At 38.2% G+C, this 144,179-nt stretch overlaps 1 pseudogene; it reads right to left on the bottom strand.

Annotated features, from left to right (window-relative positions):
• Positions 1 to 67,198: 67,198 nt before the first annotated feature.
• LOC141629325 (uncharacterized) lies at positions 67,199 to 135,353 on the bottom strand (annotated as a pseudogene).
• Between the last annotated feature and the right edge of the window lie 8,826 nt (positions 135,354 to 144,179).

The raw sequence follows: 144,179 nt of genomic DNA, 5'->3' as shown, positions 1-144,179 counted from the left end.
TGAAACGACGGTATCAACATGTGACGGATCACTCACATACTTCCGCAGCTGAGATACATGGAACACATTGTGCACTCTCTCCAAAGCACACGGTAAGGCCAAACGGTAAGCAACCTCTCCAACCCAGTCCAAGATCTCATATGGTTCTATGAACTTCTGACTCAGCTTGCCTTTCTTCCAAAATCTCATAACCCCACGCATAGGAGACACTTTCAGAAGAACCTTGTCCCCAATCTGAAACTCTATATCCCGGCGATGTAGATCTGCATAACTCTTTTGCCTATCCTGAGCCGCTCTCATCCTTTCCCTGAACATCTTAATCTGCTCAACCATCTCATGTACCATCTCTGGTCCTAAAACCACTACCTCAGCACTGTCGTCCCAAAAAATCGGGCTCCTACATCTCCTCCCATATAAAGCCTCAAATGGCGTCATGCCAATACTAGTGTGATAGTTGTTGTTGTAGGAAAACTCAATCAAATCTAACGTCTGTTCCCAGCTACCACCAAAATCCATCACCCAAGCTCGTAACCTATCCTCAAGAGTGTTGATTGTTCTCTCTGTCTGACCATCTGTTGCAGGATGAAATGCTGTACTCATCTTCAATGTCGTTCCCAAAGACTCCTGCAATTCTTTCCAAAACCGTGAGGAAAACCTCGAATCTCTGTCAGATACTATGTCTTTAGGCACCCCATGTAATCTCAGCACATTCATCCGATAAGCCATAGCTAATTGTGCCTTAGTCCATGTACCTTTCATTGGCACAAAATGAGCTGACTTGGTCAGTCGATCCACTATAACCCATATCATGTTGTTACCCTGCTGACTCTTTGGCAAACCCACGATGAAATCCATAGAAATGGATTCCCACTTCCACCCAGGTACCTCTAAAGACTGAATCTTACCTTGTGGTCGTCGCTGCTCCCCTTTAACTCTCTAACATGTTAAACAATGGGCGACGAACTCAGCTGTTTCTTTCTTCATCCCAGGCCACCAGAAAGTTTTCCTAAAATCCTTTTACATCTTGTCCCCACCTGGATGTACCGAATATGGTGTACAATGTGCCTCTGTCATGATTGTCTTTTTCAGCTTCTCATCATTAGGGACACACCACCTCCCATCAAACCTCAAACTACCATCTGTATGAATAGAGAATCTAGATACTGTCCCTTTCTCTACTCTAGCTCTCCACTCCACCATCTTAGGATCTAACACCTGTTTACCTCGAATTTCATCATATAGATCAGGCTGCACTGTCAAATCTCCCATGGCATCCCCTTTCTGCATCATATGTATCCCAAACTTCCCAACCTCATCTCTCAACCTCATCAAGGATATAGCTGTGCACAAAGAATGTACACTCTTCCTGCTCAAAGCATCTGCAACTACATTGGCTTTCCCTTAATGCTAGATAATATCCATGTCATAATCGCCAATCAACTCCATCCACCTCCTCTGTCTCATGTTCAATTCCTTTTGAGTGAAGATGTACTTGAGACTCTTGTGATCTGAAAATACCTTAAAGGTCGCCCCATAAAGGTAATGTCTCCAAATATGGAGAGCAAACACAACTGCACCCAATTGTAGATCGCATGTAGGATAATTCTCCTCATAAGGCTTCAATTTCCTAGAAGCATAGGCAAACACTTTACCGTTCTGCATCAACACACATCCCAGCCCGTTCTTTGAGGCATCTGTATAAACCTCAAAGTTCTCACTCCCTTCAGGCAATGCTAAGATTGAAGTTGTGGTCAAATGCTCCTTTAATGTTTGGAACGCCGTCTCACAACTCTCATCCCAACGAAACTTGTTTTCTTTCCTCATCAAAGCCGTCATAGGTCTAGCAATCTTGGAGAAATATTTCACGAACCGTCTGTAATATCCAGCTAAACCCAAGAAACTTCGGATCTCAGTTACATTCTTTGGTGCTTCCCACTTGGTAACTGTCTCAATCTTTGCCGGATCCATAGCTACCCCATCTTTAGAAATCACATGCCCCAGAAAAGCAACTTTCTCCAACCAGAACTCACACTTGGACAACTTTGTATACAACTCATGCTCCCTCAAGGTCTGCAACACAATCCTCAGATGCTCCTCATGTTCCTCCTTAGTCTTGGAATAGACTAAGATGTCATCTATGAAAACCACCACAAACTTGTCCAAAAATTGACTGAAGACTCTGTTCGTCAAATCCATAAACACAGCCGGCGCATTAAATAACCCAAAAGGCATCACCACATACTCATAATGGCCATACCTCGACGTTAAAGCTGTCTTTGGTATGTCCTCCTCTCTAATCTTCACCAGATGGTACCCCGACCTCAAATCAATCTTGGAAAGGATGATGCACCACTCAAATGGTCAAACAGGTCATCTATACTTGGCAAAGGATACTTGTTCTTCACCGTCATTCGGTTCAACTCCCTATAATCTATGCACAACCTCAAGCTCCCATCTTTCTTTTTCACAAACAGAATTGGTGGTCCCACGGTGATACACTAGGTCTAATGTATCCCCTCTCTATCAGATCATCTAGCTGCTTCCTGAGCTCCTCCAACTCCTTAGGAACCATCCGGTACGGTGCCTTAGAGATTGGCCCCGTCCCCGGTTTCAACTCAACACTGAAATCTATCTCCCTCTTTGGTGGCAACCCCGGAATCTCCTATGGAAAAACATCTGAAAACTCCCCCACAACAGGTATCTTTTCAACTGTCGGACTCTCCATCCTGTCATCTCTCACATGGCACAAGATCATCGAGCACCCCTTCCTCAGATAGGATTTCAAGGTCACAGCTGCAATCAACTTAACTTTGGGATTGACAACAAACCAACGATAAGACACACTAATGCCCTTAGGACCTCTGAGAGATACTTTCTTTTGATGACAGTCTATCTTAGCTTTGTACTTGTTATAAATTATTAATCTCATATTTCGACATATTCATATATGTGACAATTAATTTAGTCATAAAATTAAATTTAGATCTTATGCATGCAAACATGAATAAGAATAAAGAAGAAATCGTTTTCCTTACTTTGAGTTTTCGGATATATGGGCACAAATGAGTTCTCCTACTCACTTGTTCTTGAGCTTTGCTTTCCAATGGAAGAACAAGGATTCAAAGGTAGAATCCCTCCCAAAGATATATACCCAAGATAACCTCTTAAAGACTAATATTATTTGAACTAGAAGAATATTAATCTTACTAAAATTGATCCCAAAATTATTTTGGTCTCTTGCTTTTTCGGTCAAGAGAGGAGGAAAGAAGGAGTAATTTTTTCTCTCTAAAATTTCTTTAAGTTTTATATGTTATGAATGAATGAATGAATCACACACATTTGTTGTAGTGTATATTAGGAAAAATATAGAGCAAAAACCTTTGGCCTTGCTCTAGGAAAACCTGGTATGGGGGGGGGGGGGGGTAATGGCCAATGCATGACCAAGATGCTCTTCACAAAAGCAACTAGGTGTGCATGGCTAGAATGTGTAATAATCATTTTGTTTCCACGTAAATAATTAACACAAATTAAACATTACACTCCCTCCATTTTATTTTCGGCACTTATATATAATGGGAAGTCCAATTTATATTTTGTCATTTGTCAATTGTCACATGTCACAAGTTCCATGACATTATGTGTATAAAATGTATTTTTAACAATTAAAAATCAACATATTAATAAAATATGTCACTTATAAAATTAACCTAGTAATTCATAATTACTTGTACCAAAAAGTATTTCCGAATTATAAACTACAACATTCTGTATTTATAATAATTTATTCATTCCGTTTTAATTGTTTCCGTAAACAATAATTTCATCCAAGTAATAAAACAATTCGATTACTTAGACCGTATCTTATCTAATCAAATTACAATGAGACACGTAAATATTACTTCCAAAATCGTCCGTCAATTTTAAGTAATTTAATTAACCCGTATCGTTATACGATCAATTAAATAATCAATTAAGAGTGTTATCCTTTAGGTATGACCTAAGGGGATCAACTGATCACCACCGCACGACAAGACAATGTCAAACTCTAGTCAGCTAATCATTACCGATATGTGTGGACCAGTTGACTGTAAAATATTACTTCCCACATGTATTCTTAAAATGAGACTTAAACAAGTGATCATCATGATCGACAGTTGTGATCACATTATTGTCGGAGGACACATATTCCAACAATCTCCCACTTGTCCTCGACAAGTGTGCGTCACCAATTCTCTTGTCCTATTACTATCTCCCACTCAATGCAAGGTGTCTTTCAGGTCGTACTTGCAAGTGATCATATCGAGAGTGGTTTCCTCGATCTGGAGAATAACTGATTGACCGAAATTATCTACCATAGATACCTTCCGAGCGTGGCCACGCATTTCCAGTTCATTACTCCTCGAGTGGCCCTGAGATATTGTTATAACCCTGACAAGGGGTGGACAATTCCTATCACACTTATTCCCTTCGACTAGCCACAGCTATCATAACCCAAAATATGCCCATTTGACCCCATTTACGAAGGTCGCAGTAACATAAATCAAAGTTAATCTGTTACTGTACCATCTTAGGCAAATAGTCTTTAGTCAAAAGAATCGACTCATTAGAATACTATAGTAGCTCTCGCAATGACCAGGCTATATAAATTTGCCAGAACTTTATAAGCGGTCATTAGCCCGAGAAAGTGTTCCTAACAGTCTGCCTATGTGATCGACTAGTCATCTCACAAGACTCCATGACACTTGAACTTGCCATCAATCGCATCACACTCTAGTCACTTCGAGACGTCACCTCATGTAAGTGACTATGGGCGAATACAATGCTAATCCGTGTTCACTTTAACGGGGTTCAATGTCTCTACAACCCATTTGAATTGGATGTAACAAAGTATAAGGTGAGTTAATAATAACTCAAACGACGAATGTCGACATCACATTCGGGTTGTCAATACCATATTACAACCTTGTGATGTATATCGTAAGTGTGTAAACACTAGTCGATTGCAATAGAAGTTTAACATACCATGTGTCCATGTGTTCATACTTCTTTTTTTTGGTGAAATGCAAGAATATATTAAGAATCAAAAAAGATATACAAGGATTATGTTCCAAGGAACAAAAAGGAGAATGCTAAATTACATTCAAGTTACCAAACAACTTCATTTTCTCAACCAAATACTATCCTGAACACATTTGGACTTGCCTACCTTACTTAGAATTATCGTCTTAGCTTCTGCGATTATTATTTCTGCCAATTTGATGGGAGGAGTGACCACTGCATTCACCCTTACACTATTCCTTTCCAACCAGACGTGATAGTGACAGGATGCCCAGAGCTGACAGTGTACCAGATGCTTCAAGCTTTTTATGCTATTGCCAGTTAATGCCAAACCTGCCATAGTAACATCAATACGAAAGCCACACCATTTTTTAACGTCCTGCAGGACTCTTTGACTGTACTCACATTGGAAGAACAGATGAGCTTGAGTTTCATCTGAATTCTCACAAATGCAATAGAGGTGCTCCTGACAATAACCAAAAGATGCAAGTTTAGCACGGGTATTAAGACCATTGTTCATGGACACCCAAGTGATGAATGAGTGTTTAGGGATATTCCAGGTGTTCCATATAGCAAGTGCCCAATTCTGAGGAGCAGCTCTATGCCTTAGCCATTCATAGCAGTTTTGGATAGTGAATCCTTGACTGTCAGGCATCCATTGATCCTCTACATAAGCATTCTTGACCAATTCTTTAACTTTGCAGACATTTTTCCAAGACCAAGCCACATCAGCAAGAGGAAGATAGTCATGCCAATTCCTTCCCTTGATATGGACCTGATTTACCCACCTAATCCAAAGCCTATCAGCTTTACAGTATAACTAGTCTACTAACTTTGCAACAAAAACAATGTTCTAGGTAGCAGTTCTTTTAATCCCTAATCCACCTTCTTCCTTGGGGAGAGTGACCCTATCCCAACCAACAGATGGTATTCTATGAAAGTCAGCTGCCCCATCCCAAAGATAATTCCTGCAAACTGCCTCAATGCGCTTCACACCACATTTTGGAATAAGGAAAATGCCTTACCAGTAGTTATGCAGAGTCTTCAGCACTGAGTTAACCAATATGAGCCTGCCTGCATAAGACAATTTCTTAGCACCCAAACTACGAATTATGTTAACCATATTCTCCACCAGTATATTGCACTCAATTTTGGTCAATCTGGTAGCCTGAACAGGCACTCCCAGGTATCTAAATGGCATGGAACCTTCAGTAAACCCTGTGATCTGCCTTATGTCATCTTTAATAGCTTGAGAAACTCCACTATAGTATACCTCAGATTTGGAACTATTCATGGAAAGTCCAGAAGCTTTAGAGAAGGAAGAGAAGGCTCTCATCATCAACATTATAGATTGGAGATTACCCTTACAAAACATCAACAAGTCATCAGCAAACATAAGGTGATTCAATTTGATATTCTTGCAAAGAGGATGATACTGGAATGGCCATCTATCAGTAGCATATTGCAGCATTCTGGTTAAATACTCCATACATAAGGCAAAAATAAGAGGTGAAATGGGGTCACCCTGTCTAAAACCTCTCCTTCCTTTAAAGAATCCAAAGCAGCTTCCATTTAAATTCAAAGAGTAGGAAGTGGACTGAATACAGCTCATGACTTTTTGGGAGAAATTATCAGGGAATCCCATACCTTCAAGCAACTGAGCTACAAAATTCCACTCAACTGTATCATAAGCTTTCTGGAGATCAATTTTAAATAAGCATCTTGGTGACACTGTTTGTCTATTATACATCTTAACTACTTCTTGACAGATTAGGATATTCTCAATAATGGATCTGCCTTTGATGAAAGCTCCTTGATTCTCACTAACAAGGTCTGGCAGCACCATAGACAGTCTATTGCATAGCAGTTTGGAAATGACCTTGTATAGGAGATTACAACAAGCTATAGGTCTAAATTGTTTAACAGTTGTAGGCCTCTCACATTTAAGAATAAGTGTGATGGTGGTAGCATTAATTTGCTTAAGAAGCTTACCAGAAGAAAAGAAGTCTTGAATAGCAGAACAAACATCATTCCCCACAATATCCCAGCTATCCTTAAAAAAGCCACTGGTATAGCCATCAGGTCCTGGAGATTTGTCAATAGGCACCTTAAAGAAAGCTTCTTTAATCTCCTCTGTAGTGACTGGTTTATTCAAGATCTCCTTATGAACCTCAGTGCAGCACTTGCCAGTATTAATCACTTGCTGTCTCACCATTTCAGTAGGCTTAGAAGTACCCAGCAGCTCCTGATAGTAATTTAGAAATGCATCCTGAATACTCTGACTGGTAGTACAAATATTTCCCTGATGATCTTCAATCTGAGTCACCTTATTAATAGAACATCTCTTCTTAATGGCCCCATGAAAGTAGGCAGAGTTAGCATCACCATCCTCCAACCATTGAGTTTTAGCCTTCTGTCCGAGGTAGCTTTGCCTTGCATCATTGAGTTCCTTAAAATATTTCAGAGCTGTGATCTCCTTCTGGATTAGTTCAGCATTTAGGGGGTCATCTATCAAATCACCCTGTATCTTTAACACTGTCTTTTCAGCAAGAATGGCAGCATTCTCTACATCTGAGTAGCATTCCTTATTCAATTCCTTAAGTCTCTCCTTTAAAGCTTTCAGCTTCCTAGTGACACAATACATGGGATAGCCTTCATACCTCTTTTGCCACTCCTCTTGGACTATAGTTAGGAAAGAAGAGGCCTTACTCCACATGTTAAAATATTTGAAATTAGTTTTCCTAATGACAGTCAACTGGTTATCACTCACTACACAAGGGCAATGATCAAAGTAACCAGAAGGATAAAAGTGGGCAGTCATATTAGGAAAACGGTGAACCCAGTCCTGGTTAATCAAGTACCTGTCCAGTCTACTGTATACTCTCGTCTGAGCTTCCTGTTTATTGGTCCATGTATAGAAGGCACCAGTAGTGTGAATGTCAGTCAGTCCACAAGTTGCAATGCAATCTATAAAATCATCCATATCACTTTGTTTAGTATTACCCCCAAGCCTTTCTAGTGGGTTAATGACAGTGTTAAAATATCCTGTAACCACCCAAGGTCCAGTAACAGCACCATGAAGTACTTCCAGTTTCATCCACAAGTCCCTCCTCTCAGTACCATCATTAAAGGCATATACCATGGTAATGTAAAATTGTTCATGAGAGCATCTCTCAGTGACAAGAGCATGCACAAATTGAGCATCATACTGTAGGATGAGTACATCATATAAGTCAGCCTTCCACAGAAGCCATACTCTACCTCCTTTGTGATAAGAAGCATTAGTAGTCACACTCCATCCATCAAGCATAGCAGCAGACACACTTTGAGTTTTATTTGAACTAATTTTGGTTTCAAGCAGCCCAAACAGGCCAACTCCATTATTATGCAAAAACCATTTAACATTATTCTGCTTATTTACACTATTGAGACCTCGCACATTCCAAAACCCTATGCTATGCATTTATTTTGGGAGAATCATACTTCTTGTATTGCACTATCCTTTATATTCATGTTATCTCTCATAGCATGAACCTTACCAAGTACATATCTAGGTTCCAAACCTAGGTATAGATTCTTTATCTTGAAAGAACTTACTTGTTGTTTATCACATAACCAACAAATTGTGGTGGATGATATAACTTGAACCGGTCAAGTGTTCTACCAATTCGCAATGCACTAGGTATACGTTTTGTAGGGTCTTGCAACAATTGTCAAGATGATTACCTAGCACTTCTCATAAGTCCTAGCATATTAGAAAATATTAGTTTTGAGTAACTTCTTACTAAAACAAGTATCATTTCAAACTTCTTATTTCTATTTTTAGCTTGAATGGCTTAGGGTTTTCATAAATCCTTACGTGTTTCTCGAATTTCAATATGTGCAACTTCTTGTCACATAACAGAGTGTTCTGTCAAACACTAGAATAGCTCATTAGTTCTCCTCGAGAGTTCATGACGATTCTTCTATGGCTTGCCAATGACTCATCATGCTCTTAAGCATATGATTCATTATTGGACATGTGCATGATTATTCTAATGGCGGAAACATTAGTAATTTTAATCATGTAATCAACTGTTTTTTAGGTTCAATGAATGACCATGACTGCTTATGGTAATTCCATTTTCATCGATATGAATAACCTATGTTTCTCGTTGATTTGATGTGTATATCTCAATACCTATTCAACATCCCATGATGTAATTGGATTCATCATAGTCCATTTTCATCCAGAATTGAAACTCAAACATATCTTTGTGAAAGATAGTACTAGCTCGTCATTCTCAATGAGTAATGAGTTATAAATTTTACAAGATGATTGCTCCCACTAAATTTCATGTCTTCACATGATAATTTCAAACTCCCACTCAATTCCACATGTTTCGCAATAGACTACTCAATCGAAACATTTCAAGAATTGAAATACATTTTGCTTTGCCAAGTTATTAAGATTAAAACCATATATGCTCCTAGCATATCCTTTCAAAATACCTATTTTGAAAAGGTTTCAGTCTTAAACTTATGGAAAGAGATTTTGATCTCTAACTCATTCATTTTATAATGATGCGTAGCAATGTCATTATTTAAATGTGAATTTCATTTAATACACGTCCTTCTCAAAATACCCTTTTTCGGAAGGAGGTTTAACCATTTCATTTTCATAATGAGGTTAAGTAATGACACTAGCGTGGTTAACAATTAACTTAGCTCTTTTAGATATCGGCATATCTTTCTCTGCAGTTTTAGTCATAAATCTCATTTATTTTCAAGGATGCAACTTTGTTTCATTTAGGCTCTTAAGTAAATATCAATATTGAAACTCTTGGTCAAATGTTGTTCATAAACTAGCCAAATCTCTTGTTAAGACTTTTCATTAGTCATTTTCTTCCAAACTTTCTTTTGGTCTCCTCGTGTAGTTATCTTAAGAACATATTCTTTTGATTACTTCACTTAGTCTCTTTTGTCATGTAGATTTCATCTATTCGAGACCATAGATCTCATCTATTCGTGTAAACTATCTATATAGGTATACAAACCATTCTTTCTTTCGTATATCTCATTTACTCAAGTATACAAATCTGCTTTGTGTTCTTTGTGTTCATTTTTCTCCCACTCTATCTTTAGAATAAATACTCTAGAGATTCAAAGATAGCTTATAAGACACAAATAATGATTTTGAAGTATAAGGAGTACTATCTCATAGATTGACTAATAGGTTTAGATTTGATGAGTGTACTTGGTAATTTACATTCCTTTAGGAGAGTTCATCAACTCAACATCACTTTATAATTGATCATACACAAGCCTTAAGCTTGTGGACATATAATGAATCCCATCATTATAGTTGTCTATTGGATCACTTTAAGTGGATGATCATATGTTTTTATGTGCAAGCATATAAAGACGAATTTTTAGAACAAGAGATGCGATAAAAGGGGGTGACTTGGGTTGAAAACCAAGCCACCAAAATCCAAAATATAACCATTGTTTAGAAAGGATCAACCATTTCCATGTCGAACACGGAAATCAAAATAGTTCTAAAATTCATAACATTAAAATAAAGACAATAATAAAAGCGAAGCTTCATCGGTAGCTACTCCTAGCTCCTTCATGATTTCTCAAGCTTGCTTTTATTTTCCTTTGTCTTTGCTTGGAGGATGCCCTATTTACAATAAAAATAGGATACATTATCACAACTTTGTATCAAAATACCATAGTTGAATTAGAAACATAAAAGAAAGGATAGTCATTTACCTACTGGAGTGATCTTTCCAGCTTTGATGTCACCAAGGTACTTGGAACAATTACTCTTCCAATGTCCAACACCATTACAATAATGGCATTTGTCAAGAGGACCCTTCTTGGTCTTGGAAGTGCTAGCTTCAAAAGTCTTAGCCTTGGTGGACATGGGAGCTTGCCTCTTACCCTTTTTCCCATTCTTCTTGAACTTCCCCTTGTTCTTGGTTCTTATGTTAAGCACATCCTTAGGTGGGTTAACATTTAACCCCATGTCTCTTTCGGCTTGCACAAGTAACTTGTGCAATTCTTCAAGTGACACGTCCTTGTGTTGCATGTTAAAATTCACCCGGAATTGAACATACGCTTTGACTTTGGATAAGGAGTGTAGAATCCTATCTACAATGAGTTCTTTGGGTATTTCAACTTTTTGAATCTTCAAAGTCTCGACTAGCTCCAACAATTTGAGCACGTGAGGGCTAACCTTTTGGCCCTCCTTGAAATCAAGAGCAAAGAATGCCGAGGCCGCCTCATATTGGACGATCCTCGGAGTTTGTGAAAACATTGTCACAAGTTTGGAATAAATTTCATTAGCGGTGCCCATTTTAAAGGCTCTCCTTTGGAGATCCGCCTCCATCGCAAAAATCAACACATTTTTCATTGCGGCGGACTCTTTGTGGTAAGCCTCATATTCATCCCTAGTGGCGGCACTTGACCTGGCATTAGGTTCGGGTGGAGAGGCCTCGGTGACGTAACGAAGCTTGTCGTCACCTTGGGCGGCTAATTTGAGTTGGGCATCCCAATCGGAGAAATTTGACCCATTCTTTTCAAGTTTACAAAGATCCATGAAGGATCGGAGCCATGAAGTATTAGTGAGAGGTGTGGCGTTGGTGTTTGGAGCGGTCATTTGTTATGAGAAATAAAAGTGGTCTACAAAACGAAAATAGAAGGAATAAAACATTTGTCGTTTTCTCAATAATAATAATACTTGTAAATTTAATTTAAACAAGTTTTATTGCATTTATCTAGTGACCTCTACCCATCTTTGATAAATGATTCCAAGACCCAAATTCATATTAACTTAGGCATCGGTAAAGCCGAATACAACCCTTATCAATATAACTCGGTGGATTAACTTTTTAATCGATTTTACTTTTAGAACTCTTGGTCGATAAATTTACATTAAAATTTATCTTTAGCCCGAAACACATCCGGCAACCGTCGAAAATACTTTCGTTGAGTTCAACCCAAATTTCGAATAAATGTGTCCATGATCCAAATTTACATCAACTTGGGCATCAGTAAAGCCGAAAACAACTCTCATCTTTATGAATTCGGTGGGTAGACATTTATCACCCACTTCCCCTACGTAACAACATTTGTACCCCGGTAAAGCCGAGTGCACTCCCTCACGAAATAGGTATTCATGGCTTCTACTTTTTGGGTAAGGCTAAGTCTCAATTGTTTATTTTTAGCGAGAGGTCATGTCAATTTATTATCTATCTCATTTTAAGTGAACTAAAGCGGTGAACTACGATAATTGTAATTGACACGGTCGATAAACTCGATTAAAAGATAATGCATGTTTTAGTTATGGCGATTTAGCGATGCATGCAACATAAAAATAAAATGCAAAGCATAAAAAATAAAATCCTAGTATGGCCTTCCTAGAATAGAAAATCTAATATACTATTACAAATTCGGAAACCAACTCCTTTGGTCTCTTAAACTTCGGTCTTGGCACGCATTTTAAGGCAACAAATTTCTTTAATGGATCGCCTATTCGAGTGGCACCGTCTTCAAGGAACTCCGGAATAAATAAATTACATAACAAATTACATAATTTCCTATTATACATTTGTAATTAAAATAAAATAAATCTATTAAATTACAAAACGGTGATACGAGATCACAATAAATTACAACCGAATCGATATTCCCATACATTTCGGGTAATATCAACTAAAACTAAGGCCATACTAAGTAAAATTACATAATTCAAAATTACATAAAAATAAAATTATGACAATCATAAATAAAATGCAGCATTATAATATGTATGAACATGCCCAATTTTTATGCTAAATCGCCTTTAAGGAGCCAATATCGTATATTAATCGATTGTTACGGATTTGCGTGATTTAACCTTTTATAATCACAATAATTACATAAATTCATATTTATATGCAAGTTAATTACCCTAACCAACTTAGGACTCAAAATTAGTCTCCACTAACATATTGACAATAATTAACTTATATTTCTTAAAATTGTTCATAAATGGACTCAAAATTACAATATTATGTCATAAACATCAAATAAATCATAAAAATTTCAAATAATTTCAAAATTTCAAATTTAAACTCATGAACATTCTGTAAAAAATACCATGACAATCATTATGTTCAAAAACTTAGGTTAAAAATTTCGAAATTTATCGAGAAAAACAATGTTGCGGTTTATCGGATTTATCAATTATTTCCATAAAAATATGAGAAAAATTATTTTTATTAACTTTTCATTTTTATATCTGAAATATAAGATAAAATGAAACATGTGACGTTTTTCTTTAGTCATGAAGTATGTTTTAGCAATTTTTACTAATTAAAGTCACTATTTATGTGATTTTTCATCAAAAATTCATAAATCATGCATAAAGACGTAATTATAGCCAATTATTTTACAAACATCTTGTAAAATTACATGTGACAACATACTAAATTTCTATGACCAGATTCGAAATATAACTCATATCAACCTATTTTACCATTTAAATACGATTTTAACTTGAAAAATCCATATTTCGAGCATAACAACTCATTTTATTATGAACATTTGCAGGTCATCCGTAGTTAATATATGTGAAAACATATCCAAAAACCACTGAAAAAAATCGAAGTTTAGCTATTTTTAGTCCAAAAATGACATTTTAATCATAAAAATCACATTTTTAATGCCATTATTAATAAAAATGAACAATAAAATCCATAAATAAACCAAAATATCCTAAGAATATTTTAGGACCTGAAACTTTAACATGTATAATAAATTTCATGATATATCATAATAAACACAAATTTATAAGTTTTATTTGTTAATCGTATAACTCGGAAAAAGAATAACCGATTTGCATGCAAACAACCTAAGGCTCATGATACCGCTTGTTATAAATTATTAATCTCATATTTCGACATATTCATATATGTGAAAATTAATTTAGTCATAAAATTAAATTTAGATCTTATGCATGCAAACATGAATAAGAATAAAGAAGAAATCGTTTTCCTTACTTTGAGTTTTCTGATATATGGGCACAAATGAGTTCTCCTACTCACTTGTTCTTGAGCTTTCCTTTCAAATGAAAGAACAAGGATTCAAAGGTAGAATCCCTCCCAAAGATATATACCCAAGATAACCTCTTAAAGACTAATATTATTTGAACTAGAAGAATATTAATCTTACTAAAATTGACCCCAAAATTATTTTGGTCTCTTGCTTTTTCGGTCAAGAGAGGAGGAAAGAAGGAGTAATTTTTGCTCTCTAAAATTTCTTTAAGTTTTAGATGTTATGAATGAATGAATGAATGAATCACACACATTTGTTGTAGTGTATATTAGGAAAAATATAGAGCAAAAACGCTTGGCCTTGCTCTAGGAAAACCGGGTATGGGTGGGGGGGAGGGGTATGGCCAATGCATGATCAAGATGCTCTTCACAAAAGCAACTAGGTGTGCATGGCTAGAATGTGTAGTAATCATTTTGTTTCCACTTAAATAATTAACACAAATTAAACATTACACTCGCTCCATTTTATTTTCGGCATTTATATATAATGGGAAGTCCATTTTATATTTTTTCATTTGTCAATTGTCACATGTCACAAGTTCCATGACATTATGTGTATAAAATGTCTTTTTAACAATTAAAAATCAAAATATTAATAAAATATGTCACTTATAAAATTAACCTAGTAATTCACAATTACTTGTACCAAAAAGTGTTTCCGAATTATAAACTACAACATTCTGTATTTATAATAATTTATTCATTCCGTTTTAATTGTTTCCGTAAACAATAATTTCATCCAAGTAATAAAACAATTCGATTACTTAGATCGTATCTTATCTAATCAAATTACAATGAGACACGTAAATATTACTTCCAAAATCGTCCGTCAATTTTAAGTAATTTAATTAACCCGTATCGTCATACGATCAATTAAATAATCAATTAAGAGTGTTACCCTTTAGGTATGACCTAAGGGGATAAACTGATCACCACCGTCGCACGACAGTAATGTCAAACTCTAGTCAGCCAATCATTACCGATATGTGTGGACCAGTTGACTGTAAAATATTACTTCCCACATGTATTCTTAAAATGAGACTTAAACATGTGATCATCATGATCGACAGTTGTTATCGCATTATTGTCGGAGGACACATATTCCAACAGTACTTTCCTAACCAATCCATCTGATGTGTTCATTTTATATATACTTTTACCCCTCATTTTACCTCGTTTTCTATTGATTATCATACTTTAATTAGTATATTTTTGAGCTAATTTTGTGTTCTAGGTGTATTGTTGTGTTTGTTACGGTTTTGTGGAAATCTAAGCATTTAGAGGCTTTTTCCTATGATTTTGTACACCAAGTTCACTAAGCTAAACAAGGCCAAATATTGGACTAAGTGTGTGAAGATTGCTTGGGTTTTGCATGAAGATTAGTGGATTGAAGTAAGGAATTACAAATGAAGCCAACTGCAAAGTCAAGCCCAAAATGAAGGTCCATATTAAGGTGCAAGCATTGGATGCCAAGAGAGCTTAGGATGCTAGGAATTTAGAGCATTACCGAGTGATTAAGGAGTATTAAAAACGAAGCATAGAGATTCCTCACGTAATTAATCAAGAATTAAGACGATTGACCGAGGAACACACGACCCAGATCGGGGCCACCTAACCCCGATCGGGGTTACATGCTCATTGAAGGCTTACGTTTTCTCCTCCTCTCCTATAAATAGGAGAGGTATTCCTAGGTTTTTATCATCCCATTTTTTACGTCCAAGTTTACTTTACAATAGCCTTAAGCACTATATTTCTCTCATTTGTTTTCTCATTAGTTTTCAATATTGTTAAGCTTGTAGTTGTTAAACATTTGGTTATTTATATATTCAAGCATTTGGTTTCCGAGTTAGTTCTATCAAGCTCCTACTTTGGTAATCTTTCTCTTATTTATATTTTGTATTTTGTTTATGAGTTTAGTATTAGTCTTTTACATTTCATCATTAGTATACAATTTCCACTTTAGTTATAATTCCTACAATATGCCTTATAATCTAAATATCATTTGCATTTCTTTTACAAAAAAGAGTAGCTAAATTCTCTAGTCTAAAGGCTAGGGGAGCCATGCAAAATCAAACATATAATATGATTAAATAAAGTTCATAATAATTTTGATCAATTGCTTCCATCACATGTTTGCTTTGTTACGCTTAATCTTTGATTATCGGTCATAGTCGTAGATTAAAACTTGTTTATTCGTTCTAAAGTCGAGAGGCACGGAATTGAATTAGACTAAGCATGTGTGGTAGGACGACCTAATCATGGACGAGAGTTTTTCTAGGACCCGGTCTATGGTTGGTACTAATACCGTAAGATGGGTATCTTTAAGCTTAAGTAATTGACAAGATTATTAGTATCAAGTTTATCATGTTCATATGTTTACCCTTGCATGAGTGACCCGAACCCTTTAGACTATCTTTTATCATATTATTTACATTGCAATTTTGATTAATCATCAAACCAAACAAACCCAACCCAAATCGTAATCGACCTTGATAAAAATCCACCCATAGCAATTCACGACGTAATTCCCGTTTCCTTGTGTTCGACCCCTATTACTACATTAACTTGTGTCTAGGGAAATTATTTTTGCATAGGTACGCGATAAACCTATCACCATCCCGACTATCATCTCAAAACCGTCTAAAGGAAACTCTAGCAAGTCTACAGGTAGATCAACTTGCCCAACTATCATAGATACTTCCCTATATAACCTCCCACATGATACAGACTCACCCGAGGGTATAAAAACATTCTCACTTACCGACTCATATTCCGTCAGACCCAACTGTTTAACATGACTCGAAGATACAAACGACTGTGATGCCCCCAAATCAAACAAAATAAAGGTATGAACACCATTAATAAGAAAAGTACTAGTGATAACATATGCGTCGTCCTCAGCTTCTGTCTTCTTCATCATAAACAGCTTTCCACTGGTCTTCTGCCCACCTCCCTGGACAGTACTGGCTGAGGTAGTCGGCTTAGCACCCGACCCTTGATTGTTGTTGGTGTTCGTAGCTGGCTTCTGATAAGAATTACCGCCATTGCGGTTACCTCCACCGTTGTTGCTCTGACCTCCTCGGTTGTTCCATGACCCAGCTGGTCTGTTGCTCGCATAACTCTGTGCTGGACCCTGAGAATAGCTCCCCTGAAGCGATCTCGAAAAACCTCCCGGCAACACACTGGTACATTCATGTCTCTTGTGGCCTACACCGCCACAGCCGAAACAGGTCATTCCCCAGCTGCCGCTACCACTCCCACGGCCACGCCCAAAGGAAGCCCCAAAACTAAACCCCGAACCCGAGGAATATGCTCTAGCCTGAGTGTGGTTGCCCTTCTTGTAATTGGATTGGCCACCACCCTCACTCTCAGCCTTCCTTTTCTCAGCACCCCTCTCTCGGGTTATCTCTATTAGCCTCTCAGCTCTCCCAGCCCTCTCATAAGCTTCCTTAACATCTGTGAGGATTCCCATGGGTAATTTCTCCATTATCTTGGGGGTCAACCCCTTCTCAAACCTCAGAGCTAGGTTCTCATCACTCAATCCCATATCCTCAGCATACCTAGCTTTCTCATTAAACTTACGGTAGTACTCAGCCACCGTCATGTCAGATGTCATCTTAAACTCATCGAACTCCTCTCTCAGCTTACTCCTCACATGCTCAGGTACAAACTCTCTCCTCATGGCCCTCCGGAACTCTTCCCAAGGTATAGCAGGCAGCCCCTGCTTTGCATACATGTCCCTAGCATTCACCTTTACCTTATCCCACCACTCACCTGTCGGTTCTCTCAAGTATAACGTAGCTTGTTCTACCCTCATCTCATCCGGACAATGTACCAAATCTAGGATATTCTCCATCTCTCTGTGCCAATTATCTAGAAGCATTGGCTCCCCTATCCCCTTATACTCTTTCGGGTTGAATATCGCTATATGGATGCTAATCTTTGAATGGTCAACCTTCTTATCCTTCCCCATTCTCTTTAAAGCTTCCGTAAGAGCATCTTGGTGCTCCAACATCTTAACTATGTCATCGGTGGTCATGCTCTCAGCTCTAGCATACATGGCGTTTCTCTTAGGCGGCATCTTGAAACTATATAAGAAAAGGTAGATATGAACACGCATACTTTAACTCAAACACGTATATAGCCTGCATAGACCCCACTCGATCGAGTACCAAAACCCACTCGATCGAGTTGAGGCTACTCGATCGAGTGCCCAATATACTCGATCAAGTGCCTCGACTCCAGAACCTAATCAGACCTCCTGACCATAAACATACTCGACCGAGCCGACAAGACACTCGATCGAGCGCCCCCTACTCAGTCAAGTGCCCCTATGTACTCGATCAAGTACCCAAAAACACGGTTCTGACCATAAAAACATCAAACTATCCACTCGATCGAGTCAGACCCAGTCGATCGAGCACCTCACCTACTCGATCGAGTGCCTCCTACTCGATGGAGTCATGCTGACTCGTATACACTACCCGCATGTTATCTCACTCTCCCATCTTATATACATTACTATACTTTCAATAATATAATAAATACTCATGCATTTCTAGCAACTCTTTATGCAACCAATAAACACTTTATTCATGTTATTGAAATGCCACATTATAAACACCCAACATGCTTTTTCATTCAATTCAACATATAAAACACACCCCCACCCCTTCAACTTTTTAGCCATACTTCCAATTTTTCCACATCCAACATTCAACAATTCACAACACAAGCCGTTATGCACACATACGAAGAAAAAGACAACATACACGACCCTGACACATACCCCCCCCCCCCCACCCCCATGTGACCGGTTCAAAATTGCAGGGCGAGTTCGCGACTTTAGGACGTCTCCCAAGCCTTTGCATTAGCTCCTACAACTTTTACCCTGAGTTCATTTTAATTGACTCCCTATGTTCATTATATTCATTGGTTACAGGTTTCAGGATCGTCGCTCTGATACCACTTTGTGACACCCCCATACTCCAAGTGCTTTACCAGGACCACTCAGGTATAGAAATGTCACCATCACAGTTTCCAGAGGCAATGATTATCAAATGACAATAACGAAACATAATTTAAATAGTATAAAGTTTAAAGTGAATTACATGTCCAAACCAAACCAATAAAATACGGTATAAGTTCTCCAAAAGCCAAAAGTCTAATAAACTAAATAACATTGTCTGACAACAGCAGAAGACTCTTCTAACTGCAAGTGACGACTCGTCCCAGCTACCCCATAAGCACCATATCAAACCTGCTCAACAACTACTCACCATCCCCGAATGGATCACCACAGTTTTACAAAACAAAGACGGGGTCAGTACTAATCACACAATTATATAATCACAATAAGACAGAAATCAACACAGCTCAATCGTCACATCAACCCCAACTTCATCACCAACTCCTCAATACTAACTACACACTAAAGTGTGTAGCCCTGCCAGAGTACCCATCGCAATAGGTTACTCCTCGCCGCCAGTGGGGGACCGCAGCCGTTCCCACCTAAGCCCCGCTCATCTCCATCGAGCGATAAACCCAAATCCATTAATGTGCACATCCCTTCTGTGGCGGGTTCCACAAAAGGCAAATAATGGGCATAAAGCCACTCCCGCAAGTGACTCCACTCGGCCAGGGACGCACCGCGAAGAACATAGACAGATACAATCAACAACAATCAACATCAACCAAATCCAACAACCGTCACAATGCGAATATGATACTTTAATAACAATCACAATCAACAATAAACCACATTATGTGACTAATACTGAGTAGGGAAAACCCTACCTGGAATGCAAACACAAGCAGACGATCTCAACAGCTGTATTAAAATCTCTCCTCTACGAATCCTCCTCCTATCACATGATCACATAATTACTACTAGCACAACTAACCATAAAAACCCCCAATCCCCCAAATTAGGGTTTAAACAAATTTAATTAAATGCTATAAAATCAGTATGTAGATCTTACCCTTGACGCAACGATCCCAAGGACACAAAGAACGATGAAATCCGACCTCTCAAACTCCGCGATTTGTCAATAACACGGATGAAGCGAACAACGTAGTTTCAATCTCCTTTTTAAGTTTATTAGGTTTGTAAAAGTTTTTAATAAAGATGACGGTATAATATATATACTAATCCGCATTATTAACAAAACCCGTCAAAATAATACCCGTTAACCGACCTACTCGATCGAGTAACTAACGTACTCGATCGAGTGCCACTTACTCGATCGAGTACCCAGGCTACTCGGTCGAGTACCCTACAAGAAAAATACTTTTTCTAAAATCAAAACACCCTTACTGGAAAGAGTAAGGCCCACTCGATAGAGTACCCAGAGACTCATAAAACCGTAGTATTACAACGATCATATCATCTACATACACCTCGACTTCTTTATGCATCATTTCATGTAGGAGCGTGGTTAAAGTTTGTTGATATATAGCTCCAGCATTGATTAATCCGAACGGCATAACAGTATAGCAATAGGTACCCCATTGAGTAACAAATGTAGTCTTATGGATGTCTTCTATGGCCATCTTGATCTGATTATATCCCGCGTACCCGTCCATAAAGGACAACAACGCGTGATCTGCTGTATTGTCTACAAATATGTCGATATGTGGTAGAGGAAAGTCATCCTTGGGACTCCACTTTGTTCAAGTCTCTGAAATAAACACAAACACGGATTCTCCCATCCTCTTTGGGTACGGGTACTATGTTGGCTACCCCGTGTGAGTACTCGGAAACTTTGATGAACCGGGCTTTGAATTGTTTATCGACTTCTTCTTTGATCTTAAGAGCCCATTTTGTCCTCATTCGACGAAGCTTCTGTTTAACAGGTTTGAAACCTGGTTTGATCGGAATTCTGTGTTCGGAAATATCCCTGTTAATCCTTAGCATGTCTTTATAGGACCAAGCAAAAACGTCTTTGAACTCGTGTAGGAGGTTTATGAAACTAGCCTTTTCGGATGGGCTCAAGGTTGTCCATATCCTAAGTTCTTGGGGTTCTAGTTCAGTTCCTATGTTGATGGGTTCAGTGTTCTCTATAACTGGTGCCCCTTCCCCCTCTTGGAATATTTGTTTGGATATGTAGGGAGGTAGTTCGATTGGGTCTGGGTCATCCTCATTATCATCGTAAACAGAATTACATTCAGAATAACACAAAGAGTAAGCAGAATCTGATTTATTCATATTAAATTTTGAAAATAATTGAAACAAAGAAGCCATCTATTCAACGGTCAGTGGCGGAAAAGGGACAGCTGTTGGGACATTTCCCGAACTACTGTTACTACTTGATGCTAAGCTAGGAGAAACAAGGGGATTGGGAATGACGACAGGAGGAGACTCTCTAAGAACTTCTCTAGACTCCGACTCTAATTCCGACTCCGACTCCGACTCCGACTCTGGCTTGAATTCGTGGTCTTATGGTTCTCCTTTGAACACCTCTCCTTCTCTAGTGGTGAGCTTTAAGAGTCTTCCTTGGTTGTTTGTCCATTTGATCGACTTTCTCCATCCTTTTTGCTGATTCGAACTGGTTTCAGTAATTAACGCGGTAGGGTTGAAGTGGTCATCTTGAAGTATCATGGTAATGATCTCGTCCTGCGCGGCTTTAACAAATAGATCTTCTCTAAACAGAAGGCTAACGGCCTGTTCGTCTAAGCAAGGTGTTTGACGAGTCTTGACAGTAGGAACAGTTTCTGAAGGAATGAAGTAGCAATCGTGAAAGATCTCGATTCCAGCTAGGTGCCTTCCTTTGTAGTGCCAAGGTTCGGGGAATCCATAAAAGTATTCTTGACTCCCTTCTCTGACGAAGTATCCATTTTGGGTAGGGAGGTAAGGTCGCATTTGGATTCCCACGTTCTTACGATTTTGGAATTGTGTGAGCATCTCTAAAGCTTCTTCTTTCGTGGGTTTGTATCCCAATCCTAATGGTATCCTTTGATAATTTCCTTCTTTGTAAGGTGTTTCTTCAGACAGGATTCAATGGCATCCCCTGGAAGTATCCCTGAGATTTGAGTATGTGGTTGACCACTAAATTAGAGTAGGGATTGTAGTACAAGGGTGCCAGTTCACTCTCTACAAGATTTATGCTATGGAAGCCCTCAAGCTTGTATATTGGATCCGTAAATACTTGGTTGCTTGTCATCTTTTCTATTACTGCCTTAATAGGTGACGAAGTGATCGTCACTACTTTGCCATCTAGTGGAATCTTGATTTTCTGGTGGAGAGTGGATGTTACCGCTTTGGAAGCGTGAATCCAAAGCCTTCCCAGAAGTATGTTGAATGATGCTTCGATGTCCACTATTTGAAAGTTAACCTTTCGCTCAATCGGTCCTGTGGCTATGGTGAGATTGACTAGTCCTACCACTTTACGTAGTGTACCGTCGTATGCGCGAACACCTTGATTGGTAGGGGTCCAATCTGACTCTTTCATGCCTAACTTATATGCTGTCTTCAATGGTATGACGTTGACTGTAGAGCCATCATCCACCAAAGTCATTGTCACATTCTTCTTGAAAAAAATGACAGTAATGTATAGATCCAGGTTGTGACTAGCGCCGAAAGGTGGCAAATCCTCATCCGAGAAAGTAACTGGGTTACTTAGCTTAGTTGAATCTTGGAAGACCAAGTTGACTACGTCATCAGGTGTAGAGTTATGTGCCACATTTAACTTAGCCAAGGCTTGTAGTAATGCTTGGCGATGAGGAAATGAGCTTGCAACTAGTTGCCAGACTGAAAGATCAGCCTTTGTCTTATGTAGTTGCTTTAGGAAGTGGTCAGTAGATGTATCTTCGCCTTCATTTGGCGTGACGATGTTGGTGTTAATAACTGGACCATTAGCTATGGGACCATTTTGAGAAACATTCTGATATGGACGCCCCGAACGAGTAAGGTGGTCTATATCTTGGTCTTGACTATTTTTGACTATTTCCTCACTAATCTTGACTAGGTAGTGCTCGGTGAGGTATTGGTCTTCATCATCATTGGCCCATATTCCGTTGACAGTAGAAAGTTCTCTCAACCTTATGATTTCAGCTTCTTAATGGATGATTTGATCGATGAGGTCAGCAACCACGGCTACCACTTCTTGCATTGTAGAATTTCGAGAGAGACTTAGTGGCGCACTTTCCTTAGGTGTAGTACTTGGATTATGGAGGGATGCCACTACATTTTCTAGTTCTGAGACTTGTCTATTCACACTCCTCGCCCATGCAATAAAGTCGGTGATGGTAGGGGAAATGGTGGAGTATCTACCTTCATCTTCTAATGCATGGATCTCATCTTCGACTGGATAAATGAGGTATGAACAATCTAAGGTAGATTCTTCACTTTTAATCATCAGAACTCCAAGAGGATTCTGAGTATTGTTAGGCTTACCTCCAGGTGGTATGGGTAGGCGACCGTCTTCGATCATGTCCTGAATGACATGCTTTAGCTTGTAACATTTCTCTGTATCGTCTCCCTTACCTCTATGACATTTCTTTGTATCGTCTCCCTATAGATATCATCTCCTTTGAGGTACATCAATTGCTCCTCCAAGTATTGGAGTCGTTTCTCAGCTTCAGTAAGACCTACTGAAGGGTTGGTTTCTGGTTGTCCAACATAAGGTGGAAGGTTTTCATTCACACATTGGCTAGGAATGTCATCTTCTATAGGAGGTAGTCTAATTTGTACCGCAACAATTCGATTCTCGATGGCATTAAGGCGTTCATAAGCTTGTTCTTGACTTGTTTGGAGACTAGCGAGCGCAGCTAGGATTAGATCATTACCATTCGGTGGTTCTCCATTGACACTTGCGTGACTAGTTTCGGGCATCTTGGAAACTGGATAGGAGATTGACGATGAATCAAAACATGATCGGCCATTCTAGCACACTTACTCAAATAAAAGACTCGAACTGTGAAGTGGGAGTGTGCCACTTGTGTAAGTGAGGTTTGAAAATGACAAAGTTTTGAAATGTTCGTCCGGCCAATCGTAGTGTAGTTGTAGGAGTGTTGACTCGAAGTGAGGTTTTGAAATGGGCTTTTTGAGGCCTGACTTTTGACTCGATATTTGGACAAAGTTTCGACTCATTTTGCGCTAACTTGGGCATTTTTTCGAAAATATTTACATTTTGGAAGGGTTTTTTTGATTTTACGAAATTCGTCATGGTTTTGTTTAGAAAAGGGTGATCACATATGAGACAAGCACTACAACAGGCATTATAACGGTATGCTGAGTGCATTTAAAAGGGTTTTGGTTTAAAGGGTGGGTTACCATACCAAACAATCAAACCTGAGGTTTGTGGAGAGGCTCGTACCAAACAGGAGTAAGGCCGATTCCTAGTCCATTCCCTCGAGTAGTGAAAGCCCTTGATACAAATAGGAGTAAGCATCACGGTATGGTAGACGTCATTCGCTATCCATCCTTAGGCCCAGATAAGAATTTGGACCGTCCAGACGGGACGATTGGTCGAATGGGTTGGGTTGGGCCTAGGAAGGCCGAATAAAACGATCTAAGAAGATTGAGTCATGAAAACCGACAACTGTCTCATATACACTATTCCCTAACCTTGTTCAAGTTTCACCCTTGGCAACAAGTAAGTGTATTACTCCCCAGCGGAGTCGCCAAACTGTGGACATGGGGGCCCACGGGGTCGCTTGGGAAAACAAGCGTTTGCATTTGTGGAGTCGCCACCAATTTATTGTGAAAATTGGAAACCGTTCGAATACTTCGCGTCATGTCAAGATACAAAGTAATGACATAGACACTAAGCACTCGTTACCCTTATCATTCTATGTCTTGAATGACTCTCGTGGATGCCAATGAACACGGATGTTCACAGAGATCTGGAGTAAGGGGTGAGGGTACGTATTAGGAAGCTCTTTTGATCGAACACCTAATCACGCCCCCCTCGATAGCGGCCTCTACTAATGATTAGGGAAAATCATCTATACTTGATATGTTGTCGGTTATATACATGCAATGCAACATCCAACAAATTAATCCTAGCATGTGAAGATTAACTAAGTCGGTGAACATGTAGTTTAGCACTCATCATGTCGAAGTAGGGTTTAAGGTTGATTACATGTGAAAACAAACAAATAAAGATATAATAAAATACAGTAATTGAAATTACAATAATTACATTGGTTTGATTGATTTACGTTGAAAATACACTTAAAACGGATATTTTGAGAAAAGAAAAAAAGGAAAATAAATTAAGGTTAGAAAACGAACAGATTAGTAATGACAATACGGGTAATAGTCGATTAATACGTAAGCTAATGAACTAGGTCAAAGCAAAGATGGAAGTTCAGAGGCAGAGCTCAACCCGGAACAGGCGTAGCAAAGCTGCATCCCTTGGAAGAGGCGCAGTGGACACTGCGTTTGTTCCTGAGGTGAGTTCTGGCCGTGAAGCCGGAACTGCATATCGTTAATATTAATTGGTGATTTAATGACCGATTAATGATATTCGACTCAGCTAGAAGTGATTTAACAGATTATTTACATGCAAATTGGTCATAAAAACGAAAAAGAACGGACTCAAATTAATTAGAATAAATTAATTACTAATTACAAATTTTGGCTAACATAAATTAATTAGGTTTACTAATACTATTTAATTAGGTTTATTTACACAAGTTAAATTAGATTAGGTGATAATGAACAGACGAAAATATATAAAAGATGAATTTCAGAGACTTGATATGAACGAATAGAATCTCTAAAACCCGGATTTGATTTTAATGACGAAAACCCGCAAATATTGATCATTAGGAATTTAAGTCGAAAATTAAAAGTGAGAGGTTACTAATTATATATTAAAATTATTATATAAATGAATAAAGAAGAAAAAATAAAGAAATCAGAATAAAAAAAGATGAATCAACGAAGAACAAAGGAAGAAGAAGAAAAGCAGAAACAGCGGCAACCTCAGGAAGAGGCGCAGCAGATGTTGCGATTCTTCGAAGAGGCGCAGCAGTTGTTGCGTTTCTTTTCGACGTCTCCCTCTGTTAAACCGGAAAAAGGGTTTAATAAAAGGTTTTATAAATCGGTTTTAAATATGCTTTCGACGTGAATCTTACAATAATTTATACAATAAAAAGGTACAATAATAAAACATGGGATTTACATCCTGAGACTTACATATTTGACGAAACAAGATTAACTAAGTTAACGATTAGTGATTGCTCGACTCAAATGTACGATGAAAGTGCCCTCTTAAGAGGAATTAAGCTAAATTGATTATGTTGATTGAGTGGAGTTGGTCAAATTGGTCGGTCATGCAAAACGAGGCTGGTACTCAGAAGGATCCGAGCTTACGTGGTCAAAAGTTCAAGCACGTAGACGCCAATAAGCAAAGAGCACGGTCTTAGAATGCAAAGGGAGAAGAGAAGGGCGGACACTCGCGTGAGAAATATGAGGAACGAACGAAGGTCCCTGTTTATACTAATTACACGGAGGAATTAGGGTTCTGGTAAAATTTTGGAAATAAATCTCGAAAAGATCTTAAAATACGCAGAAAAGAGCTGGGGAAGAGGCGCAGCAGCCACTGCGGCTCTTGGAAGAGGCGCAACAGGTGCTGCGTCCTTTCCCTAGGAGTTTCCTCTTGCGGAAGAAAGATTTTCCGCGTTTCTGTTATGGAATTGCGGTAGATCTCAACTTCCTTATTGTTTAAAATATAATTTCGGGATATATTTTGACAATAGATTAAAAGACTTAAATATGGAATAGAAATATCCCGAACATTCCAGAACATTTTGACTCGGCAGTTTAGACGGTTTATTAGAAAATAAAGACGGTTTTTTACCCGAACTCCAAATGAACTCTAATTACTGTCAAAACGACCGTAACGGCGCGTATATGATGAGCAAGGGGTAGACACAAGTATTTGAGCTATCACTTGACGATAAACTTACGAATTATCATAAATCGTTCCGTGTACCAAACATGCGGCCCAATCATCACCAGGTGGCTTGCGGGAGGCGCAGAAACGAGGTATCTACAGGCACGACCTCTAAAGTATCTGGCTCAGCAGTTACCTTTAAAACATGTCCAAATACTACAAACAAGTGCCCGACTCAGAGGTTACCTTTAAAACATGTCCGAGACACAACACATAAAGTATCTGGCTCAGCAGATACCTTTAAAACATGTCCAAATACTACAAACAAGTACCCGACTCAGAGGTTACCTTTAAACCATGTCCGCGGTACACCACATAAAGTATCTGGCTCAGCGGTTACCTTTAAAACATGTCCAAATACAACACACAAGTACCCGACTCAGAGGTTACCTTTAAAACATGTCCGAGGTACAACAAACAAGTATCTGGCTCATAGGTTACCTTTAAAACATGGCCAAATACAACAAACAAGTACCCGACTCAGAGGTTACCTTTAAAACATGTCCGAGGTACAACAAACAAGTATCTGGCACAGCGGTTACCTTTAAAACATGGCCAAATTCAACAAACAAGTACCCGACTCAGAGGTTACCTTTAAAACATGTCCGAGGTACAACAAACAAATATTTGGCTCAACGGTTACCTTTAAAACATGGCCAAATACAACAAATAAGTACCCGACTCAGAGGTTAGCTTTAAAACATGTCCGAGGTACAACAAACAAGTATCGGGAATGGGATTATTATTGTCACATTCATACTTATGGCTTGCATCTCACCATAAGTACGGATGGGAACATCAATCCCTGCGATCATATCGCAACTAGAGGGCTTATCGCTCACCCCTAGTATCTGATAGGACCAAGACTCTCACAACCGAACAATACTAGACATTATCAAGGATACGACTCACTACAAGTAACTATTTATAATAAATATTTCATACATGTATTATATTAATAAATATTCCGCTTCATAATTTAACATGCCAGTTAAATAAAATATAACATGGAATAATGAATAATTTACTTTATGTGAAAATTTAAGAAATGCAAACAAATCCAACAAGTGAAGCATACCAAGCCCAATCAAGTAAACTACACAAATCCAACTAATTTAACAAAGCTAGCCCGACTAATTTAACATAACGAATCCAATTAAATGAACGCCACAAGCCCAACATGTAACTTCTAGTGAGCCCAATATATGGCTTATAGTGAGCTCAACTAACAAAACACAAGAGCCCAATTAAATATATGAAACAAGCCCAATTTTTTGGGTCCTCATAAACCCGAACCAAGCACTCATTTTGGGACAAAAATTAAGACGGGAAAATAATTAAATAACGGAATTCCACAAGTATAAATCATGAGAGGAAAATATATGAACAAACGATATTTAACGAATTAAGTTATATAAAACACAAGACGGAAATTAATAATTAAAACAAACACATTTGATGCTAAACGAGTTACCAAGCACGACTCAAGGAGGGGACTTTGGACAGCCAATATCGCGACCTAACCAACAGCCCAATGAATGGAATGTAATTAGCCCAACGAAATAAGAGGTGACAAAATATAAAGCAAACCAAGGGAGGAGGGACATGGTGTATCCATGCACCCATAAAGTAAGTATGGCCCAAAACCAATGGTATTTACTAGCCTAAATACCAAACATTACAAAACATAAACTAAGGAACCTAAAGACGAGGAGTATGCTACATACTCCATCCCCGTTACCCTCACACCACAAGGCCGCGGCCACGTCGCCAGTCCATGGCCAAGAGCTTCACCACTCACGGACATCCGCCACTCACGGCCAGCCACATGACCCGGTAAAACAGATCCCAGCACAGCCCTTTCCTGACTTCAAAACAGAGTCCCAAAACAGTCCATTCAACTCAAAATTAAGACCGAAACAAGCGCAAATAAAACATGAACAACCACCATTAAATTTGTTCTAATAAAACTCGAGAGTAACGTGTAAAAACAACCCATACACGGTACCAAAACATAGTTCCAGCAGCTCTTTTTGTCCAAATTTAAGACGGAAATTGAAGACGAAGGTGAGACGGAAATGCAGGATGATTAAAGTACAAATTACCAACACACAACTCATCCAATAAGTTCAAGAAGGGACGAAAAATAGACATGGCAGCAACTTATTAACCATAGAAAGAACAGTGAACTCGGTATCCTCCCCCTCATACCCGAATCCATTTTGAGACGGGTCCAGAGTAACCAAAACAACCGCGTAAAAAGACCATCATCAACACAAAATCAACCCCATTCATGAGGAACATACAAAGACTTGAGCTTTACAATAAAGACAAAAACGAGTAGGAAGGATGGTCCACTGCCAGTTATTTTGCATGCCCTTATTGTATGAAAAAAAGCAAGTCCTTTCATTTTCTGAATGGAAATAAAGTATGTTGGTTTGATTGTCATCGACAATTCTTACCAAATGATCGTGACTTTCGACAAAATAAGAGTGCTTTTTACAAAAATAGGGTTGAAAATAACCTCCCTCCTCCAAGATTATCTGGTCATGAATTGTGGGGACATGTAAAATAATTTCCAACAATAGTCAATGGAACCGATAAACAATTCAAAGAGTTGAAAAAGTTGGGGACTGGTTGGTTCAAAAGAAGCATATTTTGGGAGCTTCCTTATTGGAAATCATTGCTCATTCGACATAACCTAGATGTGATGCACATTGAGAAAAAAAATTTCGAGCAATTGATTAATACAATTATGAATGTCAAGGGTAAATCAGCTAATGGTCCACGATCACGAATAGACTTGTCAACCTTTTGTAATCGTCCTAAGCTATATATTAAGAAACCCGGGGAGATGCCAAAAGCTCCTTACACCCTTGATAAGGACCAAAAAAAGGTTTTATGTGAATGGATTTGCAATTTGAGGTTCCCAGATGGATATGCATTCGATCTGAGTAGGTGCGTGGATTATAAAGAGCTAAAGTTACATGGATTAAAGAGTCACGATTGTCATGTTTTCATGGAGCGATTATTACTCGTTGCAACGAGGAATTTATTGCCAAAGAATGTGTGGAATGCAATAACTGAAATCAGTTTGTTTTTTCGAGATTTGTGTTCCTCAACTATAAAAACTGCTGATATGACACGTTTAGAGGGTAATATTGCCGAGATCATTTGCAAGTTGGAAAAAAAAATTCCTCCTTCATTTTTCAATTCAATGGAGCATTTACCAGTTCATTTACCTTATGAGGCGAAGGTTGGTGGTCCTGTTCAATATAGGTGGATGTATCCCTTTGAAAGGTAATTGAAAAAGTTTTTTAAACAGAGAAATCCATCCCTTGGAAAAATAATTCTTATTCTTATAACAAATGTGTATTGTAGGTTCCTTAAGCATTTGAAACGAAAAGTGGGTAATAAAGCGAGAGTTGAAGGTTCTATATGCAATGCTTATCTTACGGAAGAGATTTCAAACTTTTGTTCTCTTTATTTTGAAGAGCATATAGATACAAAATCAAAAGATTTAGGTTTAGGTATCAAAAGCCACATCGATCCTAATGGTCCTAAGATACCTGAACTTTTTCAAGATCATGAGGGCAGCACCTCTGGCAAATGTCGTAAAAGGTATATCGAGGATAAAGAACTTCAACGTGCACACATCTATATCCTCAATAATTGTGAATTGTTAAATGACCATGAAAGGTAAGTGAAGTATTTTTCATAAATAACAATGTAATTTAAATCATTCTCGAACGAACTTCCTTACTTCCAATCCATATGTGTTTCCTTTTTTAGGAAATTTGAGAATTTTATCATTGAACGACATTCGCATGTATCCGCGAATGACGTTTGGAATAAATTTGAGGTAGAATTCCCTGGATGGCTTCGAGAATAATGTTTCTTGGTATGTTAAGTGAGAAATGAATAATACTAAAATAAGCCCCCCCTCCCCCCTCTTGAAATAGGTGCAAAAGAAGAATGAATCCAATAATTTTCTATATGTTTTGGCAATAGGTCCTTCTAGACGAGTACGAACTTGGAAACGTTACTCAATTAATGGATTCAACTTTCAAAGTTATAGTAGTGGCAAATCAAAAAACACAATGAATTATGGCGTTTGTGTTAGTTCTATGGAAGAAGCCCATTACTACGGCATTTTAGATGAGGTTATTAAATTAAGTTACAACGGTAGACTGGGCGTTTATCATACAATATTGTTCAAGTGTAATTGGATGGATAATTCTGTGAATGGTATGAACATACATCCACAATATAAACTTGTTGAAGTTAATTACACGAGGAAGTATCCAAAGTACGACCCATTTGTGTTAGCATATCAGGTTCAACAAGTTTATTTTGCCTCTTATCCAAGCACGAAGAAGGATAGGAATCAATGATGGGCAGTATTTAAGACAAAAGCAAGATCTCACATTTATGCCCCTACTGATGATGTAACTATTTTTCAAGAGGAAGTTGTTCTTGATACTCCTATCTTGTCTAGAATTGATGAAGATGAAGTAAGAAATGAAAGTGATTATGTGATAAGAGGAAGTAGATGACGAATTTGTGCAAGAAGGAATACAAAACCAAGAATTTGTGCAAGAAGGAGAAGGAGAAGAAGAAGAAGAAGAAGAAGAAGAAGAAGAAGAAGAAGGAGGAGGAGGAGGAGGAGGAGGAGATTCTTCTACTGACGATGATGATGATGATGCTCAATTTGTTGGTTATGATGATTCTAATGATGATTAAGTTGTAGTTATTTGTTATTTACTTGGTTTATACACACACTTTTATAACTATTGTATTTTTTGTTATTCAATGATTAATGACAATGAGTGTTAGTTGATTTATAATACTACTTTTTGTTGGTTGATTATATAATTATTAGTGCACTAATAAATAAATTCAAAGTTTTTTTTATAGTTACAATGGTTGGAAGTAGCAGAAGAAGAGGCGGCCTTAACAATCAAAGGACTAGAGGATCGACAAATAATGAGAATGAGACTGGTCAGACATCAGAATCAGACGGATTAGGGCAACAAAAGACATTAATAACACCTTCAAGCATATGGAATGATTCAATGAAATAGCATAATAATAGAATGTGATGACAATTTCCTTGTTAGTTTTTGTTTACATTTACTATTATGTTCTTTTCTTATTTAACCTTACTAGTATGTTGTAAAAACAGGTTAACGAGTAAGGTGGTGAAAGATGCAGTGTCTGGTGCGATTAAGTCAAAGACTGATGTTTGTTGTCCTAATTGGAGAGAGACTCTATTAGACGTAAAAGAGGATTATTGGAATCATTTTAAGGTAATTTAAATCTTTGCAAATACTTATAATTATATTATTTTTTTCTTTCAAATACTTATGAATATAATAATTCTACTTTATGTTATGTAATTGCAGAACAAGTTTGAGTATGATCCAACAGATGCAGCTCAGCTAAGAATGACATTCAACAAGAAGGCTGCGTCGCGTCTCAAAGACTTAGTTTCTCATGTCAAGACCAAAGATGATGGCACGTGGATGTCAGAAGCAGCTCGCGATGCTTTGTTGCTAAGAAAATCTTCAGAAGAATTCAAAAAAAATCAGCTCAATGTAGCGCGAATAGGACAAAGCACAAGGAAAATGGTAAAGTGTTGGGAACCCATTATATGGGTAGAAGATCTGCTATTGAGCAAGCTGTCGAGATGGTAAATACTTTTGCTTTACAGTTAGTGTTGTCGAATGGTGGGTTTTTTCCGCTATTTTAATTAAAGTTTTTGCAGGCTAAGAATGCCGGTAGGAAGATGCCTACAGCTTTTGAATTGTTTAAGCGAGCACATACACCAAAGGGGAAGGAAATGGTGGAATTGGGTAGGCCGAAGAGTGTCATGGTATGTACTTCTATTATTTAGCTTATTATATAATTTTTTAGCCTTAGCGTGTGTGTCTATAAAAACCCCAACGCAAATAACCAGTTAGCTACAAAAATCCATTTAGAAAAAACATTCAGCCATACCCTTAAATTCTCCTCTAATTGAACCACATTATAGTTTGAAGCATTTGTCAATTACAAAGTTCACCCGAATCAATTCACAGAGATATATTCTCAAGCATAGTTGAGGTCAAAAGTTGGTACATATGAATGCTCTGATAATGTTGAATGATGAACCCTAACAATATATTTTTTTTACCATTGTGATTCGCCTTTATTTGAACATGTTATTTTTATATAAGAAATAGCTACTTTGGCAAAAGAGCCATATATATTACTATAATATGAGCTTTTGATATTTGCAGGAATCGTTCAATAATGAGATCGCTAAACTTGACGAACAAGGAATTTCATACAAGGAAGATGAAGTTTATTACAAATGCGCTGGTGGAAGAAAGAAGGGACAAGTATTTGGTGTTGGTAATGCTCGGTCTTTATTCTTTGGTTCGAGTGTCTCCTCTAGTGTTGCAGCTGCCCAATCCTACACCCCAGGAGTACTTACTCAATTCCAAACTCACCACGAGCAACTAATGAAGGAAGCGGTGGATAAGGTGAACCAAGAGAATGAGGAACGATTGCAGAAGATGAATCAAGAGAATGAAGAACGGTTGAGGCAAATGCAATCACAAATAGAGCTTGAAATGATGCGTAAGTTTGAAGAAAGATTCGTACAATTAACTCTACTTCTCAAAATGACTTTGCTACTCGCTGAAGAGACCCTCGTGAAAATGGCGCTGACACTAAGTCTTAATTTCAGTCACTAGCTTTAGTTTGTTTCTAAGTTTAAGAGACTTTTTTTTTTATCTTTAGACTTGGATTGTTTAGATTTGAACTTGTAGTGAATTTCTTATGCTACAATTAATTTGACTTTTTCTTTGAAATCAAACGTTGGCATTATTGCAGTTGACAAATTGTGAGCATACAATGTTGATGGTGTTGAAAATTTGGCGTAAATATGCAGGTTAAATAATTAGGGAGCGGCTTAAGGGAACATGTATTTTGAGAAGTGGTCGTATGAAATCACTCTTTCCTACCAGATTTCGGTTGCAAATGGAGAAGTTTTTCGACTGAGTTTTAACAATTTCGACCGAAAAAGTGTTTTCTTGGTCGCCACAAACATGTATTTTCGACCAAAGTTCCGACGGAAAGGGGGTCGCAATTGTCGTACATTTCCGACCGTTTATTAGGTCGGTCGCTACATATTTTCTCTTGCGACCGTTATTTCAGTCGGTAAATGGAAATGTCAAATTTTTGTTGACTTTTATTAGCGACTGTGTATCGGTCGGAACATCAGTCGCTAATATTTGCGACCACCGTTCAGTCGCTAAATGTGTTTGTTTGCGACCAATAATTCCGACGGACAATATTCGGTCGGAAAACTCAGAAATCCGTCGCAAGTAAGAGTTTCCGACCGTTTATTTTGTATTTGCGACTGATTATTTCAGTCGGAAAAGGACTTTATTTTTGTAGTGACGGATTCCCGATATTTTGTCGAGTAACCTATCACCGTTACCTTAAACGCTCCTTATTCTTTGAATAAAAGGTCCCCAAAGCTTGAGTCATCCACCGGGTCTTCGAAACCTTCATCAAGGAGTGAGAAAACGAAAGGATTGAGGCAAAAACCGAAACTTTTATAAGACGGCGAAATTCAAAACCATCACAAAAAATGAGACTTTTTTACCTTGAAAAAAAGGAGGAAGGAAATAGGAAGAGAATGGTACAAAAATTAAGAGGAATGGTGAAGAAATGAAGACGAAATCTGAGTTTTTGTGTGGACGAAAATGGCGTTATGAGCTCTGCTTGAAGTTTGTTGGTTTGCTGCAGGTGCTTTGTTGTTTGACAGGAAAATCGAAAAAGAAAGGAGGGTTAGTGGGTTGGGATTGGTCCTAAAACATTGTGAGGGTGAGAGAGTGGGATTATTTTATTTAGGTACAAAAGTGAGCGATGTGTTGTCGATACTGGATAGGTCGAGAAAAGATTCGGCTCACATGTGAAAAAGTGACGGTCATTAGCTAGACGGAAATTCGCCTTAAACCTACTATAATTTAAGACGGAAGTTTACTATTATTAATAATATTATTATTATCATTACATTATTATTACTATCCGACTAAAATACGTACTTTTATATTAATTAAGTTTTAAAATATTACCTTTATAGAAATCATGTTTAAAATGAATTAATTAAATTAAATAGTTTAAAAATATAAAATAAAGTAATTAAATGGTTAAATAAATTTTAAATGTCAAAATGAGAAATTCGCGGGTGTTATATTCTCTATATCAGAAAATAACTCCTTATTCAAATCTTTAAGATGTGGTTTGAGCATTTTCAATTTCCGTACCACATTGTACATCAGAGTACCCTGGACCTTATGACTTCATCCAACCTCAACAATATTCTGGAACTCGGGCACCCCAGTCCACATGTTATAGAATTTGAATGGCCTCTTCTGCTTAAATTTAGTATCACCAGACTGAATAAAGCAAGGACAATGATCATAATCACTCTCAGGGGCATAATGAGCATAATGATCAGGCCATTTATTAATTGATGCGTGTCTAATATATGATGTTTTGCACCTCATTTTACACGCATTTCAGAGCTCAATTGAGTAGTTTATGCTACTATTTCCCTTGTTTCGTGTATTTCTTCCTTTTTGTGTGATATTGCAGAAATATGAAGATTTCAGCGGAAAATAAGCCAAATCCGTTCCTAAGTGTTTAGCACACAATTTGACATGAAGTATTGACTCGAGGAATGAGCATGGTGCGTGTTTCAAGGCCTAAAGATAGCAAAAGCATGGGTGCGTACGAGTTTAACAAGCAAAGAAGCACTTCACGATATTGTAGCCTGCTTCAGATGGCAATATCTCGAGTTCTAAAGCTGATAATCGAGTGATTCCAAATGGAGGTGAAAGCTTATCTTCTTAGATTTCCAACGCCACGTAGAACGCCTGATTTGACCAAGTAACGAAGAAATGGCAGCTGTTTTAAGATTGGTGCGCGCTGCAGAATTCGTCAGAATGCATTATTGTACAGCACTCTTGGTCGATCGACTGGTCCAAGTGGTCGATCGACCACCCCAGGAGATGATGCGCAAGTTAAAAGATCGATAATTCCAAAGCCCATTGTGATTAGATTTAGGAATAAAGGTTACGCAGGATTATTCCTATATAACGTAACCTTAGTTTTCAGAATAATCGTCCAGTTTTTATTATCAAGTTCTTAATATACAATTCGATAGTCATTAGTTTAGATTATTTTCCTTCAATAATGATTTCTTTACATTCGGTTTCGATCTTTCCTCTTCAATTATCCCTACGGTATTTTCTGTTCCTTCGTTTAATACTCGTTGCTTTAATTCATTCGTAGTATAGAGTTGTTAGGTTAGAATTCCAGAAGCCAATTATCGTTTTATGTTAATTGTTCATTTAATTAATCTAAACATGAATTCGTTAGCTTTATTTGATAATATTATTGCTGTTTTTATCACAAATATGAGTAGCTAAATCAACCCCGCTAAGATGTAGGGGAGCTATAGCGTAGATGGCATAAATTATAGGCGATTTCGATTAACGGTATGGTCGATCGACCAATACCCCTGGTTGATCGACTGGTTACACGTCTGGTTTTGCTTTGTTTGTTTCGTTAGGAGCTTTATCTTTCAATGAGACCGAGAGGAGACTTGATAGATGCTCAAGCTTGACCATCCCGTACATCGAGAGATAGGAATGGACAATAATTAACGAATTAAAACGACTAAATTGCTAAGATCGAGAGATATCGTGATTTAGTTTCCATTAGGAATCATTAATGAAGAACGAGAGTTGGTATTAATGAGACTTAGGGATTGGTAGCATAGGCCGAGAGGTAGCTACTATTTAACATGGACCGAGAGAACTTGTTTTCCCCATCCTTCGCGACCGTTTTTCGAAGTTACCTAGGATTATGTGCCATCGCAGCTATAGTGAACCGACCGTCTTAGCTCTTCTTTTATCATTTGCTTACTCTAAATTTTATTCTTTGCTTATTTATTTTTGCATTTTAGACTTAGATAAACTTTAATCCAAAACCCCCAGAAATTCATAGACTAAAATTAAAACAATTAGAATTCCCTACCTCCCTGCGGATCAACCCTTACTACCGCTTGCTAGTTGTAGTTTGAAAAATTATAAATATTATTTTTGATACTTACATCGACAGGTATCAAATTTTGGCGCCGTCGCCGGGGAGGCAGCGCTAGTTTTAGTTGTTTTTTATTTTAGTCTGTGTTTCGCCTCAAGGGAAGACTGAGTACCTTGAGGCAGTTCTTACCATTTCCTCTAGTGTTGTTTTGTTAGGTCCTACAGGTCCTATCTACAGTACTTCAGAAGGGTGCACCCATGTTCCATTCTCAAGAGCAGCAGGTGTCATTTTGTGGGAGATGCGGCGGAGCGGGACACACATCTGAGGCATGCAGGAGCCCTAATGAGAAGATGTTTTCTTTTCATCAACTTCAGCTCGACAATTCGTATAATTACGCTCCTACTTCACCGCATCAACCATATGTGCCTCCTTATGAAGCCCCACCACTATCCACTCCGTCACAGCAAGAGTAAAATAATGAAGTTGCAGAGTTGATAAGTCTAGTGCAGCTGCTTATAGTAGAGGTACAGAAAAGTAATGCGGCGAATGAGGTCTCAATCGCGGAGCTGAAATCTCAATTTGCTACATTAGATAAGAATGCAGCTTAGATACCGAGTCAATTTCACTCTCTGAATCAGTGTATTGAGACCGTACATGCAATGACGCTGAGGAGCGGGTCTACTCTTGATGGACCTGAGAAAGCTGCTGAAAAAGGGAAGAAGAAAAAGGGCGAGAAAAAGACGATCAGCAGTAATCACGGTCGATCGACCACATCACCCAGTCGATCGACCAGTCCGCGCAATAGTGTAGTTTCTGGTCCTGAGGAAGCCAGTCGATCGACCGACCTCACTGGTCGATCGACTGAAAACGCAGCTGATGATGAGCCATTTCGTCCTCCAATGCCAGATAAGTTGAGGGACTACTTGTTTCTGGGTAATACAACTCCGAAATCATCGAGGGAAGATCCATATGCTAATGGGTCCGTTCCGATTCCAAAGTATGAGCCTACGACGGTCAATGGTTCATTCCTGAGACGGTCTGAAGAGGGTTCGAGTTACAACAAGGATAAAGTAGTGGATTTTCAGCCTAAGTCCACCGATGCCGGTATGAGAGACCTAGAGGAGAGGGTTAAGTTACTTTTGCAAGCCCCATATCCAGAGAGGCTGGTGCCAACGAAGGATGAGGTATATTTTGAAAAATTTAAAAATGTCATTCATAGTCTTAATGTGCAAGTACCTTTTCTTGAGTTGGTAAATCAAGTTCACGCTTATATGAAATTCATGAAGCAGCTTTTAAATAAGAAGCAAAAACATGATAGGGTCGAGTCTGTTAATTTAACTGAAGAATCTAGCTCTTATTTGACTCACACTGCTCCACACAAGTTAGCTGACCCGGGTACCTTTTTAGTCCCTTGTAAAATTGGTACCTTCTCAATTGAGAAGGCACTATGTGATTTAGGGTCTAGTATTAGTGTCATGCCTTTGAGTCTTGCTAGGAGATTAGGATTGACTAGATTTGCGGTCACTAATATTACAGTGCAAATGGCTGATCGTTCTGCGGTCCAGCCCGTAGGAGTCCTAGAGGATATTCCTGTGCAAATAGGAAAATTCTTCTTCCCAGTTGACTTTATTGTGTTAGACATACCCGAGGATGCCCATATCCCTATCATTTTGGGTAGACCCTTTTTGAACACTGCTGGTGCAGTTATTGATGTTGGCTCAGGGACACTGACCTTTAAGGTGGGGAAGTAGTCTATTAGTTTTGCCCAGACTTATAGGAAGAAAGATGCTATATGTCCTGTGACTTGTAATGCGATTTCTACTCGTAAGTCTTATGTTGTAATTACTGACACTCCTCCTTCATTACCTGTGCATATTCCTGTTATGACACCTCCGCCCCAGAATGGGAGCAAATAGGAGGACAATTCTTCTGTTTTGGATGTTGCTGGAATTGGTTTGAGGAAGAAAGAGCCGCTGATCGCTCCAGCTGTTAAGGAGCCCATTGTTCAGAGAGGCGGTTTGGGATGTCTGAGCTATGCAACTGATGAGGAGCCGGATGAGGAGCCCAAGAAGAAGGAGCCAGTAAAAATTTCGGAGTCGGATCTTGAGTGTGAGGAGTTAGAAGATGATGGCCATGCTTGGGAAGATGCTAGAGATGATCCATTGAGTATCCCAGTCGGAGTAGAGTGGAGTCCAGCTTCTGAGATGAGCACTGCGGAAGCTACTTCATGTAGACAGAAGCCTTGGTCGGAGATTTTCCGCAGTTTCCGTTGATCTATGCGTTTCTTAGATCCTTTTAAGGACTATTTTATTGCGTTTTAGACTATTTATTGCTTTGGTTTGCGCTATACTTCGCTTTAATAAGTTTGCTTAGGATTTTAAAAACTTTAGACTTTACATTTGGGTTTTGCGCAATTTTGGGCGCGTTATTATGTGTATTTGCAGGTTCATAGACCTTATCAGCTCGATTTATTGAGCTAATTCGAAGAAAATCAGAACTTACAGCAGGTTTATCGGTCGATCGACTGGCCTGAGTAGTCGATCGACTGAGCTGCGATACCAGGAGCCTCTGTTCCTGTTCACGCTGGTCGATCGACTGCCTGCTATGGTCGATCGACCACTCTCACTGCTATACCTGTTCTCGACCATTCCCCTGCTGTGTTTGGTCGATTTGCGGAGTTGAGGGAGTTTTTTCTCCACTTTATTCTTCGATTTATTTCTGTTTTCTTCCGTTTCTTATTTTGCACATAATTTTGCGTTTAATAAATTGCTCCCTCGGAATTACGCGCGGTCCTTTTGTTTCTTTTCAGGTACCTATGGTAGCACTGCTGGCTACCGAAACCTCCTAGCTCACGCTGGTTTGGGGAGGTTTCCTTCTGCGCTTAAAGTCTTGTGAGTTTCCGAGTTTAATTTCATGTCTTATTTAGTTATTATAACGCAAATTCCCGTTTCCCTTTTATTTCATTATATGATTTTGCACAATGGGGACATTGTGTGATTTGGTTTGGGGAAGGGTTTTGCATTGCATTCTCATGTTTCATTGCATTTCTGTTTCATGTTTATTGCATTTCGGTTTGCATTTGTTATTTTATTTCCTATATATATACAGAAAATATCAAAAAATTGAAAAATTTCAAAATTTCAAATATTGCACATTTGTTTTAGCATATAGGTCGAGTCGGAACGGTAGTATTTCAATGATGACATTGCATTTGCATCTGTTTATGCCTAAACCTTGCTAATTAACATGTTATTAGTAGAATCATATATGCATAATCTACGAGTTTTCGTTAATTTATTTGCTGAATCTTGAGACTTGACTTAGATTTTTGGCAAACTACTTATATTTTCTGAGATTTAGAGCTTATAGCTGGTGTCATCTATGACCAGTTTATCTAGGAATGTGAGTAGTACTCCTTATGAGACATGTTACATAAATTTGCATAAATATGAACTTAATCTGCTTAATACCTGTGTGCATTCGGTTTGTGGTTTGTTGACACATATGGTAGAGGTTTCCCTTTATTCATTTTACCCATGAGCCCCTCATGGCCAAAAATAGCTTTTTGTCCCTTTTACTACATCCTATATTCAGCCTGCCTTTGTCAAGCTAGTAGTATTAGTCTTTGGGAATGTTCTTATTATTTTTGGTTGCATATACTCTTATTGAGATGATGTTGAATGAAAGAATGAAGGAGGAAAAAGAATTGGAAAAGTTGAAAGAAAAAAAAAAAGAGAAAAAAAGAGATTCGAGAAAAAATTCAGTCCATCGACCGGCTACATTGGTCGATCGACTGCGGACTGCAGTAGTGAAAGAGAACTTCGAAAATCATATGCTACAATTGTTATGAGTTGGTGATTTAAACTCCCATGTTGTATTTATATCATTTGGGGAGTTGACTTTTATGGAGGTTGTGAGTTTTGTGCCTCAATTTGGCGCCGTTTTGTATCGATTGTTCTTGAGCAAGAAGTTGGATGTTGTTGTAATTTGGATCTGTAGTTACTAGCTTGGCTTTAACTCCTCATATCCAAATTTATCTTAGCCCCTTCTTACCCATTACCTCACATATCCATATTTACCTCGGCATGTGTCATGGTCATTTGTTTGGTTGGAATGCATATGTACGGTTGTGGAGATTATTTTCATGTTAGATTGCAGGCATGTTCTTATAGGTCGTAGTTAGGTGAGAGTCATTACATTTACTTCTTTCTATCTTTACATATACTCACCTGTATTTATTGAGTGATATGAGCGACCCGTGAGAGTCCGATATGATAAGTCTCTATAGTTGACGGTTCAGCAGTTTTTAACGACTTCATAACTCGTTTGCATGATTCATATTGCTAGTTGATTGTTAGTTTTTGCATTAAATTGGTTTAGGCTATTCAGCTTGCATTTCGCTCTGAGATTTAACTCGTTCCATTAGGTTTTACGATCGAGTCTAGTTGTTGCTTGGGGACAAGCAAGGGTTTGGTTTGGGGAAGTTTGATGCGTGTCTAATATATGATGTTTTGCACCTCATTTTACACGCATTTCAGAGCTCAATTGAGTAGTTTATGCTACTATTTCCCTTGTTTCGTGTATTTCTTCCTTTTTGTGTGATATTGCAGAAATATGAAGATTTCAGCGGAAAATGAGCCAAATCCGTTCCTAAATATTTAGCACAGCATTTGACATGTAGTATTGACTCGAGGAATGAGCTTGGTGCGCGTTTCAAGGCCTAAAGATAGCAAAAGCATGGGTGCGTACGAGTTTAACAAGCAAAGAAGCACTTCACGATATTGCAGCCTGTTTCAGATGGCAATATCTCGAGTTCTAGAGCTGATAATCGAGTGATTCCAAATTGAGATGAAAGCTTATCCTCTTAGCTTTCCAACGCCGCGTAGAACGCCTGATTTGACCAAGTAACGAAGAAATGGCAGCTGTTTTAAGATTGGTGCGCGCTACAGAATTCGTCAGAATGCATTACTGTACATCACTCTTGGTCGATCGACTGGTCCAAGTGGTCGATCAACCACCCCATGAGCTGATGCGCAAGCTAAAAGATCGAGAATTCCAAAGCCCATTGTGATTAGGTTTAGGAATAAAGGTTACGCAGGATTATTCCTATATAACGTAACCTTAGTTTTCAGAATAATCGTCCAGTTTTTATTATCAAGTTCTTAATATACAATTCGATAGTCATTAGTTTAGATTATTTTCCTTCAATAAAGCTTTCTTTACATTCGGTTTCGATCTTTCCTCTTCAATTCTCCCTACGGTATTTTCTGTTCCTTCGTTTAATACTCGCTGCTTTAATTCATTCGTAGTATAGAGTTGTTAGGTTAGAATTCCAAAAGCCAATTATCGTTTTATGTTAATTGTTCATTTAATTAATCTAAGCATGAATTCGTTAGCTTTATTTGATAATATTATTGCTGTTTTTATCATAAATATGAGTAGCTAAATCAACCCCGCTAAGATGTAGGAGAGCTATAGCGTAGATGGCATAAATTATAGGCGATTTCGATTCACAGTATGGTCGATCGACTGGTTACGCGTCTGGTTTTGCTTTGTTTGTTTCGTTAGGAGATTTATCTTTCAATGAGACCGAGAGGAGACTTGATAGATGCTCAAGCTTGACCATCCCGTAGATCGAGAGATAGGAATGAACAATAATTAACGAATTAAAACGACTAAATTGCTAAGATCGAGAGATATCGTGATTTAGTTTGCATTAGGAATCATTAATCAAGAACGAGAGTTGGTATTAATGAGACTTAGGGATTGGTAGCATAGGCCGAGAGGTAGCTACTATTTAACATCGACCGAGAGGACTTGTTTTCCCCATCCTTCGCGACCGTTTTTCGAAGTTACCTAGGATTATGTGCCATCGCAGCTATAGTGAACCGACCGTCTTAGCTCTTCTTTTATCATTTGCTTACTCTAAATTTTATTTTTTGCTTATTTATTTTTTCATTTTAGACTTAGATAAACTTTAATCCAAAACCCCCAGAAATTCATAGACTAAAATTAAAACAATTAGAATTCCCTACCTCCCTGCGGATCGACCCTTACTACCGCTTGCTAGTTGTAGTTTGGAAAATTATAAATATTATTTTTGATACTTACATCGACAGGTATCATTAATCCATTCATCATTGACAAGCACCCTATCTATTCTACTAAACACCCTTGTTGAGCTAGGTTGTTTATTATTCCAAGTAAAATACGACCCGGTACATTTCATATCCTGAAGACCACAACTATCAATGGTATTTTGGAAAGGAATAATCTCACTATCCTTCACAGGTAGACCAATCTTCTCATCCAAATGTAACACATTATTAATAGGGTTATTTAATGAGAATACTCCAAACTATATGTGTCCTTCTCAAAATACTCCAAACTATGTTTTAACTACCATTACATCTAACTATTACACCCTTTCTCTTTTAACAGAATTGTCCATTTGTTAACCTGTAATAGCAGGTAAAAGCAAGCATTGATACCACCTTTCTCATATTAACTAAACTTTATCTTCCTCCCCCTCCATTACACTAACCTGCGTTTTACCAAAAAAAAAAAAAATTATACTAACCTGCAATTTTTTTCCAGATTATTTCACCCTCTCTCTCCTCTCTTCTCCTACATTATCACCCCTCTTGCTTTATAAGGTTGATTTTTCAGATTATTTCACCCTCTCTTCTCCTTAAATTTAAGGCAGTAGAGCAACATATGAACTCGGATGTATGTGGAAGGATATGGAAAATCAACCTTATAATAAAAACCCCAAAATAAGAACCCTAATCAGGCCTTCGCAAATCAAGAATCACACTCAAAATATAACCACCGTAAATCAACAATCCAAAAAAACCCGAATAATTAATTCACAAATCAAGAAAACTCATTTTAAATAATTTACGAAAAACATAAGAAATCACCTCAATAATTGTTCAACCGTGTAGAAAAAAAAATATAAATTAGGAAATTAGAATTATCGCAAGAAGCTTGTTTAGATTAAGCAGAAGGATTATCAAACCAAAATGTCTACATTTTTAAATGGGGGAAATTGCAAATATGAGTACATTTTTCAAGAGTTACCACAATAATCTAGTGAAATTTCTACATCAATAAATGAATGTAGATTAAAATTGAACAATCATAAACATGTGAGTAAAGTGAGCAATTGTTTTGACATGGAATCCTAGTAGCAACCATCTTAACTGGAAACCCACATGTAGAGTTCTTGAGCATGTTCGTTACGTTGCACAAAAATTAACACTGGCAGATTCAAGCTTTACTGAAGGGAAAACAAAAACAAATAAGCTTTTATTACGAAAGAAGATTAATGGCGTTTTGGGGAGTATTGGAGTTTTAGAGAAGAATAAGGGAGTTCTGGAAATTTGAGGAATTGTAATGGAGATTTGAAGAACGAAAATAAAGGAAAAAAAATTAAACCAGTGTAACAGGTAGCCCTTCCACCTATTTTAGTGAGTGGGAAAGGGTGTAATAGTTGATTGTAATGGTAGTTAAAACATAGTTTGGAGTATTTTGAGAAGCACACCTATAATTTGGAGTATTCTCATTAAATAACCCTTATTAATATCCCCCAATACTATCCAAGGATCCCTTGCAGCCAATCTTAAAAGAGCATTCCACAAAGGCACTCTATCTTCTATTCTGTTAAATCCATAAACATAAGTAGCATAGAATTCTGTGTTGAAAATAAGATCCTTAACCTTATTATGAATGAATTGAGCATCCATATCAATAACTGTCACATTATACTTCACCTCTTTCCAAAGTAACCATATCCTCCCTCCATCATGATAATGATGGTTAGTGTTATACTTCCATCCATCACATAAACTAGCCACTACCTTATTTAGAGACCCAGGTCTTACCCTGGTCTCAAGGAGCCCAAATAGGTCCACATTAGCTTGATGTAGACACCACTTAATATCTTTCTGTTTATCCAGACTGTTAAGGCCCCTTATGTTCCAGACACCTATACTACCCATGAGAGGCAGGAGCCTCCCCTCCACCTCCTTTATCAACCATTGGTGCCATGTTAGCCATTTCATTATTAAAGTTCACTACAAACAGTCCATCTTTACCTCGTGGTAGCCTAGACTCATGTCTGGTTATCCTGGTTAAAACTCTTGCTGGTGTTAGAACAATATTGCTAGTAGTGTTCACAGGTGGGACAATTGGAGTTATCAACCCTGCATTCCCACTGTTGCCCTTACTCTGCACCCTATTCACCAACCCAGGTAAACCAGTATGCTGAATACCTGATCCTTCCTTAGGCAAACTTGGGTATTCTGCTTTGCCAACATGTGTTTCTACAGGTTCTCTCCTCATCCAGACCTTCTTGTTAGAAAGCTACCTCATTGGCTGTGGAGGCAATCTAATCCATCATGTTCCTTTCCTATACTGATTCTCCCTATGCCCAATCCCTTTACATTTAATACAAGTAACTGGTAACCAGTCATATTCAACTAGTACTGTCACATTCTGCCCCATTTTATCTATAAACGTGATTTTCTCAAGAAATTGTTGATCAATCCCAACCTCTACCATAACTCTAACAAAGCCTAATAAGGATATGTCCAAGGTAAGTTCATCAACTCTAACAAATTTCCCTATTATAGAGGCCAGACATTTTGCAGACATTTTGCTCCCCAAAATTTTAAATCCAATCCCATCAACTTCACCCAAATAGGGACTATTTTAACTGAGACTTTGGTGATCTTAGTATTAGGTTCCCAAGGGCGAACAATCACCGGTTTACCATCAAACAAAAACATCCCCTTCTCCAAAACTAACTTCTTGTGTTCCATCGTCGCAAATCTCGCCACAAATAAACCATTTGGCATGAAAGAAATCTTAGAAATCTCATAGTCCCTTCATTCCCTCCGAAGATAACCTTCCATGGCCCTCCATGGAGGGTTAGCCCCCATCACATACCCATAAATCGCAAATGATCAATAATCTATCTCCTCCTGAACATCATCTAAAGTGAGTTTAAGCATATTACCTGCCAGAGCAGCTACAGTGGGTCCTTCCTCAACAGACAATGATTTCCCCTGACTGGTCAGTTGGTTATCAGTTTGATCCGTCGTACCATTCACCACTTCTATTTCCGTACTCGCATCCTCCGGTGTGGTTTCGATCGTTACCACAGGGTCTGGCTAAACTATTCCAGCACTGCGTAACATCGACGCAGCCTCCGCCCGAATTTTGGCTATTTCCACCTCCCGATCATCTGGTAAAATTGAATTATTACTATTAATATCTGAAATATTATTATCTGATTTTTTGGTTTTTTCTGTATTAATTGATTGCATATTATTATTACTATTGTGTTTAGATTGTAATGATGTTGATGAATGAATTAGGTTGAATCGGTTTGATAAATTTGTTCTTCGCCATTGCAAAGAATCGTAAGAAGCTTCTCTCTCTGTATTAATTGATTGCATGAACTAATATGAATTAGGTTGAATCGGTTTGATAATTTTTTTGGTTTTTTCTGTATTAATTGATTGCATGAACTAATATGTTAAGTTCATTTCCTTGTAATTAGTCAAGTTTATCATCGTACATGGATTAAACCGACATAGTATAAGGAACCAAGGATGATTATGAATTATGACTAATATGTTTGCAAGTGTGAATAAATGAGAAAAATGGTGAATAAAATAAAGGAGTGTTAGAATGCCCTTTAAAATATAATTAACCAATTAATACCACTGAGTCACGGATTAAACCGTCATGGTATATGGAACCAAGGATGATTTCGGTAATGGTCAAAATATTTGTCATAAAAATGAATTAAAATGGTAAAAACCGTGAAAGGAAAGAAGTAAAAATAAAAGGAAAAGGTTGTGGAAAGACGAACTCAAACACAATTGAGTCTGACCCGAGAAGCCACAAGAGGCGCGAGTCTCTTTGCATAGCAAAGAGCTTTTGTCTCAGGCCAAAACTCGGTTTTGGCTCATCTAACCTATATTTGGCTCATGTTATGCATTGTTCATGCTTATAAACCCATAAAAACAGTAAAGATATGAAATAAGTGGAATATTTATACCCTCAAACTTACATGTTATGATGTTTGCGAGGTAGACGACTATTAAGACGGTTTTCTCGTTATGCGACTACTCGGGATCAAAGAAGTTTAAAAAAGTGCCTTAAAAAAGGATTTTGTTTTGAAAAGATGTTGAAAATATGTTGTTTGAAAACATGTTGATTAATGTTGAGTTGGTCGAATGGATCGGTAGGTCGAAAACACGTGTCGATTTCTTGACTTAAGAAGTCGAGGTCTTGAGTTTTAAGGGAGAAGGAGGGGGTGAACTCTCGCGTAAGGGATTATGGTGTGTAAAGGTTGGTATTTATCGCGAAATGTGGGGTGTTAAGTCGGTTGAGGTTGCTTGGAGGTTAAGGAGGAAGCCCATTGAGGCGCGAGTCACCTAGTGCCTCAATGGGGTGTCCTGTCCTTTTCGAAAATTTTGATTTTTTTTTTTGTTCAAACCAATGTTTTGGTTGGTTGTGTTTTGTGGTTTGTGTGATTGCTTAGCCGCCTAACCTTTATTTTGGGTGTTATTTGGGGTGGGTATTTTGTGTGTTTGACTCGGGTTTGACCCGTGTTGACTCGGGATTTGAATTTTGAGTCGGTTTTTGGCTCGGTGTCGGTTTTGACTCTAATTAGTGTCATGTTAATGCAAATGGCATGATAAAACCATTTATGGCCTTATTTATGACATTCGAGAATAGGGTTGACTCGGAGTGCGGTTTTCTGTGTCGGTCATATCCAAGTAATGCATTAAATTGTCTCATGTATAGCCAATCCACGCACGCATGTCAAGGACATGTGGTAGTCCGATCATCATCAGGTGTTTTTTGGAAGGTGCAGATACTGGGTATCTACAGAAGGCAAAATCCAAAGGCTCTGCGCCTCGCCGCATAGGAAACGGAAGGGTCTTCCCTATCTATGAAATGGTCTACAAAGTCAAACATTCGTACACCCTTAGAGGTTACAAGTCGATCCACCTCAGCTTTGGTCAGTCCTAAAAGGTCCCTAAATTTATTTTTATATCCTTGGGAGCTAGAAGGTAAAGCTCATTTAACCTTCATTCACTACAAATTCTTCGGGAAAAGGACAAATTTCGCCTCCAGGAAAGGAAAATACGTGATAATCCGGGTTCCAATATTCGAGACAAGCATCAAGAAATGGTCTTACCACTTTTACTTGTTTAAAACTGATGATCGATCCGAAAATACCCATATCATGCTTCTCCGTGTTCGAAAACTCATTAGTCCATTCTTTGAGTCGGGATTCAAAAACATCCATATTTTTGGAAATATTTGTTTGAGAGAAATTATATATATTTGATGAGCTACGGAGTAATTGATGGAAGAATTGTGAGAATAGAAGCTAACCCGAGGCCTCTATTTATACTATTTGACCTTTCCTAATTCTGCTCAAGAAGAGACCAGCTCAAGAGAAAACGCAGCAACAGCTGCGTCCTTAGGAAGCATTGCAGCTCTTGCTGCGCCTCTTCCCCAGCCTTATTCTCTGTTAATTCCTGCGAGGATCTTTACTATTCCGGTTTTAGCTATTGTTTCCTATTCCTATAGGGATATATTTGGTGAATTCGGAAAATTTTCTTTCCTTACCAAATTCCTACTCTTATTTCGCCGCAGAATACAACTCCAACGAGGGTTCGCTTTTCGAGACGATATCGTCATTTCACATTTTGTCACAAGCATACTTACTCATTTAATTTCTTTTTTTTTTTTGGAATCATTTCGCTCCCTCAATTTTTTATTATTTTCAACTTCTTTACATTTAGTTTTTTTCATTTATTTTCTTTTTTTAGGGGGAAGCACTCCCGTTGTCCGTCGCACGTCGAGCTATTTTTTTGCTCACTACGGGGCAGCACTCCCGTTGTTTATCGCGCGTCAAGTTGTTTTTCTTTCTCAGTACGGAGCACTATTTTTTTCTTTTTCTCTACGTTTTCTTTATTTCTACATTCTTTCCGACTTGATCAAGTTTCATTTTATGCTATTTAGTTCAGTTTCTCACTTTGCTACATGTGTTTCTGTTTGCGATTTTCTATGTGAATTTCGGCGGCATGACGGCGTAAACCGACAGTATGCCAAAACCTGTTTCCAAGATAACCTGCAGGTACGATAGATTTTACACCCACCAGCAGCAAATGGCTCGCAAGCCGTCATATGTACACGGCAAAATGTAAATATATACAGCAAAATTCGGGCTCATGCCCGAAAGCAAAGTAAATGTACAAACTACAAGTCTATGTGCGACAATCAGCCAGACGACCCTTCAACTCTGCCACCATCGCCTCGAGAATGGCGATATCAGCATCTTGATCCCCAAGCTTCCTTGGTAGGCGGGCCGTCTCCTCTAGCGACTCTTCCAGCTCACGCTCCCTCTAAAAGGAAGAAAACTGATGAATGATAAAGCATACAAAGGCAAGTACTCCGAAAGTACCTTAAATATCTCATGTTTATCAAGAAAAGAAGAAACGGAGGTTAATACCTGTCGTCTCGGGCCACCTGAAAGAGCTTCCGTAGCCATCGCTCGCAGCTGGCTGGCCATCCTCCACAGCTCTCCATGACTCGACAGTGCCACCTGCATTTCCATTTTGAAAAATGGATTTAATGCCGTGTTCTTACACGATCACTTCAAAAAAAGATAAGACAGTCTAAAATGGGGGTTTGCCCTCCTCACGACATGCTGCTACTCTTCGAGTCCAGCCTCTGTCACCACCTTGGTGAAGGACGGAATCTCCATGGACACCGTCGTACCAGCTGGGCCCGGGTACTCCAGCGTCTCAGGAAAAGCTGGGTGCTCGACGCCCGCCACCTCAATCTTCTGCCAAGTCAAGACCGTTATTTCCAAGCTTTAGTTAAAAGAATTCATCATTTCAAACAGACAAGAAAGAAGTATACTCACCACGATCGGCCAGTACACTAGGCTCCTCCGCACAAACTCCGAGTACTCGAGCTCGGGGAGGAAAAGAGTGTCACCACTCGCTCCTGCCAGGTCATCCGTCCTCTCGGCCTCCAAAGGCTCCCTAAACATTGTCCGTGGAGGGTCTATGGGAACCACGAAGACGTCACAGAGGCACTGCTAAGCCAACCGCTCACTCAGGTACCACACAGGTCCCATGGGCGTCGCCATAAGTACCCTACTCGAAATTCTAGAACGAAAAACTTTGGCCATGAAGGTTGGAGCGCCAGCCTAAGCCTCCCAGGGTCTCGGCACCCATTAAAATGGATACCAGGGGTCATTCATATGGTTGTTATTAATAAGAAAAAATGCAAATAAGATCGAAAGCGAGGTAGAGTGCTCACATTGTCAAGCTGCACGGCATCGACACCCCTCCTGCAAGTGTCGTAGGAAGACTGCTGACTCTTCTGCTGACAAATGATCTAGTCTCTGACCAAGAGGTACTCTCTCGCCACATCTGTGGCCCTCGTAGGAGCAAAGCCGGGGAAGTACGAGTACGCCCGTGCCTAAAAAAGAAAAGAAATCACTCAAAATGATCATTCATTTTATTTAAAATGATCTTTTATTCCGCTCAAAATAATCCTTTATTTGATTCAGAACTTTTCAAAAAGTCATGATCTTTCATATTTCATATCTTTCAAAACTCATTTCGATTCAAATGATCCTTCATTATCTATTTTCGAAATATATTTTATTTTCAAATGATCATTCATTTCATTTCTAAATGAGCTTTCATTTATAAAGCGATCTATCGTTTCTAAATTCTATAAAAGAGAAATAAAGGAAGGTTCATACCTCCAAAATGAGACCTGGACCAACAGTAGCAGGAGAAGTTCCCTTCTCCATCAACTCAGGACGAACCATGTCCCTCATGTACCGTGTGAGAACCGCAAAGCTAGGAGTAACCCAGTCCAGACAACTCAGGTTACTCAAGTCAGCGAGGAAAGGAAGAGTCTTCGTCGATAGCCTCTCCCCCTTGTCTCCGAAGTATATTGAAGATAGAAACCACCAAAGCCACGGACGGGCTCGCTTCTCAGTTGTGCACGGTAGAGGAGGCACTATGCCACCATCTGCAGTCATCTACACCCTGGTCGGAACCTTACCGTCAAAGTAATATTTGACGTAAGAACTCGGAACTAGGCCGGGTACCCTAGCCGCGGCCCTGGCCAAGTTCCAGCCGATCAAACCCCTAGCCTCAGCTGAATCCACTCTCATGGCCGTCGCAGGCCACACTATTGTCTCTTTTCCACAAGGCAAGCTGGAGATCATGCCGTAGTCCCCTAAATTTACCCTGATCTCTCCAAAAGGCATATGGAAAGTCAAGGTCGTATCCCCGAAATGAACCAGGAAGGCTCGAATCAGGTGCATGTTGGTCCAAATCTTCTTCCTCTTGATCTCACGCAAGCCCCCCACCAAAGCTCCAAAGGCCCCACACTCGATGATCGCCTTTTCCGCTTCCGACAACTTCTCAAAGGCCTCCATCATGGTCGTATACCCAGAAAACAACCTCATATTCCCAGCCTCCTGCATTTTCAAAGATTTATAAGCTTCTAAGCTAAGTAAAGCAGATAAAATATAAAGAAATGACTCAATGCAAAGCCAGGTAGAAAGCTCACCATTCTTCTTGTTGTACGGAATGATAAGTGTCTCTCCACTGCGCAAATGAGATGTCGGCCGTCCATTTATCGGCCCACTCAGGCGCAGGCAAAAGCTGACGCCCCCTCCTCCTGACGGTGACCCTCATGGGCACCTCTTCCTCTTTCTCCATCTACTCCGCGACTCCTATATAAACCACCATGGCCGAAAGGGGATGAATGTCCACCTCCATGGGGTCTCGCCCCGAAGTAGAAGGTACGTCCTCTGCAAAAAAAAAAAAGAGCAAACCAAGGCATTTAGAGGCCGTTTAAGCCGTTTTTTCGAGCTATTCTTTCACTATTATCGAGCAAGTCAACAAATGTAATAAAGTCAATTTTGTACGTGCCTAAGTCAAGCTTAGTCATGGCCACGAGCCGAAATCTCGGCAGCATTTCGTTGCTATAGCCTAAACCCATGCAAAAAGTGTCCCAGAAGACCTGTCACAAACTGAAATTCCGACATGATAACAAGTTTACCCATCATCTAACGGTTCCAAAACATCAAGTTTTATCAAAAACCGACTAGTATAAGGTCATTTTCGAGCCATTTGAAGCGGTTTAGCAAAAGATCGTCTCATTTTGGTCTCATTTCATCAATACTCTAACGAAAATTGAAAATGAATACATGGTTATGCTCCTAGCATGTTGAATTACGCATTTCTAATGTCAATTTCAAGGGACGAATTCATTTGGGACGAAACCCCCAATTTTTCGACATTTTAGGGCAAAAACCTAATTTTCTACCTTTAATTCAAGCTACAAATCCAAGTTTAAAGCAAATACAAGATGCATACCTGGATTACTCATGATTTATGGACTTTCGATCAAATTTTGATGAAATATGGTTGGTTTTTTTGGGTTTATGTCGAAGAAGAAGAAGAAAAGAGTTTTGTTTGAATGAACAAAGAACTCGCGCTGAGTTCTGTTTTACTGAGGCATGGTCGAGCTTGGGAGAAAACGCGGCATTTGCTGTGCCTCTTCCCCAAGCCATATCCCTGCTGCACCTATTCTCCAGCATGTTTCGCAGCCGCTCTTGCTTTCAATTCGTTGAAAGTTCGTTATAAGTAGGCCCATGCCCTATGTTTTCCCACTTCTGGATATTTCCTCTAGTGCTTAGAGTACATTTACTCCGTATATTTTCTACAGTTGTATTTCTTCGCCCAATTAGTCTACATTCTCCCCAGCAACTCGCAATATTTTATTCCCTACCGAGTTGCAATATTTTATTCCCCAGCGAGAGTTCATTGCCGCTATACAACCAATGTATTTTTCAGCCAAACGGTTCTCGGAAAGTCCCGCCTCCAAACAAGTTTTTTTATCAGCAGTTCTCGGAAAGTCCTGCCTTCCTACCAGCGGTTCTCAGAAAGTCTCGCCTTCTACAAAGTCAAGTTTTATCAGCGTTTCTCAGAATGTCTCGCCTTCTACAAAGTCAAGTTTCTTCTGGCGGTTCTCAGAAAGCCCTGCCCTCATCTCCGGTAGTTCTCAGAAAGTCTTGCCCTTCTATTCGGCGGTTCTCAGAAAACCCAGCCTCTGTCCCCGCAGTTTCTTTCTAACGTTCTGTTGTCGACATTAGATGTTTCGTCCCTGTGAAGGCCTGGGTATGGTTTCTTCTTATGGCTGGCGAGCTTCCTTAAATAGTCTAATGGACTTTAAATGACCCTCCCCGATAGTCGACAGACTCTAAAATGTTCCTGACGACAGGTCCTTGGCTCAGACCCATTGAGCCGCCTGGTGTCGCCATAGTCTTCAGGTTGTAATCTTCGATTGACCTGAGGGCTATACTTTGACTTTCGCCTTGTCCAAGCCTCAGTCAAAGTGGGGGCTCTATAGACACCTAGTTTCTGCACCTCCCGCCAACTACTCAGTGATGATTGGTGTGACACCCCCATACTCCAAGTGCCTTACCAGGACAACTCAGGTATAGGAACGCCACCATCTCGGTTACCCGAGGCATTGATAATCAAATAGATAATAGCGAAACGTGCTTAAATGATTACAAAGTTTAAGTGATACAACTAAACTCCAAAACTGTTAAAAGAAAATACAACTGTTCTCAAATGCTAAACCAACTAGCTAAAGAACAACGCTCGACACAGTGGAAGACTTCTAGAACAGCTCGTGATGACTCAACCCAACTATCCCATGTGCATCAATCATACCTGCTCAATAACTGCTCACCACTCCCGAATGGATAAACACGGTTTTTAAAACATTTAAACGGGTTCAGAACTGATTACACAAAACAATATCCACAAAAAAAAACAGAAACACAAACAGTACAAACAGCTCAAACAATCCCCAGTCTCCATCTCCAATCTCCACACAACTGACTACACACTAAAGTGTGTAGACCTGCCAGAGTACCCATCGCAACAAGTACTCCACGCCGCCAGTGGGGGACCGCAGCCGTACCCACCAAATCCCCGTTCATCTCCATCGAGCGATAAACCCAAGTTTATTGACGTGCACATCCCCTCCTGTGGCGGGTTCCACAGAGGGTGAATCAAGGGCGTGAAACCACTCCTGCAAGTAACTCCACTGAGCCAGGGACGCACCCCGAAGATCACAGACAGATAAACAGTATTCACAACACAAAACCAACAACCGTCTGAATCAATCAATAATACGAAATCACAAACGTCTAGATCAATCAATATTATGAAATCACGACCGTCTGAATCAATCAACAATCACTAACTACAGCACAATCACCACACATCATGTAATTAATACTAAGTAGGGAAACCCTACCTGGAGAAGCAACCACCACAGACAATCTAGCAGCTAATCAGAATTCTTCTCTACGAATCCTCCTCCTATAACATGTATACCTTCAATTACTACCACACACATACAAATCACCCAAAATCCTCAAAATCACCCAATTAGGGTTTTAAAGAAACTGAACCAAATGCTATAAAAATTATACAAGGAACTTACCCTTGACACGATGATCACAACGGCGTAAAGAACAAGATGATCCGACTCTCCTAGCCTTTGGAATTTGCTAATGATGCGATGAATCAACTTACGTAACTTCCTTCTCTCAATTGAGGTTTTTAGAATGATAAAAAGATTTAAGAAAAGTGACGGAACTCATTATATATTAATCTCGCATCATTAACAAAACCCGTCAAAACTCAGCCCATAAACTCACTTACTGGATCGAGTAAGGCACCTACTCGATCGAGTGCACCCTACTCGATCAAGTACCCAACTTACTCGATCGAGTACCCTACAGGCAGACTACTGTTTTGCGTCAAAAACTACTTACTCGACAGAGTAAGCCCCACTCAATAGAGTACCCAAAGACTCATAAATCCGTAGTATTATAGTCTTCCCTCCTTAAAAAGAACTTCGCCCCCGAAGTTCAACCCATAAACAAAAAACAAACATACTAACTCGATCAAGACATAACAACGCAAATAAGAACTCAAAACAAAACTCCAACCCATCAAACATGGACTCCCAACACCAACTCCACCAACTATGTCTACCCCCACAACATGACTCACGATATCATATCCACCACATTATAGCCTCTCTCGACACTAACTCCATACACTAGTAACTACCCTCCACAAACGCTGCTAGCTCCGTTTCACTAACATATTATCCAATAGAAAATCCAATATCAAGACACTCATAAACATCAAACGGAATATTACATTCTACCACCCTTAAAAGGAACTTCGTCCTCGAAGTTTACTCATACTTATAAACATCATCATCCAACTGCCAAAATTATGGAACTCATAATCATCATTATCCAACTGTCAACACTATCGAAATATTCTCACACTCCTAAGCATCACACTACTACAAGCACGACCATGGCCTTTTAACAATATCAACCACAAAACAAATCCATCCTTTATGCTACACTAACACTCTACTTCCAATTATATTACAACATGTACAACCATAAAACACTCTTTGCCGTATCCTACTCCTCTTAAGATAAATGTTACGTCTTCGTAACTCACTAATACTTGATCATTAGATATATCTTCTCATTATTCTCATCACCCCACATGTCAAAGATAACTGCCTATAACCTCATATCTATAACCATTCATATTTTCAAGGCTCTCTTACTTAAACAGTTCTCATATCTCAATTCATTCTGCACTCCATCTAACCAATACCACAAAATCCTTAGCATAACCAACACTCCAACTCTTCCACATTACGGCAACACAACATACCTCTCTATATAAAACACCTATCGCCAAAAGCCTAACTCACGATCCACACTTGTTACGTACACTCACACTAGATCCTCAAATTCTTTTCATTCATTACTGCAAAACTCATACATAAATTAACATGACACTAATTCCCAACACCCTACACTCACTGTCTCAACAAAAGATTATAAACCACTTGCAGCTCTCAGATTAGTACGACACATGTTCCATTATTCTCTTGCCATTACTATGTCTACCAATGCCTCATCTTAAAACAAGATCAAAATTAATGTAACAACCACTCACACTGTCTCCCATCAACAGAATATCGCTATACCATGCCGACAATAGAAACATACACAACTCCCTTCCATATCATACTCTACCCTCACACCCAAGCTGAAACTGGTAAGAAACATCAATAAACAAAACAACCGTCTATATGTACAACTCGAAACTCACAGAAAGCAACATCAAACAAAACAACAATATATGTATATCTGGTATGTACTTTCAAAACTCGAATCGTAATCACCCCGCCTACTCCACCACAACCAGTGACGGCATCGCAACACCGCCACCAACAGCCGCACCGCAGCGCGAAAATACCCGCATCACAACACGAAGTTCCGTGCCCGGATCACCCCTGAAGCACAACAACCACGTCGATAGACATCACAACCATATCCAATTCCCATAAACACTGACTCAGTATAACTTTCCGGACAAGAAAACTTACTCAAAACTGCTTTACTGGCTCATAACACAACATATTATACGGAATAAACAGGCAAGAATCTCATGAATATCATCCATACCTTTTTATGGAATAAACATATATCAGGAATACACATACAAGTATAACTACCCATGCCAGATCACCCAAACTATCACTTTTCAACATCATACCATTACTTTACCGTACCCAATATATATCACAAAACATTCATATAACAACTTTATAACTATCACACCATACCATCTCTCGTGAGGTCAGAACCTCACACAAACATTTATACACATCATAGACCCGTAATCACATCCAACTAGTCAATCCTGATCACGTAAGTTACCACCTAATAAAGGTTACCTCTCACCCATAACACATTCCTTCATTCACATAACCATCATCCCCTGCCAAATATAACCATACAGCTAATACTCAACCACTAGCAACCGCCTCCTAAGACCACATCTTATACTTCCCCACAAACGTACCTATCAATCCGGCTTCTACCAAATCAACCTCTTTAGAATTGCTATCTTTCTAATTGACTATCACCCTTAACCACTAGTGATCACACCACAATACCCCCACGGCTCGTATAACAACCCTTTTACACTCATCTCTAAACATCACGGTTTCTTTCCTACCTTTGGTTAACATCCCAAATAACGAACATCAAATCCATCAACAAAAATTACCTCAACACTATTCCCAATTCCATCCTTAATTGTATCGTCACCCAACTCACCACCAAAATCTCATATCGTGTAAATTCTTTACCCGGCTTCTTATTTTCCTTAATTCCCGAAACTCATGACTAATCATATTGTCCTGAAACTCCTATATAACCATTAACTAACATCCTCATGATAGTATCATACATCTGGACGATTCCTGACTTCTATATCACATAACTCCGATCGACATCTTCCTCAGCTTACTTTTATCCTTCTCATCTCTTTACACTCAACAGTACCAATAAATGATTCAACTTCTTATTCCTTCTACCTAATTCTTTAGTGCTCCGGTTACCTTCTCATTGCTCCAAAACTCAAATCCCATTATTTCATATCAGTATCATCTCAGTCTTTCTTACTATAGATCTACTCTTCTTCTTTTTTTCTAGAATCCCAAAACTCATTTCATAACGTTACTTGGCCAAGGAAATCACACATTAGTTTCACCTCTTGATAATGCAAATTCCCAAACTCAATCACTATCTGCAAATCCACATCGCGGCATGTCTCCATTAAGTTCACTATATACTACTCTTCTCCATCCCTCTAAAACAACCTTTCACTACATATATTCTTAACCCACACGATTCCTAACCATCTCCCTCCATAATTCTTTACACATCTCAAGTTGCCACTATCCACATTCTTCCTTTCAATCTTTTCATTCTCACGTTCCTTAGACTCACATTATCCCTTGCCCATATTCACTTACTTTTACATTACTCAACACACAATCATATCACTCATCTCATCTCACAAAACATGCTCCATGCCTTAATAAGCTTTACAATTCTTCCTTTTCTTTTCCACTACTTATCACAACCGCATATAACTCATGTCCTCCCCACCGAACTCATACTCACCACAGATGCCACTCCTTACATCATAAGATTGGGTAACTTACGCATCAAGACCGACACACATGTAAAGCAATGCATAAGGAAGTAAAAGAACGCCTTTGAATTAAACATAATAGGCAACCAAGTTAAAATATAAGCATATGACCCAAAACAGGGGTCACTAGATCGAGTGCAGGTCACTCGATCGAGTGAGTGACTTACTCGATCAAGTAGGTGAAGGTCAGAAGCACGTAAAACAAATTACCAGGACTACTCGATCGAGTAAGGGTTACTCGATCGAGTAACAAGAGGTGCACTCGATCGAGTACCCTACGCATTTCTCAGCACTGTCCAATTTTCATATAACGGTCATAACTCACTCATTTCTTGGTCGTTTTAGGCGTGTTACCTATCGTTAGAATCATAACCGAACAAGATATCACCTCCAATTGGAATCACATTAAAATCATTTATGTATCTCAAGTTATAACAGTTTAAAGACAACTTCGCTGTAATCAGACGACATAACTATTCGATTTTCTCTTTCAAACAACTTAAACAACAACAAGGTAGACAAAAACAACTCAATACTCGTAAAATCAGTATCCCTAACCACATGTTACTATCTTCAAAAGCCAAGCAACAAAAAACTCAATGCACATATATCATTCAACTTACCCATTATATATTACCCGCATGTTTTTATTCTATAACTTTACGTAAACAAAATCACAAATACATGACATCAAGTCCCCTTTTTACATGTTACTAGCATAACAACATCATAAAATCACTTTCATCATACAACATGCTTAATCATAAATCATATTATCATGCAACGATTATTCATATTTTTCTACCAATTCATCCATCATACCACATTCTTCATCTAACAAGTGCATATAACACAACAGTAGACAGGTATATGAACTTATTACTTAAGTGTACGCAAACAAAATTATGTAAAATCATATCACATCCCCTAATCACATGTTACTAGTATAGATACATTATAAATCATTCATCCTGCAACATCATTATTCATCACATATTATCATATATGAACTACTTCCTTTTTCTACCACATCATTCATCATTCTCACATACTTTTCCAACGACTCCAACCAATATTATAAACCAACTATCATTCAACATGCTTTCAACCAACAACATACAAAATCACATTGATTCATGCCACACATTACTATATAGGTACACAATTCATAAAATAAACACATAGCGATCCCGACTCATATTCCATGGTGACCGGTTCAAAATTGTAGGGCGAGTTCGTGACTTTAGGACGTCTCCCAAGTCTTTGGATTACCTCCTACAACTTCTACCCGGGTTCATTTTATTTTGACTCCATATGTTCATTAGGTTCATTGGTTACAGGTTTCAAGATCGTCTCTTTAATACCACTTTGTGACACCCCCATACTCCAAGTGCCTTACCAGGACCACTCAAGTATAGGAACGCCACCATCTCGGTTACCCGAGGCATTGATAATCAAATAGACAAATGATTACAAAGTTTAAGTGATACAAATAAACTCCAAAACTGTTAAAAGAAAATACATCTGTTCTCAAATGTTAAACCAACTAGCTAAAGAACAACGCTCAACACAGCGAAAGACTTCTAGAACAGCTCGTGATTACTCAACCCAGCTATCCCATGCGCATCAATCATACCTGCTCAATAACTGCTCACCACCCCCGAATGGATCACCACAGTTTTTAAAACATTTAAATGGGGTCAGTACTGATTACACAAAACAATAGCCACAATAAAACAGAAACACAAATAGTACAAACAGCTCAAACAATCCCCAGTCTCCATCTCCAATCTCCACACAACTAACTACACACTAAAGTGTGTAGCCCTGCCAGAGTACCCATCGCAACAAGTACTCCACGCCGCCAGTGGGGGACTGCTGCCGTACCCACCAAATCCCCGCTCATCTCCATCGAGTGATAAACCCAAGTTCATTAATGTGCACATCCCCTCCTGTGACGGGTTCCACAGAGGGCGAATCAAGGGCGTGAAGCAACTCCCGCAAGTAACTCCACTGATCCAGGGACGCACCCCAAAGATCACAGACAGATAAACAGTAATCACAACACAAAACCAACAACCGTCTGAACAAATCAATAATACGAAATCACAATTGTCTGGATCAATCAATATTATGAAATCACAACCGTCTGAATCAATCAACAATCACTAACTACAGCACAATCACCACACATCATGTAATTAATACTAAGTAGGGAAACTCTACCTGGAGAAGCAACCACCACAGACGATCTAGCAGCTAATCAGAATTCTCCTCTACGAATCCTCCTCTTATAACATGTATACATTCAATTACTACCACACACATACAAATCACGCAAAATCCTCAAAATCACCCAATTAGGGTTTTAAATAAACTCAACCAAATGCTATAAAAATTATACAAGGAACGTACCCTTGACACGATGATCACAACGGCGTAAAGAACAAGATGATCCGACTCGCCTAGCTCTGGGGATTTGCTAATGATGCGATGAATCAACTTACGTAACTTCCTTCTCTCAATTTAGGTTTTTAGAATGATAAAAAGATTTAAGAAAAGTGACGGAGCTCATTATATATTAATCTCGCATCATTAACAAACCCCGTCAAAACTCAGCCCGTAAACTCACTTACTCGATCGAGTAAGGGGCACTCGATCGAGTAGGTGCCTTACTCGATCGAGTACCCAACTTACTCGATCGAGTACCCTACAGGCAGACTACTATTTTGCGTCAAAAACTACTTACTCGATAGAGTAAGCCCCACTCGATAGAGTACCCAAAGACTCATAAAACCGTAGTATTACAATTGGGCCGTATGTTTAATTACGGTTTTTATGACATTTCATAAGTTCGTCGACATGTGATAGCTCAAACAGTCGAGTCAGCCTCATAGTCGTCATCTACGCGCGAATATGGTCGTTTTGACAGTAATTAGAGTACATTTGGAGTGCGGGTCAAAAACCGCAGTTGGATTTTTCTAGAATTTTCTAGAGTGTTTATTCCTAAATTTTACCTTTTATCACGGAAATATCTTCTTTACGGAATAAGGAAGCATATATCCTCCCTAATTCCTAACTAATACCGCGGAAAACTTTCTTGTTGAGGAGAAAACCACCCGAGAGAAAACGCAGTAGGAGCTGCGCCTCTTGGAAGGGTCGCAGTTCCAGCTGCGCCTCTTCCTGGGCTGGTTTTTTTTTCAGTTTCCAGATTTCTTCCGGATTTCTTTCTTAATCCCACTTTTACCTAAATTCCTCCATGTGATTAGTATAAATAGAGGTCTCCTCCTCATATATTTTTTACGCGAGTGTCCGCCCTTCTCTTCTCCCTTTGCATTCTAAGACCTCGCTCTTACTTTTCGATGCCTATGTGCTTGCTCTACGCGACCACGTAAGCTCGGATCATTCTTAGTACCAGTCACGTTGCATAGACCAATCAATTTGACCAACTCCACCAACTCCACCTAATCAATCTAATCAATCTGTTTTAAATCCTTTTTAAGGGCACTTTCATTCATACATCCAGTCGATCAATCACTAAATGACAACTTAGTCAATCTCGTTTCGTCAAACATGTAAGTTTGAGGGTGTAAATCCCAATTTTACTTATTTTATTTTTCTGTATCATAATTTATATAAGAATTTATCTCATAAGCATGCTCAAATCGTCTTTTAAAATCACTTTTTAAAAACTTTTGACGGAAACATCAGAGAAACGACGTGGGGAAGAATCCCATCAACTGATGCGCCTTCTGGAAAGGACGCAACATCTGTTGCGCCTCTTCTAGAGACTGCCTTCAGTTGCTGCACTTCTGCTTCTTCCTCGGGTCTTTGCTTCTTAAGTTTTTTATTTTCTTTCTTCATTTTTTTCATCTTTTATTTCGTCTATCATCTTCTAATTAGTTTTTTACAAATCTTTTTTTCAACCTTTTTCCGACTTAAATACCTTATAATTAATATTTGCGGGTTTTCGTCATCCTATTCAAACCCGGATTAAGAGGCTCGATTTATCCATATCAAGTCCCTGGAATTCGTCTTTTGTACATGTTTCTCCTTTATTTTTCAGACTTCGTTCTATTTTGTTCTTGTTTTAACCGTCTTAAGTTCGAGTTTTGGATATAAAATGGATTCCGACATCGTATCTTTGTAATCCATTGTAATATCTTGTTTAATTCGTTCTTTTAATCTGACCTATGACGATATTTGTGTACATAAACATGCTAAATCACTTCTATTCGAGTCGTACATCAATAATTGACATAAATCGATCAACGAACATTAACAACCCGCAGGTCTGACTTTCACAGTCAGAACCCAGCTCTAGAATAGCCGCAACAGGTGATGCGCCTCTTCTAGAGGACGCTCCAGTTACAGCGCCTGTTCTGGGTTGGTTTCTGTCTCTAAACTCTTTCTCGTTTTGACGTAGGCTTCTAATTAGGTTTCTAATCAACTATTACTCATATTATCACCCTTTAATTCGGCATATTTTCATATTTTTTAATTTTGTTTCTTTTTCTTTTATTCTCTTTTCAAATCCTCCTTTAAGCATATTTATGACGTAAATTCAATTCAATACATTGTAATTGATTGTAATTAAATTATTGTATTTGTTTTTTTATCGCTCTTGTATGATTTATTTACTTGGCATTCACATGTAATCAATCTAATTTCAACTTTGACCCGATTGAGTGCTAAATTGCTTGTAAACCGACATAGTTTAATTTCACATACTAGGATTAATATGTGTATGTTGCATTGCATGCATACAAATGACAACATATCAAATATAAACAACTTCCCTGATCATTAGTAGAGGCCGCTATCGAGACGCGCGGGATTAGGTGTTCAAATAAAAGAGCTTCCTAATACGTACCCTCACCCCTTACTCAGATATCTGTGAACATCCATGTTCATTGGCATCACGAGAGTCATTCTAGACATAGAATGCTAAGGGTAACGAATTTCTTAGTGTTCATGTCACTACTTTGTGTTTTGACATGACGCAGAGTATTCGAACGGTTCCAATTTTCCATAAAAATTGGCGGCGACTCCACAAATGCAGGCTTGTCAAACCTTTCACCGGTTTCAATGCCTTAAAAATTGGTAACGGCCCTTGACGTACTTTGGCTCGCGCCGGAGTTCCATGGAAGAAGTGCTGCCGCCTAGAAACCAACGCGCATGTGCGCGCGGCGCGAGTGGTTGTGTCCACAATTAGTTCTAATTAATCAATTATCGTAAGAGACTACTAGTTGTTGTTATGCCCTAAGTCGATCTAGGAAGTTCATCGATTTACTTACATTATCGATTGGTGTATAATGAGTCGATCATTGCCTTAGCCATAGCCAAGCCATGGCCAGGGCGTGACCGAGCCGTTGCCATGCCCTAACCAGGCCGTGACATAGGGCAGAGGATTCATGGTTGTTGCGTCCGTAATTGTGTTGTATTGTACCATTGTTGGCTATTGTATAATGTATATTAGGCAGAGGATTCATAGAGGAGCGGTTCTAGTGATTTTTATCTTGTGTTGCGGAGTTATTTCTAAGAGGTAGAGATATCCTACTCTTCCATATTTATTGTTATTGTTGTTATTATGTGAAAGGTTACATGAATTAAGCAAAGCGAAGTTGTAGGGGCTGTTTTAACGTGATTACAGGGCTGATTGTGCATTTGGTCGGTCGATCTGGTCCGTAGGTCGATCGACCTTGGGCGTGTTTGCCGACCTGACTAGGTTTACTGCCACTTATTACAACCGGCTGGACGCAGCAAGACAGGTGCAAGGGTGTTTTACCCCGACCATTAGTCTAAATGCCCTCCTGACAGGCCGAATACCAAGCCCTCCAGCTAGGCAGGAGACATAAGCCCTCCTGACAGGCCGGATTTCCCACCCCTTCAACCATTATAGCAAAATTCTATACTTTGTTGAAATACTCATGACAAATCAAAACAAAAATAATGTGCAGGTTATTCAAAGCAAGATGATTGACAGCACCAACAGGACGAAATTTACAAGTAAAGAAAAAGAGAGGATAAACCAAAAGAAGGCCATCATGCCTATATTAATAAAAACCTTTATCCCCTGGGGCAAAGGCGCCAAAATATTCATAAAGGCCAGGGAGAGTCCCCCTGACCCAAAACAGGAAAATAAAAATAATGTTTGTCCAGGGACATCCCCCCGGATGGGCCAAAACACCAACTGAGAATTAAAAAATATTACTGCTTCTCCTTAGAAGCAGCAACATCAACAACCTGCTCCCCACCCTTAACCGGCTCAGCCTCAACGTCCTGCTCCCCTGGGGAGTCGACCTCCTGTTCATTCTCCAAATTATGCAGGTCAGGATACTTTGAAGCAGCAAAAGCCATCTCAGCTGCAGGGTCCCATTTTGCCCTGGCCTCAGCCCGACATAGCAAATGTTGCCCTTCCTTTGATATAGAAATAGAGGGAAGCATCATCCAGCTTAAACTCCAAGTCATCGCTCTCTTGGATGAGCTCCTCATTTCTGTCCAGGGCTTCCTACAACAGCCGCTTGCTCGAAACTGCCTCAGTCTTAGCATCATCCCTCTCAGCCTGCACCCTTGCCAAGTCAGCAGCTTTAGTAGCCAGGTCAGCTCGCGCAAAATCCAGCTCAGACTTCAGCCTATCATAATCTGATCTCATCAGATTAATTCTAGTCACCAAAGAAGTAGCATGATAGGCATTATGGAGACAGGTCGCAGCACCCTCGTCAAAAAGCAAGAAAAGTATTAGTAACTTATACCAACAATAGAAAATTACCAAAACAAAACACACATAGAAATTATTCCAGCTTACCTCCCTCACAGCAGCAAGGGCACCAGCCAACAGGCTGACTGAGTGATCTACTGAAGCAACTGCCTGAGTAGAAGTCTCAACAGGGTCAAGGGTAAGCATGACATCTGATTTAGAAGCTGCATAGTCCCTGATAGGAAACAAAGGAAACAAAGTGGGAATCTTTGACTTTCCACTTTGTTACTGGCTTTCATGAGTTGTACGTAAGTTGGTTTCTTAGTTTAGAGTTTTAGGAAATTCGTACACCGTATTTATTTTCTATTAATCTATATTTCTTATTAGTCTAAATATTTTATCTTGGGTGAAATAAATATATAAAGACCAAAGTTTTATTCTAGCTTAATTAAGAGAGATTTGAGAGCACACAATAAAAAGAGTCGATTTGTGAGGTTCCTTCTGAAAAAGAAAACTCAGTTTGTTCCGGGCTCTATTATTGTTGTTCGTCTGTCTTTGAAGAACGGAGGAGTTTGTTCAGATCTTGGTAGGCCTCAAGATTATTCGTCCTTCGTCTTATTGGGGTAGTCTCTTTTGTTCCTTTGAGACTACTATATTTGTTGGTAGGATAAGGTATACTTTTGGCTCATATTGAGCGCGTGTGTACCGGTCTACTGTTGTACTATTTTCTCCACATAGTGAAATTTGATCTCCTCGCAGAGTGGATGTAGCCAGTTATCTTACTGGTGAACCACGTAAATCTTTGTGTCAACTTTATTTACTTTCGTTATTTATTGTTCTTATCGCCTTATCAATTAACTGTTTGAGTAACGGAACGCCTCCGTTACAACACGGTCAAAAATACATATAATCAGATACGGACTTGTATTAAGGGGGTGTAGGGGATAGAGGAATTTGAAAGGAAAGGGAGAGGGTAATGGAAGGAAGTAATTTCCTCTGTTTGGTTAGCAAAATAGATCCCTCTGTTCCCTTCTACAAGCCAAATTCTATACTTCCAACAAAGACGAGATTTGGACCGAAAACTGACTCCTTCCATTCCCCCTCCACTCCCCTTCCCTATTTCTCCCTCTCCTTCCTTTCCCTCCTCTTTTGGTATCCGAACAAGGCCTAAATGAATTATCATTTTACACTTTCCATACCTTAAAGATGTGGAAGAACCAAATTGGTGTATTGACAATTAATTTGGGATCACTCTAATTGGTATACGATACAAATAATATTGCACGCAGGGAGTACAAGAGAACATGATAAAAGGTCTATCATTCAGGATTTCTAACACAGTAGATTACTTAATAAACTGTTTATTAAGGATGGACTAAAATTTCAAATTTCTGACAAAAAAACATTTACATGAATAGAAATATAACGTTGATGGAGAACAAAAGAGTTAGAGAAGCTAATGGAAATAAAGAAACTAAAAAGTTGAAGTAAGGCACGAGCAACATTCAATATGTGTCTATGTTTTCGTTCTACCCTCGCATTTTGTTGTGGTGTTTTTACCATTGACGTTTCATGTATTATCCCATGTTCACGGAAGTAAGTAAACAAACCACGGAATTCCGTCCCGTTATCACTCCGCAAAATTTTCACATGCCTATTAAATTGTCGCTTAATTAACGCAAAAAATTCACGCAACATACGTGGCACTTCATCTTTGGTTTTGAACAAATAAACCCAAACTCCTCGGGAAAAGTCATCAACAATACTCACAAAATAACGAGAATCGCATCCTCTATTAGGTTGATACGGTCCCCAAACATCGCAATGTATTAAATCAAATAAATGTTCAGCCTTATTATCACTCAACGGAAAAGAAAGACGAGTCTGTTTTGCACGGAAACAAACATCACACGGTGCTAAATGTAAATTACGAGAAGAAATAGTAGGAAGATACTCCATTGCCCGCGTTGAAGGGTGTCCCATCCGTTGATGCCATAACTCAATCTCAGAATTTCCAGCCACGACATTAACACGAGTTGGTTCCTCCATAGTCAGGTAATAGAGTCATCCTGTGAGATCACCCACTCCAATCGTCGTCAAGGCATGGTCCTGTATCACACATTGGGAATTAGTAAAATGTATATATAACTTTTAGGTCGCCAAAAGTTGCGAGACGGATAGCAAATTATATTGAAATGATGGCACGTATAAGACATTATGGATAGAAAGCTTATTATTAATCCTAACAGCCCCTGCTTTGTGAGCACTCAATTGAGTACCATTAGGTAAGCCGACATTAATAGGTTTAATGAAATGCATAGACTCAAATAAAAAATCACTGCCACAGACGTGTGTCGACGCGCCGGTATCAATTATCCATGAGTGAGCATTCTTACCATTGAGTCGAATCATATTAGTAACGACTTCAGGCTCACCGAGAATCGCATTGACCTTTGGACTATTATTGGCGGCAGAACAATCTCGACTGGCGGATCGACGCGGCTCACGATCATTAGGATAACCATGCTTCTCCCAACACCTACTCTCCGTGTACCCCTCCTTCGTGCAATATGTGCACTTAAACCGAGACTTGCCTTTAGCTTGCTGCTTTCCACCATCACGCACAGACATTTCCATAGGAGTTGCAGCATCTTCACGAACCTGGGTTAAAGTACGCACTTCTTCTTCTTGAACGAGTCGGGAGTACACCAACTGAATCTGAGGAAAAGGCTTGGTACCCAGCAATTGAGACCGGACAGTAGCATAAAAGGGTTCGAGACCCATGAGAAATCCTCGAACCTGATCCGCCTCACGTCGTTGTCGAAAAACCACGTTCAGATCGCAGCGACAACCAGAACATTTACAGGAAGGCAGCGCATCAAAGTCGTTGATATCATCCCATAACTTCTTCATACGCCCATAGTAATCCATAATCGTCTCTCCGGGTTTCTGTTTGCACTCGGATAAATCATTTTGAATCTGGTATATTTTTATTTCGTTTCCTACTGTGAATCGGAGACAAATATCCTGCCACAATTCGAAGGCCGTTTCACGATAGGAAATAGAAGATCGAACACGTGAATCAATAGTATTAAAAATCCACGCGACGATCAAATAATTGATAGCCGTCCAATCCTCCACATCTTTCGGATCAGACGGTTTCTCCTTGAGGGTACCATCAATGAACCCCAACTTTCATTTTGCTCCCAAACCAACTCGAAATCCCTTAGCCCACTCTTCATAATTCGGTCCAAGGAGCACAACATGGGTGATTTTGGCTCCTGTACCATCGTGCAAAGAGACGGCGTACACAGGATTCGGAGTGTGAGAGGTCTCACCAGTCTTCTTGTCGTCAACCATGGTGATCAGACAAGAAAAGAAAACACTTTGATTGAAAGAAAAAAAAAATATCGCAAGATCGGAACTTGCTCTGATACCATGAAGTAAATGCAAATGACAGAGAAATATTTTGTGAAATTGTTTTCTGGGTTTCATTCACCGTAATTGCTTGCAATATATACACAATAAGGAGCCTATAGTTTAGGAAAACCTAACAAAATTTCCTAAACAATATATCCTAAATATAAGCTAAACTAGGATATATATAATCATAATATTCGGTTTGTTATTATTTACTTTGACCGAATATTACGCTAACAAAAGTCTAAACAATAGGTGGAGCTAAATAACTTACGAGCCATCTATCTTTTGTAGTCTCGTAAGAATATTCAGGACTAACTTTCAGGTGTTCTGCGGCCTCATGAGCATGGTTGAAAAGAAAAGGCAAATAATTGGAATCCACCACAGTAAATTCAGAGCTTGAGCCCAGAATCTCCGTAGAATCTGTTGGAAGTAACAAGCATTTAATTGGATTGTTTGACATGGTGAATACATCAATGCAAGGATTGAGGAAACAACATTAAGAAAAGACCGCCAATGCTAAATACCTAGGTAGAGGTCGAGAACACATTCATGAGATATATTGTTTCCTGTTGGAAATAGGGGCTTTGTTTGGGAAGTTCTTTTTTCTTATTGTCCCACATTGGTGAGGAAAAGAGTGTTTCATATGTTTATATATATACACGCTCTTTACCATATCACTAGTGGGTCATGGGAGGCTTTTGTGGAAGCTTTGCGAGGTGCTTTTTGGGATTTGGGATTTGGCAATTGCCTGCGGCGGGCTGTGCCTATCTTTTTGGGCCGGAACCGAGTTATGCATTGGGCTGTTATTTTGTTGTTAGCTGTGTTGAATGAGTCAGTCAAACTGACTGTTAGTAGGGAGAGTCTTACTCCCACTAACTCGGATTGAGGCACAGTTTCAGGAGTCGGTTTTGGGCTCCTGTAACTGCTCCTCTTTTGCTATAAATTTGAGTCTTCAACAGCTTCTAAAAAGACAACAATCATACACTCTTCTCCGTTCTCTTATCTCTTCTTCTCTAAATATTTCTGGGTAAAGATAAAATCGTTCCAGGTTTCTCCAGTCTCGAGTGGGCGTTTCTGGAAAGCAGCAGTAGTGTAATCCTTGGGGAACTCCCGGTCATCTGCTTATCGCCACCACGGTCGTACCGGAAATAGTTTTCAAGGCAGGGGTACTCGTCCACGTCACTACTAATCTCGTTCGGTATTTCTAATCTCTTTTACATTGTTACTGCTCTACCCGAATAACATTTCCAAGTTCAGATTAATTCCTGCAATTAAGATTGTATGCTGCAGTAAAACCCTTTTAGGTGCATCAACGCTATAGGGGAAGAACCTTGATGAAAGTTCCAGGAAAATCGCACTACAATGAACCAAAAATTGCATCGTAATGGATCTGGCTAACCATCTACTGATAACTGGCACCAAAGGACCCAAACAACAACCAGTTATAACACCAATTAGTGCTGCCACTGTTAGATATTTGAGTATACACGAATAAGGGTTGACAATAATTAACCACACCGAATCGACTTCGCTTTCCTAATAGAACAATTCGACCCTTATGTGTGCCCGGGTTAAACCGAATTTCCTATTGAGATAAGACGGTGTCCCTCTGATTTTGGGCACAAGCCAAAATCAAAGAAGTAATTCAGAAGTATTGTGTGTAGATTGTTAGATTGTTCAATGATGCAGAAGATGAGATTGTCGGTGTTCCAAACATCTTCAACCCATTCGAGTAGTAACTTTTCACAAATTCCGACATATTAAATGTCTATTGTGGGAATTAAAACCCGTCAAAGTTTCCCGGTCATTGCCCCGAAGTCCCCCGTCAAAATGAAAACTATTCCGTAAATTCATAAATAATTATGCAAGTGTACACTCCGTACTACCCAAACTTACATATTATTATAACGAACTTACCCACCTACGAACCAAACCTGAGTACGCTAAAATGAACCGGTAATTACACTTAAATTACCAACATTCCTCCCCATTTAAGCGTAATTCAAGATTTTAAATAAGTTAGCAAACATACCACTTTATGCATAAATGAAAATGTCACGAAGATTGAATTTCCACTTAGTGAAATTACACATTCCAAATATTCGAGTATCGGGGTGTGACTTAGCATTGAACCCTTTCTACCCATTTTGAATGCATGAAGATAACTCATACATAAATTAATTTACTTCTAAAGTTACAAAACCGACACTTATTTTCAATCCTAGTGTCCCATATCTATTCATGAACATATCAGGAATCAAACCCATACTCCCTTGAAGCGGCTGTACTTCATGTTCATATAGGTTGATTCTTTTCATCGTGTCCTTGCAAACACACTTTTTCAAAAGATCAACCTTACAACATGCAAGTTTAAGCACACACCTCGGGATATAAATTATTGTGTGCTTCAATCTATTAACAATAGGCCTTCCACATTGAATTTAGCCTCTAACATTGTATTAGAGGGGAATTGGGTATCCTATCGCCAAAGATCTTATACGAATTTTAGTCTCATCCCGTCAACCGACTTTATAACCAAGTCCCTAATTGATCCTTTATGAAAAGTGATCAACTAAAAATGAGATCTCACAAAACAACCAATATCAATTCCCATTTATGATAGTCCACAAACTGTGTTATAACAAACACCCCGGTGCGCACCGTTATTCACTATCAAAAATTATATTAATGAAATTGGTTAAATAATTTAGGGATATTCTCTCGTGTACCCCTCAGCTTTTTCATTTTCTATGATATACCCTTATTTTCATGCAAAAAAACTTTGACCGTCAATAACTCATGGCTACAAGTTCAGAATACGATAAACTTTTTTTCCAAATTGACTGTCTTTAAGAGGTCTTCCGTTTGAAAACAAATTAACCGACGTCTCAACTTGTAGTCGGGAATTATGGTCGGTCAAAGTTTATTCGTTAAAAATTGTTTGACCAACCATAACTACCGGCTACGAGTTCAAAAAGCGGTGATTTTTTTTTTTCAAATTGAAGGCCTGACGAGATAATTGGTTTGAAAAAAAAATTACCGTTTTCTGAACTCGTAACAGAGAATTATTGTCAGCCAAAGTTTTTTTTGCAAAAAACGAGGGTAAACCATAGAAAACGAAAAAGTTCGGAGGTACACGAGAGAATATCCCAATAATTTAAGGAGCATCGTAGATTATTTTCTTCAGCTACTTAGCCTTTTAACCGGCTATATGCTAACATTACGCATACCAACTCCGATGTCAAACTCATAATGCAAATTCGCTTCTTGGAAGTCCATATACTCATGATACTTACCAAGTAAAATACATTACCACTATTAGAAAATAACCTTCTATATTGATAATTCAATTTGCATATATATATACTATCCCTCTAAAACCGAAGGAAAATGACATAGGACAAACCATAATTCTGGTTTACTTTATACATTTTCACGCTCGCCTAATCGCTTGCCAAAGATGAGTACTAACTAAACTAGTATACTTATTCAACTTGTTAAACCGCAATAATTAAGCCCTTGTGAAAACCCGAATCAAACTCCACTTTTATTATTGGATAAAAGTGTCATACTTGACCTTTGAGAGTATTAACCGGAGATTAATAATGATATTCTCACCCTAGATCCTAATATCAAGGATCATATTACCTCCCCCATGTTGTCCTTCATAGAAGAACATGATGACATATCACCTACAAGTTAAATCTTCTTTGGTCTACACCAAAGATCGACTTAATTGTCATTAATCCTTACAACAAATGATTACTCCATAACCGGACTTGTCAATAGTTGTACATTCAACATTGTTAATAATTTAACTCTTCCATGGCTATACCACCATGACTCCATAATCTCCCCATGGTTACTACAAACCATCATTCTCGAGATTATATAGTAAAATCAATTACAAGCTTTGAACTTTAAACTTTTTCACATTAAATATAAAAATTATTTAACATGACATACACCATACAAGGTCAATAAATAACTTTTATCAACATTGAAATTTCTACCCATCACATTAAACTTACTCCAAATAAAACACAAGTAAAAAAAAACAATGCGACGAAAATTGACATAAAAAAAGTCCCTTTTCATGGGCGAGTCTCCAACTATTCCTTAAACCAACTTAGGGCGTCTAAAGTCACCATAAAACCAAAACTTTACCCAATTGAAAATTAATAAACAATTTTATCAAATTTGATATTTATACCCATCTCATTTAAATGTGTCCCACTTAAAAAATAAGGTGAGATGAACATTTGACATAATAATTTGTCCCTTTTTATTGGCAAGTCTCAAACTCCTTAAACCAGCACACAAAGTCTCAAGTTATCATAACATCCAAAACATGATAACCTCGAAAATAAATACACTATACTATTAAGTAATACGAACACTCGTATGATACCGTTCAATACCACATTGTCGTGTATCATATCAAAAGGAGTTTATTAATAATTTAAAAGATATTCACACCCACATTATAAAGCTAACAACCAACTTTATTACTATTTAATATGATAAAATGATAAGATAAATGATGTAAATCTCAATGCGCAGATAAAAGTAACGAGAAAATATATAGTCCATGCTTTCATGCATTTCAATATCCACCAAATTAATATGGTGTCAAATATGATCATGTGATAAGATAATCCTTGATAATCATTAAGCATCATAGTGTGAAACATCATCCTACCATTATTACCATCATTCATTTCAGTCAATGTATATCATATACTTCATTTATGATGATTGCATTTATGTGAGAAACAAAGTTCATACCGAGTATATACTAATAAATCAACATGATCTTATTATAGTGGAAAGAGAACCCAATTAAGGCATTATATTAATGTACCATCAATCCGTTTCCATCCTATTTTTCATGTTGCATATACAAATACTCATCTAAGATTAGTACGACTTTGACTTAGCCATTAACAGAGTCAGTTATAAAGACTATTCAAACAAGGGTGAGTAAATCCGACAAACAGAAAGAGTTATCGCACTTTTAGACCACTGATTAGCATTCATGCCGATCAAATATACATTAAATACATACATGAAATTATGTTAAAGAGAATACACTGGTTAGTATCAACCACACTTATGTTCCAATTTTATAAAATAACCCAAGTTGTATTAACAACTTCATCATCATCAACATCAATACTAATCAATTGATGATAAACAAGTAAGGAATCTGAAAATTACTTTTAACACTTTGAAATACTTTATTACAGTATAATATTCATGATCTAAATATTGCAGAAAATAATCATTATGCAACAAACAACTCGTAACTATAATTTCATGTTTAGTCACGACTTCAACAAAGTGATAGCGTGCAATTCATAAAAATCTAACTGCTATTAATATCAGTAAAACATGTCGTGCGTCTGAGATGAACATCATGCATTATGATATGGCATCACAGAATAAAGGCACACACACCGACACACATGGCATGCGTAATTTTATTATTACATATCACAAATATCGGAGATACGAAAGAAAACTTATCTCACGATGATTTTACACTTTAGTTGCCCGAATTAAATTCAGTTTGCTCAATACGAGCACTGTTTCATAAGACATCAACCTCGCGTATTTGAAGCATTCTAGATTTCGAATCCAACTATCAAACTCATAAACCCGAAGATTTGGCCTTACTAATCTACTCCATCGTTCCACCACAAACTTTTAGAATTCACGAAATGACGATCATTGTAACATATTCCAAATTTCGACACCATCTCGTTTACCGGGCACGATCCAAATATAACCAGATTTCACTTACATTGATGTTATACCACACGCATCATCCCAGTGTGCAATAAATTGCAAGAATAAATCTTCATATTACTCTGCACTGAGGACAAGCAGTATTCACACACACACACCATCAAAATGTTGCAGATAAGAAATGCATCTTCTCATGCCTCTTCTGAAATTAACACTCCCATTGTCATTTCCTTACCATTTGCGATTTCGAAAATTGTTCTATTAGATTGTTAGATATTTGAGTATACACGAATAAGGATTGACAATAATTAACCACACCGAATCGACTTCGCTTTCCTAATAGAACAATTCGACCCTTATTTGTGCCCGGGTTAAACCGAATTTCCTATTGAGATAAGACGGTGTCCCTCTGATTTTGGGCACAAGCCAAAATCAAAGAAGTAATTCAGAAGTATTGTGTGTAGATTGTTAGATTGTTCAATGATGTAGAAGATGAGATTGTCTGTGTTCCACACATCTTCAACCCATTCTATTCATATAGATATGAAAAGTTGTAGGGGGATGTATTTGTGAAGACTAGTAACTTTTTACAAATTCCGACATATTAAATGTCTATTGTGGGAATTAAAACCCGTCAAAGTTTCCCGGGCATTGCCCCGAAGCCCCCCGTCATAGTTGTTCAAATGAAAACTATTTTGTAAATTCGTAAATAATTATGCAAGTGTACACTCCCTACTACCCGAACTTACATATTATTATAACGAACTTACCCATCTACGAACCAAACCCGAGTACACTAAAATGAACCGGTAATTACACTTAAATTACCAACAGCCGCTATAATATCATGCACAAAATATCCTGCAAAATGGTCATTCGATCAAAATCGCATGTCGACAAGAGACGAATACAAAAATAACTGTATTTGACGGAGTGTACAAAAACTACGAAAACATAAATATCACCGGCTACATAGAAGTACAACGTAAGAAAGTCAATATAGCAAAACAAAACAACACTCGTTTAGATAGGTACAAATTAATTATGCCCTGATGAGATTGTTGAAGTATGAGACTTTTAGTATGTTCTAGAATGTTCTAAAAGGTTCCAGAATGTTTTAGAAGTATTCGGAATATTCTAGAATGATGTACGAAGATCTAGATTGTACTAGAAGAGTCTAGGATAGTCTAGAAGAGACATAAATGTTCTAGGTGTGTAGAGAAACCTAGAACATTTTAGAAATATCTTGTATGTATATGAAAAGTCTAGAATCGTACATGTCTAGGTCACTCTAGAATGCTTTATTTTAGGGTGTTCTTGGGTTGTAGGAGGATGAGCTCTATAAATAGAGACCTCCCTTCCCATTTCATGTATCCCAAAAAATTCAGAACAAATCAATATACAACAAATTCCTTCACCTAAACTCCAACTAATCAACTAAACAAACTAACTACTTCTCCCTATACTTCCCCCATATGTGAAACTTTTTCAAAACAGAAAGACAAGCCAGACCTCATGATCTCCGTGAACACCTAAATGGAATAATGTCTATCACTAAATTCTTTTCCCTTCCGAAAACAGAGCAAATACGCTTAAGAGGGGTTCCCACAAGAATCCCACTAACAACCTTTCAACACAGGCCACTCTATTACATCCAATCTTATTCCCTTCTAAAACCAGAGCAAATATGCTTAAGAATGGTTCCCACAAGAATCTAACCAACAATCTTTCGACACAGCCATCTAAGTAGCAACATGACAAATGGTTGTTCAGAGAACCAAATCATAAACCCTAAAATCCTTGAAACACAGTCAAGGAAGGTAGTGTCTAACTTTTGCTAATTAATACCCCCTAGGTTGTCGCATGTAACTCCGAAGTCTAGAGTGGTATGCTACTTGAAGAAGGGCAGTGATAAGGTTTTAAGAGCATAAAAAAACTGAGACAAGTATCTAATAGAAGAAATTAAGAAAAGATGGATGTGTGGCTCTAGATACAACAACCCATTTGCACTATCTTTCAGTTCATTCAACGGACAGCAACCTAGCATAGCATAATGTCAAACAAGTCTACCTAGATACTTTCCAACTCCAACCACTCCAGCACGGGTTAGATGAAACTTGTACAAGTGCATTGAACCTAAAAGCCTATCTAAACATATACATTGTCGAAATTTTTAATTCCATCTTTGGAAGAACTAAGAGCACATCGTCTGACAGCCAAATGGATCTATATAAAAATTTACCAAAAGGAGGTGGAACAGAGCCCATCATGCCCATATTCTCAATAAAAATTGTATGAGAAACCCACCAAAATGTACCAAAAATGTCATGCATGGTAGCAAAGGAAATATATAGACTACAAGTGACCTATATTACAATGTCAAATATCAGGCCAACATTCTATCACACATTCATACTATTCATATCCACACTTACACTAACTGAAATCAAACACATTTGACCTTAACGATTGGCTATTGCTGCAGAGCAATTGACTACACATCCATGCCAACAACATAGAAACTGCAGTAAAAAGGGTCAAGAAGCCCCCACCAAGACTAGCAAGAAGGAAAACCTAAAAGAAACATGTGTAAATTGAGGATTCATATGTTGAACTTGGTAGTTCATCATGATTACAGTTTGATGATTGATTGATGTTATAAGATTGAGAGAGAGAGAGAGAGAGAGAGAGAGAAAGAGAGAGAGATAGATTCTGAATCTTTATAAATTGTATATAATGAAAGAGTAGTTACAATAGTTGAGGTTGTACATCCTTTTATACTAAGAATCTAACCGACGTAAAGATAGGTTAACAACCTCCAACTAACTCTAACAAACTTAGTTAACCTCCAACTAACTCTAACAAACTTCTGACTAAGTTTGTTAGCTTATATTCTATCACCCCTCCTCAAGGTGGAGGGTGTGAGAACATTCCCAGCTTGGACTGAATAAGATTGTGCTGAGGTCCATATAATGCCTTTGTGAAGATGTTCGCAGGTTGCTGCTTTGTAGGAATATAAGATAGATCAATGAGCCCTGCCTGAAGCTTTTCACGCACAAAATGACAATCTTAGTCAATGTGTTTTGTGCGTTCATGGAAGACGGGGTTCTTAGCTATGTTTATAGCAGCTTGGCTATCACATTTAACTGGTATGGGTAGGACATCAGGCACATCAAGCTCATGCAGAAGTCTACTCAACCATGCTAGCTCTGCAGTTAATCTGCGCAGGGACCTGTATTCTGCTTCAGCAGATGATAAGGACACTGTCTGCTGTTTCTTGGATTTCCAAGAGATAAGTGAACCACCCAGGAACACCAAGTAACCACTTACAGAACGTCTGGTTTCAGGGCAGGCAGCCCAGTCAGCATCACAAAAACCTTGTAAATTATAAGCAGTCAGATTGTTCATTAAAATGCCCTGATATGGATTTTTGGAAATATATCTCAACATATGTATAGCTGCTGACCAATGTTGTTCTCTTGGGAAGGCCATAAACTGGCTAAGCAATTGGACTGCAAAGGATATATCAGGTCTGGTGTTAGTCAAATAGTTCAACTTGCCAACAACTTTTCTATAGTCAGCTGGGTTATCAATTAAGTTCTCTGTATCTACTGTTAATCTTAAGCATCTAAAGGACTATTGACATGTCTTGTGCAATCACAATTGAACTCTTGGAGTAACTCAGTGGCAAATTTCCTTTGGGTGATTACCATCCCATTGTGAACCTTTGTAAACACCATTCCCAAGAAATAACTGATGCATCCTAAATCCTTGATTTTGAATGCAGCATCTAAATACTGTTTTAGGCTTTCTATCTCTTGAATATGATCTCCACTTATGAGTATATCATCAACCTAAATGGCTAAATGAACCACCTTACCATCTATCTTCTTTGAAAAAAGAGAATAATCATTCAAAGATTGCTTGTAACCTTTGTTTCTCAGGGCTTGACATAACTTAGCATTCCATTGCCTGGATGCTTGTTTTAATCCATAAAGAGATCGCTCCAATTTGCAAACCATATTAGGTTTAGAAACCTCTAACCCAAGGGGTAATTTAATATAAACCTCCTCATGTAAATCCCCATGCAAAAACGCATTATTTACATCCAACTGACACAGCTGCCATCCTTTCTTTACTGCAACTACCACCAGGGTCCTGATTGTTGTCATTTTCACAAAAGGTGAAAAAGTTTCATTATAGTCTATGCCTTCTTTTTGTGTGAACCCCTTGACTACCAACCTTGCCTTATATCTTTCAATCGTGCCATCAGACTTTTGCTTAACTTTGAAGACCCATTTGCATGATATGGCTTTCTTTCCAACTGGTAAAGGAACAAGTTTCCAAGTTCTATTGAGCTGTAATGCTTTAAATTCAACTGCAATGGCATCTTGCCACTCAGGGAACTTGGCTGCTTCATCATAACTTTTTGGTTCTTGGATTGGAAATGGCTGTAGACATACTAGAAACAGAAGCACAAAAAGAACTAGGAGAACAAATATTCTCCCATAAAGAGGTTAGTGTGTGGCAGCAAACAGCATTACAGTTCCTCTGCTGAGGACAAACATAATCTTGTAGATAGGTTGGTGGTCTAACTGACCTAGTAGAGGTCCTTGTGTTGTTATGGACATTGTTTCTAGGAACTGGTATAGTGTTATTGGGAGTATTAGTTCTATTTGTTTGAATAACAGAATCACCGACCATGTTAGTAACTTGATCATTTGAATTAGTTTGATCCACAGTAACAGTATTGGATGTGTTAGTTTGTATAAAAATACGGGGTGTGACAGGTGAATCATCCACAGGCACAGATATATATCCTTTATCAGAATGAGAAACATAAGGATAAATATTTTCTTGAAAAATTACATCCCTAGAATAAAGGATGGACTTATCTTCCAAATTTAATAATTTGTAGGACTTTTTTCCATAAGGATAGCCCAAAAAGACACATGAGGTAGCCATGGGGGTAAACTTATCCCTGCCAGGCTTAGTAGTAGAGGCATATACAAGACAACCAAAACTCCTCATATGGTGCAAATCTGGAACTTTACCAAATAAAACTTGAAAAGGAGATAAGCCTTGAAGAACTCTAGTAGGTAACCTATTAATTATGTAGGTTGCAGTGAGAATGCATTCACCCCAGTATTTAGTAGGTAAGTTAGATTGAAGTTCTAAAGCTCTTGCTGTTTCTAATAAGTGTTTATGCTTTCTTTCTACTATACCATTTGGTTGGGGAGTGTGGAAACAAGATCTCTGGTGAATAATACCCTGGTCAAGAAGATATTGTGCCAAAATATTGCTTGTACCTAACTCAAAAGCATTGTCAGACCTATTGACTTTAATTTTTCTTCCAAAATGAGTATCAACCATGGCAATGAAGGTTTTTATCACTAATACAGATACAGGCTATAACAACGGGTAAAAACCGTTGTAAAAACAAAAAGCGGACGTTGTTAAAGTGGCCGTTGTAAAAGGTATTTACAACGGTTAGGTTATTTACTTAAACCGTTGTCGAAAGTATTCACCACGGTTAAAAGCCGTTGTTGTTGCGTGTAAGCCGTTGTGGAAAGTGTTTCAAAAATTTAGTGGGAATAATATAACAACGGTTGTCATATGTATAACCGTTGTTGTAATTTTCCCTCCAAAATTGTGAAGACTTTTAACAACGGGTATATGATACATACCCGTTGTTGAAATTTGTAGTAACAACGGTTCTTAGTTTAAAACCCGTTGTTGTTACTTTCCCTCCAAAATTGTGAAGACTTTTTGTGGGAAATAATCTGTATACTTCCCTTTAACATGAAGGATTATAACGATTTAATAAAGATGATCTAAAGTCATAAAATAAAATACATAAACGAAAGTAAAAGGATTTAGAATTAACCTCAGGTCCTAGCAAAATTGGCCTAAGAACAATATCAAAACTGATATTCGCCTATTAGTTGCACCCAAGACGATCTGAGATATGCCCTTTGATTATGCTAGAAATCAATCTAAAATTTTCTGTAAAATTTTATTGTCTTTGTGTTCATGTGATGAGAAAGAGGAGGCAAGGTCAGAAAAAGTATTAGGTTAGAAATAATTCTCTACCTTTCTTTTTATATAGACCTAAATCCGAAATCAATTAGGAAAAAAATAACCTCCTAATTTTTGGCCAAACAGACCGAAAATAAGGAGTGTATTTTCCTTATTTTGGTCTTTCCAAAAATATATAAAGTGTGTTAAATTGTCATCTAGTGAGGATCGAATCCATGACCTCTTGGCTTGTGTACCCTCACTATTACCACTATGACACATTTAACTTGTTGATATTAAATACAACTGATTATATTTAACTACGAATTAACAGATTAATTCGTCCAAACTAACCTTATATATATTTCATTAAATATAACTTATTATATTTAATTTACGAATTGACAGTTAATTCGTCTCAACTTAATATTATTTAATTTTCATTAAATAATTATCTCATCAACACATTGACTATCTTTTTAGTCATTTTGGGCATCAATGTAATTATATTTCTATAACCACATTTCTCAAATACGTCCTATAGGTGTGACCTTTAGGGACCAGTTGATCACCGCCATCTGTATGATAATAACGTCAAACTTTCTAGCAAGCCAATCGTTATTAGGTAAACGTTAATCAACTGATTAAATATATGAAGTATACCCTTGTGAACCTGTAAGAGATTTACAAATGTGATCACACTACTTTGTGGAGGACACCAGCTCCAACAAACTCCCACTTGTCCTCACAAGTGTATGTGCGATAACCGATTCTCATATCCTTTAAAATGTCTCCCACTCAATGTAAAACAATTTGCAAATCCGAATTCACAAAGGTCGTATTTTACAAGCGATCAGTATCAAGAGTGGTTTTCCCGACTAGAGAGTAACTTAACTGATAAACGAATCAACATTCGAGCATGGCCATGCATTTCAGTTACAACTCCTCGAGTGGCCCTGAGAAATAACTATACCTGATAAGGGATGGATATTTTACTCAACTCGAATCCTGCAGACGTAAGCACAGTATGAAATGACCCAGAAAATATCTACTTAGCCCCAGTTACGGTAGACCGTGAGAAAGAAACCAAAGTCACCCAAAGACTGCCTTAATCTCAAGAGACAGTTGATAGTCCAAAGAATCGACTCTAGGTACACAATGGATGTCCTATCCACGACCTGGCACCGAATGTTATAAAACATTGAGGACTCCATTACGTTGTCACAAAAAGTTGTCCTACGAGGTATCGTCATAATCTCGTATCTGTGATCGATTAGTCAACCGTTTAACTTATGGCTCGTTGAACCCACCATCAATCGACTGCACAATATAATAGCCGGAGTTATCAGCTCACATTGGCGATTACGGACCAAAACAAATATAATGTAATTCAGTTCACTTTGTGGCGTTCAATGTTGTCAGTACAATCCACATGAAAAACAAAATATTATATATATAAAATGATGAAATTATAAATAATATATGAAAAAGATAATGTATCAAATCCATAATCAAGTACTACAACTTAGAAACATGTTTAATTCCCATGGAATTAACATGCCCTACATGCTTATCATAATTCAACGGTTTGGTGAGAGGATCTGCGATGTTATCATCCGTCGCAATCTTGCCAATCACTATCTCTTCTTGCTCCATGTAATCACGAATCAGGTGATCCTTCCGAAGTACATGTTTAGATTTGTTTCTAGACTTTGGCTCCTTAGCCTGGAAGATGGCACCTCTATTGTCACAATAGATGGTGATCGGGTCATTCGAACTAGGAACTACCGAAACCCCTTGTAAGAATTGACGCATCCATATCGCTTCCTTTGCTGCCTCCGAAGCGGCATAGTATTCGGATTCAGTAGTAGAATCTGCTACAACACTCTGTTTGGAACTCTTCCAGCTGACCGCAGCACCATTAAGAGTGAAGACGAACCCAGACTGAAATTTTGAATCATCTCGATCCGTTTGGAAGCTAGCATCTGCGTAACCGGTTGTGCATAGCTTAGTATCGCCTCCATAAGTCAATACCCAATCCTTAGTCCTCCGTAGGTACTTGAGGATATTTTTACTGCTATCCAAAGTGTGTTTCACCTGGAGTCTTTTGGTACCGACTCGTCATACTCAATGCATATGCCACGTCTGGACGTGTGCATATCATGGCATACATGATCGATCCTATTGCAGAAGCATAAGGAACACGACTCATGCGCTCAATACCTTCAGGTGTCGTGGGTTACTGAGACTTGCTCAACTGCATCCCAGTCGTCATAGGAAGGTTCCCCTTCTTGGAGTTGGTCATGCTGAACCTCTCAAGAACCTTATCTAGATAAGACTCTTGACTAAGTGATAACGTCCGTCGTGATCTATCTCGGTAGATACGGATTCCCAAAATACGCTGTGCCTTACCCAGATCTTTCATCTGGAAATGGTTCTTCAACCATTCTTTAACCGAAGAAAGGAGAGGAATGTCATTCCCAATCAAGAGTATGTCATCGACATACAATATCAAGAATACAATCTTGCTCCCACTCGACTTGATATATAAGCATGGTTCTTCGATCGATCGAGTGAAACCATACTCTTTTATCAATTGGTCGAAACGATGATTCCAACCCCGAGAAGCTTGCTTAAGTCCATAAATGGAACGCTTAAGCTTGCATACTTTCTTAGGATGTTTAGGATCTATGAAACCTTCGGGTTGCACCATGTACAACTCTTCCTCCAAATAACCGTTTAAGAAGGCGGTTTTCACATCCATTTGCCAAATCTCATAATCATGAAATGCGGCAATCGCTAAGATTATCCGAATGGAACGTAGCATGACTACAGATACAAAAATCTCATCATAATGCAATCCGTACACTTGAGTGAAACCTTTTGTCACAAGTCGTGCCTTATAGATATCTGGTTGCGCGTCTATAGAACGCTTTATTTTGTAAAGCCATTTGCACTGTAGAGGTTTTAACTTATTAGGTAAATCAACTAGATCCCATACGTTATTCTCATACATGGAGTCCATCTCGGATTGCATGGCTTCGAGCCATAGCTTTGAGTCGGAACAGGCCACAGCACCTTAATAGGTTGCGGGTTCATTACTTTCTAGAAGTAAAACATCATTCTCCTCGACCATACCAATGTATCTGTCCGGAGGATGAGAGTCTATACCCGACCTCCTAGGTTCCTCAGGAATATTAACCGTATCATCAGTTGGAGGTACAGCATCCTCCATCTGTTCCTCGGTTGTTGGTTCTGGAATCTCCGACAGCTCGAAGGTTCTATTACTCGACTTGTTCTCGAGAAATTCTTTTTCTAAGAACGTCGCACTAGCCGCAACAAAAACTCGATGTTCGGTTGGCGAATAGAAGTAATGACCAAATGTTCCTTTTGGATAACCTATAAAGTATGTCTTGACCGATCACGGGCCGAGCTTATCCTCGTGTCTCCACTTGACATAAGCCTCGCAGCCCCAAACCCGAATAAAGGACAAGTTAGGTACCGTTCCCTTCCACATTTCATATGGAGTCTTGTCGATGACTTTAGACGGACTTGATTAAGTATAAGAGCGGCCGACAAAAGGGCATAACCCCATAATGTTTCGTGCACTCTTTGTGTGACTCATCATGGATCGAACCATATCAAGTAAGGTTCGATTTCTCCGTTCGGACACACCATTTAATTGAGGTGTTCGAGGTGGAGTTAACTCGTAGAGCGATTCCACGATCTTTCGGTGTTGATCAAACTCATTTGAAAGATATTCGCCACCACGATCTGAACGGAGTACTTTAATCTTTCTACCCAGTTGGTTCTGTACACTATTCTGGTATTCCTTGAATTTCTCAAAGGACTCACTTTTATGCTTCATTAAGTAGACATATCCGTATCTACTCAAATCGTCCGTGAAAGTGATAAAATATCTATAGCCATCTCTAGCGATAATTGACATAGGTCCACATACGTCTGTATGTATGAGTCCTAATAGGTCACTAGCGCGCATTCCAACACCTTTGAAGGAAATTCGAGTCATCTTGCCAATGAGACATGATTCACACGTGCCATATGCAGAAAATCCGAATGAGGGAATAGTCCCATTATCGACGAGTTTCTTTACGCGTTTCTCATTTATGTGTCCCATTCGACAATGCCATAGATAGGTTTGATCTTTGTCACCAACCTTTAATTTCTTATTATTCATGTGTAATACTTCCGTGGTTTGATCTAAGATATAAATTCCATTCATGGAAACTGCTTTGCCATAAATCATTTCAGTAAAAGAGAAAATACAACTATTATCCTTTATTGAAAATGTAAAACCGTCTTTAGCAAGTACGGAAAAAGAAATAATGTTCTTAGATAAACTGGGTACATAGTAACAGTTATTTAAAGATAACTCAAAACCACTAGGGAGTTGGATTACATATGTTCCCTTCGAGGCAGCGTGACTACTCGTGCTCCATTCCGACTCGCAGTCCACATCACCTTTTTCGAGAGGTATGATGTTCTTTAGGCCCTGCAAATGATTACACAGATGAGAACCACAACCAGTATCTAGTACCCAAGTTCCGAAACTTGCATGGTTAATCTCAATCATATGAATATAAGATGACATACCAATAGGAACGACGCGGCCTGCCTTGATGTCCTCACGGTAGACGGGACAGTTCCTCCTCTAATGTCCAGTCTTGTGACAATGGTGGCACTCTATGTCACCGCCCTTGCTCTTTGTCTTGCCCTGTGAGCCACTAGTCTCACCAGGCGCACTCTTACCGTTTCCTGGCTTCTTAAACTTTGGCTTACCTACAGCTAGGTCGCCATGAGCCTTGCCCTTACCTTTACTCTTGTTGTGAATCGTGAAAACATCCTGCTTCATGCTCCCACTCAATTTCATATCCTTCTCGGTCTGTACGAGTAGGGAGTGTAGCTCATGAGGACTCTTTTTCAAGTCATTCATGTAGTAGTTCGCCCTGAAAAGGGCAAAACCATCATGAAGAGAATGAAGCATTCGGTCAATGACAATGCTCTCACTGATTCTACAATTCAGTGACTCCAGTTTCTCGACATTCTCAATCATGTGAAGAATGTGTGGGCTAACCGGTTGGCCCTTCTGGAGTTTCGCATCAAAGAAGCGACAGGTATGCTCATATGTGATGATTCTCGGTTCCTTCGAGAACTCATTAGTGAGCGTGGTGAAAATCTTGTTTGCACCATGGGCAATGAAGCGTCTCTGCAAATTGGTTTCCATTGCAAAGATGAGTACGTTTATTATCGCACCCGCTTCCAAAACGAAATCACTATAAGCGAGTGACTCCTTGGCTCCTGCATTTGGGCCTGGGTTGACCGGTATTGGCTCAGTTAAATACCTGAGCTTACCGTCAGCAATGGCTGCATTCTGTAGTGCCGCCTCCCAGTCCGCAAAGTTGGACCCATCATTCTTCAGTCGCGTGGACTGATTCATTTGGTCCATGAATACTTTTAGCCAGGATGAACGATCTAGTGTGGCACTAGGCATTGGGATTGCGTTATTTCCAGCCATTTGTTGTAACAGTATTATTGATAATTAGCGTGTTCTACACTGCGAAAGAAGAATAAAAAAATAAGCATGCATCGTTTTTATTTTAAGTCTAATGAACTAATGTCATAACGCGAAGACTCAAAAACATTTATACAATTGACCTCCCTCAAGAATTATATAAATGACCCCAAGACTCAATTCTCTGTAAATTGATAGGCTAACTTGTTAGCTAATTCTACCGTTAGAATTCTTGGTCGATAAATTTCTGTAAATTCTATCTTTAGTCCATCATAATCACGAGAAACTCTTCGGACTATGATGTTGAGGTAAACTAATTCAACACAACTACTTACCCAACGTAGAAGGGGTCATATTAGGCCTACCGACGAAGAAGGGACTCATAGATGTTTGCCCTTATAAAGACTTATCTCAATTTCTGTTTTTAGAGGAAGATCCCATCAACTATTTTTAATTCATTTTAAGTGAACTATAATCTAGCATGCGAGAATGATATAAACTAAAGTGATGGCTTATAGACTGTGACATCTGCATGTCTATGAAAACTTAACTTACAACTATATGAGTCAATTTTCATGCATTTTAGTAGTAGGTGGTTTGGTTTTAGGCGGAATATGATGCAATTACTAGGATGTGAATGAAAAGCAATAAAATGAAAAACGTAAATAAACAGTAAAAGTCCTAGTGTGGCATATCCTATCAAAATGAACAATAAATACAAGTTTGGAATCCATCCTTGGACCCGAGAAGCTTGTCTTGATGTTCCATCTTGATCCATGTAGCGGGAGTGAGCTTGAATCTTCATCTTTTTAGTCTTCTTTGAAATTATAATAAATAAAATTACATAATTGAACTATTAATTACATTCTAATTTCAAAAACCCAAAACTAAAAATAAAGGAGATTCGAGATCTCATAATTACATAAAAATCATGTTTCCTTCATTACGAAAACATGATTGACTAAGGCCACACTAAGTATTACATAATACAACTGATTGCAAAAATTAAATACGTAAATAAAATTCATTCATTCAACAAAAATAAAAGCATCAACTAAAATAAATTAAACATACATAATACAATAAATTAATTATGTTGATTAATTTATCCAAACCACCTATTTAAATTAAATTAAGTGACAATTTCGCAATTTAATCACATTAATTCATACATAATCTATATTACACTTGTAATATGAATTCTATCCGTCAAAATTTTAAACTGCTTTAAAATAACTCGGTATCATTAAATTGTGAACCGATTCACAATAACTAATTGGCCAAAATAAAAAAAAATAAAAAAATCCAATGCTTTAAATATGTCTCGGCCAAAAAAAAACAATTTTTTTTTTTTAATTGTCACGGCTGAAATAAAAAAAACAACCCCTTTCCTATTTTAATTTGGTAAATAGGAAAAAAAACAAGGAAAAAACTTTCCATAAAAATTTTTCTCCATCTTTTTCGGCAAAAGGCAATAAAAAAAAACTTTCCTAATTTTTTTTCTTTTCTTTTTCTCGGTTTACCAAAAGCAAAAATTAACAAAAAAAAATTTTTTTTTTCGGTAAACCCTAAAAACGGCCTCTCTTTTTTTTTCTTTCCTTTTGCGGCAAAATGCCCTAAAACTAGATTTGATGACTAAATTGTTTACCTTTGCTATTAGAACATGATTGGCATATGAAATAATGAACATGATCAATTTATATGCCAAAAACTATATAGCAAAAACAATCTTTTTATCATAAACATGATGATTCCATTCAATTTTAACTTAATCTGCATTAAATTAAAACAACCAATTCTTCATATGATAATTTTAACTGATTATAAACTATAATATGAAAAATAGAATGGAAAAAATATCATCAAACTAGAAAGAAAAAAAACGGCACACACAAAAAAATTCCGAATCATAAAATTCGAAACCTTAATTTTTCGAAAAACAGGTTAAAGTTTACATACAATTTTTATGAAAATCATCAAGATTAAAATCGTAGCCTAGTGCTCTGATACCACTTGTGGGAAATAATCTGTATACTTCCCTTTAACATGAAGGATTATAACAATTTAATAAAGATGATCTAAGGTCATAAAATAAAATACATAAACGAAAGTAAAAGGATTTAGAATTAACCTCAGGTCCTAGCAAAATTGGCCTAAGAACAATATCAAAACTGATATTCGCCTATTAGTTGCACCCAAGACGATCTGAGATATGCCCTTTGATTATGCAGAAATCAATCTAAAATTTTCTGTAAAATTTTATTGTCTTTGTGTTCTTGTGATGAGAAAGAGGAGGCAAGGTCAGAAAAAGTATTAGGTTAGAAATAATTCTCTACCTTTCTTTTTATATAGACCGAAATCCGAAATCAATTAGGAAAGAAATAACCTCCTAATTTTCGGCCAAACAGACCGAAAATAAGGAGTGTATTTTCCTTATTTTGGTCTTTCCAAAAATATATAAAGTGTGTTAAATTGTCATCTAGTGAGGATCGAACCCATGACCTCTTGGCTTGTGTACCCTCACTATTACCACTATGACACATTCAACTTGTTGATATTAAATACAACAAATTATATTTAACTACGAATTAACAGATTAATTCGTCCAAACTAACCTTATATATATTTAATTAAATATAACTTATTATATTTAATTTACGAATTGACAGTTAATTCGTCTCAACTTAATATTATTTAATTTTCATTAAATAATTATCTCATCAACACATTGACTATCTTTTTAGTCATTTTGGGCATCAATGTAATTATATTTCTATAACCACAATTCTCAAATACGTCCTATAGGTGTGACCTTTAGGGACCAGTTGATCACCGCCATCTGTATGATAATAACATCAAACTTTCTAGCAAGCCAACCGTTATTAGGTAAACGTTAATCAACTGATTAAATATACGAAGTCTACCCTTGTGAACCTGTAAGATATTTACAAATGTTATCACACTAATTTGTGGAGGACATCAGCTCCAACACTTTTAACAACGGTTCTTCGTTTAAAACCTGTTGTTGAATATTATGCGCGGTATTTGTGAAAGGTATTAACAACGGCTTTTTTTAGTAACCGTTATTAAAGGTCTTCACAACAATTTTTTTAGTAACCGTTTTTAGTACGAACTCCTAATGTTTTTAAAAATTAAATTTGTTTCATGCCATTCAAAAACCTGCATATATCAAACAAAGACACCATATACCAAAGACAAAGATAAATCACAAATTGGGTTCATCGATTTCAATAGATTCAATTCAACCACAACAAACATCATATATATATATATATATATATATATATATATATATATATATATATATATATATATATATATATATATATATATATATATATATACTTACAAGGAGTTAAATTTACATGAACTAATCATTCCCTAACTTCAACAAAAAATTTACTAATAAGCTGATCTAAACTCTGAGTATCATGCATTTCTATTTTCTAAGACGTATTTGTCCATCATGTCCCTTATCTCGTCTATATCTATACTTGAGTACTGCTGAATCTCTTGTGACGGGTTGATTACATACTGCGGAAAAAACAAAGACAAGACATTATTGTAACAACATCAAATACTGCATAGCAACATCATGGTATAGTAGCAAGCAAGACAACATCAGCTCTAATTTTAAAAAAGTAATAAACACATTATTAAATTACTAACCTTTTCTAGAATAAGGATATATCTTCGCCTAATAATCTCCAACATGAATCGACAAACGTAGTATCCACATTGTATGCTATCCGGCTGGCGAGCGCCTATTATTACATAAAAACAAACAGACGAGAGAAGGCTCACATCAGAATCTTGAACTTTAGGTATTGTATTAGTATTAAACACATATTTTTGCACTTAATGTATTGTATTTGAGCACGTACCCCTGTTATCGTAATAAAATCAGGGCCATCATCAGAACCTTTCGTGGGTTGATCCTGATCGTTAGTTCTTCTCTTCTCAAAGGCCCTTTTTTTTAAAAAAAAAAAAAAAAAAAAGAGGCAGAAACTCATTTTTTTAGGGGCAAAAATGAGCTTTTTGCTATAAATAAAAATTGAAACTTAATGTTATTATAAATAAATCAGTATTATAAACTTACTTATTAATCAAGCGCTTAAAAGTCTCGCTTGGTTGATTATGTAAAGAGTCCAACCAAAAAACTTTCTTCTTTGTCGGCATGATGGCTGCTAGCACCCAATGAGTCCTACATCAAGAGACATCATCATTATTAACAAGTATATATATTAGTTATGAAAATGCAATTGTAGGGGGAAACGTAATATTAATTTGTTTATTACCCTTTATTATTATAAGAGGCAAAAATCAGCTTCTTGGTTGTCGCCAATTGCGGAGCAATATAATCTACCCGATCTTTGAACGAGAATTCCAGAATAAATAAACATAAAACATAGGGGCACAGGAATCCGTATTGATCAGATGGAATCTTATTCTCGGGGATCACTCTCAATTTCAATATCCTACATTATTATGGTATTAATTCCGGTATTTAAAACAATATCTAGTAGTCAGAATATTAGAATATGAAATTATTTATTAAGAAACTTACTTCATCCAAACAAATAGGTGTTGGACATCAATCTGGTCTAGGCCAGCCCAAATGGCTAGCATATCTGAAGAGTCGAGGACGAGGGCACCTAAGAGGGGGAGGGGGTGAATTAGGTGTCTATTTAAAATTTAAGCTTAGTGAAAGCTTCTTTAAAAACTCTTAAACACTTTAAACAATGCTTAGATGAAAGGAGGAGTCGATACTTAGAACTAGAGAGTTAGAAGTATTCAACAACGATTCAAAGAAGCGAAGTTACAGATGTACTCAACGATTGATTTCGTAGATAAAAACGTGAGTAGAGTGTGAAGCGGAAATAAAACGAAATAGACACGACTAACGATGTTTTTAAAAACTGGTTCGGTCACTACTCCGCGACCTACGTCCAACGCTATTTTATTAAACGTCTCAGAAGTAAACTCATACAAACTAAGATCACCCTGAATTATAAAACAACTCCCCAACCTACTCCGGTTGCTAATGCTTAAAAGCTACTCCGCTTCCATGACTTTTGCTTTGGGCTACTCCGCCGAAAGACTCCTTGCTTAAAGCTACTCCGCAATAAGACTCTTGCTTTGTGCTACTCCGCCGAAAGACTTCATGCTCAAAAGCTACTCCGCTTCGAAGACTTCGTGCTTAAGGATAACTCTATCCTAAGACTTTTTGGTTCTATCCGTTTGTTACAAGACCACTTATCTCAATGTTGTTCACTCAATTGAACGGAGGAGATAAAGTTTAAGTACAAAACACGGGATCCTTGAACACGACTAAAACGACTAGGTGCAACAACAAACTCAAGTAAAAGACTCAAAAGATAAATAAACAAACTTGCAAAAGATTCAAAGATTTGAAAATGATAAACAGTTTTGCAAAGTTAATTTACTCGATTGAAAGCTTAAGTCTTTTTCAGTTTAAAAATCGTTTGTTGCACACTTGTAAACATGAATTAAGCAAGCTATTTATAATTTTCAAGTAGTATACTTTACATTAAAATATCTTACACTCATAAGCACAAGTGATTAAAATAATGTAAGTAGTTTACTTGGGCAACATGCAAAGCCATCCGAATTCTTCACCAAGCAACCGAGTATTCTTCCTCAAGAAATTGGTGCCTAAGATTGCAAGAAATCAGATTGTGCACACACACACAAATAGGTTGGGTTTTCAACAAGAAGCAAGCATAAATGGTTGTGTTTATGGGAATCATAAACATTTCCATAAATGTAAAAGCAAACAACCCATTTATAGTAGGGTTATTTAATGCCATTAATCCATCCTATGCCCCCTCCTTCCCCATTTAATCCATCCTATTGATTATCCCATATTACTCCTATCTTTACTATCATTTAACTTAGGTTGCACCAGGCGTGAAGGAGACTTGTTATAGCCAGTGAACGTCACTAATTAGCAGGTTTCCTTCTTAATTAATCATTTCCTCCCTATTTTAAGACCTTTAATTACATCCTTCATCTCTCTTCTTCATTTTTCTGGGTTCTTCATTTTTCTCCCCCTCTTCTCTGTCTCTCATTCCCACTGTAAAATTTTCGCCCCTTTCATTTGAGGAGCAAAGCAAATCAAAGATCAACCTTGACCTTGAAAAACCAATTCACCAAACCATTTCAACCTCTGCTACTTTCATTGCCATTTTCTTCTACCTGCATTTACCATCAACACCAATAACCTTTCACATTCCCCATTACCCATATTCTCCTACTATAAAATACACCTCCCATGGCAGCCCTCTGTTACGACATCAACCCAGAAACAGCCCGGAGTTCAACCACCACGAGTTCCCACACCGAATTCCACCACAATCGCCAATCAACCACTTCGATGGGGTGCTGAAATTGAACCCGACACCAACTACTAAATTCACCACCAGATGTGTCAATTCCTAGCATCCATGGCTGCCCATTTCATCTCATAATCCGCTCCTCGATTCCGGCACCGAAACTGATCTCAGACGTGGCTCAATTGAAGCCCTAATTGATAAGAATGAAGAAGGGAAAAGGAGAACCTTTCACCAAGGTCAAGGTCAAGGTTGACCTTATCCATGGTGAAGCTTGAATGTGCAGATGTCAAACCTTCAATGCGTCTTCAATATTGACGATAATGGGGATTCAGTTGAATGAAAATGAAAAAAGATGAAAAAGGAAGAGAAGAAGGGTGGTGAAAGGTTAAAAGTAAACAAAAGTGGGTGAAAGATGTGTTTAAGAAGTCTTTAATTTGGGCGTTTAAGATGAAGGGTGACCTTTGTAACAGGTTGCCCTTCCACTGTAGTAATATAAGTTAAATGATAGTAAAGATGGGATTAATATGGGATAATCAATAGGATAGATTAAATGGAGAAGGATGGGCATATGATGGATTAATGGCATTAAATAACCCTTTATAGTAAGTGTCTTATTGTGAAAGCAAACTCCTTAGCAAGTCATTGAAAGCTCTATATTCTTTAAAAGACTTCAAAATAATTCCAGAAAACATTTTTGAAAGTTGAAAGCACTTTAACAAAGATTCAAATATTTTCGACATATTTCTTTCAAAGACGAGTCTTAATTAACTGTTGACTCAACTGTTGTTTTTGCACCTAGACGTAAATTCATGTTAAACGATCACCTTACAACACATGACATTAGCACCAATGACTATCTTCATCTTTGATCTTCATGATGACATTCTTGATAACCTTGAATTGACAATTGGAGCTTCATGCTACATGGTTAAACTTAAGAGGCACATAATTAAATAACAAATGAGATTAATTTGTCTTAAGGCATCATCAACACTAGCTTAATCAAATTGGGTTTCTTCAATTTCCCCCTTTGATGATGGCAAGACAAATAAAATTCAGTGTGCAATTCCCCCTTAATCCATGGTCAAGGTTAACAAGTCAAAACATGATCAAAATAAGATGCATAAATACATGGTCATTGAAAATTAGTCAAATTTTTCGTTAGCCTAGGTAGAACATATTATCATCAAGTAAACATAGTTACGGTGTACGCAAGCCTAAGAGTCATTGAATCACCACCTGCAATTTTAAACAACTTTCCCCTCTTGACATCATCAAGTAGGAAGAACACAAGTCTAAATAAGGATTGGAGTTATACAAAACAAATTGTTCAACAACTAACAACATAACCAATATTAGTAAAAGAAATCACAAACACAAAGCCAAGGTAAAAAGGGATTAGAGAGGCTTTTGTTTTGATTAGGCATTAGGCATGGTTATGGCAAAAGGCTTGGTACGGCATTAGGCATAGGCTAGGCACGGCTATGAGCAAGAGATCAATCATCGGTTTCTTTGGTTTCATCTTCTCCAACCAACCCGTGAACCATCTCTAAGAGCTCTTCATTTTGACCCTTAACCTCCTTGAGTTCCTTACGCAAACCCGACACTTCCAAACGAAGACCCGCAATCTCACTCATTTGAGCATGTTGGAGATCCAACAAGGCTTTAACATCCTTAGTGAGACGTGTCATAGAAGACGATTGCATAGAGGAGGAGGCGACATCCGTAGCCTTCATACCCGACCAAATACGAGCAAGTTTATCACCTTCAATTTTCAAGTACATTTGTGATAAAACTCCCGAGGTCAGAGTGTCACACATGTGATCCACACCGAAACTAGTCGAGTCCACAATATCCATTTTCTCAAAAATGACCGATAACCACATCCCATATGCTAACACGGTGGAACTATCAACCTTACGCTTCTCAACAATCTTAGCAAGATGATCAATGTGAAAGAACATCAAAGCGGGTAGGTTAATTTGTAGGTGTTTAGCAAGATAATAAATCAGCCACATGTCTAGCACACCACACACACCACGGCTCTCATTACATGGAATCAAGGCTCTAAAAATGAAATTGAAAAAGAACCGGTGGTTTATTTTGATTTCTCTCGGTTTGAGTATGATAGGGGACGTAGCTTTGGGACTTAGAAACTTTGTTACGGTCAAGGAACTTATACCATCAATAGTCAGCCAACCACCCTTAGAAAATGAGGACAACCCGCTTGTAGAAATACCGAGCAATTTCCCGACAATTTCAACATTGAGACACAAGGGTTTGTTATTGATAACGGCGGTAAGACTACCCGATTGGACATCGACTTTGACCGTAGTATAAAATTGAACAATCTCCGCTAAATAAACTCGGTTATATAGATTAAGAAGACTCTCCCACTTTTGTGCATGAATTGCATCTTTAAAGAATTTAAAAGCGGGGGACGAATCATACCATTCGAGTTCATAGCGACGGCCCGATTTAAAGTTCCCTTGGATGACATGTTTGCAAAAATCAAAGATATCCTTTGGAAAGCGATACCCATGAAGAATCTCGAGTGCCTTGGACTTGTTCTCATCAAGAGGTTGCTCAATAGCAATCATAGCACTATTCGATTCATCGACTTCCTTTGCCATTTCCTCCACTTTCCTTTTCCTTGAGATAACCCGAGTGGACATTCTCCTTGCTTTGCCTTTCGGTTTGGGAACGGTTTCCTCCTTGAATAACTCGTCATCATTGAAGACGGCATTCAATTTCTCCGTGTCAAGTTCCGTTTCCACAACCGTTGCCTCACTCACGGTTTTGCCTTTCCTTTTTCGCCTTTTATTTTCAACCATATCTTTCAACATTTCATCACTACCAACACTTCCCTTCGATTTCGATTTTGATTTCGATTTCGATTTCCCATTACTCTTCTCACCGGATTCCTCAACAACATTCTCAACACTCTTTTCTTTTTCCTCACTTTTTTCAATTGATTTTTCAACACTCTTTTCTTTTTCTTTTTCAATGTTTTCCTCATTCTCCTCTTCACTTTCATTTTTCTTTTCCTCACTGTTTTTCTCTCCTTCCTTCTCGGCATCCTCATCAACAATCTCCTCATCATTTTAACTTTCCTTACCAACACCAACATCAACTCCCTCAACTTCTTGAATGATTGGATTTCCATCATCATCAACTTCACCAACAACCCATGTGCTTCTTTCTTCACCTTCGGTTTCGGTTGCATGCGGCATATTCAAATTGAATTTTTGATTGAACACCCGACTTGAGAATCTCCTAGCCTCGGCAGCTGTTTTAGGACGATTAGCAACTGATTTCTTCCTTGTCATTGGGGTTTTCGGCACAAAGACTCTAGGTTTCTTTGGAGGTTTTTGATTTTGGGCAGTTTTTGATCCAAGACTTTCGATTTGTGGTTCAACCGATGGTATTTTCGGTTTGTAGGAATCTTGGATTTCCTTCAAGGTTTTCTTAGTTGATTTTGGAGGCAGGATTCTTATAGTGAAAGTAAAAGTGACAATTGGTAGAGGGATGTGGAGGACGGTTTTGGAGAATATTTGGGGAAGATGTAATTTTTTGAATATTTTGAAAGTGAGTAAAGAGGTCATGATTTAAGAGTTGAAAATTTGGACATATAGTAAATGAGGTGAATAGTGTTTTAGGCTTTTTTATTTGATTGGTTGAGAGGAAGGTGGGTGTAGCCGGTTAGGTGGGGTTTAGGCGGCTAGGACATGGGTAATGGGGAAAGGAGATTTGATGGTTAGATGATGGTTGAGTGGCTCCATGTGAATAATATCTTTACCCATTGGATTTACATACAAATTAGTCATCTAATTCATTGAGTAATACTAATACATAATCACTTATAAAAACAAATGTAACATCTACTCTAGTCAATCATCGAGGGCAAGTCGTCATAAAATTTTACGCGGAATCCAACAAACCAATTTCCAACCGAAGTTTTACGAATTGTTCTCTTTCAAGCGGTTTTGTAAAAATGTCGGCTATTTGATCTTCCGTTCTACAAAATTTAAGACGAATTTGACCTTTTTCCACATGATCACGTAAAAAATGATGTCTTATGTCAATATGCTTAGTCCTTGAGTGTTGTATAGGGTTCTTTGAAATGTTAATGGCACTAGTATTATCACAAAAGATAGGAGTTGAATCAAAGATAATATCATAGTCCCTTAGTTGTTGTCGAACCCAAAGAACTTGCGCGCAACACAATGCGGCACTTACGTACTCGCTTTCAGCGGTGGAAAGAGCAACGGTTTTTTGTTTCTTTGACGCCCATGAGATCAAACACGGACCTAAGAAAGTAGCCATCCCGGATGTACTCTTTCGATCAACAACGCTTCCGGCATAATCTGCATCCGAGTATCCTAAAAGTTCAAAAGGACAATGTGAGGGATACCAAAGATACAAATTAGACGTTCCAACTAAATACCTAAGAATACGTTTAACGGCAATGAAATGCGATTCTCTAGGACTAGCTTGGAAATGAGAACATAGACATACACTATATAAAATATCCGGTCGACTAGCGGTCAAATAAAGTAATGAACCGATCATACCTCGATACATCGTTTCATCAACTTTCTTACCATTCTCATCTTTGTTAAGTTTTGTGGACGAAACCATAGGTGTAGAGAAAGGTTTAGAATTAGTCATACGAACTTACATAGCATCTCCTTTATGTACTTTTGTTGATTAATCATCACACCATCTTGAGTTTGCTTGATTTGATGCCCAAGGAAGAAACCTAGTTCTCGCATCATACTCATCTCAAACTCAGATTTCATTAGTTCCGAAAAGTACAAATAAAGGAGTTCATTCGTTGCACCAAATATTATGTCATCGACATAAATCTGTACAATCAACAGTTCACCACACGGTGACTTTATGAACAATGTCTTATCAACCGATCCACGAACAAAACCATTTTCCAAAAGAAATTTTGACAAGCGATCATACCAAGCTCTTGGAGCCTGTTTTAAACCATAAAGCGCCTTGTCCAATTTAAAAACATGGTTTGGAAATTCATTGTTCATAAAACCCGGTGGTTGCTCCACAAAGACCTCTTCTTCTAAATAACCATTTAGAAAAGCCGTTTTGACATCCATTTGAAACAGTTTGATGCCTTTTTGAGCTGCAAAAGCTATGAGCATACGTATGGCTTCAAGCCTAGCTACTGGTGCGAAGGTTTCATTATAATCAATGCCTTCTTGTTGTTTAAATCCTTGCACCACTAGTCTAGCTTTATTCCTTACGATATTGCCCGAATCATCTAGCTTATTGCAAAAGACCCATTTGGTACCAATTACGGTACAACCAGTAGGTCTAGGGACAAGATGCCATACCTCATTCCTTTTGAATTGATTAAGTTCCTCTTGCATTTCCATCACCCAACTCGGATCTTCAAGTGCCATGGTGATGTTCGTTGGTTCAATTTGTGAGAGGAACGCATGAGATGCAAAGAAATCATTGAGGGATGATCTTGTTTTCCTTCCCGAATTCAAGTCACTGGTCAAGTTAGAAAGGGGGTGGGATTTTTGGTGTTTCCACTTCTTTGGTACGATTAAGAATGGTGAGGCTTCTTGGGGTTCTGACTCAACAGTTCGCTCAACTGTTGGTTTTGGATCATTTTATGTTTGAGGGTTTGTTTCTGTTTGTTCATTTTGTTCAAGTGTACCCTCATTCCCCCTGGATGTCGTAGCCTCATTTTGTGGTTCAAGTGGTTCTGTTCCCCCTGTCTCTTGGCCAGTTCCTTCAATCAACAGTTGATCCGACTGTTGATTCTGCTCCTCTTTTTCGTTCTCCTCGTGTACATCATCCATGTCATGTCGGATCATTCCAAGCTCATATTCCTCACCATCTTCATCATCCTCTTCCTGTGTATTAGAATGAAAAAGACTAGACTCATCAAATATGACATGCACACTTTCTTCCATTTTCATGGTTCATTTATTATACACTTTATAAGCCTTGCTACGATCCGAATAACCAACAAATACGGCCTCATAACTACGAGCATCGAATTTACCCAAATTATCCTTTCCATTGTTGTGAACAAAACATTTGCTTCCAAAGCATTTCAAATAGGATAAATTAGGCTTTCTTCCTTTAAGCAACTCGTAGGGTGTTTTGTTAAGCATTTTTCGGATCATAACACGGTTATAAATGTGACATGATGTGTTGACGGCTTCGGCCCAAAAATTCTTTGGCAACTTACTACTAATGAGCATAGTCCTAGCCATGTTTTCAAGTGTACGGTTCATACTGTGACACCCCGCGATAACGCGGAAAACAAAAATAATAAATTAAAGCGGAAATTGTGAGATTTTAAAAAAACTTTTAGATTACTAGTTAAAGATTAATGCGCGGGTGCCAGAACTAAAAGAAACAAATACTAAAATAGACAAATATAGGTTACTACAACCCAAGTCTAGAAAAGCGGGGAAAAGATATCCCACGAATAAACAAATAAAGGGTTTCTAAACTAGAAACTAAGGTTCAAGGGTTAGTTCTCGCTAGCCCACACGTCTTAACAAACACTTAATTAAACATATTAATCATGCATCATATGTGAACAGTAAAGAACAAGGTGATAAAATGAATAATCAAGATGAGATAGGCATAATACTTCCTTAATGAAATAGGCATGATACGATAGAATAAACATGCGATCAAGGGCATAGAACAATCAAGTCAACCAACTCATATTGACACGACTCAACAAGTGTAAGACATATACTTAGTATGAACTCACAAGACAACCATTTAGACTCCAACCTCTTGGTAGGACGACGATCATAATACGGTCCTAGTCTAAACCTGGATCCAGACTCTCGGGATGGACGTCACCCGATTCGACAAACGATATACCAATCGTATCCAAGACTCGAAACATGGCAAACACTCGTAACCAAAGGTCGAGTAACCTCTAATAGGAAACATGGCACACACCCGTAACCAAAGGTCCGAAGAAAGGCGGAAGGATATCCTAATTCGGAAACACGGCACACACCCGTAACCAAAGGTCCGAAAGAGGAAAGATAACCCAATCCGGAAACATGGCACACACTCGTAACCAAAGGTCCGAAAGGGGTAAATAAAGAATGTCAAGTAGTCACACAATGTAAAACGTCACACTTGAGTCACAATAAGAGTAAGAATGATCATGCAAACATCACATGACAAGGGACCATTAATGTCACATTCATACTCATGGCTTGCATCTCACCATGAGTGCGGATGGGAGCGTCAATCCCGACGATCATATCGCAACTAGAGGGCTTATATCTCACCCCTAGTATTCGATAGGACCAAGATTCTCACAACAGAACAATACAAGGCATTATCAAGAATGTGACTCTTACAAGTGCTTATAATAAATATCTCATACTTGTATTATATTAATGAATGTTCCATTTTATAATTTAACATGCCGGTTAAATAAAATATAATAAGTGATAATGAATAATTTACGTCATGTGAGAATTATAGTAAATATACGGAATAAAATGTGGCCAACTCAAATGACCCCTTTGTAAATCCAACAAATAAGCTATGAGAGGCCCAAATACATAGTCATTCAAAATCCAACTATTAGACCATGTGAAGCACGACAAATAAGACTAAAAGAGTCCAACAATTAAATCATAATAAGCTCGACAATTTAAGATAGACGGGTCCAACTAAATTAATAAGGCAAGTTCAACCACATTAATGAGATAAGTTCAATTAACTTAATAAGTCAAACCCAATCGAATAAATGTGTAAAGAGTGATGTTAATGAATTACGTTATGTAGAATACGAGACGGTTATTTAAATAGTTAAGTAATGAGATTCTAGAATTATAAAACATGAAATGGGGATATATAAATGAACAATGCTTTAACGGGTTGCATTTTATAAAACACAAGACGGAAATTTAAATAATTAAAACATGTAAACCATATTCATCAACTACTGTCTTGTCTTATGTTCATAAACCATTATGACCCTTCCTTTTGACAGGCATAACCAAGATAATTGTCACAACTTTTACTTGTTTTTCACAACTATAGAATACCACGCTTACATGGTCTCCTTGGCCAAATGGTGTGCTATTCTCTTAAGGCTCATTGGATAGAAACTAGCCTCGTAAGTTCCAGCAATCCGGAGGATTAACGTGAAACAATCAAAGGGGGTAATGATGACATGAAAAACCCAGAGGCTCAAAGCCAAGCACACAACCTAACTCCACTATGCCAACCAGCTAGGCCGTAACAGACCATTGTTAGCCCATAAATCAGTCCATTTCCTCATCATTTTGAGACGGAAAAACCATACAAATGAACCATATCATACTTGCATATACACTTGCGACGGACGTAAAAAAAAATTGGCTCAAACCCAAGTTTGAAACCCGTCTAAAAACAGCCCCAAACGCGACTCGACACAACCCCTTATTCGACCAAAACCACAGTTTGAACCCATCTTAAGACGAATTTTTAAGCATACAAAAGATGAAATCTTTCCCATACAAATGACCCAATTCTTACATGGATATGCACTTGAGACGGAAATAAGAAAATTGGCTCGAACCATTAACCAAACATAGACAAAAAACGAGCACAAAACCGTCTCACAACTCCCTTTTACTCGCGTTTTAACAAAGTCCAAATGAGCTACTTGCATTCATTTGATACAACCTGGAATATGGCCATTTGCTACGCTATAACCTACATTGATTGTTTCTTTTAAAAACAGGCAATCGATTTTACGTCTTTGACCAATAAAAATCATAATTAATTGTACAATTTTTCAACCACATTTAGCCACTGACTACCAAAGTTCTTTTAAGCTACGTATCAATTTAATCACCAGGTAAGAAGACCCAATTAAGCTATATTCCAACACCAATGAGACAAGGTTTAAGACGGAATTTAACACGATAAATTTAAGCATACAAATGAGAAAAGCGTAAAGAACCAATCTTTAACACTTAAGGACATGAAAAACGACATATAAGACAAAATTTCGACACTTTGTCGAGTAACCTATCACCGTTACCTTTTTGCCCTTCAAAACTCCGAGGAAAACGACTAAGAAGTACGAGCCTCCCACCGGGTCTTCTGTTTCTTCAACTAGCGGAAATAAAACGAGATAAAAGAGCTAAAAAAATCAGATCTTTCAAGGGACGGGTCAAACTGAAATCACCAAAAAAACAATACTTTATTACCTTGAAAGATGAAGGAGGAAGTAAGGAAGAGAATGGAGCAAGAAATAAGGAAAAAGGTTGAGAAACGAAGTCGGGATCTCGGGTCGAAGGTGGAGGATTTAAATGGTGTTTTGTTGTTTCTGGGTTGGGTTGCTCTTACTGCTTGTTGCTAATCCCATCGAAAAAGAAAGGGGAAAAACAAGGGGTGGGGACGGGAGGTATTAATAATAATAATAATAATAATAATAATAATAATAATAATAATAATAATAATAATAATAATAATAATAATAATAATAATAATAATAATAATAATAATAATAATAATAATAATAATAATAATAATAATAATAATAATAATAATAATAATAATAATAATAATAATAATAATAATAATAATAATAATAATAATAATAATAATAATAATAATAATAATAATAATAATAATAATAATAATAATAATATATTTTAAGTTAGAGACGAGGTGAGTGTAAGTATGTGTAGTAGGAATCGGATTAGTCCGAATAAATTAGCCTCAAGATGAAAATGTGACGGTCTATTGCTAGACGGAATTCAAGACGCGAATTATTATTATTATTACAGTCATTATTATTGTCCGACCGAAAATACGTATCTTTATATAATGAGCTTTAAAATATTACTTTTATAGAAATCTTATTTGAAATAAAATTATTAAATTTGAATAATTCAAAAATATAAAATAAAGCAATCAAACGGTTTAATAAATTTCAAATGTCAAAATGGGAAATTCGCAGGTGTTACACATACGCTCTACAACCCCGTTTTGTTGAGGTGTAGCACGCGCGGAAAAGTTATGGCTAATACCGTGCTCATCACAATAAGTAATAAATGAGGAATTTTCAAATTCGGTTCCATGGTCGGATCTCAAAGATATGAGCTTTTTATCAAACTTGTTTTGGACCTTTTTCAACCAAATTAAAAATTCATCAAATACTTCATCTTTAGAACTTAAATAGAGAAGCCAAACGAATCGTGAGAAATCGTCAACAATCACACATAAGAAACGACTACCTCCTTTACTTCTAACACGCATAGGATCACATAAATCAATATGAAGTAACTCAAGAGGTTTAGATGTACTAACGAACTTTTTGGATTTAAAGGAGCTTCTTACTTGCTTCCCCTTAGCACAATCATCACACAAAATATTAAAGTCAAATTTCATATTAGGAATGCCGTCGACTAAGTCAAGTCGCTTAAGGGTGTTCAATGTTCTAGCATTTACGTGACCTAATCTCTTATGCCAAAGCCATGGGTCGTTCTTTTTCAAAGCACTCATACAAGACATGGTACGACTGGACAATGCAAAAAGATTAGTTAAGTAAACATCTTTAACACGTTTTCCTTCAAGAACAACTTCCCTTGTATTACCATCTAAGACACGACATTCACTAGCACGAAATTCAACGATATTACCATTATCACACATTTGAGATATGCTAAGGAGATTATGCTTCAAACCTTTGACAAGCAACACTTTGTCGACACATTGTGACGATGACTTACCAACCTTCCCGGTTGCAATAATTTCACCTTTCTTATTGTCACCAAACGTCACGGTGCCACCATTGTAGGCTTCTAGTGAGAGAAATTGGTTTCTACTTCCCGTCATATGACGTGAACATCCACTGTTCAAGTACCAATTGCTGCTGCCTCTCACTAATGCCTATAAGAAATCAAGAGGTTAGTTTAGGAATCCAAACGAATTTGGATCCCTTTTTGTGAGTTGCATTGTTAATCAAGTCTTTGCGAACCCACTCCTTTTTAGCAACCTTGATGTTCTTATTTAAGTCGCTTAATCGATTAGGACAACCATTAAAGTCATGACCAGTCTTACCACAAAAGTTGCAAACAATATACTCAGGAAGGCCTGCATATTTTCTCCTTCGAAAATCAGTCTTGCTTGGTTCTGGTTTTCAAGTTCTGATTCATCGAATCACTTTGAAACCAAGTCCACTTTCTCTTGATTTTTGGGATCGATTTATGAGGGAGTCTAAAATGTTTTGGCTACCTTCCCATTTCCTGTAAAACTCTTTAGCATCATGCAACTCTTTGGTCAAAGTTTCAATTTTAGCAAGATGGTCAAGATTTAGTTTGCCTACTTTGTCGAAAGCGGATTTAGCATGACTACATTCATCACTAAGCAACATAGCAATTTCTTCAAGTTTCTTATTATCATGTCGACACGAGGTAAGGTCATTAGCGGTGAGTCTCGTTCTTTAATCAAAATATCAACTTGAATAATTAAAGACTCGTTTTCTTTTTCAACATCGTAAAAACAAAGTTGAGGCAATCTGTTGCTTTTGACAAGCTAGCAATATTCGTGAGAACAAGGTTTTCTTTCCTCAATTTTTAATTTCTTTTTTCGAGTGATGGAATGATGTTACTTTCTTTTATCTCGTCTAGACACTCTCTAAGACCAACATTTTCTTCAAAGAATTTCCTCGGTTTGAGTTTGCAAGTCATAGAGTTTATCGTTTTTAGCAAGACTCTTGTCAAGTACATCATCAAACATCAAACAAAGCTTTTCTTTAGAAAGAGTTCTCACCTTGTTCTTGATATTCATTACCTCGGTGTCGGAGTAATCGCTGGAGTCGTCGGAGTGCGCCATAAGACAGAGTGCGGATTCTTTCTTTGAAGACTTGGGTCCGTCAAGATCAAGACGAGTTGTCATACAAACTTTGGCATCTAATTCTTCCTCAAGGACTTCATCCTCATCGGAATCAGATACACCCCATATTGCAGACATGACTTTATGCTTAAAATCTTTTTTTGCAAAATCTCGTTTTTCTCTAGATTTGAACTCATTCCACTTGGGGCAATCTTTGATAAGGTGACCTTTCTCACCACATTTGAAACAAGCCACCGTGGAATAAGATCTCTTCTTTTGAAAACGTTTTTTGTTAGTATTGTTGAACTTCTTAGGATTGTGACTATTGATCATATCCGCCATGTTACGTGAGTACATGACTTGCTCGTCATCTCCATCATCTTCCTCATCACTTGAGGTTGATTTGAGAGCGAAATCTCTAGCTTTGGAACTTTCACCCGAGCGCTTTGCGAGACTTAACTCGTGTGCCATGAGTGAACCCATTAGCCCATTGAGGGACAACTTGGAAAGATCTTTAGCCTCCTCAATAGCCGTGACCTTCGGTTGCCATTTATCACTTAGGCTGCGAAGGATCTTTCGGACTATATCCTCGGATTCAAACGCTCTACCTAGACCTTTAAGTTCATTAACAATACTAGAAAAGCGAGAAGAAAGACAATTAATTGACTCATCTTTCATCATATTGAACATCTCATATTGTTGCATGAGAAGGTCAATACGATGCTTGTTGACTTGGGACGTTCCTTCATAAGCAAGATTTAACGTGTCCCAAATCTCTTTAGCCGAGGTACATCCGGAGATGCGATTGATATCTTGTTCACCGATGCCATATTGAAGAATGGACATGGCTTTAGAATTTTTCTCGACTTTACGATAGTCAGCCTCGACATAACTTTCCTCACTTTTCACGCAGACTTTGTTCCCATCGTGAGTCGATGAATCGTTATAGCAAGGGGACCCTTTTGAATAATGACCCGACACTCATAATCCGTACTTTTGACGTAGTGTTCTATACGGTGCTTCCACCAGGAGTAGTTATCCCTTTTGAAGATAGGGTACTTAGTATGTTTCCCGTCCATGACTATAGGATCAACTCTTTGGTAGTTAACCGATTATCAAGAGCACAAGGCTCGATACCAATTGAAGAGTCGAGGACGAGGGCACCTAAGAGGGGGAGGGGGTGAATTAGGTGTCTATTTAAAATTTAAGCTTAATGAAAGCTTCTTTAAAAACTCTTAAACACTTTAAACAATGCTTAGATGAAAGGAGGAGTCGATACTTAGAACTAGAGAGTTAGAAGTATTCAACAACGATTCAAAGCAAGGGTTACTGATGTACTCAACGATTGATTCGTAGATAAAAACGTGAGTAGAGTGTGCAGCGGAAATAAAACGAAATAGACACGACTAACGATGTTTTTAAAAACTGGTTCGGTCACTACTCCGCGACCTACGTCCAGCGCTATTTTATTAAACGTCTCAGAAGTAAACTCATACAAACTAAGACCAACCCGAATAATAAAACAACTCCCCAACCTACTCCGGTTGCTAATGCTTAAAAGCTACTCCGCTTCCAAGACTTTTGCTTTGGGCTACTCCGCCGAAAGACTCCTTGCTTAAAGCTACTCCGCAATAAGACTCTTGCTTTGGGCTACTCCACCGAAAGACTTCATGCTCAAAAGCTACTCCGCTTCGAAGACTTCGTGCTTAAGGATAACTCTATTCTAAGACTTTTTGGTTCTACCCGTTTGTTACAAGACCACTTATCTCAATGTTGTTCACTCAATTGAACGGAGGAGATAAAGTTTAAGTACAAAACACGGGATCCTTGAACACGACTAAAACGACTAGGTGCAACAACAAACTCAAGTAAAAGACTCAAAAGATAAATAAACAAACTTGCAAAAGATTCAAAGATTTGAAAATGATAAATGGTTTTGCAAAGTTAATTTACTCGATTGAAAGCTTAAGTCTTTTTCAGTTTAAAACTCGTTTGTTGCACACTTGTAAAATTGAATTAAGCAAGCTATTTATAATGTTCAAGTAGTATACTTTACATTAAAATATCTTACACTCATAAGCACAAGTGATTAAAATAATGTAAGTAGTTTGCTTGGGCAACATGCAAAGCCATCCGACTTCTTCACCAAGCAACCGAGTATTCTTCCTCAAGAAATTGGTGCCTAAGATTGCAAGAAATCAGATTGTGCACACACACAAAAATAGGCTGGGTTTTCAACAAGAAACAAGCATAAATGGTTGTGTTTATGGGAACCATAAACATTTCCATAAATGTAAAAGCAAACAACCCATTTATAGTGAGTGTCTTATTGTGCAAGCAAACTCCTTAGCAAGTCATTGAAAGCTCTATATTCTTTAAAAGACTTCAAAATAATTCCAGAAAACATTTGTGAAAGTTGAAAGCACTTTAACAAAGATTCAAATATTTTCGAAATATTTCTTTCAAAGACGAGCCTTAATTAACTGTTGACTCAACTGTTGTTTTTGCATCTAAACGTAAATTCGTGTTAAACGATCACCTTATAACACATGACATTAGCACTAATGACTATCTTCATCTTTGATCTTCATGATGACATTCTTGATAACCTTGAATTGACAATTGGAGCTTCATGCTACATGGTTAAACTTAAGAGGCACACAATTAAAAAACAAATGATATTAATTTGTCTTAAGGCATCATCAACACTAGCTTAATCAAATTGGGTTTCTTCAATATCCCATGACATAAGTGCTTCCCGCTCAACCCCTAGAATATCCTCCTCGAGCGGATTAACTATCAATTGCTCGGTGGCTATACGACGGCTAGCCTCCTCATGCAGTTTCCTCATCGTCACCGTTCTTACTTTTTGCATGTAATCCTTCCCAGAATATTGTGTGTCGTTTAAACTCCTAACTTCTTTCAGGTCGGGGAAATAATGATTCTATGATTTTGTGCTACTACCACCAGCCTACACATGTAGATAATTAAAATAATAAAAAAATCCAAAGGTAACATATCCTAGTTGGAGTAATAAAAATAAAAGCGTACTTAACTAAATACCTCATCAACCTGCTCTTTCAATGATGAGGTAGTAGTAGCAGGTATGACTGGGGACTTAGGCTTATCAGTCTTTTTTGTCCCCTACACAAAATTACCATGCATGCTTTTTAGAAATACAGACAAAATATAAGGGGGCGAGGTTTTTATAAAAATGGAGAAGTTAATTAAATACCTCATCAAGTTGTTGTCTGGTCGAGGTAGTTGGCATGTCCGGGGACTTAGGCTTATCCGCCTTAGCCGGCTTTTTTGTTCCCTACATACAAAACATTTCCATGCTTTTTAGAAATACAGAAACAAAAAAAATTAAAGGGAGGTTTATTTTCATAAAAATGGAGAAGTTAATTAAATACCTCATCAAGTCCCCAGACATTAGGCTTATCCGCCAAAGCCAGCTTTTTTATTCCCTACAAAAAAAAAATAACATATAAATTTAACATATAAAAACATTCAACAATTAAAAATGTAACATATATATAAAGGTATTTCTTGAACCCTGCTTTAATCGCTGCCGAAGGTGAGACGACCGAGCAAGTAGATGTGAGTTTCAGCCATTGGATGAAACTCCCAACCGCATCTCCCGAGAATGGTAATGTCGTCACGAATCGGGACAGCGGTTGAAAGTTTTCATGGTCCTGGAAAGACGTAGTTATCTCTACTTTTCTATGATTCGGCAAAAGTTTTTCGCCATGAACTACTACAGTTACCGCTGCTGATTTGGTGTGCATTTCTACGAGACACCGGCCAACACGCACATATGGATTTTCGAATTTAGGGTCAGCAAGAATAAATGGCCTCTTGTTTACGGCCTGAAGAATATACACATACATTATTATATCCCAAAATTTAATAGAATTCATATAAATTTAACTAATTAAACACTTCATGCATACCAACTGAAAAAACAGGAACGACTCGAAGGGGATGTATCTTCGTTTTCCATCACCGTCTTCTCAAGTTGCATCTCCTTTTTGGACCCATTATTTACCTAATAAAATTAACCAATGGCACGATGTCGGAAGTTATAGCATTAGAGGGGGGGAACACACCCCGATCTTACCCCAAAAAAAAAAAAAAGAAAAAAGGAAGTATTAGGTACTGATCGGCTTTAGTTGTTACAACTTCAGAAGCATTAGGTACTGATCTTTCAATCTCGTTGACCGATACTTCCTTCTCATGTATTGCCAAGGTAGTAGCGGCCTCTTGACCAATCTGTTGTACCTTATTACCCCCTTTGTAAATGACATCCTCCATCATCTTCACTTCTTCTTTGAAAGCTTGCCTCAAAGCATTCAACTTTAGTAGTACGGATGCCATTAATCAAGTTGCGTGCCAAGAATGTAATGTTTCAGACAATTTTTATCCCAACAATAACATGTGAATTGAACTTAAATGAAAATAATAGAATAAATGGTACCATGTCAGCCTTCTCAGACTTAGTCTTCCTTTTCTTCTTTATCGGGGCAGTTGTCCCATAATATTTCGTTACTCAACCTCGTAACGGGACGCCTCTCAAACGACCGGATGTTGGTCGGCCGATCGCTCTAGCAAGAAGAACGTCATTACGGCCACCGGGAGTGAATTTTCCTTCTTCTACCTCTTTCAATACGTTGTCCTATAATATATTAAATAAACTTCAAATTATATTTGTGACTAAAATAGTAAAGTTAGTAATGAACTCGTCTTAATAAAATAATTCTTACTATATTGGCCAACACTTCCTCATCATATTTGTCACGCGACGACCGGGATCCTTTAGGCGTGTGCCCTTCTTTATAAGTTACATGCCGATCCAAGTTGGTCACTCTCTTTGCCACCTACACATTAACATGGTAACATTTATACATGTAAATGTGTATCAATGCAAGTCCAAGTGTGATTAAAAAAATAAAGTCTCACAAGGGAATAATGCATGCTACTTACGAGGTTCTCTTCTATCTTTTCAGAATCGCCCGAGAACCATACCATTTCCCCTTCTTGCATGAAATGTTAGCACGATTTCTTCGCTAACGGCTTTCAAATAATTATATAAAAGCGCAAGTAGATGAGATAATAAAAAGATTATATAAAGGACTCATTAATTAAAAAATGATAGGTAAATCGTTAAAAGGCGAGGATATTTAACTCGAAACTTCTCGTAGTTCTCATCTCTTTGAAAAGATCCCATTGTTCCTGATTGATGGTGGGACACTTGTTTGCCGGTGGGCTCTTACGCATCTCCCCGTTGCTTTGTCCACATACAACCAAACCCTAGCAACGTCACACCTCCCTTTGCGTGTGGACATCCGCCGCCTTATGCATTAAATACTTATCATGGCTTTCATCGGGTATAATAAAGGCTTCCTTTACACGAGCCAAGTATAACTCCGCCAATTTTGGATTCAAAGTTCTAACATCATCTAAATGGATAGGCACAAACTGTCTTGTGCAACATCCAATCCAACTGGATAAAAACCCGCATTTGGAAAGAGGGAAACCCTTCGAGCTCCATGTTATTTCCATCGGGTCTTTAGCGGCGATAGCTGCAAGGGCTTTCGGGCACTTCGTAGCACCCCTCTCACCAGGCTTATTATCCCCAGGCTTATTATTCTTTTGACTTCTTTTCCGTTTTTCACCCATGATAATCCTAAAACCCAAATATGAATGATATAGGAAATGAACAACTTAACAACGTACATGCAGAGTATTATCTAAAACCCTAAACCCTAATAGGAATGAAAATTTAAAACAACAGATTGAGCTTCTAAAATCTTAAACCCTAATAAGAGGAGTGAAGTAGATGATGCGGGATGATAACGATAACAAAGAAGACGAAAAACAAACAGATGCATGAAAAAGGAAAAAGATGATCGTCTTAAAACCCTAATGACGAAACACAAAACTAAAGTGAACATACCTGATGATGATGATGATAAAGAGAACGAGCAGGATGATGAGGGAAGGCAATGGAATCTGGGCGTCGGAAACTGGGCGACGGCCGGCGACGAGAATGTAGAAAGTGAGGAAGAGAGAAGAATAAACTCAGGATACCAATGGTTGAACTGGTGTTGTGTGTGTTTGTGTATGGTATGTTGTATGTGTTTGTAAATTAGTTTTTTATTAAGACAAACTATTGATAACGGGTTCTCAAAGCAAAACCGTTGTTATATGTTAATAACAACGGGTCAATAAAATTCAACCGTTGTCAAAACTTTATTACAACGGTTAAAATATACCCGTTGTAATATATTTTCACCCAATTTGCGCCAAAATGAAATATGTCAAAAAAATCAATGACAACGGGTAGGGGTACTACAACCGTTGTTGAAAGTTTTCACAACGGGTAGTGTAACTATAACCGTTGTTGAAGGGTATTAACAACGGGTAATTTAAATATAACCGTTGTTATTGTTGAACCTTTTTTTTTTTTTTTAAATTACTATAATTCCATTACAGTCCAAACCTGTAACAATACATACTTTAATGTAATAAGCACCATATCCGCAACATTATTCATCAATTTCAACACCAGCATCCACATCTAATAATAAGATCAAGAAAATAAGACAACACCAGCATGCATGCATACTGTATATCTAAGCTACAGGATTTACCATGCCATGCAAATTTGGGAATTTTTATTTAACAATGACCATTATTGATTTACCAATAAATTAAACCATCAAATTATTGGTCTGAAAATAACACAAAATGTTGGTCGTTCATATCACTGTGTCCTGATGAACTATCTCAGGATCGGGGACGTTTCTTGGATGTCATAGTTTCTTCGTTAACCCAAATACCTTCACCATGGTCATCACGCATATAGATGCTTTCAGTGTCCTCATGACCAGTGTCAACATCGTCGAAATAAGATAGTGATAGAGTGATCCATTCCCTCAAAAACGACATCTTGATCATCATCACCATTATCAGATGGACTACTCCTTCTACTCCTTATAGACAGTACAACAGACCACTTCTTATCCATAGGATCGGTGACATAGAACACTTGTTTAGCTTGGGATGCCATTATGAAAGAATCATCCTTATTATTGCCAACCTTACCCAGATTGACCAACGTAAATCCCATCTTATCCTTTCGGACACAATGGATGTTGTTATCAACCCAGTTACATCGAAACAAAGGCATTGTGAAATCAATGTAATCTAGTACCAATATTTCTTGAATAACACCATAATAAAGGCATTTTCCCCAAATAGGCTTTTTATCTTTTGAAGTAGCAAAGTGCATTGCCTCAAATTCAGAACTCACACCACTATTTTGCATTGTGCTCAACTCATCTTGCTCGCGGGTGTAAAAAGTATATCCATTAATGGCAAAACTGTTGTAAAAGGTGACCCTGGCATTTGGACCTAAACCAAGACGTAGTAACCTAGGAGAGATGTCATCACCAGTTTCATCCGTACACTCTAAGACAATATTCCTAAACCACTCTGCAAACGTCTTCGTATGCTCGTTCGCAATCCACTTCTCGGTCTTGTTTGGGTGATCGTATTTGAGCTCATCTTTGTGTTGTTGAATATAAGGTTGCACCTCATCTTCGTTGTTTAGCACATACGTGTGTGCTAAATGCAATATTTCACGTGTCACAATTTTTTCAACCCGGCCCCTAATACCTTTTCCGGTCATCCAGTCACTATGACGATTCTTAGGAACGCCAATCAACTCCTCAGGGGAGAGATAAGCATAACAATATGAAAGAGCTTCGTCTAAAATAGCGCGTTCAGCAATACAACCTTCCGGACAATACCGATTAGATGTATAGTCCTTCTAGACTTTCATCAATCTTTCGAAAGGATACTGGTATCTCAAGTACATGGGCCCAAGGTACAAAATCTCCCTAACCAAGTGAATGGTCAGATGAATCATGATAGTGAAGAAAGAGGGTGGAAAATACATTTCCAACTGACAAAGAGAGGTTACAACGAGGTCCTGCAATGAATCCGCGTCATCGGGATCGATGACTTTCTCGCATATGGACTGGAAGAAGAGACAGAATCTAGTTATAGCATATCTTACCTTTTCAGGTAAAATGGAACGAATAGCCACAGGTAGTAATTGTTGCATCAAAGTGTGACAATCATGTGACTTTAACCCGGTGAGTTTTAGGTCTTGCATCGACACTAGGCTTTTGATGTTCGACGAATAACCATGTGGCAATTTAATTCCATTCAAGCATGCACATAACTCTTTTTTCTCATTCCGTGAAAGGGTATAAGCTGCTGGCGGTAAAAATGTACGATTACCTCTCTTCTGTGGTGCAAACTCTAGCCTAATACCCATCATTTTCATATCTTCCCTAGCTGCGGCGTTATCCTTTGTTTTACCAGGAACATTCAGAAGGGTATTAAAAATATTATCACAGACATTTTTCTCAATGTGCATGAAATCGAGGCAATGTCTGACCTCCAGGTCAGGCCAATATGGAAGTTTATCAAACAATATGGATCTTTTCTTATACCCACGAGTAGACAATTTAGAGCCGCTCTTCTTCCCATAATCTATCTCAATCTGCTTTACTTTCTGATAAACTTCATGCCCACTCAAAATTCTAGGAGGTTGATGAAGTTCTTGTCTTCCATTGAATGTTTTCTGCATCTTGCGATAACAATGGTCATGATACAAGAACCTCCTATTTCCCATATACACATACTTACGAGAAGACTTCAAGTATTCAGACTCGATATCCTCCCCACACAATGGACAAGCCTCTTTCCCATGAACTGTGTGCCCAGAAAGGTCGCCATTAGACGGATAGTCAGATATTGTACACAATAACATCGCTCTCAAATTGAAAGTTTCGTTCTTATATGCATCAAATACTTCTATCCCACTATCCCACAACAACCGCAAATCATCTAGAAGAGGTTCCAAATATACATCTACATTATTTCCAGGTTGTTTAGGGTCGGAAATTAACAACGACAACATCAAATACTTTATTTTCATGCACACATATGGAGGTAAGTTATAAATAGCCAACACTACTGGCCAAGTACTATGTTGGCTACTCATGTTTCCGTGTGGGTTCATTCCATCAGTGGACAGCGCTAGACGTAAGTTTCTAGGTTCATTGCCGAACTCGGGATACTTAGCGTCGAACGATTTCCATTGCATACCATATGTCGGGTGTCTTAGCTTTCCATCATTTATTCTTCCTGTTTCATGCCAAGTTAACATTTTTGAATCATCGGGATTCGCATAAATCCTTATGACTCTTGGTATCAATGGAAAATACCACAACACCTTAGCCGGGATCCCTTCCTTATCCTTATAATGCCACTCCAAACATTTAGGGCAATTGGTTAAGTTTTGATATAATTTCCGATACAATATGCAATCATTTGGACATGCATGTATTTTCTCATATTTCATACCCACTCCTCTTATTAGTTTTTTCGCCTCATATGTCTTAACAGGTAGAACATTACCATCAGGAAGCAACTCCTTTATCAAGGCTAAAAAACTAGTGGAATACGTGTCACTCACCCCATTTGCCCCCTTGATATTATACAACTTCACCACAGCCGACATTTTTGTGAACTTACAACCAGGATACAAAGGTGCTTCAGACTCACACAACTTCTCAAACATGTTGTTAAGGTCATCCCAATTACTAGTGTTATCACCTACATCTTCAAAAGCAATCGACTCATCATCATTCTCTTCATTATCTATAGACCCAACATTCAACTTCTCTACTTCCAACTCTTCCAACTCAAAAACCTCGGCAAACTCAGGATCATCAGTTAGCCTTTCGTGTACCTCAACATCATCTTCTTCAGAGTTATTCTCTTCCTCTAATGATTCCCCATGAAAAATCCAACGTGTATAGGATCGACTAAATCTCCACTTTTCTAGGTGTATTTTAACGTCCGGAAAAGCCATATAGCTAATATTACCACATCTTTCACAAGGACATGCAATACTAGAAGAACCTTTCAAATTGTTCGAAACGAATTCATAAAATTCAGCTAAACCATCCTTGTAGGTGCGGTCACTCATATTTGCATCAATCATCCAAGTTCGAGTCATTATTCTACATTCATAATAATAGATAACTAATTCAGAAAATACAATAATAAGCAAACAAATAAACGAAATTCAGGAAAGCAATTAAGCTAAATTATCAACACATTAGATAATAACCCAAAAAATCCTATATCTATAAGCGTTGCTAAGAAACATATATATACCTGATTGATAAACACGATGAGGGAGAGAATAAGGTGACAACAGTGACGGAGATGAAGACAGAGAGACGATCAGGGAGGAATGGAGGATGATATAGTAGCAGTATTAGCTTGTGTTTGTGTTTTGTAGCGTATAGCAGAATAAAGCAATCTGTTATTTTTAAGATTTTCATAACATTAATAACAACGGTTATTGAGTCTACAGCCGTTGTTAAAAAGTATTAAAAACGGGTTCTAAACAAACCGTTGTAATTATTTTTCACTAATTTTGCGCCAAATTATTAACAACGGTTAAAATGTATTACAGATTCAACCGTTGTTATTAGTTTTTATATTAACAACGGTTTTTCAAGTATGACCCGTTGTTAAAACCAATAACAACGGTTAACGACACAGAACCGTTGAAATTAAGTTTGGTAAAATTCGCGGCATCAATTCTTCAACGTGTTTTGATGATTTTCGTGAATAAGCTTTGTTAAAGGGCCGTTGTAGTTGCCTGTATTTGTAGTAGTGTATGAACACAAATGCATTGCTTTTACAAGATAACAGATGAGTCCAAGTACACCTACTGAAATCATCAACAATGGTAAGAAAGTACTTATATCCATTATAAGTTTGAGTATGATATGGACCCCATAGGTCAATGTGAATTAAATCAAATGGTGCAAAAGATACGGAATCACTTAGCTGAAAAGACAGTTTATGCTGTCTATCCTTAGTACAAATAGAATAAGAAGAAAAAATACATTGATAATCATTCACATTACAAATTTGCAACTGTTTTAGTTTGTATAAAGGTAAGTGGCCTAATCTATGGTGCCAAATATCACTAGTAACATGAGTCACTATAGAATTAAGACTGTGTTTATTAGAGTCTCTCTCAGGAGCAACATCAAGTATTTCTGCAGAATGAAGTGTTTTAGACAACTCAGCAAAATTGAGATCATGTTGATCTTAAAGAAAGGAACATACAAAACATTTTCCAAGGTAAAACCATGGGTGATGGGAACAGAACCTATGGTATCAATATATACTATTTGACCATTAGGCAAAGAAATACTGTATGGTTTGTCTAGATGTCTAAACTCAGAGAATAAAGCTTTGTTAAAACACATATGATCACTAGCTCTAGTATCAAGAACCCAGGAATTTATAAATGCATTAAAAGGATTAGATTGAACATTACCAGCAAAGTTTGCTGCAGAAGCAGGACCAACAGTATTCCCATTTTGATGTTGATTCTGAGTGTTGCTAAATCCTGCAGCTTGCATATTCTGATTCTGATTGTTATTAAAAGTTGGATTCTGTGAACCTTCACTTGCAACTGAATTTTGATAAGAACCAAGAACACCATTTGTAGTTGGTGCTTGAGTTGCCATTGTTATTAAAAGTTGGATTCTGTGAGCCTTTGTAGTTGGTGCTTGAGTTGCCATAGTTGTTGTTTTTCTTGAAATTACCATTTCCACAATTTCCATCTTGAGAATAGTTTCCCCCTCCTGGATGAATATATCCCTGAGCATTCTGATTGTAGCCAGTGGGCTTGTTGAAGTTTCGTGCATTGTTAGAAGCATTATTCCAATTATTGCCCTTATAATTCACATTCTTGACATATAATGCTGCAGAATCTGGTTGAAACTGAACGTTGTTGGAGTGGATTTCCCTTTGTCTCTCTTCCTGCAGGAGATTGTTGTATATAGAAGTAATTTTGGGTAAAGGATTCTGCAACAAGATAGTCCCTCTAATAGTAGCATAAGAATCATTTAAGCTCATCAAAAATTGAACAACTCCTTGATCTTCTTGAAACTTTTGTTGTTTCTCCTGTGCACTACAAACACAAGTGCAAACACATACTGGATTCATGCCCATGCCATCAATTTCATCCCAGATGATATTGAACTTGGTAAAATATGTTCCAATGCTATCATTTCCCTGAGAGAAATCATTGAGTTTCTTCTGTACTCCATATAACTGAGCCCCATTAGACTGGCCAAATCTTTCTTCCAGTTCAACCCATTCTCATTTGGCAGTGCTATTGAAAAGAATAGACTTTGAAATTTCTGGAGAGACACTGTTCAAGATCCAAGAAAGAATAGTATCATTGCATCTTCTCCAAAGTAGTGCAGTAGCAGTAGTTGGAGAAGGTCTGGGAATAGTTCCATCTATGAAACCGACATTATTCTTCGCTGACAAAGCAATCAACATCGCCCTTTTCCATCCTCTAAAACCAGTGCCATCAAAAGGAGTAGCAACCAATTTGTTGCTTAATGTATCAGAATGGTGAATATAGTGTGGATCATCCATTCCAATTTCTGTTGTTGTTGAATTTTTGACTGCCATTTTCTTGAATTAAAAAAAATATGTAGAAGAGGATGATAAAGAAGATAAAGATGAAATGATATATGAAGATAAGAGTATGCGAAAGCTATGCAGAAACAGGTTCAGAATGAACCTGCTATGATAACATGTTGAACTTGGTAGTTCATCATGATTACAGTTTGATGATTGATTGATGTTATAAGATTAAGAGAGGGAGAGAATGAGAGAGAGAGAGAGAGAGAGAGAGAGAGAGAGAGAGAGAGAGAGAGAGAGAGAGTTTAGAGAGATTCTGAATCTTTATAAATTGTATATTATGAAAGATTAGTTACAATAGATGAGGTAGTACATCCTTTTATACTAAGAATCTAACCGACTTAAAGATAGGTTAACAACCTCCAACTAACTATAAAAAACTTTTAACTAAGTTTGTTACCTTATATTCTATCATCATAAGGTAATAACTCAAATGATAATAAGCAGAGGTAACTACAACGCATACCAAAGTTATCAGAGCATAATAACCAAATGGTCCCCAAAACCTTGCTCTATCGGCCAGTCCCTACACCATTTTCCTACATTAGCAAAGCAAACAATATATACAGATAACAAAACAAGTTTGTGCCAAATTCAGAAACATTCCAAACAGAAATCTATAAAAATAACTTAGCTAACGATGGGGTCATATAACTGTAGTATTTATTAGGAATATAAAACCGAGTCAACATGTAACAACCTCTCAACCGAGTCAAGCAACTCCTACTTATACTCCTAGTCTTACTTAAGTTGTTTTAGACTTTGTCTATTGTATCCCTTAATTGTAGTTGTTGTTAGCTTGTATCTAGGATATTGTTAGCTAGCTTATCTCCTTAACCTAATTGTATAAATACTCATATTTGTACTCTGATTTAATCATGAAATATAATTTACATCTATCATTCGTTCTTTACATGGTATCACGAGTCTAAACGATCCTCACGATCATCTTCAAACCGCATCTCCTGTGAGCTCCGACTCATCTACACGACCCTTCGGTTAACGTTCCTCTCCTTCTGCCTATCACACCATGGCTGCTCAACTTCAATTGGCTAACATCGCTGAACCAAACTCACCCCTCACCCTTGTCAATTTCTCGAATTGTATCCAACTCAAGGATACAATGACCTTCCGCCAATGGCGTTTTCAGATTCGTGCCATTATGAACGATCTCCAGTTGTTTTTGTATCTTGATGGTACTAACCCCACACCACCACAAACTATCACTCAAGACCCGACTCCTCCTGCCACGGCCCCAACCACCACTGTCAACCCTGCCTACAAGACTTGGTATCGCCAAGATCAACTGGTACTTGGTGCTCTCACTGGCACGCTTTCCTCTCCCATTGCCGGTCTCATTGTCAATGACATCACATCCCATGAAGCGTGGTCGACTCTCACATGTACCTTCGCCAATTCATCCCGAGGGCATCGCCTTCAAATCAAAAATCATCTTGAAAACATTACTCATACAGACGATATGTCTATTACTGAGTATATGACGGCCATCAAAGCATGTACAGATGACCTTGCTCAACTCGAGCACCCTATGGACATTGATGATGTCATGAACAAGATCCTAAACGGTCTCCATCTGGACAAGTATCGATCTGTCATTGAAGCAGTTCGAGCGAGAGACACTCCAATCTCGTTTGAATCGCTACACGAGAAACTCATTCAACATGAATTACGCATCAAAAACACCCCCGTTACCACCACGTTTTCTCCGTCTGCCAATGCAGCCAATTATCGTCCTAATTACCAAAATCGTTTCAACTATCAACCCCGCTATCAAAATAATCCATCCCGTTAGCCATATACCTCAAAGCCCGTTATCAATACCTTGCCTAATACCACTCAATCCAACTACAAAAATCCGTACAAAGGACGATGTCATTTTTGTGACACCGTTGGTCACGTTGCTTCTGACTGTGGTGACCTTAAACGCCCCTACCTGGATGTTGTCTTTCCCACTCGTCAACCACGTGGCCCTCGCCCACAGGACAATACTGCTGCTGCCTCGGGCTCCGCACCACCACGGTCATGGGTGATTAACACTGGTGCCTCTCACCACATAACGGATGACTTGAATACACTCTCCCTTCATACCCCGTATGAAGGCCCTGATGACCTCTATATCAATGATGGTTCTCCGCTTCAGATAACTCATACTGGTTCATTTACTCTTCCCTCTTCCTCTAAACCGCTTCCTTTCACTAACGTTCTTGTTATTCCTAAAATTTATCATAAACTATTTTCCATCTCACAATTTTGTTATGACAATAATGCCTATGCTATATTCTCACACTCTTCTGTCTGTATTAAGGAAATCCGGACGGAAACGCTTCTTCTTCACGGTCCACTCATTGATGGAATGTATGTGTGGACTCCGTCATCGCCTCAGGCACACCTAGAAATCTCACCAGGTCAATCGTCGTGGCACCATAGGCTTGGTCTCCCTCCAACAAAATCATGCAGCTCTTTAATTCTAGATTTAATTTAAGTCTTCCTGTTTCCGATCAATGTATTTCTTGCCATATTAATAAAAGCCACAAACTGTCTTTTGCTACTTTCACTCTTCGTTCCACTGCCCCTCTCGACCTCATTTACTCTGATGTATGGTTTTCCCTTTTCGTGTCATCTAAATCCTTCCGCTATTATCTTGTGTTTGTTGATCATTTTTCCCACTATATATGGCTTTATCCGATTAAGCAAAAATACGACATAGCCTCCACCTTTCTTAAATTTCGCGCAATCGTTGAAAAATATTTTGGTAAACCCATTCGTCAATTCTATTCCGACAATTGAGGTGAATTTGTTAAACTCACTAACCATATCCACATTAACGGCATTACTCATCTCACTTCATCGCCTCATACCCCGGAACATAATGGTTTCGCTGAGAGGCGTCACCGTCATATTGTTGAAACGGGTTTGTCTTTACTTACCCACGCTCACCTTCCCCTTACACTTTGGCCTTACGCCTTCACCACTGCAATTTACTTAATAAACCGTCTTCCCACATACACTCTCCAAAATCGATCTCCTTATTCCATATTGTTTAATCAAGAGCCTAATATCAAAAAATTACACAATTTTGGTTGTTTATGCTTTTCTTGGTTACGACCTTATACCCGTCATAAGCTTGACCCACGGTCCACTCAATGCGTATTTATTGGCTATTCTCAAACACAAAGTGCTTACCTATGTCTTGATTTGATTAGATCCCGCATATATACCTCACGACATGTCCGCTTCATTGAAGACCAATTTCCGTATCCTACCCTTCTCAAACTCTCCTCTCCTTCTGACACTATGACTTCCACGGATTGGTGTCCCCTCTCTGTTTCCGTTCTCACTGACCCTGCTTCACCTTCCGTCACCACTCCCGTCACTTCCACTCCTACCTCCACCCCCGTCACTTCCTCTCCTACTCCTCACAATTTTGAATTTGTTCCTGATAGTGTCCCTGATACCTCCACTTCGTCCTCCTCTGCCCCATCTTCCTCGACATCCCCTGCCTCCACTACTACGGTTCCCAATACCACTACTCCTCTCCACAATACCCGACTCTCCAACAATATCCGTAAACCGAATCCCAAATAAGCCAAAATTTCGACTTTACCCACTACCTATGTTGTTGAATAGTTTGATTCAAAATTAATTAAACGTATTATAATTATAATTATGTAGTTTAATATTTTGTTAATGGGTCAAATAGGACGTATGGGTTATGGGCTAATTCGATCTATTTTTGGGTATGTCGGTTTTGGATACTATATAAGAAACTCTATGTAAATTGGTGTTTACCATAAGTGGAAGTAATCCATTTTGCCCACCTCTTACTTTTCCTCTGTCTCTACATTTCTGGCATCAGAGCACAGGATTTGGTCCATACGTAAAAAAGAAACAATTGCAACTTGCAGAAGAAATCAAAAAAAGGTGTGAAAACAAAAAAAAAACCATCTTTCTACCGTAAGAAAGAAAAACAACAAAAAAAGAAAAATAAAAATCCAATCAATTGAAAACAAATCAGAAAGCTTTCATTAGCAACATCAATGGCGTCAAATAATCCATCATCACAACCCTTAATTGTAACACTACGGATTTTATAGGCTGGTACTCGACCGAGTATGGCCTACTCGGTCGAAGTAAAGTGCTTTGGGTATTTTGTTTGGCTACTGCCCAGGAATACTCGGCCGAGTATGGGTAATACTCGTCCGAGTAGAGGATACTCGGCCGAGTATACTCTATACTCGAATTTCGAGTATCCGTCGATCGACGGGTAATATTTTCCGCGGTTGATTTAGAAAGGATTAGAGTTATATTGAGACGCATTCATTTTACAGTTTCTAAAACATTTTACAAAACCTAAACTACACAACGTAACTCTAATCCTCTCCAAATCTCCCTCTCATTTGCGTGGATTGTTCGTGAGTCTAACGAATCTTGCCTTGCGTCGATTATGTCGGTAAGTCTCTGATTTCATGAGTCTCATTAAGTTGTCTTTTAGGGTTTTGCCCTAATTATTGTTTTGGGTTAATTTGGGGGTTTAGGGTTTGGTCATTATATGTGTGTTGATTGTTGATTCTAATTGTTGTAGGTGACGATGTGGTAATTGCTATGCATATTATATGATTGATTAGAGCATATCGGATTGCGAAAAGGTAGGGTTTCCCTACTCAGTTACTGTTAATTGATTTAAGACTGTGCTTGTGTTGTAATTGTGGTTATCTGCTGATCATCGGAGTATGGGTGTTGTGATGACGGTGTTGGTGTGGTCGTGTTGTGACGGTGGTGATGTTGTGACAGCTGTGATGCTGTGTGTGTATGATTGTGGTGGAGTCACTTGCGGGAGTGGCTTCACACCCTAGTTTGCCCTCCGTGTAACCCGTCACGGGAGGGGATGTGCACATTAAGGGACAGGGATTGTTATTCGCTCGTTGATGAGCTGGACTAGGTGGGGATGGGTTGCGGTCACCCACTGGCGGCGAGGATTACTGTTGCGATGGGTGTCCGCGGGGCTACACACTTCGGTGTGTAGTCGATTCTTGTGTGAGATCGATGATCGGTGGTGGTAATGTTTGTTGTCTTATATTGATTGAGTAATCTTGACCCGTGTTGTTGTTTTGTAAAACTGTGGTGATCCATTCGGGGATGGTGAGCGGATTGTGACAGGTGATACATTTATTGAGCTTGGGGCGATCATGGGAGAGTCACCATATTTGGATTAGATGATACCATCACGAGCCTTAGTTATTGTTTTGGTAGTTGTTGCCTTTTGGATAATTCGTTTATTAGATTTTGGAGACTATGTAACTTTTATAACTACTGTACATTAATAAATGAACCCAATGAACTTAGGGAGTCTAAATAAAAGAACCCGGGGAGAGTTGTTTGGAGCTGCCACAAAGACTTGGGAGACGTCCCGAAGTCGCATTAAGGCCCTTACGATCTCAAGCCGGTCACATGGGGGGAAACTGTTGTATGTTTGGGTCATATGAGTTTGATATCTATAGTTTGAATCTTGTGCATTGTTGGATGAAATGATGAAAGAAGTGGAATGTGATAGTTGTTGAAAGATGCATCGAGGATTGTTGATGTTAAACTTTGAGCATGAATATGTTGGCATGTTAAGTGTTGGAACATGGTAAAATATGAAAAGTGAATTGTGAAATTGTATCTGGTTGATATTGAGTATGAAGAATGTGATCATGTTACCTGTTTAATACAATGTTGAACATGAAGTATGGTAGTGGTACATGTGCATATGAACATGATGATTTTAATGCTTGATTGTTGGTAGAAGCATGTGATTAAGGTCATGCGTCTATATATGTGAATGTCGTGTTTAATTTTAATGTGAGTATGATAAAAGTGCCTCTATGTACTGGTTTCTTGAAGTATTGAGTTGTTGTTGTTGCCTTATGCATGTTCAAATTGTTTTGGTTGAGAAAATTTGATTTGTATGGAAACCGATTACGGAAGGGTTGTCTTAAAACTGTCATAAGTCGAGTTATGGAAATGATATTGCTGTGATTCTAAGTTGAGGTGATAGCTTGTCCTCTTACGATTCTAACGATAGGTTACACGCCCAAAATTACCAAGTAACGAGTGAGATATGACTGTTTTACGAAAAGTGGACGGTGCTGAGAATTGCGCCGATACTCGGCCGAGTATCTTTTATACTCGGCCGAGTATTCCATATTCGGCCGAGTATTCCATATTCGGCCGAGTAATCTCTCTGTGATAATACTGTTTAGCGTCTGGAGTCGTGAACTCGGCCGAGTAGTCTCATACTCGACCGAGTAAGGTCTACTCGGCCGAGTATTCTCAATACTCGACCGAGTAATCCTTTTGCGACAATTGAGTTTTATCAGAGTCGAAAACTCGACCGAGTAATATAGTTACTCGACCGAGTACCTTTTACTCGACCTAGTATGTTATGTACTCGACCGAGTACCTCATTGGGCAACCACTTTGTGTCGGTGGCTATGTTCTTACTTTTGTTTTGAGTCGGTGGTTATGTTCTTACTTTTGTTTTGAGCCGGTGGCTATGTTTTTACATTGTTTTGAGTCGTAGGGTATATACACATGTATGTTTTGAGTCTTAACGCATTCTTTTATATGTGAGACGGTCTTGATACGTAAGTTACCAAATATTATGATAGGGAGAATGCCGGCTTATGAGGGACATGTGTTGGATAAGGAAGACATGTGAGAGATAGTGGAAAAAGAAAAAGGAAGAATGATGAGCTAATCGAGGTAAAGAGCATGCTTTGTGAGATATGATGAGTGATATAGTCGGGTGTTGAGTAGTATAAAAGTAAGTGTATATGGGCAAGGGTGATGTAAGTGTAAAGAAGCATGAGAATGAAAGATTGAGATAAGGGATACGAATAGTGGTATATTTGGATGTGTAAGGATTTATGGAGGAAGACAGCTAGGATAGAGTTGCTTAAGGATATATGTAATGGAAGGTTGTTGTAAGAAGATAGGAAAGAGAGGTATATATTGAACTTAAAGGAAGTTATGTCGCGATGTGGATTAGTAGATAGTGGCTAAGTTTGGGAAGTTGGAATATCAAGGGGTGAGCCTAGTGTGTAATTCTTTGGACAAACGGTATGAAGTGAATTTTGGTTTCTAGAGATGCGAAAGGGAGATACGACTAATTGAGGAGTAACTGTTAGTGCGTGGACTTGATGGTGACAAGGGTGAGTGTGAAGCAAGATGAGAGATGATAAATGATAAGAAGAATGATAAGATATTGATATGAATTAATGGAATTAGAGTTGTGGAGCTATGGAAAATAAACAAACGACAAAGAGTTAGGTAGAATGAGAAAGGAGATGACTTATTAATTAGAATTATTGAGTAAAAGGAGGGAAAGAGGGATGGAAGTAAGTTGAGAGAACGTTGACCGGAGTTAAGGAGCATGAAGGTAGGAAATTATGAAATGTACGATATCCCCACTAGAGGGTGTGAGTTAATGGTTATATAGGAGAGAAGGACGACGTGTTAGCCGTGAGTTTCGAGGTATTAAGGGAATAAGAAGCATGTGGAGTGTTGCAAGATCTGAGATTTTGGTGGAGAGTTAGGTAGCGATATGATAAAGGATAGAATTGGGAATAATGTTGAGGTATGTTTTGTTGATGGATTGGATGCTCGTATTTGGGATGATAACCAAAGAGAGGAAACAGATTGTTATATTAAGAAGTGATAGTAAGAGAGTAGTCACATGAAGGATGTTGGTTTTATAGTAGTGTCACTAGTGGCTGAGGATGATGTTACTTTAGGGAAGTTGGTTGTTCTAATGAGGTTGATTTTGTGGAGGTGGTTAGTATGTTTGGTTGTGAGGAAGTATAAGATGTAGATATACGAGGTGTTCGCTGGAAGTTGGGTACTGATGTTATGGCTACATTTGCCGGAGGGGTGATAATTGTGTGTAAGAGAAGATATGTTAGGAAGGGCACTTGAGTTAAGTTCGGATAAGAGATATTCATTGTCAAGTGGTAACTTACGTGATCAGGATTGACTAGTTGGATGTGATTATGGGTCTATGATGTGTACCAATGTTTGTGTGAGGTTCTGACCTCACGAGAAGCGGTATGGTGTGATAGTCATAAAGTTGTTATATGAATGTTTGTGATATATGTTGGGTACGACAATCTAATGGAATGAGGTTCAAAAAGGTAATAATTTGATTGATCTGGCATGGATAGTTAAAATCGTAGGTGTATTGATGATACATGTAAATTCCGTGAAAAGGTATGGATGATATGCATGAGATTCTTGTATGTTTATTCCGTATAATATGTTGTGTTATGATCGAGTAAAGCAGTTTTGAGTAAGTTTTCTTGTCCAGGAGAGTTATCTTGAGTCGGTGTTTGTGGGAATTATATGTGGGTGTGATGTTTATCGATGTGGTTGTTGTGCCTCGGGTGGTGATCCGGACACGGTACCGTATTGTGATGCGAGCATTTTCGTGCATGTGCGGTCTGTTGTTGGTGGCGGTGTTGCGATGTCGTCACCGGTTGTGGTGGAGTATACTGGGTGGTTACGATTTGAGTTTGAAAGTCTGAGACCAGTTATGCACAGATTGTTGTTTTGTTCTTTGTTGTTTCTTGTGAGTCTTGGTTAGACATGTAGAGTTGTTGTTAGTTTGTTGATGTTTCTTACCGTTTCGGTTTGGGAATGAGGGTAGAGTATGATATGAAAGAGAGTTGTATATGTTTTCGTTGTTGTCATGGTATAGTGATATTTTGTTGATGGGACACAGTTGGGATATGTTGTTACAGTAATTTTGATCTTGTTCTAGATGAGGCTTTGGTAGACATGTTAATGGCAAGTGATTTGTAGAACATGTGTGGTAATGATTTGATATATGCAGGTGGTTCATAATCCTTTGTTGAGACAGTGAGTGTAGGGTGTTGGGTAATTAGTGTCGTTTTAAGTTATGTATGAGTCTTGCGGTAATGAAAGAAAGGAACTTGAGGATCGAGTGTGAGTGTGAGTGTACGTAACAAGTGTGGATCGTGAGTTATGCTTTTGGCGATAAGAGTTTTATATAGTTTATATAGAGAGATATGTCATGTCGCGGTAATGTGGAAGAGTTAGAGAGTTGTTATGATCAGGATTTTGTGGTTTGGTTAGATGGAGTGCAGAATGAGTTCAGGTATGAGAACTGTTTAAGTAAGAGAGCCTTGGATATAGGTATAGTAAGTGTTTAGATTATAGACGGGTATCTTTCACATGTGGTGGTGATGAAGATAATTAGAGGTATAGCTAAGGATCTAGTATTAGTGAGTTACGAGGACGTAACATGTGTCTTAAGAGGAGTAGGATGCGGCAAAGAGTGTTTGAGGGTTGTGCATGTTGTAATATTATTGGACGTAGAGTGTTGGTGTAGCATAAGGAATGGATGGGTACATATAGTGGTTGATAGTGTTAAAAGGCCATGGATGTGCTTGTAGTAGTTCGATGTTTCGATAGTGTTAATAAAAGTGGATGATGATATTTATGAGTTCGAGAGTTTTGGCAGCTGGATGATGATGTTGATGAGTGTGAGTAAACTTCGAGGACGAAGTTCCTTTTTAAAGGTGGTAGAATGTAACATTCCGTTTCGATGGTTGATCTTGTTTGTGGATTGTCTTGGTATTGAGTTGCTAGTGAGTGTTATGGAAGTGAGACAATTGTAGTTATTTGATAATATTATGGAGTTAATATCGAGAGGATATGTTATCTACTAAGCGTGGTTAGTGGAGCTGGTGTTAGGTGTTCATGTTTTATAGGTTGGGTTGGAACTTCGGGGACGAAGTTCTTTTTAAGGGGGGAAGATTGTAACACTACGGATTTTATAGGTGGTACTTTCGAGTATGGCCTACTCGGTCGATGTAAAGTGTTTTGGGTATTCTGTTTGGCTACTGCCCAGGAATACTCGGCCGAGTATGGGTAATACTCGACCGAGTAGAGGATATATACTCGACCGAGTATACTCTATACTCGACCGAGTATCCGGTCTGACGGGTAATATTTTCCGCGGTTGATTTAGAAAGGATTAGAGTTATATTGAGACGCATTCATTTTACAGTTTCTAAAACATTTTACAAAACCTAAACTACACAACGTAACTCTAATCCTCTCCTAATCTCCCTCTCATTTGCGTGGATTGTTCGTGAGTCTAACGAATCTTGCCTTGCGTCGATTATGTCGGTAAGTCTCTGATTTCATGAGTCTCATTAAGTTGTCTTTTAGAGTTTTGCCCTAATTATTGTTTTGGGTTAATTTGGGGGTTTAGGGTTTGGTCATTATATGTGTGTTGATTGTTGATTATAATTGTTGTAGGTGACGATGTGGTAATTGCTATGCATATTGTATGATTGATTAGAGCATATCGGATTGCGAAAAGGTAGGGTTTCCCTACTCGATTCTTATTAATTGATTTAAGATTGTGCTTGTGTTGTAATTGTGGTTATCTGCGATCATCGGAGTGTGGGTGTTGTGATGACGGTGTTGGTGTGGTCGTGTTGTGACGGTGGTGATGTTGTGATATTTGTGATCGTGTGTGTATGATTGTGGTGGAGTCACTTGCGGGAGTGGCTTCACACCCTAGTTCGCCCTCCGTGGAACCCGTCACGGGAGGGGATGTGCACATTAAGGGACAAGGATTGTTAGTCGCTCGTTGATGAGCTGGAGTAGGTGGGGATGGGCTGCGGTCACCCACTAGCGGCGAGGATTACCTGTTGCGATGGGTAATCTGGCAGGGCTACACACTTCGGTGTGTAGTCGGTTACTGTGTGATATCGATGATCGGTTTGGTGGTAATGTTTGTTGTCTTATATTGATTGAGTAATCGACCCGTGTTGTTGTTTTGTAAAAACTGCGGTGATCCATTCGGGGATGGTGAGCGATTGTGACAGTGATACATTTATCGAGCTTGGGGCGATCATGGGAGAGTCACCACGCTGGATTAGATGACACCATCACGAGCCTTAGTTATTGTTTTGGTAGTTGTTGCCTTTTGGATAATTCGTTTATTAGATTTTGGAGACTATGTAACTTTTATAACTACCGTACATTAATAAATGTGTTTGGACTGTTGCTTTTGATATATACTAACCTCGGGCAACCGAGATGGTAACAACTTTTCATGCTGGGGTAGTCCTGGTAAGGTACCTTGGTATGAGGGGGTGTTACATTAATTCCAATTTTTAAGGGGCAAAATTATCAATTTTGGAACCTTAAAATGAAGACTTTATTCAAGTCTCAAGAGCTATGGGACTTGGTGGAAAACGGGTATGCAGAAGCCCAGGGAAATCAGGCCACGGAACCTGATGCACAGTTACGAGAGAATCGTAAGAAGGATGCAAATGCTCTATTTTTCATTCAACAAGCCCTTGATGATGCTATTTTCCCCCGAATTGCAGCTGCTACTAAATCAAAGGAAGCATGGGACATCTTAAAGCAAGAGTTTATGGGAGATAAAAAGGTAATTCAAGTAAAACTTCAAACCCTTCATCGTGATTTTGAATTAATGGTTATGCAGAAAGACGAGTCAGTTCAAAATTATTTGTCCCGAATGTCCGAATTAATTAACAGTATGAGATCTTATGGTGAAATTATTGATGATAAGGTGGTAGTAAGTAAAGTTTTAAGGACTTTAATTCAAAAGTTTGACCATGTGGTGTCTGCTATTGAAGAGTCGAGAGACTTATCGACTTATACGTTTGATGAATTAAAGGGCTCATTGTTGGCTCATGAAGATAGGCTTAATAGGTCTTGTGAAAAAATAGATGAAAAAGCATTTCAGGTGAAAGGGGAGTCTTCTCATGATAAGGGGAAGACAGAAAATTCACATGGTCGAGGTTACAACAGAGGCGGTTTCAGAGGTGGTTTAGAGGCCGAGGTCGCGGCCGAGGCAGAGGATACTTCGGTGAAGACCGTCAAAATATGAGCTTGGTTCAATGTTATCACTGTAAGAAGTACGGGCACAAAGAAGAAAATTGCTGGTTCAAGACGAAGACTGGTCAGTCCAAAGCCAATTTCACAGAAAAAGTGGAGGAGGAAAGCAACTTGTTCATGACACATTCAAGTGCACCTAATATGAGCAACGGCCTATGGTTTGTAGATAGCGGGTGTTCAAATCATATGACCGGAGTAAGATCTTTGTTTAAGGATCTTGATGAGACGAAAAAATGTAAAGTCCGTCTTGGAGATGACAAGAATTTGGTTGTCCAGGGGAAAGGCACAATTGCTGCAAAAACAATGCAAGGTGATGTTAAATTACTTAATGATGTACAATTTGTTCCGAGTCTTGCTCATAATTTGTTAAGTGTTGGACAGTTGCTGAGTAATGGGTATTCTGTAAAATTTGAAGATGATTCGTGTGTTATTAGCGATAAAAGGTCAAGCCACACTATTGCTAATATACATAAGTCACCTAACAATATGTTTTCATTGGATGTGTCTAGTGAATTGGGTAGTGCTCTGGTTGTTAAAGAAAAAAATTCTGAAGCTAAGTTATGGCATTTGCGTTATGGTCATTTGAACGTAAATGGGTTAAAATTATTGAGTAAAACTGAGATGGTAGTAGGTTTGCCTAAAATTGGTGATCATGTATTGTGTGAAGGGTGCATTTACGGTAAACAATGTAGAGCACCATTTCCTAGTGGAAAGTCATGGAGAGCCTCTAATTTTCTTGATCTTGTTCATTCCGACATATGTGGTCCAATGAGAACGGAGTCAATTGGTGGAAATCGTTATTTCTTATTATTTATTGATGATTATAGTCGGATGTGTTGGGTTTATTTCTTAAAGCTCAAGTCAGAGGCTTTTGATTACTTCAAAAAATTCAAAGCAATAGTTGAGAATCAGAGTGGCAGGCGTATTAAGACACTACGAACGGATCGTGGTGGTGAATTCTTGTCCAAAGAATTCAATGTCTTTTGTGATGTTCATGGTATCCGTAGGGAGGTTACTACGCCGTATACACCGCGGCAAAATGGCATTGCTGAGCGCAAAAACAGGACGATTGTAGAGATGGCCAAAAGTATGCTTCAGGAAAAGGGGTTGCCAAATAAATTTTGGGGACAAGCAGTAGCAACAGCGGTGTATCTCTTAAATATTTCCCCAACAAGAGCGGTCTCAAATCAAACCCCGTTTGAAGCATGGAGAGGTAAGAAACCTCGGGTAAGACACTTAAGAATATTTGGTTGTTTAGCTTATGCTTTGGTTCCTAGTAATTTACGTCACAAACTAGATATCAAGTCAGTAAAATGTATATTTGTTGGCTATAGCATTGAATCTAAAGCGTACAAGTTATACAATCCCGTAAATGGCAAGGTTATTATAAGTAGAGATGTTAAGTTTGATGAAGTAGGAAAATGGGTGTGGAATTGTGACAGTATGGCAGCAGCTCCAGCTCCAGTTTGTGAATTTTCCGAGCCAGAAAAAATTGTGCAAGCTGACAGTAGCAGTGGCAGTGACACATTTACTCCACCCAACAGCCCTTCATCTCCTCAAACCAGCAGCCCACCTAGCGGTGCTCTCTCATCATCATCAAGCACCACTAGTAGCACACCTCCAAAAAATTTCCGATCAATTCAAGATATTTACAGGACATGTAATTTCGCATTATATGTCTCAGATCCTATTACCTATGAAGAAGCAGCCATGAGTGAAGTGTGGCTAGATGCTATGAAGGAGGAGATGTCAGCTACAGAGAAAAATGAAACGTGGGAATTAGTTGATCCACCCGAAGGCAAAAATGAAATTGGATTAAAATGGGTATTCCGAACTAAGTACAACTCTGATGGGAGTATTCAAAAACACAAAGCAAGGCTTGTAGCTAAAGGGTACTCACAACGGCAAGGAGTGGATTTTGACGAGACATTCTCACCTGTTGCTAGATTTGAAATGGTGAGAACATTTCTGGCCGTAGCTGCACAGTTTCAGTTACCCGTGTACCAATTTGATGTGAAGTCGGCATTTATAAATGGAGAGTTGAAGGAGGAGGTCTATGTTTCTCAACCAGAGGGCTCTGTTTTCAGTGGGCATGAAAATAAAGTGTATCGATTACGCAAAGCTCTTTATGGTTTGAAGCAAGCTCCGCGAGCATGGTATAGCAAAATTGATACTTTCTTCCTGTCTAGCGGCTTCAAAAGAAGTGAAAATGAGCCGACTCTTTATTTGAAGCGGGAAGGTAATGATTTTCTGGTAGTATGCTTATATGTTGATGACATGATTTATATCGGTTCATCTTAGTGCTTAGTTGATAAATTTAAGACTAGCATGATGAAAAAATTTGAGATGACGGATTTGGGTTTGCTTAAATATTTTTTGGGTCTTGAGGTAAAACAATGTGAAAATGGTATTTTTCTGTGTCAAGAGAAGCATGCTACAGATTTGCTTAAGAAATTTCACATGACAAATTGTGAACCCGCACCTACTCCTATGAATATAAATGAGAAATTACGACGTCAAGATGGTACTGAACAAGCTGATGGATGTACAGAAGTCTTGTAGGGGGTCTAAATTACCTTACACATACTAGGCCCGACATTGCTTTTCCTGTGAGTGTGGTGTCTAGGTATATGCATAATCCCACAAGACAACATTTTGGAGCAGCAAAACGGATACTCCGTTATGTGGCTGGAACGGTAAATTTTGGAATATGGTATACTAAGGTACCAAATTTTAAGTTGGTTGGGTTTACTGATAGTGATTGGGCTAGATGTATAGATGATAGAAAAAGCACTTAGGTAATATTTTTAGTCTTGGTTCGGAGCAATCACTTGGAGCTCAAAGAAGCAAGAGACTATTGCTTTGTCGTCGTCTGAAGCCGAATATATAGCGAGCCACGCGATGCAAGACAAGCTTTATGGCTCCAAAAATTGTTAGCGGATTTTCATGTTGAACAAAAGGAAGCTACAATTATCTTTTGTGATAATATGTCAGCTATAGCTATGGCGAAAAATCCAGCATTCCATGGTAGAACTAAGCACATAGATGTGCAATATCATTTCATCCGAAAGCTAGTGGCCGAAGGAAAAATCATGCTGAAGTTTTGTGGCACAAATGAGCAGACGGCAGATATCTTCACAAAGTCACTTTCGCAGGCCAAGCATCAGTTTTTTGTGTCGCAGCTAGGAGTCGGTAATTTTGAATCAAGGGGGAGTGTTGAATAGTTTGATTCAAAATTAATTAAATGTATTATAATTATAATTATGTAGTTTAATATTTTGTTAATGGGTCAAATAGGACTTATGGGCTATGGGCTAATTTGATCTGTTTTTGGGTATGTTGGTTTTGGATACTATATAAGAAACTCTATGTAAATTGGTGTTTACCATAAGTGGAAGTAATCCATTTTGCCCACCTCTTACTTTTCCTCTGTCTCTACATATGTCACCCCTAATACAGTTAAACAAGCTCTAATCGATCCCCTCTGGCGAGCTGCTATGCAGGACGAGTTTGATGCTCTTCTTTGCAACTCGACTTGGTCTCTCGTTCCTCCTGATCAAGCACGAAACGTCATTGGTTGTAAGTGGGTCATTCATATCAAATACAATCCGGATGGGAGTCTTAAGCAACATAAAGCTCGTCTTGTTGCTAAAGGTTTTCACCAACGACCGGTCTTGACTATACTGAAATCTTTAGTCCCGTCATTAAACCGACCACTATTCGCCTTATCTTTTCTCTAGCCGTGACTCATGGCTGGTGCCTCCGTCAGATTGATGTTAATAATGCCTTCCTCCAAGGGGCGTTAACCGAGTCCGTGTATATGGTTCAACCACCGGGTTTTGCAAATCCCGACACACCAACTCATGTTTAATTGTAGTTGTTGTTAGCTTGTATCTAGGATATTGTTAAGCTAACTTATCTCCTTAACCTAATTGTATAAATACTCATCTTTGTACTCTGATTTAATCATCAAATATAATTTACATCTATCATTCATTCTTTACAGTATTAGAGTTCTTGGCTTCTTGCCAATAAACTTAAACGAAAAGTCAAAAGGCAGTACTTAATCACAAGTATCAACCGTTTAATATTGAATGACTAGAGGAGTTTTCCAAATGCTCTCCATTATTCAATACATAAAGGATTTTGAACATAAAGTCAATCATGTTTTTCTACATTACACACTATATGTATCACAGACATATATCTTGTGAAAGATTAAAGTTTCTGAATAGACATCTTGGAAGCAAAAGGCCAACAACAGAGCAAGGGACAAACATCAGAAACGCCAAGTAAGGATTAGCGAACCTGCAGATTAACTAGTTAAGAAGCTGCATAAAATGAAGGGGGAAAAAGAGGGAATGAGTAACAAGTGACCACCCAAATCCAAGGAAGACATATAAAACAGCAGCGCAGATGGTTAAAGGAAGTTACAAGAAATTTCAAAAAACATAAGGAATACGATGATTTTTCATGTTTCTACGAGTTTAAAATATCAAAAGATTAAAAGGCCTCATCGAAATGAAGATCCAAAGATACGAAATACTTGCTACTTTGACATGCTAAAATGGTCAAGCAAAAACAGATCAAGCAGTTCCGAGGACCCTTCCCCTCAACCTGTTTGGGTATGCTGTCAAATTGGCTTGATCGTTAAAAAAGAATGATATAAGTTGCCATCAAAATAGACAGCTTACTTCCCTCTCATATAACAAATTACCAGAATACCGGTTACTTCCCTCATTTTGCAATCATGGCCAAAACTCAAAAGGTACACACTCCATTCGTAAATAAAATGAATGCCGAATATATTTAAGATTAAGGGTGTGTTTGGATAGCAAAAGTGGAGGGAAAGGGAGGGGAGGGGGAAGGAGGGAAGGGAAAGGGAGGGGAGGGAAGGGGAGGGGGAATGGGATGTGGTTGTTTGGATCTGATTTCCTCCAAATCTTTTATTGTGAAGAGATTTTGATTGAGAGCTGGAGGAGGGTGGATCCCTCCAAATCTCTTCCCCTCCATTTTCCTCCACCCTCATTTGCTATCCAAACAAGGGATTTTAAATACCCTACTCTCCCTCCCTTTCTTTTCTCTTCAAATCCCTCAATCCAAACACACCCTAAGGCAAATCATAGATTGAGAAACCTTGCAATCCCTAAAAGGCAGTACCCAAAGTTAATACTACCAATTTACAGCCATAGTCCTAAGACTCGTAACATACAGATACATAGTAAACAAACAAAATGATGGCCTCATACCAGTTCATCGCATGACTCTAGAAAAGCAATCTTAAGATCGCAAAAAGCACTGGAAGAAGAACTCCCATTATGATTGCAATGAAGTGATTCATTATTCCTGTACAATGCCAGTATTTAGAATCATATTAGAAAATAACCCATACTAACATACATCCAACAAATTACACACGACATTTGAAACAATTTTATTTAAAAAAAGGTGAAACTATAAATATTCCCACAATTCAAACTTCAAATTAAATGTAGGATACCAGTAGCCATTTACCTTTCAACAAGTCAAAATATATGTTGCAAGAAAAGAACAAAGTCCATTATCTGGGAAATTAAAGATGAATGGAAGAAGAAGAAGAAAGATAACAATCGGAAAACTATGGAGAACTGCAGCTACCCTTTGTCGATAAATGACCTAACAACCAGAACGAAAGCAACGAGTCATTTGGAAGTTGAATATGATCAGCTACACAACTATAAGTGAATATATAGATATTAGTGAAAATTAACCACCGAGCTATAGTTTACCATGAACCATGTCATATAGTCGAAGAAAATGGTCCGCTCCTCATGTGGGTCCTGACCAGCAGATTTGAGAAACTGGCGGTCACTTGAATTCATTAACAAAGGGGAACTTGCAAAGGCCTTTACTACACTGAACAGATTGTTTCCGCGTGCTTGAATGCTTCCAGGTCTGATACCAATATCACACAAGTAAACAGCAGCATCAAAGTAATCTCAAACTCAGTTTCACAAAAAAAAAAAAAAAAAAAAAAAAAAAAAAAAAAATAATAATAATTATGTACCAAGGTAGCAATACAATGCATAAAATAGTCTTTCCAGTGTATCATAGGAAGTGTGATAGAAGTAGCCACCAAGGAGGTAGATTACATGAAATCCAGGAATATTGCCAAAATCTTGTGCAAATATTCTGTAATCAGTGTCACCAGGAACAAAACCAAAAACATCCTGCATAAAAATGTTTGGTGACTCTGTCAGTTTAACCTTGGTACGTCACAAAAGCCAAATTGCAAAAAGTACTCCCAAGTCCCAACATAATAAGCAACATGAGCTTCAAGCATTTATCATACCACTAATTATGAATGAGGATCAGTAATCAATTCTGCATGATTCCAATTTTAAAAGCATAGGAAGAACTACGCAAAAACCTACAATTTGCTCACAAGAAGGTTGGTGGTTTACCTATTTGGCCTTAACAAAAACTTCAATGATTCTTTAAATGGTAGAGAGAACAAAGGCAGCATAACTGCTGAGAGTTTTATGGATAGTGAGTAACAGTTGTGCCACAAGTCCACAGCCTAGAAATCTAGATAAAGAGGCAATGACATTTTTATCTACCTGAGTGCTGCTCTGGGCCATAGGATATACAGCCGACTCAGCATACACGAGAGAAGGCCAGGATTTAGGTGTAACACCCTCACATATCAAGGTGCCTTATCAGAACCACCTTGCATGAAAGACTGTTACCATCTCGGTTTCCCGAAGCTAGTATATCAAAAGTTACCATTCCAAAACATTTATTTAAGTATGTAGTTAAAGTTAACGATTACAATTTCCAAAACAAAAGTTCACTAATACTCAAAGCAACTCGTATTATTGCTTGGTCTTCGCTGCACCTCAGCCAGCCTTGCAAATTGCTCATCATCAACTCTATTATATTAGGTTCGATACGTTTTTGGATGTTTTCGATTCCTTTTTCGGTCGGAATTTGTAAGAAACTTGACTCTTGAATTGCGGCTTTTTGGTGGCGCAAGGATGTTCGTCATAGATCTATTCATTGGCTCTCTAGGGACTCTCTGCAGCGTCCTCGGGAAGATGGAGGCCTTGGTCTGAAATCTGTCTCGATGTTAAATCAGGCTTCCCTTATGAAGAATTTTTGGCGTATTCATCACCAACCATCTGGTTTATTAGCAAAATTTATGCTGCCCAAGTATAGGAAGGACCTACCGGTTCCTGCGTCCAGATCTAAGGTCTCTCATCCATCCTTTTTATGGTCTGGCTTATGTCGCACAACTTTTGCTTTTGCTCCTGGCTTCTCCTGGAAGCTCGGTAATGGTTCCTCTGTAGATCTTCTTACAAGTCCTTGGGTTAATGGGACTTCTCCCTCGGTGCGACCTTTTTCATCTGGCGCCTCACCAGTGCTTTCTAGTTTGCTCACTCCATCAGGTGACTGGAATCCAGTAGCTGTTTATCGTTGGTTTCAATCTCCTTGTGCCAATATTATTCTTGCCATGGAACCTCCACATATAGATATTGACGATTTCCTTTATTGGAAATACACGGAAGATGGAGTCTATGCGGTTTGGTCTGGGTATGATTTCTTGTTGTCACGTATATCCTTCTCCTGCTCTCCATCTTTTTACTCTGCTTTTCCGTGGAAAGTTCTTTGGGGTCTTCGTTGCTCTCCTAAGTTTCCGCTTCTTGTTTGGCGTATAGTTCACAATATCCTTCCCTCTTTAGAAATTTTATCTACTAGAGGCATCCAGGTAAGTACTTCTGTGTTTTTGTCACTCACATCTTTGAGTCTTTAAATCATTTGTTTCGAACTTGTCTTGTTGCGGACATGTTTGGCTTTCTTGACTCGGGTATTAATTCGTAGCTAATCCTTCGTTTGCTTGCAACGATGGCTTCTTGATTTTATTGGATATTTTCACGGGGCAACGGATGCGATAGATCGGTGCCTTCTTCGGTTTCTTTGTATAATAAAGGCCATTTGGATGAGTCTCAATTCAGTTATATTTGATAACTGCAGGTTAATCCGTTTGATTTTACATATGGTGACTATCTTTTTGGCTCTCACTCTCGGTTACTGTTCTTTGGCCTTCTTTTGTGAACAACACTAACAAGACTTCTATCTTTCCTTTGGATAATACTACGTCTTTGTCTTTGTCTCGATCACTTATTTTACTCGTCCGTAGGTCATCTCCTCGGGATCGGTTTATGGTAACTTCTTCGGATTCGATCTCAAGCATTCCCGTTATTCAACATGTCCGGGCTTCTCTCTTGTTTTTCTTTGCATCGACGAAAGGTCTACTTCTCAATATGTATCGAGCTCATTCTGCATCACTACCATCCGTTTCATTCCAAGTTACTTCAAAAAAATTATCTTCATTCGGCCTCCACGGCGCCGGTACCAATCGAAGTGCATCACTCGTTGGGCACGATTCGTAGTTTCCTTCGTAGATATGTCCCTTTGGTCGTAAGCTTTGCTCTTGGGTGATGTTGTACTTGATCTCAACTCTTTGTTTGGTTGTTTATATTATATATATATATATATATATATATATATATATATATATATATATATATATATATATATATATATATATATATATATATATATATAAAGTTCATTATTCAAAAAAAAAAATACTCAAAGCAACTAAATGTAAATAGCTAATCTCGTGACAGCGGAGGCTAGACTCGAAGTGACGACTCCCATGCCGTCCCCAAAGCTAAACACCATCATCACCTGTCACAATCTGCTCACCATCCCCGAATGGATCACCATAGATTTTATAAAACAACTACGGGGTCAGTTTAGTGTATAATCAACATAAGACAAGTACGATATGATAAACGTTGATCATCATCCACCTCCGCTCCCAATCACAACATGTAACTGACTTCACACTAAAGTGTGTAGCCCTGCCAGTGGGGGACCGCAACCGTACCTACCTAAGCCCCGCTCATCAACGAGCGATAACCCTGTTCATTAATGTGCACATCCCCTCCTGTGGCGGGTTTCACAAAGGGCGAAACTAGGGCGTGAAGCCACTCCCGCAAATGACTCCACTCAGCCGAGGACGCACCTCACGAACATCACTATCAACCATCACAAAACCAACACCCAACTCCAATCCAACAACAGCAGATAATCACAATATTAATCGTACAACAATCACAATACAATCTTAAATCAATTAACAGTAAACCGAGTAGGGAAACCCTACCTTAGCACAAACTGCAATGAGACAATCAAGCAAGCTAGAAAGTGTTGGAGCTTGTGTCCTCCACAAATTAGTGTGATAACATTTGTAAATCTCTTACAGGTTCACATGGGTATACTTCGTATTTTAATCAGTTGATTAACGATTACCTAATAACGGTTGGCTTACTAGAAAGTTTGACGTTATTATCATACAGATGACGGTGATCAACTGGTCCCTAAAGGTCACACCTATAGGATGTGTTTGAGAGATGTGGTTATGGAAATGTAATCACATTGATGCCTTATATGACTAAACAGTTAGTCAATGTGTTGATTAGGCAATTATTTAATGAAGATTAAATAATATTAGTTGAGACGAATTAACTGTCAATTCGTAAATTGAATATAATAAGTTATATTTAATTAAATGTATGTAATGTTAGCTTGGACGAATTAATATGTTAATTCGTAATTAAATGTAATCGGTTATATTTAATATCAACAACATGAATGTGTCATAGTGGTAATAGTGAGGGTACTCAGACCAAGAGGTCATGGGTTCGATCCTCACTAGATGACAATTTATATTTAACACATTTATACATTTTTGCCAAAACCGAAAATAAGGAGATATTACTCCTTATTAATTTCGGTCAGACGGGCCGAATTTAGAAGAAAAAATGTCTCCCTCTTTAACCCTAATTTCGGTGACAATAAGAGGAGAGTAGGGTTTTTTTTTCTTAACCTAATTCTTTTCTTATTCTTGCCTCCATCTCATCAGAAGAAAAACACAAAAACCTAAAAATTAATTAGTTAATTTTTGTATTGATTCTAGCATAATCGAAGGGCATTTCTCATATCGTCTTGGGTGCAACTGATAGGCGAATATCAACTTTGATATTGTTCTTAGGCTGTTTTTGCTAGGACCGAAGGTTATTTCTTAATCCTTTACAATTTTGTTTATGCAATTTATCTTATGACTAGTTTCATCATTATGAATTTCGTTATAATCCTTAAAATTAAGGGGATGCATACAGATAAATCCCACAAGTGGTATCAGAGCTAAGGCCACGAATTTTATTTTGATGATTTTCATAAAATCGGATTAAACAATTTTTAGGGTTATTTCGAGAAAAAAGCATAAAAAAAAAACCACGGTTTTGCTGTAAAAACCAAAACATTTTTTTTTGTTGAATGAATCGTTGAATGAATTTAATTTACGTATTTTTTTTGCAATCGGTTGTAATTTGTAATACTTAGTGTGGCCTTAGTCAAATTATGTTTTCGTAATGAAGGAAACATAATTTTTATGTAGTTATGAGATCTCGAATCTCCTTTATTTTTCTTTAGTTTTTGGGTTTTTGAAATTAGAATGTAATAAATAGGTTTATTATGTAAATTTATTTATTGTAATTTTCAAAGAAGACTAAAGATGGAGATTGAAGCTCACTCCCGCTACATGGATCAAGATGGAACATCGAGACAAGCTTCTCAGATCCAAGGATGGATTCCAAACTTGTATTTAATGTTTATTTTGATAGGATAGGCCACACTAGGACTTTATTATTGCTTTTCAGTTTTCATTCCTATAGCTTTTCATTCACATGATAGTTTATGCATCATATTCCGCCTAAAACCAAACCACCTACTACTAAAATGCATGAAAATTGACACATATAGGTTGTATGTTAGTTTTCATAGACATACAGATGTCACATGTTATTAAGCCATCATCTTAGTTAATTCATTCACGCATGCTAGATATTAGTTCACTTAAAATGAATTAAAATAAAGTTGATGGGATCTTCCTCTAAAACGGAAATTGAGATTAGTCTTTATGAGGGCAAACAACTATGAATCCCTTCTTCGTCGGTAGGCATAATATGACCCCTTCTACGTTGGGTAAGTAGTTGTGTTGACTTAGTTTACCTCAACATCATAGTCCGAAGAGTTTCTCGTGATTATGATGGACTAAAGATAGAATTTACAGAAATTTATCGACCAAGAATTCTAACGGTAGAATCTTTCCACCTTACACTAAATGTCTCTAAGCTATTATACTGTTCATTTGAACAGTTCTAAACGACACACAATATGCCGTTTAAGCTCTATGAATTTGTCGGGCCTACTCTTCCCTTGGTTGTCCAATTTGGGCCTTACTGCCCTGCCTTGTTATGAGTGATACAATTGGGCCTTAATAAAAGCACATTGGCCTTTCTTATTCTCGTTTTTCTTATTCTTTGTTAAGACCTGCACAACAAACAATTTTTCAACACTCTTCTACCCTATCATTACACCACGTGACTTCTCTACAAACTGACATCTACAAACTGACAAGATTAGCCTAATCAACCACTTACTTGCATCCCTTTTCTGGAAATTATGGCGTGATACATCTCCTACAGCACTGCAAATTATTTGTCGTAATTCACACACAAGCCGAACAACTTATCAATCAAACAGCTTTCAAAATATAAAACAATTGTTTGGCTAAAGTTCTTGCTGCTAATAAGGACCCTTGACCTTAATAATTAATCAATTAAGTTTTCTAAAAGACCATCTTCAGCTAGATTAGTGTGTGCGTTGTTGATTCTGAAAGTTTATGTGGAGAATATATGTGGGCATATTAGACTTCCAAACCCTGATCATTTACTCTTGCATAATAAGATGGATGATGGTATATAGCTGCAAAACAAAAGCCATGAATTTTGAAAGATGAGCGAGGTTCTTAGCTGCTAATAAGGTCTGTGTTTAGTCCTTCAAATTATAGGGTTCGGGTTTAGTACTTTAAATTCCATGTGTACGTTCAGAATTTCGGATTATGTTTTACAACCAATTCTAAGTGGTTGTTATGGGCAGCGTTTTAATTGTATATAGTTCTGGCTAATAGCACAAATTTGTTGTGGACTACGTTGTAATCCTATATCGTTCTGGCTAATAGCACCAGAAAAATGCAAGGAAATCTTGTGAGGTTTATTGGTGGCTCAGTTCCATTAACGGGTTCTTGTTCGCTTGGAATTTACGGTTTGAATGATGTACGTAATAGGCAGCATTTTGGGATTTACGGTGGTATTACTTAAACAGCTTGCGAAAGGGTAGTGTGCAAAGACATGGTTTTATTTTAAGGGAAAAAAAGGAAGGGAGTGAAGTGGGGTGATGTGAGTTGAGGTAAGGTAACGGTTTGGAGAATTTAGATGAACAGTTGATTCAAGATTTGCTGTACTTTGCACAGTAGACATTCCTATAGTTTGGTGTGGTTAGGATTCTTGCCTTTTGTGTAAAGGTGGAATAGACTACAATTTCACATATATATATATATATATATATATATATATATATATATATATATATATATATATATATATATATATACACACACACTCTTGCCTATTCTACCTAAGCAGCAGTTTGGAGGCTCCAAAAATTGCAAAGGTGAGCTACCTTGCCTCATCTATTTAGTTATTAGCTTTGTTTTGCTGCAATGATCTTCCTAATCATGTTCAACTCTTCTCTGTAGTTTGACATTACCATGTTCTTGAGTTGCTTAAAAATCTCTTTAGTTTGAAATTACCATGCTCTTGTCTTTTTGAAAAAAGATGTTACAATGGCTCTGTTGTTTACAGTTGCTATAGATGTTTCAATTACTGGTCTTTGCTATGCTCATGTTTTCTTTTGGATGGTCGTTTCTATTTACTAAAGACCTGTTGTTTTGTTGCTGTGGATTTACTTATCATGTTGTTATCTTCTTTTAAGTGTGAAATTGCCATATTGCTGTTTTTATCTTCTTTTAAGTGTGAAATTGCCATATTGCTGTTTTCTTGTAAGCTTTGTTGTATACATTTGAAGATGGATCCTTTCCATGTTCTTTTCTTTTAAGTCTTAACACTATTATGTGCCAATGTATAAGTACTGACAACAGTAGTAGTACATAATAGGATTGTCAGCAGGGTGTTTTGTGTGGGTATGGTTGTACAACAGGTCAGGTAGTTGAGCACTAAGCAAGCTTAGTGCTCTGCTGTTATTTATCAGCTTAGGATAGGAACATCCGTCTCTTTGGGGTTTAAAGGCAAACCCAAAATTATGTTTGCATGTAGTTTGGGCATAGAGGTGGTCAGGTTATGAATATTTTTTGGGGGTGAGGTATTTGTGAGGGAACCACTTGTTCAATTTACTTACTTGTGAAAACTTGATTTGGGGAGAGGTCGTGGGTGTCTGTGTCTAGAGGAGGCTTAGGAAATCAGCCTAAAGGAGATATGGCATTGTCGTAGTTGCTGAAGAGGTCTTTGTGTGGAGCTATGTTGGGCCTTGAAAATGAAAGGGTCTCTCAGTCGGGGAGCTTATTAGTTCTGCTCCGGGTGCACACACTCCTGATTTTGGGAATGTGTTTAGGCAGGTCGGCCTGGTTATCTGGGATTTCACAACACCTTCATTGCTTCGCTTTCAGGTTTAATTTAAGATGGGTAACCGACAACAGTCTTTCAAGATCTCAAGCCGCTCCCTTCTGTCTAATATTGCCAAGGAGATTGGGTGGGTGGAGCCTATGTACAACCATTCAGAATCAATTCAGAATGTTGCTTTTATGCTGCTTATGAGGCGCAATGGTCCTGAATCCTATACTTTTCAGGGCACCATAGGAAACTCATTGGCCGCTTCTGAAAAGGAGGCTGCTGAGAAAGCGGTTGAGTATTTGGTGCAGACTAAAAAGGTGATTGTGGATGATGTTAACCTGGAGAGATTTATGTGGAACAAGGCTTGCTCAAAATTCTACCGGAAGAAGAAGGAAGCCCTCGAGTTTGTGGAAAGGATCGTGGCTGGTGCGTGCTCAAGCAGAGCTCCAGTAAGCTGCAGGCCTAAGTTAGTAAGCATAGACTTTTGGGGGATCTGGCTTCAGATTGTTGCAGCTTATGAGATAAGCGTTGCTGAGGTGGAGGATATGGTGGTGGATGATGGCACTCATGTTTCTACTTTAGTGCTTAGTTGGCCCAAAAACCGTGCTAGGGTGAGTTATTTTCTTGGTGAAAATTCTCCCGGCCTAAGATCTGCCCGGATTAGCTTGGCTAAGAAAGTCATTAGGTATGTGCAGACCGTGTATGAGTTCCACGTGCGAGATGAAAACTTTTCTAGGATGATTTGTGCAGAGATCAAATACAGCATGTATCGTGACAGATATTTGGCGGTCAAGGATGATCTTGCTAAGGAATTATGGCCAATGACAATATTTAGTGGAGGAGAGTGCGCTATGCCTAAGGGTCCTGAATATCAGATTCCCACTGACCTGGTTCTTCCACCGCCCCCCCAAAAAACCAAAAACCTTGTGCAGGGCAGCTGCCGAATCATCATCATCTACTATGCCATCCGATCCTATCCTTGATGATTTGTTCTTGATTACTGCTGAACCAATTCAGCGAGTGCTGCATGACTAAGGATCTCTGCAGTGTACCAACCCTGTGTGTAATAGCGTTACAAGGATTGGTAGTGTTTTGGGGTGTGGGGGTTAATTTTGCAAGACTGAATCTGTTACCGCGGCGATGATGCGAGAATGTTAGGCTTTATTCAGTTGCTGGTTTAGTTTTTTAAAACGCAGGGTTGGCTTTAATAATGTATAGTAGCTAAGTCGTGAACTGGGAATGTTAGGCTTACTTTTGCAAGGACAAGGCTCTTGCTTTTGTTATGTATGTGGAATATCTGTAATGTGAACAACTATGGGGCCTGAAATGCCACCCTTAGTGGTTCATTGTAACAGATGACACTGTCATATTTATTTAATGCGTTTTATCTTAATGAGGTTGTCAGCCTCATTATCTATGTTATGGTTGTTTGATTTGTGTTATACCGTGCCTTTTCTGCAACATTTACATAACAATTAGGTATGTTCATTCGTGACACAATTGCAAACTAGGGTTTTCTTACAATTTACTTACGCTCTGCTCCTACAAGATTCAAAACTCTAGCTATAGAAATTTGACGTGCAGTCCCGGGGAAAGTTATACGCCACACCAGATTTCATTACCATTCCTTATACACCTGAACCTATAGTTTAATTGCGAAAATACATGTAAAAACAGTTTTTGGAATTCGGAGAAGATGAAACATAAAGGCAAGGGGAAAACGGAGTGGACACCTATGATAACTAATATGTTCGTTCATTACTTTGCTAGATTGTGACCTCCACAAAATTTTAATCGAAAATGACATGTTCTGCAAGCATAGTTAATTATTGGTGAGCCACGGGACACTATTTTGTTTGTAGCGGGCTTCACACGATGTCAGCTGAAAATTCAGGTAATATTGTTTTTTTAATTGAAGCTATTGCGGGGTTTTACGTTTGATTTGCATACGCAGACACTCAGTGTAGAGGTAATCTTAGAGATGCAGATATAGACCGTGTTATGGTTGAAATTTGAAAACTAAA

Source organism: Silene latifolia, chromosome Y (assembly GCF_048544455.1).
Source record: "Silene latifolia isolate original U9 population chromosome Y, ASM4854445v1, whole genome shotgun sequence".
Classification (NCBI taxonomy): Eukaryota; Viridiplantae; Streptophyta; class Magnoliopsida; order Caryophyllales; family Caryophyllaceae; genus Silene; species Silene latifolia.
Note: the sequence above shows the minus strand (reverse complement) of the source record. Positions and strands in the feature narration are given on the sequence as shown.